This window comes from Peromyscus leucopus, chromosome 11 (genome assembly GCF_004664715.2).
Source record: "Peromyscus leucopus breed LL Stock chromosome 11, UCI_PerLeu_2.1, whole genome shotgun sequence".
Taxonomy (NCBI): Eukaryota; Metazoa; Chordata; class Mammalia; order Rodentia; family Cricetidae; genus Peromyscus; species Peromyscus leucopus.
In genome coordinates this window covers 43,567,132-43,711,310 of record NC_051072.1, presented here as the reverse complement: position 1 = coordinate 43,711,310, position 144,179 = coordinate 43,567,132, and the positions used below count along the sequence as shown (strand labels likewise).

Here is a 144,179-nt window from a genome sequence, read left to right as displayed (position 1 = left end):
CCACTTAAAAGCAATGTTTTGCCAAGGTTACAGGAGATCTCCATTCTGGAAACTTTGAGTGAGTTCACAGATCCAAAGAAAGAGTGGATGCCATGAGATTGAGTAGCACTGACCGTGGTTGTTAGCAGAGTTCAGGTATAGCAACCTGAGCCTTTCTAGTCCATGTGGTGGCTCTATTTTTCACCGTAAATGAGTAAATTGAAATTCCTGGGCTCATTTGACTCCGAGATGTTTTTAATGACTAAGATTTTGTCATTCATTTCTTTATTTAAAAAAAAAAGAAAACAAAAACAGGGCCTGGGACCTTCGAAGGCGGGAAAACTCAGCGGACTCTCTGCTACCACGCCGTCAGTGCTTCTTGGAGTTGACATGATGTAACTAAATAAGGAATTCTGCACAAACCCTTCCCCAACTTCCTCATTCCCTCTGCTCCAACTACCTCTTTTCTCTCAGCACACCCCTTCGGAGGAGCTCAAGCCTGTGTTCCAGGCAAACTGAATCAGCCAAGCTGCACATTCCCCTGCCCTTAGACTTCCGCTTAAACCGGACCCTTTGCCTGAGACACTCACCCCTGCCCCTTATCAGTCCCTGCCACCTTACCCAGTTAATTCAGTTTGCTTTGAATGTGATCTCACCCTGTTTTCCTTTCCTCTTCCAGTCGTAAATGAATCATCGCTCCCGTTCATGCTTGGTTGAAGCCACCCCTGTCTGTTCCCTCAGTCTAGAATGCTCTTCGTCTCCTTCCCACTTCCATTCATATTTTATTCTGGTTTTAACTTAGACCATTTCCTTAGGGAGGCCTTTTCTAACTCCCAGGCCTCATTCCGACTTGTGTTTTCCAACCACACTCCTGCTAATGTCAAAGCAGTCATTATAACTACTTGTTTGGAATCTGCTCTCCGGCACTCTTTGCATTCCATGGATGCGAGGAAAGGTCGTATTGACTTCTTACTATTTCACCTCCACATTGAAGCCTGGTGCACAGCAGATGCAAAAATATCTGTCTTCCAGATATTTTTTGTTGAAGGAATTCAGTTTCAATGAAACAAATGTTATTATGTTCCTACCACATGCCAAGCAGGCTTGTAGGTGCTTGGGATGTATCAGTGCACAAAGAAGATGGCATCCTGGGGCTGGTGATGTAGCTCAGTTGGAAGACTACTTCCTTAGTATGCAGGAAGACCTGGGTTCAGTCCTCAGGATCACGTAGAGTTAGGTGTGGAAGTGTACGCCATAATCTCAGTACTCAGGAGGGGAAGACAAGAGGAACGGATGGATGTTTAAGGTTGTCATCAGCTACACAGTAAATTCAAGGCCAGTTTGAGCTGCACAAGATGCTGTCTCATAACAACAACAACAAAAAAGATGGAGATCCCTGAGCCCCTTTTCATGAGGCTCGGTCAGATTCTAGCATTTCTCTCACATCCATGTAAAATCTATCAATAAACCTTGTTGGCGCTACCTCTTTGAAATGTAAAAGTTGAGCATGTCTTCCCATCTCCAGTGCTGCCACTGTGATACAAGCATGAACACATGCACGCATGCATGCAGACAATTGAAATTGGATTCCTAACAGCTCCTCCTGTATGCCTAATCCATATCTTAGAAGCAAAGAGTTCAAACATAAGTAGATGGTGTGTTGGAAGAGGAGAACACTGGGGAAATGCAAAAGGAAAGAACGTGGGAGACACACACACACAATTCACAATATTGAACGAGGTGTTTGGGATGGGTCTTATTGCAATGGTGCCATTTGAACAGAGCCGAAGGAGTCAGTCAGGTAGACACCTGGGGGAAGGGTGTTCTGAGTAGAGAAAGGTTCAGAGATGAGTGTTGCCACCGTTGGAAAGAACAATGGTGTGTCCGCTGGAAAGAGATGGTGCGTCCAGAGTTAGGCCAGAGGTGTTAGACCTATGTAAGGCGTTGGCTTTTATGATGAATTAAAAGTCTAATTCAATCTCTGGGTTCCAAAGCAACATGATGACCTGACATTTCCTTCCACAGATTTGCTCTGGCAGCTAGGTTTATACTAGAGTAGAGGCGATAGGGAAAGTCTGTGAACTGAGGGATCAGTTCAGTGGTGTGAGGATCTGATAGGACCAGGTTGCTTGGATCACAGTGGTAGCACTGGAGATGGGAAGACATGCTCAACTTTTACATTTCAGAGAGGTAGCGCCAACAAGGTTTATTGATAGATTTTACATGGATGTGAGAGAAAGTCCTGAACACAAGTTCAGAACTTTTAACCTGTAGAAGGTAGAAGGATAGAGTTCCTAAAAACTGAGAAACCACACACACACACACACACACACACACACACACACACACACAAAGCACAAAGTAGGTTTTTGGAGAAATCAGAAAGTCAGTTTTGAACTCTTTGCTTCTAAGATATGAATTAGGCATACAGGAGGAGCTGTTAGGAATCCAATTTCAATTGTGTGCATGTGTGTGTGCGTGTGGTCTGTGTCTGTGTCTCTGTGTCTGTGTATACCATGGCACACAGGTGGAGGTCAGAGGACAACTTGTAGGAGTGAGTTCTCTTTTTCCATCCTGTGAGTTCCAGGGATCTAACTCAGGATGTCAGGCAAGACAGCAAGTGCTTTTACCTCCCGAGTCTTGAAGTCAGTTTTGGAGGAGAGGCAGAAGAGCCTGTGGTCTAAGAGAAAAGGGAAGAAGCGCAGGGTCAATGAATGTGTGAAACCCCATCACCTCTGCCCGCTTCTACCTTCTGTGTTATCATTATTTCTGTACCTTTCCTGCCTCTTCTACATTAGAGATGCTTGATGACAGGAAGAGGCTATATCTTTAAAAAAAAAAAACAAAAACAAAAACAAAAACAAAAACAAAAACCTAGTTGCCATGGAACCTGGCACAGGTACATGGCAAATACTCCATCAATGTTGGTTGATTGACAGCAAACATAAAATCAAGGTGGTCTTGGGTAAAACTCTATTCTTACTTATCTTTTTGGTGTTCTCACATTTTTAAAAATAATGATCATAACACCCACCCCACTGCATGCTACCCTCTAACTGCCCCAGCTTTTCCTTTATTGCCCTTCTGATCTCACTTGCTTGGCAGTGTGCCCACATCAAGTCTATGCCTCAGGAAGATGAAAGAAGTAAGCTCTGGATAGCTAACATTATTAGAGAACTCCGTATCAGGAGCCTATCGTTGAATTGCATTCTGCTTGGGTAAAATCCACCAAAGAAAGGCATTCTAATACTTAGTAGGAAGGAAAGTAGAAACCAGGTTTTCAGGCACAGCAAAAAGAACTTGAAATAGGAAAAGTACGTTGTTTTCTCCTTTTAATCTGAATTGGAAATGCCTAACAAGAATATTAATCAACTATTTCTAATAAAGTAAGTAAACAGGCCAAGGGAAGCCCGAGCTCCGCTGAGCTGTTCTTAATTGCCTTCTCATGGCATTGGATTTTAAAGTTGTAAAATACTATTACATTTCCTCTTCAAGTGAGGCATGGATCTGTTTGATGATTTAATGTACTTCCCTTCAATTAGTTGCAATCATGTGCTGATTCGACATGGCCATGTATTCTGAGCTAATTTTGGAGTACATATATAATTTGAAATGATGCCTTTAACTCATTCATTTATTGAGAGAATCTCTACATAGGTTAGTTAGTGCTGTGGGGAGCAGAAAAGGAGAGACAGAAGAAGGAAGACTAAGAAAAGCAATAGCAACAAGCATGCATTTAAAATGAAGACCTGACAATAATACTCAAACACTCGCAACCTCTCTTGCTCTTCCTGTCGACAAGTTCAAATTCCATTTTTTGTTTCTTCTCCAACTTCTCCTTTGCAGCTAGGAAATTTAACCATGATCCTCAAATATTTATACTAATAAGTTGTCAGCAGTCTAATCCTGAAATGACCAGGAGCAGCGTGCCATTACAAATGAAATGCTGAGGCGGAAGGAAATTACTTGACAATTAATGTGCTAGAGGCTCACAGGAGAGTTACCCAGGTGTGAAGTTGGAAAGCAGTTTGATAAATACCGTCCACAGGGTGAAGGCGAGAGCTGTATCATTCAATAAAGCCAATGATTTCCACCGGGAGAAAGCACGCAGCAGGGGTGCTGGGAACATTTTGGTCCTTTGAGCACCTTAGTTTTCCAGACAATTAGCAGAAAGAGATTCACATGATTTTGCCCCTTGTTTTCCAAAGACTGCGGAGAAGCCGGAGGAGTATCTGGGATGCCTGGCAGGTCACCAGAAGGTGAGTGGAGTTAAGTGTGATCTGTAAACAATAGGCGATATCCATTAATATTTGACTCAAAGGAAGACTGTAAAAAAGGGTGAAGTGAAACATAGATACGACTTTATTCGGGAAATGAAAGGATTATCAGCTCAGCCAAGTCTCACAGTCGTGGTTCAGTTCACCTCAAAACTCTTTGTGGTCCATTCTAGGCTGCCTCAGCTGTGGCAATTCAAGGCATCTCTTGTATTCAGAGGCAATTTTGCAATAAGATATAGAGTTAAAGAATAAAGTAGCCTTTTCCATTTCCGTTTGCTTCTCTTCCCCCAACAATCAAGCTTTCAGACAAGCAGGATAAAACCCAAACAGCTTCAAGATAGGGACACTTTATGAGCTTCCTTTTTGCCATTATTCTTGTTTGGCTGAGCAATCTGTTTTTGACAACAGAGTATTTATCTTCCTTGCAATGCCCGGATTCATGGTCTTCTGTCATCCACTCTAGTAATAATTTTGTTGGATAAAAGGTATAAAGAGTCTATTTTGAAAGTCAATTTGTGATTTTTGCATTTTTAAACTTTCTCTCTCATCCGTCTAAAATCCATCTCAGATGGATTAAAAGATTGACTAACAAAATACCAAAGCCTAAACATCAGCATAAGATATAATTTAACAGCTCAAAGGCAGTGAAAAATACTTTTAAAAATAATAAGCTTAGAAACAATAGGCAAAATAATAGTGTATTGACAGATTCAGATGCACAAAAATAGTAACAAAAACTTGATTTTTTTTCTTACAGAGATTTGGAGGAAACCTCTCAAGAGGCTTCACCATATCATCTTGCATTAAAGACCCTTTACAGTATGCTTAATGAGAAATGCTCAGTGCCAATCAAAATGAACAAACTGTAAATCAAAATAAATTACACAAGACTGAATAAGTGAGGAAAAAACCCTAATCCTAAAACAGCTAATGAGCATGTGCCACAAATAGATAATTCTCCTGAGAAGGGAAGCAATTCACTCAATAAACACAAGAAAACACTTCAATCTCATTAGAGAACAAATGTATGTAAATCAACCAGTGAGATGCACTCTTTTTTTCTATTAAATTAGAAATGTGTATAATAGTTATACACCTTGTGGATAAGCACACTAAATAATGGACACAGTTTTACTTGCTGATGATTGTAGAAATCAACTACTGCTCTGTACTGACCTTGCAATCATTGCATAGATGCAGGACAGTAAGATATCTGTTGTTTGGGGTCAAGATGACAGACTAGCCTCTTAACAGACTGCTACCCCTAAATGTGAATGTGGAGCAACTGTAGGAAAAGAAGGATCCTATTAGTCATTCTGAACATCACCATAGTGAGAAACATCCCTGAGATGCCTGCATCCCGTCCTACTGCACAGAGTTCAATGGTTTAGGCTGCCACTGTGGGAATAGGAAGGGAGGCTGAGAAAGCTCCCTTGGTCCTTGCTTTGCCCCTCTTTTAGTTTGCCTTGCAACAATCATCATTTGCCTTTCATCTTTGACTTGGGACCCTAAGGACAGAATCAGGGCAACAGTGAAGTCCTGCTGGGAAAAGTTCCCCCTTGAAAAGAGTTCATTGTCAGTGTCACAAAACTACTCTTTCAAACCCTGAGAGATTGTGCTGGCTTGAATAAGAATGCCCGGCCCTGGCCCCTCAAGTTCAAATATTTGAATGCTCTGTCCCCATTTGGTAGAACTGTTTGGGAAGGGTTAGGCTGTGTAGCTTTGTTGGAGGAGGTGTGCCACTGGGGGCTAGGCTTTGTGGTTTCCAAAGCCCACCCCATTCCCAGTTAGTTTGTGGATCAAGATGTAAACTCTCAGTTACTGATCCAGCGCCATGTCTCCCTACATGCTGACATGTTCCCCGCCATGATGAGCATGGACTCTAGCCCTCTGAAACCGTATGCCAATTAAAGGCTTTCTTTTTTAAGTTGCCTTGGTCATGGTGTTTTATCACAGTAACAAAAAGATAATTAAGTCAAGGCAAAGGAAGTCTCTCTGTTGCCACACTCCTCTACCCTATGCTCAAAGGGAAACCAAGCCTGAAAGGGACCAGTGGATGTACCCAGACTCCCAGCATCCTCTCTCCAGTCTTTGAATACAGTTGGAAGGACAGATTTGGGTGTTCATGAGCGTATTATCACAGGTAATCCCAGAGCACGTGAATGCAAAGGGCAAAATAACAAACAGCTGAAAACTTCAACGGTAAAACAAAGATAACAAATGAGCTGAGGTTAGTTACCTGCTCGCAGAATGGAAACGGATTTTCAGGATGTGAGAACTTGATAGACACCGAGGAAGAATGCAGAAGAACAAGACAGTGACGTGGGAAATGAGAACTTTCCCAAAAGCTACAGAAAGTGGTAAAGGCATGAAAACAGAAAAGGAGTCACTAAGAAATATAGAGGGGCAAGACCAATATCCAGGCCCAAGAGGAGAGAAAAAAAAAAAATGAAATGGATATAAATCAAGAAAGGACCAAAGGCTTTAGATAGAAAAGGTAACCCATGTGGAGAATTCTCAAAAAGCTAAGAGCAGATCTGCCACATGGCCCAGCTGTACCACTCTTGGCAAACACCCTAAGGACTTGACATCCTAACCCACAGATACTTGCTCAGCCGTGTCCAGTGATGCTCTTGTCACAATAGTTAGGAGATGTATGCCTTTCGATTGATGACTGATACTGAAACGTTGGCACACGTATGCCGTGGAATTCCATCCATCTGTAAAGAAAAATTAATAAATTGCAGGTAAATGGGTGGAACTGGGAAATGTGTAACAATAATAAAGAGGAAGTCATGAGTTTGAGAGGAGGGACATAGGAGGAGTTGGAGGGGGAGAAAGAAGGGTAGACGTGGTGTAATCACAGTACTTGTGTATAATATTCTCAAAAAAATTTAAAAAAATTAGATTAAGAAAAAATAAATATTGAGGCCTAACTTAAACATAAGAATTGTAGCAGGAATACTGATTGGTCTTAATAATAAAAACCCAGAGTCAGATATGGGGTAAATGCTGAAAGATCAGAGAGAGAAAAGAGCAAGCCACAGCCACTACCTCTTACCTTACCAACTCCTCAGCCTGAAAGAGACTGAGTTCCTGTCTCCTTCCGCCTTATGTTCCTTTCTCCGCCCAGCCGTATCACTTCCCGTCTCCACCTCCCTAGTGCTAGGATTAAGGCATGAGATCCCAAGGCCTTGGATCAAAGGCATGAGCTACCACTGCTTGGCTCTGTTTTTCTTTTAGACTGAAACAATCTTGTGTAGGCCAGGGTGGCCTTGAACTCACAGCGGTCTGCCTCTACCTCCTAAAGGCTGGGATTAAAGGTGTGTGCCACCACTGCCTGGCCTCTACAGCTAACTAGTGGCTTAGCTCCACATTCTGATCTTCAGGCAAGCTTTATGTGTTAGATCACAAACAAAATATCACCACAAAGAATACTGAGGATGAGCTAGGGAAAAGCAGGTTATTGGTAGAACACTTGCTTACCTGGCTTCGTGAGACTCTTGTTTCGATCCCCAAAAGAACGAAGGGGAGGGGATGCAGAGGGAGGGCGAAGACAAAGCCTAAGGGCGTAGGAACAGATTAGAAAGAAATAAAAATCATAATCACACCAAATTTCTCATAAATGGCTTGATATGCAAATGTCAAGAAAGTAATTTTGTTCTAAAGAAAAAATTCAAGCGCTAGAATTTTGTATCTAGCTACATTTTAAATTAAATTTGTGAGCATAATAGAAAACATTCTGGTGTGTACACTTCTCTGAAGCTATGCCACCCAGAGACTGCTAAAGAAAATATTTCCAGGAAAACATGAAAAAAAATATCTGGCAGGAAGTGGAGTGACTGAAGACTTACCAAGTTCTGTTGTTTCTTTGAAAGCCACCATTAAAGACAATTTGAAATTTCTATTCATGATAAACAAAACGGAAGCTCTAGGTGTCCATGATAGGCAGGGGATTGGGTAGAGACATGAAAACTGAGGGATAAATTTTCTTATTGGGATTAAATTACAGATACTGATAAGTTAAAAAATCAACAAGAGCCGGGCGGTGGTGGTGCACGCCTTTAATCCCAGCACTCGGGAGGCAGAGGCAGGTGGATCTCTGTGAGTTCAAGGCCAGCCTGGTTATTAAGTTAAAGACCACCTCCCAAATAATATATATAATAATATATGTATAATAATAATTATATTATTATAATATATATATTATTTCACTATCAGAGGAAGGGAAAAATTACTCAAATATTCAAATGGAAAACAACCCCAAAACAAAAATGTAGTTAATGGTAGTATCAAAAGACAAAATTACAACTAATTTTACTTCTGAGTGTAATGGCCTGTTAGTCATGAGTGAGGCATTCTCCATTCTACAGAATGGAACAAGAGTCCCCACTGGCCTTACTGGTTTTGTGTGGCAGAAACAGGGAGACAGAACAACACAAAAATAGCCTGAATAGTTCAGAGTAGGCCACTTCAGGTTTCTTTTTCTGTAAGGTTAAAGCAGAGAGGTCTTTCTTATTACACTGACTCAGATAGACTGGGCTCTCCTGTTTTCAGGGAGAGAAAAAAACACATCTATTTTGGGATTTATCTTCTCTTTAAAGCATTGGTTTGGTTAGATGACGTCTGGTATGAGAGGCTCTATACTTAAATATCTGTTGGGGCCTGTGCAGTAGCCCAGGCCTGGATGATTACTTTCATCAATTTTAGTTAACAGAATGCACACAATAAGATGATGGACAGAAGTTCTATTGTATTAAGTTAAACACTGCAAATGGTGTCTCCATGACTGTCGGTCACTTTTTAAACTCAGTCAATGAAAAAAGCAATATCTCAAAAGTTTGCATTTCTGGTATTATTATCTCATAACATTGGGCACAGTAGCAAACCCAGCACATTCCAAACAATTGTTATATAGACTTTATCAAAACAGGAGGGTAGCTTCTTTTGCTTTTATTTATATAGTTATTATAAATACATATTAAACAGTGGGGAAGAATTTCCATATTATTTTTTAATAATATGGAAACTCTGTAGCACTTGAAACAACAGTTTGCACTAAAAAGAAAGTGAATAAAGAATATAGAACAAAGTGATATGTCAACATTTGAAGGGCACAACCAGAGGAATATTGAAGAATAAAGTTATAGCTTTCATTACCTTTATTTGAAACCAAGAAAGGTCAGAAACAAATGGGAATTCACAACCACACATGCAGTCCTACCCACCCAGCAAGCTGAAAGGAGCGGGCGTTCAAGACAAGTCTGTGAACATGTGAGACCTCATCTTAGTCATAAACAAATGCATCAAAATAGAACCTTAAAAATGGACTCAGGCTTAGCTCAGTGGTTTAGCATTGATTTGCCTGACACTCATACCATTCATGAAGCTCTTGGTTTTGAGGAGGAAATTTAAAAAAAAAGAAAAATAGATGAATGGACTTCATTAACATTATAAAAAATATTACGTATAAAAAATTGCCAAGAAGGCAGAAAGCTAATCTATGAAATGAGATAAAATATTTTCATAGCATGTATCTTATAAGAATCTACAAATTCATAGTTTAGAGTATAGCTCAGTGGCAGAGCATTGCCCAGCATGTATGAAATCATAGGTTCAATCCTCAGCATGGGAAAAAGTAAGTTGGAGTATCCAAATGTGTAAAGCGCTCTTGAGACCCAGCAACAAAGAGTCAGTCTGAGCAAGGATGGGCAAAGGACTCCATGAACACTTTTCTAAAGAAGCAAAACAAATGGCCAAAAAGCACATGAAGCACATGAGCAAAGATGCTCAACATCATTAGTTCACTAAGGATATGCAAAGCAAAGTACAGTGAGGAACCACTTCAGTGTTAGTACTAAAAGACACAATTTGCATATCAAGTATGCTCACAACAGCTCCAGGGTTTAATACCTGGGTGCAAACTGTGCAAACTGGGTGTGACTGGGTCATGAAGGCTGTGACCATTCAATGCATAAATCCATCATTAGATTTATAATTCGATGACATGATTGAGAGGCAGTTTAAACTTCTTGAGGGTAGCCTACCCGGAGCAAATAGACCATTTGGGAGTATGTTTAAAGAGTATGTCTTATTCCTGGCTCCTTCTTCTGTCTCTAGCTGCCATGAGGTATGCAGCTTCCCCACAATCACCCCTCACCTCCGCGCCCATTTACCATGATGAGTTTTGCTTTGCCACAGGCTTAAAAGCGATGGACCCAGTGGGTTAAGAACCAAATGAATTCCCCCCCCCCCAAAGCTGATTTTCTCAGTTATTTGGTCATGGGGATGTAAATGTAACTAACACAGTCTCTTTATATGTGGTAAACAAATAAACCCTCACCCCAAGGAAAATATTGTCCATTGCAGGTTGACGGCAGGTCTCTGTTCATCATATTTGCTCAGCAAAGTAAGACTCCATCAACAAACGCTTCTGTGATCATTACAGCAGCAGGGAAGAATTGGGCAAATTACATTCAAGTTTCTGCTAAGAAGCGGCAAATGTCACTTTCATTTATATTTCACTGGGCAAAGTAAATCACACGGCCATACCAATGTTTCACGCCCTTTCTCAGCAAAATTGCCCATATCCTAATCACCGGGACCCACGACTACACTGAATTACCCTGACAAGGGGATTAAAGTTGCAGATGGAAATTATGATTGTTAACCAGCTGACTGTAGAAATATCTTGAATGATTTCACTGAGCCCAGAATGATCACAGAAACCTTCCAAGTAGAGAGGGGCAAAAGAGAGTCGGACAAAGAGATGTGGTGTAGAGTAGGCGAGGGAGATGCTATGCTGCTAGCTTTGAGGCTGGAGGAAAGGAGCATGCATCGAGGAATGCAGATTCCCTTTAGATTCATAAAAAAGAAAAACCCGAAGGAAATGGGTCTTCCAGCTATGATTTGAATGAATGTGCCCCTCCACAATTTTCAGGTTGGAACTAAAATTGTAAAAGTGGAAGTGTTAAGAGCAGGGCCTTTGGACAATGATTAGGCCAGGAGAGAGCCCTGTCCTCATACATGGGATTTATACACATTTGAAAGGTGCTCCAGAGAGCCAACCAGCCTTCCATCTCCTCTGCTTTGTGAGCACACAGCTTTGTCTTCTCAGAGGACAGAGCAGCAAGGAGCCACCCTTGAGACTTACAATCAGATGTCAACTTTGCTCCTACCTTGCTTTTGGATCTCAGCCTCTCTAAAGAGGAGAACAAAATTCCTATTGTTTACAAGTTATTCACTCTGCATTATTTTATTATAACAGAGCCAAATAGTCTAAGGCTCTCCTCTAGACTCTTTGATAAGAATCCCCCTCCACACACACACACACACACACACTGATTTTATCCCAAGGATACCGGTGTCAGACTTCTGACCTATGGAGCTGAAAATTACAAATGTGAGTGGTTTGAAGTCATTAAGTTGGCAGGGATTTGTTACCGCATTGATCAGAAACTAATGTGGTAAGAACTGTCCTTCTGTATGACCAGGTGGAGGATAGTGGGAAGTTGGTGAATATCACTAATGACTATCACACAAGGGGAAAGACAGAAGCACCATCAATTCACAGATGACCTCTCCCCTCAAAATGCTGAAGAATTAATAGGAGAACCATGTGAACAATGAGGAAAGCTCAAGTTTTCTGATTTTGAAAATCATGGCTCATAAGAATTAGCTACTATTCACAACAGCGAAGAATTAATTGATAAAGCAGTGCATGCCTGTAGTGCCAGCTACTTGGGAGATGGAGGCAGGATATGAATTCAGGGCCAACTTCAGTAACACAGTGAGACCCCCCACATCTTAAAAAAAAAGAAAAAAAAAAAAAGCAACTGACCCAAGTCTATATTCTGTTGGGGGAAGGCTTGAAGTTTCCAATAAAAGTCATAGACAATGGTCTGAATAAATAAAGATATAACTTGGGATGAGAGAGAGGTAGGCAGAATAATGCCCTGGGCCACATCACCAAAGCTGTCTGTCTGCTAACCATTGCAACCTAAAATTGTATTACCTTATGTGGTAAGATGGATTTTGTAAGATCTGATTAAATTCATGTTCAGCAATCCAATTCTCAGATTATAGGAAATGCTTAGGTTTTGGGAATTTAATGCATCTTGGAGGCAGTAAGAAAGCATTCTGAAAGAGATGTAAGACCATAAGCTGATAAAACAGTATGGCTCTGGATCACCTTCCCAGCTATCCGCCTCTTCCCTGCTGTGCTGGCTATCCAGTTCTGTGAAACAAAACATCCCAATGCTTCGTGGTTAGAGCAGCAGTTCATTTTTTTTTTTTTTTTTTTTTTACAGTCCAAGTGGTCCTTCTGTTGTCCTCAGAGGTTGTTCTTGTGACTGTGTTCAGCTAGGGATGGCTAGGGATGGCTGGGCCTCTTCCTGTTGCCTCAGGACCCCTTTCTCCACATTTCCATTCATCACTTAGTTATCAGCTGTGTCACTCACGTGGTTGGTGGGATCCAAGTGTGTAAGCTGATCCTTACAGCCATGGAGGCTATAGGGGGACAGTTACCTATACTCACCTTAATGGAAGACTGGACAGTGATTTTGTTGGGGGTGTTGAATGGGGATCAATGTCTACAATTAATAAGGGCAAATGAGGGTGGGAGTTATTGCCTCCTAACCTATGAGATAACTAAGATTCCAGCAGCTTTATCTTCTAGTTCTCAGTATAGCCACACCCACTCCTACACAGTGGGAGCTGGAAGCATTCTTCTCTGAGAAAACAAACCAGCCTTAGGAAAAAGGCTAGCATTGTGAAAGGTGGGAGTGGACCAAAGAAACTTGTAGTGGACCACTGAACGTGAACACCACAAAGAGAGTCAGCCCAACTGGTAAATCTTGCCAATGAGGATGTTGTTGGTTGTTTTTGGTCCTTACTCTTTTGGGGGCCTGCCACCCTCCTCCCAAATAAATCACATACACACACAGAGGGACTTATTATTACTTATAAATGCCCGGCTAGCTCAGTCGGTAGAGCATGAGACTCTTAATCTCAGGGTTGTGGGTTCGAGCCCCATGTTGGGTGCCAATTGTTGTTGACTTTTTTTATTATTTACAGTAGCTGCCTCTTAAGCAGCTGCTGTCCTAATCACAGACTGCAACTTCGCCTTACCAGCAGTGGTTCCTGAGGGAATTCTATTCTCTCAGGCACTTGCTCTTCCAATGCTACTAAGGGATAATTTATCTAGATCTCTATCCCTCTAAAGAACTCACAATTCAAAGGTTGAGTGGAATTCTGCTGGCTCAGAGAGGCTGAATAGCAAGTAGCTAACCTTCTCCCTTTGCTGGCATCTTCCAAAAACCAGGTGTACTTCTTCTGCTCAGCCCCCACTTAAGAACTCTTGCTACACGTGGTTACTCCCTACCATTTCCTGTTTAGTTACTTGCTGACTCAGCCTCCTGCTTGAAGTTTAATTTTATTTAATCAAACAAATGTAACACATCTTTGCACTGTTAACAAAAGCAGTAGGAAAAAATGCAACACACTTCAAAAGAATATTTGATAACATGAGGAGCTGCTTCTACGCTTTTTAGCACCTCACTTTTAAATATAAAGAACCAGCTCAGGATAGCTAGGTATATTCTTCAGTGGCCACTGTAACATGAATCTTAAAGGCTTTTATTAATTAAAAACCTGGGGCCAGCTATTGGGATAAATTCTGAAAGATCAGAGAGACAGAACAAGCTACAGCCAACCTCACCTCAATAACTCCTCAGCTGATCTTGTTTCCTCAGACTGAAAGCATCTGAGTCTTCACTCAAAAGTATCTCCGCTGAACTGTTGCTAAAAAGCCTAAAAGCTTAAAAGCCTCTAGTTACTGGTCCTCATACCTTATATATCTTTCTGCTTCCTGCCATCTGTTCCTGGGATTAAATGCATGTGTCTTTCCCAAGCAAAAACATGAGATCTCAAGCCCTGGGATTAAAGGTGTGTGCCACTACTGCTTACCTCTGTTTCCAGCGTGGCCTCTGCCTCTAGAATGATAGGATTAAAGGTTTAGTGCCACCATTTTCTGGCCTTTATATCTAATCTAGTGGCTGTTCTGTTCTCTGGTCCCAGATAAGTTTTATTAGGGTGCACAATATACTGGGGGATACAGTGTATCACCACAGGCCACATGACATTTCATTGCCTAGACCTGCCATAGTTTACACCACTGATCCTGTATTGTTGGTAATTTACATTGCTTCCTTACCTCATAGTACTATGAGAACATCTTTTGTTTATATATGTTTTTGTATCCCTTTATAATATTTCCTTAGGACAAATCATTTAAAAGGATATTGTGTGTGTGTGTGTGTGTGTGTGTGTGTGTGTGTGTGTCTATTCAATGACAGACACTTTTCACAGGTTTGAGACAGACTACAAAGTGGGAGTAATACTTTAATCTGCTGTATTATTCATCTATTTTTGTGTGTGTGACAAATTATTCCAAACTATACCAGCTTAAAAACACCAATACATATTATACCAACATCTTCTATGCATCAAAACTTCATAAATAGCTCAACTTAGGGTGTGGGAGGGTTTTAGCTTAGAGTTTATTTTTAAAATGTTTTTATTTGTGAATGTGGGTGTGTCCATGAGTGTATGTACAGACACCCTATGTGTGCTTGGTGCCAGTGGAGGCCAGAAGATGTCTGATTCCCCCGAACTGGAGTTACAGGAGGCCGTAAGTGTGCATGTGGGTGCTGGGAACCTATCCCAGGTCATCTGCAAGGGCAGTAAGTGTTCTTAAGTGCTGACTTGTCATTCCAGGCTCTTAGAGTTTCTTTTGAAGGTGCTCTAAAGTGACCAACAGGATCACAGGACAGTCACTGGGCGATTGAACAGAGAGTCAGAGGAGCTTCAGAAATCACACACCATTACTTTTTTAATGTTTAAAAACAAATCACAAAACTCAAGGGAGAAAATGCCAAATATCTTATGGACATATTTTAAGACTACGGCACCCAGAAAAAAAAATAATCCTTAAGCATCTTAATACACGTACGATTATAAATCTTTTTATGGCTTACAGTTCTACATTTAAGAATGCCTTATGAAATTTTCATTCTAAGTTGTGCTTAAAATAATTCTTTCTTTATTTTACTAAATTATTTTAAGACTTAAAAGTGCAGGACAGTGGAAAGGATATGAGGATTCTGCTTGTACTGTATCTGGTTCATTAACTGTTAGCATTGTGCTGCTCTTTCTTCTCTCTCTCTCTCTCTCTCTCTCTCTCTCTCTCTCTCTCTCTCTCTCTCTCTCTGCCTTTATCCTCCTCCCTCCATTCTCCCCATATCTCACTTTATTTTCCCCTCAACTGTAGTCCAAACATATATACACACCTGAACACTCAATATAACAGATATGATAGGTATTATCTCCCATGAATAGGGTCCTCAGAAATAGACAACAGCCCCATAATTCCATCTAATCTCTACTCCATATTTAAATAGTCTCAATATTTCCTAAATATCATTTATACCTTTAAAAATCCAACACTTATCCAGGTGGTGGTGATGCATGTCCTTAGTCCTAGCATTCAGGAGGCAGAGGCAGAGGCAGAGGCAGAGGCAGAGGCAGAGGCAGAGGCAGAGGCAGAGGCAGAGGCAGAGGCAGAGGCAGAGGCAGAGGCAGAGGCAGAGGCAGAGGCAGAGGCAGAGGCAGATCTCTGAATTCAAGGCTAAGGTCTACAGATCAAGTTCCAGGACAGCCAGGGATATACAGGAAAACCTTGTCTTGGAAAAAAAACCAAAACAAAAACCAACCAAACATCCAGGACTTAGGCAAGAACCACACATTTCAGTTGTCTGTTATAGCTTTAATTTTAAACCCACAACACTCATCTTGCTTATTTCCTGTTTGTTTTTTAAACTTGTAGAATATTTTTCTTTTCATGGCACATAGAAGAATTAAAGCAAGTTGAACTGTGGGATTTTTTTTAATGGTGTAATTTAACTTGTTCCTTAATAGATGCTGTATATCAAATCTGCAGGCTTGGCCAACCTCAGGTAAATATTAAACATGACACTTCATATATCATTATGCATTACATCAATATGCACACATGTGTTCATTATTTCTATCATTGTTGTGATATCATTGCTGCCAAGAGCAGCTTCAGAAAGGAAGGGCTTATTCTGGCTCGTGATTTGTGTGTACAGTTCATCATGTGAAGCCTTGGTGGAAGGAGTGTGAGGCTCTGGTCAGCTAGCGTCCATCGTCAATAAATAGAGAGGGATGGTGCTGGTGATCAGAATACTTTTTTCAGTCTGGTCCTGAAGCCGATGGGATGGTCCTGCCTACATTCAGGGTGGGTCTTCCCTCTTCTGTTAAAATGCCCTGGTAACAGCCTCATGAATGCATTCTGAGGTGTGTTGCCATAGTGATTCTAACTCCAAGCAAGTTGACAAGATTAGCCATCACAATACAAACAAGCTTGTCTGACTATTGATAATGTTAAATTTGATCATTTAGGGTACCAAATACCAGATGTGTCTACGTTTGATTAATAAATAGCTTTAATTACTTTTCCTCTTCCTGTGATGAGATTCTCTGACAAAAGCTACTTAATAGAGAAAAGGTTTGTTTTCACTCACAGTTCCAGGATACAGGCCATCACGGCCGAGAAGTCATTGAAGAAGGAGCATGGAGCCGATGGTCCCACTGTATCTGTGGTCCAGAAGCACAGAGCATTGAATGCTCAATTTTAGTTTGCTTTCTCATTTTATACAGTCCAGTATCCCAGTCCATGAAACGGGCAGGCTTCCCTACCCCCAATGAACCTAATCAAGTTATACCACACAGGCACACTGAGAGATCAGTCCCCTGGGTGATTTTAGATGTCATTAAATTGACAATTGAGGTTAACCATCACAGTAGGTAATTTGAGATTTTTGTAATCAATCTGTTTTCACTCCATGGCTTTGGAATCCACTGAGGGTCAACTATTAACAACGATTATCTTGGGAATTGCATTGCCAAATGGTGATTTCTTTCTTTTATCATTTAATATGAATTTATTAACTGTATTCTTTAAAAACACCTTTTCTTCTCTCTGACGGACAGCTGTTGACTGTTGGATATTATAATCTTGTCATTCTTTTTAGTGTTCAACTTATTCCAAATGATGCCCAGCCTCACCTTGAACCTTCCTTACTGCTGACTGGAACAAACCATTTCCCAAGATAATGCTGTTCCTTTAAATAGGGAATACAATTTGGAGATCCCTGAGGGTGGGGGTGTATTTTTAATGATTAAATTTCAAATACTGCTATTGGCTTCTTTGCGAGGGATTTTTTGTTTTTTTGAGGAGTCAGACCCTTCTAACTGTTTCTCTAGATACAGTACATGTAACATGGACTATAACATTCCTCCTCAAAGTCATATGGTAGACTACAAGTCAGACTCCATCTTGGAGCTTCAGAAAGCTGGCTGAGACCAAGAAGAACTGAGTTATTCAGAATCCAACGTCTTAGCTTTAGCAACAGCATCCTGAAATAAAAAAAGTGACATTTGGAGAAAATTATGGACTCTTTCCTTATTTTTTTTAATGTCACCTGTATCATTGAAGAGACATAGATCAAAGCTCCTGCTTCTTTCAGCTAGTCTCATAGTGTCCTGTTCATCTAATTTATATATGGTGATCTGAGACTAGATTTTGGATGAATTAATAACAGATTCATTTGTCCAAGGACTTTTAGTCTCTCAACTCAGGATTTGGCAGAACACACTTTCCTTTGTATCCCAACAAAGCATTCTGATACTAGTAATATATCTGGTTTTTGTAAACACTCTGGGCCATAAATACCGATGTATGATGTATCCTGTCTATGCTACCCCATTTAATTTACTAATTTAAACTCAGCTTCAGTTCTGCTGAGCAGATATTAAAAAACAGTACTTTCCTCACTCTGTCCAGTATTCAGTGGCCTTGAAAGAGTCACTGTAGCTAGAGTTTTCCTGCCTGGTCCACAGTCAGGACAAATCTTTGTCACCCGCCAGTCCCACAGCCGCTCAGACCCAACCAAGTAAACACAGAGACTTATATTACTTACAAACTGTATGGCCGTGGCAGGCTTCTTGCTTACTGTTCTTATATTTTAAATTAATCCATTTCCATAAATCTATACCTTGCCACGTGGCTCGTGGCTTACTGGCATCTTCACATGCTGCTTGTCCTGGTGGTGGCTGGCAGTGACTCCTTCTTCCTTCCTGTTCTTTTATTTCTCCTCTCTGTTAGTCCTGCCTATACTTCCTGCCTAACTACGGGCCAATCAGTGTTTTATTTATTAATCAATCAGAGCAACTTGACATACAGACCATCCCACAGCACAGCCAAGTGCAGACCATCTCAGACACCTGCACTCAGGCCTGTGGTCCTAATCATCCTCTATGCGGACCTGCTAGGTAAAGTCACGAGGAACCCAAGAACGGGCTCTCACAGGACATACAGTCAGATTCTCTTTCGCAAGGATTTGAACTGAGAATCCCAATATGGCCTTTAAGGTTTCAGTAACCAAACATGGAGTTGAATGTTACAGCTATATATAGGAAGGATATAAAGATGCCTGGAGATTCAGGTAATTTGAGTAGGAGGTAGAAAGAACCCACGATGGTGGAGCCACACCATGGCTAAGAAATGGAGACTTGGCATTCTAGCTGTCTATCATTTCTAGTCCTGGGCATCTGTGGAGTTTTCATGTCCTTGAAATCACCTCGACATTTCGTGGAATTAGTTTGTTGTTTCACAACTGACAAATCTTGGCTCTAATTCTCTGTGTTACAGTCATGCACATCCTTTTTTTTTTTGTTGTTCTTTTTGTTGCTGTTATCCAAAGCTATTGTGTATTGGGATTATTTTATCTGCAATTATCAGATGAATAGGACACTGTCAAGCATTTGCTTAGAAGAAAAGCTGCTATGTAAAATATTAAATGGATGGAACATTTATTTCTTTTGGAAGAGCAATCAAATGTTTGCAAATATATGACCTTGCCTGAAGTCAGAGTTTAGATCAATCTGATTACAATCCAACCAATCGGAACCCAGCAATGCCTAGATCATATGTCAGTCTCTTGATATAAACTTACGTTATCTGCCAGAAATTGATAGCTACTGTGCCACAAAGCAGCACTCAGCATTCCCACTTGAGAATAGCAAATGTTTATAGTGAGATAAAGTTAAAATACAATATGATAAAAGTATGAAGGGCTAATCATTTTGAAGTGAATCATATAAGAGACAGACTTTGGTGGAAGACAGTCTGATGCATATTTGGTGTTTTCTGAAAGTGTCCAGCTCTAGACCTAGTCATTGGAACCCTAGGCTCACACGACTGGTGCATACCTCCTCGAGAGCCTTTGTTTGGTTGGTTGGCAACCGCTCACAGTGTACACTCTCTCAAGAACTGTACTGTGCCATCAGGAGCCGCTGGCCCACGGTGTTTCACACAAGAGCCCTGGCCTGCTGTTTCCAGTCAGATCAGCTCTGTGACATTATGCTTGCCCCAGGGTTCCCTTTTGGATCAAGAAGGAGCTAGATTTTTAATTTCCACATCCCCACCTGGCTTCCCCCTCCTCCATCTTGCTTTCCTGACTTCTCTATTGGTTTTGCCTGAGGCCATTCTGTCAGTGAACTGCTCGCACATTATTCCCACCTCAGCTCTCTTTTCAGGGGCTCTAACTTAAAGGATCTCATATTATTCTGACTAAACCAAGATGGTCTTCCCCTTGCTTCTGTCTGGAGCGGTGCTTGCTTCCCAGTGGTGGCTGATCCGTTCACATTCAATTACAGTTTTCTTCTGAGACTTTTTTTTCCTTCTCTCCATCTCATTAAAAATGTGGCCCATTTAGCACCTGGAGCTAGGATGGTTTTAGGGGAATAAAAGGTCTTTGTTCAGGAAAATGACTTCATGAGCTGAGGGAGGGCTGAACGAGCAATCTTAAGGGCAGGCAGAGCTCACACTAATGAGGAGGATGCAACACAAAGTTGACCTGCATAAGAATGAGTACTCACTTCGAGCTGAACCAGGGAGGGTACAGGGTTCAGGAAGAATAGAAAACTCTGATGTGAAGATGTGAGAAAATTACCAATGGAGGAGTTGCAAAATGACCCTAAAACCAAGAGTGCTCAAGAATCATAAATTGTGCTGTTCTGTTGTTATCCAGAGGGCTCCCATTGTGTGAATTTAATTTGCCAGCACAGATCTGTGGGGGTGACTATGGGGAAGGTAAGGCCGCGGGAACTCCAGTTTCACAATCACCATGTTGCTGACTCCACAGTATCTTTTCAAGGGGAAAAAAGGGTAAGGGGCCTGGCATCAGCTTATAGAAAGTAAATGATTTACCCTGGAGAAACTCAGAATGGTAGAGAGAAGCAGCCCTGACATGAAACGGACTCAAGGCAGGTATGCCAAAAGCCTTCTTCCCTTCTACGCGGACTAGAAAAAGATGACTGAGGAGCAAGCAGAGAAAAGCTGGTGTGTGAACAGACAGACACATAGATAGACTCGGAAACGCCACACACACACACACACACACACACACACACACACACACACACACACATTTATGACCTCACAGTCTTAGATGAAATTCCGGTAAAATGGAACATAAAGTATCTACATTTCCAACATGGTTATATAACCTTTATTTGGCTTTCTGTTTTTCTCTTTCTCTCTCTCTCTCTTTTTTGTTTCCTCCCATAATAGACAACATCAGTGCCTATTAGTGCTGGCCTTGGGAAGATTAAGTGCTTTTAGAATGTGTACCCTGGGATAAACAAAGAACAAGCATATCCTGGTAACAAATCAGTTTCCTAGGAGGACAGACATCGTTGTCTACCCAGTCCTCTAAGGTTTGCTCACTTTCTCACGCCTCATCTCCAACGCTTACCTCACAAGGACTCTGCTAGCCTCCTCCTGGTCTACATGAGCTCTTGGCTCTTTGAGTCCTCTGTAGCTTACTATTTGAGGAGTTCTTAGGATTAGGTTGTGCTTTCCTATTGTTATATACAATTAGAAACCATCTTGGGAAATGTAAATTAAGACAGAGACAGTTGTCAGAAAGAATTCCCTGGCCATATCAAAGGAAGCCAGTCCAATTCATAATGGCTTTATATGTTCTCCAAATAAAACAGCAGCATGGCTTGTATTAATACATAAGTCCTTTGCTCATGTTGACTCATCTAATATTCACTATGGCCCTACCATCTTCGTTTGTTGCTAAAACAACCAAATCACAGAGATGCTAGGGAATCTCATCTAAGGAAGTGCAGAGGCCAGATGTGAACCCCAAGCACTTACGCTAGGTTCAGAGTTCATGCTCTTGGCAGGGAAGATGACCAGTGGGAGGAGGGGGAAAAGGGATGGGAATGGGAGGTTGAATACGATCAAAATAAAATGATGTACATGCATGGAAGTGTCATGATGGAACTGTTAATTTTTTTTACTAAAAAAAATTGATGGAATATAAAACTGGAAAGTCAAGGAAAAGTACAGTTTCTTAACTGGTAAGTCATATAGCCTGGTGTGGAACTTAAAACATGGTGGTATACAAATTCCATTCTTCAGCCAGGCAGTGGTGCTGCACACCTTTAATCCCAGCACTTGGGAAGCAGAGGCAGGTGGGTCTCTGTGAGTTTGACACCAGCCTGGTCTACAAAGTGAGTTCCAGGACAGGCCCAAAGCTACACAGAGAAACCCTTCTCAAAAAACCAAAAACACAAACAAGCCAACAACCAAAAACAACAAAGCAACCACAACAGAAACAAATTCCATTCCTCTCCCAAAAGCATGCCACTAATCCCTCATTACAAATAATGATTTATTGTCTTCCCTTTTGTCCTGGATGCCTCTACTTCTATAAACTCTGCTTTTTTAAATGGGAAGTTTATGTAATCATCAATACTAACATATCCAGGCCTTTAGCACAAGTCATATCACTCTACCTCAAGCTTCAAATGCCTTAAATATATACTACATGGGTGCCAGAATGAGTCTCAGATCCAAAATATATTTAATAAGGTTATTGTTAAAACTCAGCTTCGACAAAGGGTAAAGCAACCATAAGTGCATTCAGTCAATCCTGTGAGGAGGGAATCAGTAAAAAATAGGAAAGGGGTCAACTGAACGTTGTCTGTTAACTCTCAGTTTGTCTTTTTATTTTAGTAGTTTACATATTCCAGGATGAACAAAGTTCCTCTGTACAGTGAATATGTAATTCTGTGCATTTCTTCTCATTGTCCCTCTTGGATGTCCTGGCAACTAAAGGTAAGACAATTTCCATAAGCTCATGTTTCTTTGCATGGTGCCCTGTACTGTAAAGACTTATTGAATTAGCTTGACTAAGAGCGCTAGGTAGACATTACACCTGTTACCGTGTGAGCAGGGAGTGGAAGAGGAATGAAGAAGGATCAAAGAGTAACTGGAAGCAATGTAAAGACAGAACTACTTTCCAACCTGTGGATTCAGAGAAGGTGGTAGGGCATGGGTGGATGCTGTGGGAAGATGTGTTTGCTTCCATCGGCATTCATATTGAAATCCCGACTTCAATGTCATGGTATAGGATGTCTGATGATTGGGTAGTGGGAATGGAATCTTCAAGAAAAGGATCAGTGCCCTGGCAAGAAGAGAACTTTTGGGGCTGGGCATAGTGATGCACGCCTTTAATTTTCGAGTTTGGGAGGCAGAGGCAGGAGAATCTTTGTGAGTTCGAGGCCAGCCTTGTCTACAGTGAGATGAGAGAGAGAGAGAGAGAGAGAGAGAGAGAGAGAGAGAGAGAGAGAGAGAGAGAGAGAAGGAGGAAGAGGAGGAGGAGGAGGAAGAAGAAGAAGAAGAAGAGTAGATTAGAAGATGGGAGAGAAGGGAAAGGAAGAAAAGTGAAGAGAGGAGGAGAGGAGAGGAGAGGAGAGGAGAGGGTATGATTTCTCCTCCAGTTATGTTCCTGCAACCCTGTAGTCTGCAACCCAGGAGAGGCCCTTCACCTGGACTGGACCTTACTGTACTCTGACCTTGAACTTTGAGCCTCCATAACTCTGAGGGGGGAAATGCCGTCATTTCTAAGCCTCCTCATCTTTGCTGCTCTGTTGTAGCAGCCCGAATGTGCTGAGACGGAAGTGGGCAGACTGGGAGGCTGTTAGCTCTCTTACTTCAGAAGACACAAGGAGAGGGGGCTGCTGCTTTAATCTGGCAAGAGTCACAGCCCAAGAGTGAAGAGCGACTTGGAGAGAGAAGAACTGGTAGAGCAGATGCCTTGACCCGTTCCCTTCCTAGGAGTCTGTCTCCTGGAACAGCATCCCTTTGGCTGGACCAATGTGGGATCAAATGACAGAGCCGTTCGGGTTGGAGGGAAATTCGATGGGCGTGCAGACTGTGCCGTAGGTCCATATACTGCGGTTTAATTATTCTTTGAGTGACTGCTGACAGTCTAATATGTCCAAAGCACCAGATTCTCTTATGTGGGAGAAACAGAGATGAAAACGACGCTGTTCCCGTGGGAAGTAGCTATTTATAGTTTGGAAGGGGTTCTTAATGGGTTACAGTGAAAAAAGGGTTTTACTTTTTCAAGGGTTCCTAATTGTGTGTGCACATGGTCAAAATGGGCATGCAGTGGCCAGTGACAGTTTGTTCTTCTGTGTCCTCCCACCAGTCCATTTTAGAGGCTGCCTGTTTAATTCTACTTCTAATCCTCATACCTTTGAACATATGCTTACATGTGCACATTGGTTGAACAACTGTAGACATTATTAACTTCCTTCAGATGATTTCTCTGTGGAAAATAGCCCCAGAGAAGACTTGTATTCAGCAACAGTTTCAAACCCACCTCTAACCTACTGCTGTGGGATGGTCTGTATGTCAAATTACTCTGATTGGTCAATAAATAAAACACTGATTGGCCAGTGGCTAGGCAGGAAGTATAGGCAGGCCTAACAGAGAGGAGAAAAGAAAGAACAGGAAGGCAGAAGGAGTCACTGCCAGCCGCCGCCAGGACAAGGAAGATGTAAAGTACTGGTAAGCCACGAGCCACGTGGCAAGGTATAGATTTATGGAAATGGATTAATTTAAGATATAAGAACAGTTAGCAAGAAGCCTGCCCCAGCCATACACTTTATAAGCAATATAAGTCTCTGTGTTTACTTGGTTGGGTCTGAGCGGCTGTGGGACTGGCAGGTGACAAAGATTTGTCCTGACTGTGGGCAAGGCAGGAAAACTCAAGCTATAACCTACAGTCAAGATCATCAGCCAAGAGCCTCCAGGCAGTGTCGCCTTTTCACAGTTTTGTTAAAATTTACTATTTTGCAGCAGGGGATGGAGATTTAAAAAGTCAATTGGTATTACAGTAACTCACAGTGAAAAAAAAAATAGCCTGTGCTTCCAATCCTAGTCCATCTCCTTCATCTCCAGATTCCAGTTTTCAGCCTTTTATCTCTTTCTTCTACTGTTTATATCCAGGTCTCTATGCACTGCAACATTTTGATATAACATGCATCAACACTGCTCATAATGGTCATATAGATAAGACGATGCTTGCAAAATAGTTTGTCTCTTTCTTTGACTCTATTTTTTTTTTACGGTTAAACTTAGCCTGGTTGAAGTTTCCAAAGAAAATTCTATAAATTAAAGGTTAAGTATTCTCAATAAAGTGAAAGGAGGTATCTTAATGGCCACAAGAATGTAATAGGTCTATTCTTGAGGTATACACCAGCTGTAAGTGCTGATGCCATAAGTTTCTTTAAGGAACCTTGGGTACTTACTACTTAAAGATGGTCCCCACCAGGTGTGGGCACATGCCTGCAATCACAGCATTATCGAGGCTGAGTCAGATCATAAGTTCAAGCAGCTTGGGATGTGCAGTGAGTCCTCATCTCAACAGACAGAAAAAGAATCAAAATAGACAAGTCTATACAGGGGCATTTCACAAAAATGATTTTGTTTATTTATTGTTGTATGTACTTTTTTATTTACCCAGTATCACATTGAGTTTTTCAACAAAATAAACCATGATCTAAGTCAAACTGCCCTTAGCCCACAGCCTCCCACACCACAAAGAGAGACTCTTGTTTTCTTACCTTGAATGTTGTCAAGCTTCCCCCTACAAGGATGGGTGAAAGTGTTTGTCTTTAATAGTTCATTTGGAACCCAAATATATTCCATAATGTAATACTAATTTTTACTTTTTTTTTTTATAGAAACACGTATTGCTCTGAGTCTGTGTGCTGTGTCCAACAAATTGGCAAGAATATTATGTTCCAAAGTTGTTTTTCAAAAAACCGATCCAGTTCCATTTCTGAATACCATACTTCCCCATCATTACAAAAAATCCTTTTGAAAGCATTCTTTCTGCTAAATGGTTTGGTGTGGTGTCTATTTTAAGCATATGAGCAAGCAAATTATTTCCTACATGAGAGCAAAGTGTTTAAATTACAGATGAAAATTCCATCCAGTTCCATAAACCTTTGTCAGAGTGGATGTGGGTTTACTCATCCCAGACAAGATGTTGAAATATAGAAACATCTAAGGAGGACATTTCAAGATGAGAAACTCGTGGTCTTTGGAGTGACACACATATGGAATAAGTAAGATATGAGGAGTTTGGAACTGAAAAAGGATGAATACAGGCCAACAGTGTGTGTAGTTTCCAGAATATGGAGACATCAGTGTGGGCTACTAAAGTAGTAGATACCTGGTTTCATGTGGTTGTTGAGGTCAGAGAAGCCTGGAAAACAGTCATTTGAACATAGGGTTGTGAAAGGCAGGATCCAAAAGAAAGAACTGAATGAACCAAGCAGAGACACTATGGAGTATGGCATTGGAGTGGGTTGGGATATAAGGACATTCTATGACCAGTGTTTCTGATGACACATTAGTTTGAACCTATACAAGCACTCTTAAAAAGTGTACCATGTGCCAACAACGTGTAGCCACAAGAAAGCCTTTTGTGCCATGGAAAAATACAAAGTGATTTAAAAGTAGACATGGTTATCTCCAAGTGAGCTCAAGGCAGGCAAGCTTTAAATGAGCAAGGCTTGCACTCTCCCCGAGAATTTTCTACGCACCAACTCAGGTTGCCTTGGGCTTATTTGTATTATTCCATTGCCCCTGCTCCTCCCCATAACTCTATCTCACTCATTTTCCTTCCCCTTTGCATCCTGGCCATGCCTCGAGGCGTTCTGGAAAGACTGGAGGAGCTGTATGTGGAGAGCCACTCATTTCGGACTTGTGTTTCCCCATGCGTGGCTTATTAGATTTCATGCTTTTGCCAAAATAGAAGCTGCAGGTGCTGGTCTAAAAACAGTGTAGATGCATTTTGAAGTATTCCCAACCAGTGCAAAATCTGAGCTTTGAAGACTACCTGGAGTCCAAATAAATATGGGGGGAGTAGTGAGTCTGCACTCTCTTATCGGCAGGTGGAAACAGGTCCATTCATGGAAAAACAATTTATCAAAAGACCAGTTTGCTGAAAAACCGATTTGCTGAGCACCAGCTTACCCAAAAACTGATTAATGGATGAGCAATTAGCTGATTAAGTAATTTATCAAAAGATCTATTTGCTGAATTATCAACATACCAAACATCATTTTATTAACTCCTATAGCAGAACAACAAATATATTTTTCCTATCAACAAAAGTGTAAGTGTAATGTAGCTATTTAATTTTTTAACAATTAATGTAATCTCTCCCATAGGTACATCTCTCCCACATCCAGTCGGTCTGAGTCACGTGGACCAGGGGGGAACCTCAGGCAAGGATTTCTCTCTCTGTTATGATTTTAACTTGGAAGTAGGTGCTTCGAGCTGTTTAGAGATGGTTGTGCCCCTCCCCCTCCCGCCCCAAACTGTACAATGCAAGGTTCAGCAGCTACCTCTGGGAAGGCTGTCACCATCCTTCCACCCTGTCTACTTGTCTTTCTCTCTAGTGATTTTAGTCCCAAAGGCGGTCGGTAGACACAAGTCTTGCCTTCTGGCATTTTATTTTCTCTCTTCACCATTGCCTGGAGGCTGAGATCACTACCCTCTCGCCCACTCGGCCTTGTGAGACCTTCCCTCCTCACTGGTCCTTCATCTGGAGGGGGCTTCTCACTTCCCTCCATCCTTCAGTGGGGCTGGAGTGACAGAGGAAAGGCTCCCTGCCTGCGAACTTAATTGACTGGGGAGGAGACAGACAAAGTAAACAGAGTTTCATTTGGCTTGTTTCCCTTTCTAGTCTCTTCTGTCCTCACCTCGGTTGGAACTGCAACTTCCTGGACTGTCTTGCTTCAGGGAGCAAGCAGGACTTATAGCTAGATTTTAGGAGGTTACATGGGGAGAGCCGACCTGTGAAGGGATCAGCACCAGGGGCACGACAGTCCGTCCGTCCCGCCCCCCCCCTCCCGTCAGGCTGAAGAAGAGGATCCCACGCAAATTCATTAGCCACTGACTTCGTCATCGGAGGCAGGTCGGGGGAAGGAACCTGTGGGTGAGAGGGTCACAGGTCGCTAGCACGGATCCAATCAACTCCCCACGGGGTTTGTGTGGTGACGTCATGTTGGGGAGGGGGGGGATGAGCCTGAGGAGCTCTGAGAGACCGCGTTTGAAAATGAAGAAATTAAGATACGTCCGAATGGAGATTATTAGACAAACAAACACTCCCTGGGTACACTTTACAGCCCCTGGCTCCTCATAGATGCCAACAATCACTCTAATGCGTGGGGCGTGGGTATTTTAATTTTAGATGTTGTATAGGTCACAAATATCAAGTTTTTTTTTTTTTTTTTTTTTTTTTTTTTTTGAATGGGGGAGCTGGGTTCTTTATTTCAACCATTTCCCATCTAGTCTCCTTACTTTCTTTTTTGTCCTTTTTTACCAGTAGATATCAATTATGCATAATGGGTCTCATTATGAGATTTTCACACACGTAAACAAGCATTTGAGGGTATTCATCCCCATTACTCTCTCTTGTCTTCTCCACATCCAGCCATTCTGCTGCTTCCTAATTGGTCTTCTGCTCCATGTCTTATCTCTCTTTTTCTGCTATTGTTTTCGATGACCCGGTGAGTTTTGTCAGAGTTGCCAGCACATTGAATTAGTAATTTTGTTTCTAGAGTGTGACAGAATGAGGTAGAATTACAGGGGCACACAGGCAATCGTGTCCAGAGCCGTTTCCCTACATCTGTGTCCATGCCATCTGGGCAAGCCCATTTGCAAACACAAATGGTTCTTGTCTTTACTTCAATTCCTCAGAGACCCCACTTTGCTTCTTTAAGTCCAGGGGGTATATTCCTCTTCAAACATCAGGCTCTTTCCAGGGGAAGGAGAGGAAGGGCTGACCACCATACTTCCACCAGTGATGAAGAACTGAAGTCCCTGAAATCTCAAAAGGCTTGCTTCGTTTTATTCTCTGTTAGACTCGGGAAGAAAAAGGCCCTCTTCCAAACACATTGTATTCCGGCTCCCGTGCGTTGCTACCCCTTTCAGAGAGCTGCCTCTGGAGAGAATTGTAAAACCAAAGAGTCTGAACCCAGCTGAGGCTGGGTTGGGAAATAATGTTCAAATGGACAGAGTTATAGAGCCTGGAATCAAGAGTGATTCTCATGATTAGGTCTTGTCTAGGAAACAGTGAGAGGGACTCGCCACTGTCCCTTCAACACAACACTAATAATCCGAGTCACTATTTCAGAAATACTCAATAGTGCTAAGCAGAAGGCAGCTGGTGGCGCCGCGTTCACAGACCACTGGGCGCCACTTGTGACCAATGCACACATCACTCACCCTCGTCACCACACCAGCTGCCCTGTTGTGCTCGGGACCGAGGAGCTCCCCAGGAACTAAACAAAAATTAAATTCCTCAGAAATATTCAAAATTAAGGCTTGCAAAGTTGCTAGTCAGCCAGGCTTGGCAGGTCATCACACCTTTCAGACAACTTTAGTTCCAAATTCCGTGATTTTAATCCCAAATGCCTCCTGGTTCATAATGCTCTGTGAAATACAAAACAAAACAAAAACCGGACATGTAGATCATTGCTTTCTGCTAAACAGATGTGTGTTGGGAAGAATTTTGTGTTTTGGGAAAACTGGCTCTACTTATTTGCTAGATGAGTAGTGTATCATTAAGTTTGAATTTGAATTAGTGTGTAATTAATTTATGAACTTATTGTTACACAAAGTGAAAATAACCGTCACATAGGATTGTGACAGGATTAGGTTATATGAGTTAAGATACTTTACATGCTTTAAAATATTTTGAATATGTGAGATATTTACTTACATTCTTGTAGCAATGATGGAATTTAAAAAAGGTTATATTTTTTTTATCCTATCATGGTAAAGCTTCTCCTCAATATATTCTGTAGTTTAGCAGAATTAGAAATAGTTGCAGTTGTAACAGTAACGCTCCATACAATGGAGCACAAAGCACTGTACTGCCATCTTTTGGCCAAATTGTAAACTACACTTGTGTGTAGGTAAATAGATTTTCAAGCCCCGGAATAACAGGTTATTTGTTAAATGGATGAGTAATATGACTATGGCTCCTGCTACATAGAATCTGGGGGCCTCACGATGATGACGACGAAGTTACCAGATTGCTCAAATGGAAGGAATTGAGTCTAAAGTGACAAATACTTCCCAAAGAGCCGTGCTTACGGAAGGGCTGGCTGCTGGAATGGTTTCTGTTAAAGTTGGAAGGGACACTGGAAGTTAGTCCTTGCAGATGGCTTCCTGTCTGCGTCCCCAGAGGGGAATTCAGCCTGGGGAGTTAGTAGTGGGAAGAATAGCATTTCAATTCTGGAAGCTGTGTGGAAAGGAGATAGAGTCAATCCTTGGCATAAAGGGAAGACCAGAGACATCTGGGCTGTGCAGGGATCCGTTCGTCCTTGTGTGAGTCAGCAGCCATGTGGATGGACACAGGACCCTTGTGTCCAAACCAGTGCCTTTCCAATCCTTGGGTCTGTTTCTGTACTAAGTAGAAATTAGAGGTACAATCTAGTTGCTTCCTTCGAATTCTTTTAGGAGTAGGAGTGCTTGCGGGTGTCCTTCCATCTAACAACACATCCTTCCGTCAGGCAGGGCCACTCAGAAGACTGGAATTGGAGGAAAACCTTTAAAAAAATCTTGTCTTTCTTCCCCAGGCTGTGTAAGTTGTCCCTACAGAGGAATCCGAGCAGATGTTTTGCGGATGGATTTGAGCAATATAATCAGGACTGATTTGGGAGCGAGTGTGCAGGGGAAGAGAAAGAAGAGGCTGAGAGGTGAAAGTCAACAGTTGCACTTCCTACCTCCAATTTTTGTGGTATTTCCATGACACTGAGATCCTTTGCCTCGTCAAACTTTAGTCAGGGTTCTGAACCTTCTTCCAGGTGTATCTGTACACACACACACACCCTTACAAAAATCCACTCTTCCATCACTTTTGATGGATGATCAAGCCCAACGTTCTCCTTTGATGTCTGACCACATTGGCCTGTCTCTATCGAGAATCTCAATAGGTTGGATTAAACAGACCCTTCCTCAGCCCCGATGCTGGTTGTTAGTAAGTTTCCATCTACTGACTCCCTTCTCCAGCATCTCCTTGGCTAGAGGTAACAACTTGTTCTTGTATAAGGAACTGAGACCAATCTCTTGTCCTTATGCAAAGTGCTGTTTTAGGTGCTCCTACACTTTCCTCAAGGTCCTGAATAAGGTGGACCTTATGCCATGTTTTAGCAAATATTATTGAACAATTTTTTTCTCTAGCAAACTCAGAGGATATGACTGACATTATCCCTGACTCTTCTTTTTCCCAGTTCATACACTGTCTCTCTTAATGGTCACTTCTCTTCAAGACACACAAGTGTGTGTCTCAGGACAAAGGTTCTCAGGGCCAGCCCTTTCTTGCCCTCGGACTCTGCTCTCTTAGGCCTTGGCTGAACATCAGGGGAGTCACTTCCTGCTCAGGGTTTGAATGGCGGAAGGGGTGAGTTGTCAGTAGGGTTCAAGTGTAACTCTTTGGGACCTGTTGGTTGGGGAGCTTGTTATCAAAATTAAGCTTATCTCTAAGAGTTGGCTGCGGAAGTGAATGTGTGTTCCTCTTTATTCTTGTCACTTAGACCCTAGGAAGACACTTAAATTCATCCCTTGGCCTGGCTAATGAAAAAAATGTCCCTCCCACCTGGAGAAGGCCTCTAGTAGCTTGACAGATAGCCTTAGAAAATCTGGTGCTATGGTAACAGATCCTCCTAAGGCAAACTCCATTTTATCCCAGAACAAAAGCCCTTTGGATGAAGCAGCTGCTAAGTGGGTTGTCCTGTTACTGCAGCACACAGCCCAGGAACCTTTCAGATGCTGCACTGAATTGTTGAGCTATGGCTTACCCTAGGTCTAATGTAGACAAGATGCTTCTTAAAGTCTTTAGCAACATTCTTTGTCAAACCCACAGAAATTTTCATTGTGAGCCCCCAAACAGACTTACACTTCAGTTGGGTGTGTGAGGTGGTACAATCATTGTCCTTGGGTACAGAAATGATAATATTGATTTTTAAATGATAATATTGATTTGAAAGGATAGGAGGGTAACTTTTGTGACATGGTAGGCTTATATGTTATCCAGTGTGTTCACACCTTAGTGTACACAAATGCACACAGTACCGTGCTAAGTTTTGCACATTTTCACTCTGTGTAAATTATGACTCAGCGAGGCACTCTTTTCCACCCTTCCAATTTGAATTCCATTTGGGTTTACTACCATTTCTTTTTAAAGAGTATCCCGTGGGGATTAGAGAAGCCTGAAGCATCTTAGTTGAAAGGAACAGGCAGGAGGTAGGAACTTTCCAAAGGCAGCCGCCTCCACTTTGTAACTTTCCTCAGGAGTCAAGGAGTGGCACTGTTCAAATGTCACAAAAGTACACCTCCACCTACTCCTTGTCTGTGCCTGGACAGATGTGGCAGGATCAAAACACAGCTTAGCTACATAGTGTCACATTTCATCTGTTCCCACTAGTCTCAAGAGTCCTCTACAAATCCTTGCAATTCTGTTACATTTCATGAGGAAATTTGGTTTTTGCTTCTGAAGATTATTTCATATCTCTCTCTTCTAATCCATAGCATCTTTCATTTTATTGCACTTTATTTCTTATTTCATTAAGAAAACTGGGTGAATTGCTTCATGTCACTGGTGGCTTGACCAGACTACCTGCAATGTTTACTCACATACTGGCCTTTGCTCCTCCTGTCTTGAACTGTTAGTAACTCCCAGACCTGGCTCTGTGGACAATTTAAAAAAATACTAGCCAGGCATCGTGGCTCACACTTGCAATCCCTGCCTTTGAGAGGATGAAGCAGGAGAATTGCTGTGAATATGAGCCTAGTTTAGCTACCTAGTGAGTTTCAGAGAAGCCTGAGCAATAGAATAAAAACCCCATTTAAAAAATGAGCAAAAACAGCTGGGCAACTGTGGTGCACGCCTCTAATCCCAGTACTAGGGAGGCAGAGCCAGACAGACCTCTGTGAGTTAGAGGACAGCCTGATCTACAGAGCGAGATCCAGGACAGGCACCAAACTACACAGAGAAACCCTGTTTCGAAAAACCAAACTAAATAACTAACTAAATAACTAAATAAATAAATAAATAAATGAATAAAATGTAAAGAGTCAAAACAAAACAAAATAACTTGATGACCAAGTCTCACCCTCAGTGATTCTAATTCAATGATTCTTATGTGGGGACATGTTTATTCCCAATCCTTTTCATTAGAAAATAAATCTGTATAGATTACTCTATCTACCCTCTGCCACTTCACACTGCATGCCCTGGATCAAACCAAGGCTTTCTTGTCTTGCTAGGACAGTGTCGTACCACTGCGCGCCATCCCCAACTTTGTGGGACTTCTTTGTTACTTCTTCAGTGATGTCTCCTCTCTCTTTACCAAACCAGTCTTAACAGCCCTCAAGCCTGTTCTGCTGTTTTGCCTCTACCCCCAACTCCTTCCCTTTAGCTGCTTCCCTTCCAGTAAATCTGCAAGTAATTGTCTCTATGGGCTTCTTCATCTCAGAGTCTCTCATTAACGTACATGTGCCTCTGTCGATCAGTGTTGTTGAAGTCATTGAAAAACCCAGCAAGTCTGTCACGACAGCTGACTGGTCCTGCTTTTTTGTGAGCATTTGACACATCACTCTTTGCTGACCACCTTTCCATCGGGCCAGGGCTTTCCATTCATCCTTACTAGTCCTTTTCAGTGTTCTTCATTAGCTCTACCCTTCCCCGCAAACTTTGAACCTCAGATGATCCCTCCTGTTCGCTCCCTGCCCCCAGTCTCCTCCAGCCACACTACTTGTCATGGTGAGACCACATGTGGGCGGCCCACACAGAATGTCTTGAACTCACATCTCTTTTTTTAAGTGTCACACTTGTATTTCATTGCTTTAAAAAACACATGGAGGGCATTCTTCTTTTGAAATGCCTACCACTCTTGGGAATTCTCACTTTTCCATAACAAATCTGCATTTTGTCAACTTATGACAAAATAAAGCTAACAAAACATTGATATAATCCTTATCTTACTATCTGCTTTTATAAAAATCAGACAAACAAAACATTGATATAATCCTCATCTTACTATCTGCTTTTATAAAAATCAGACAAAGGCATTAGGTACCAGAAGGATCCTAGGATGCTGATTCCAAGGATGGGACTATTCACTAGACAAACAGCACTAAGATCTCTGGTCTTGATAGTAGGTGAACACCAAATGCTGCTGTGTTGTAGCACTGAATGGCCATGATATTCCTTTCTGGTAAAATTGAAAAGGATACCAAAAAAAGAGAAAGTGCTTTGGCTTTGGCATGGGACAACTAGCAGTTAGGAGGGCTATGGAACTGCGTGGTAATTAGGGGAAATGACAGACTCAAGACAATCCATCCATCCATCCATCCATCCATCCATCCATCCAATTCATCCATCCATCCATCCATCCATCCATCCATCCATCCATCCACCCATCCATCCATCCATCCATCCAATTCATCCATCCATCCATCCACCCATCCATCCATCTACCACTGAAAGTGAAGTGTGAGAGTCAGTGGATCTCTTGGTAAGAATTTAGAAAACCTCATTTTCTGTAGCTGAAGGGCACACACGCCAGAAAGCAAGACAATATACTTCACTGTGAGAGTGACAGAGTTCAGAACAGGCTGATTTCCCAAACACAGTTGGAGCCCAAATGAAGATGGAGAGATGGAAAAGGAACTACTGGTTATTTCAGGTGAATATTTTGAGGCTCCAGATTCTCCTAAACCTGCAGACACATCCCCTCACTTTGTGGAAGATTAAGTCCACACATACCCCTTCGAAGGCAACATGCTTGTCTAATGAGACTGAGGTCATCTTACTCAAGGCATTTCTGGGCTCCCTTCTTTCTGCAGCCAGACCAATAACTGGGGCTGGACTAACAGTGAACACCTGTTATGATTTTAAATGGAAGTGCTGGGTTGTTCTCCTAAGAGATGGCTTACAGGCACCCACTAGAGACCAGAAGAGCACATCTAGGAATGCATTGAAGTGACATATATAAGGAGTGACAGATATATGGGGAAATTTGGAAACAGTGTTCTGTGTACTTTAGTTAAGGTCTTGGAGGATGGTTTCAATATGCTATTATTATAGCACTTAGAGCAGTGCTTCTCAAACTTCCAAATACTGTGATCGTTTAATCCAGTTCTCCATGCTGTGGTGACCCCCCCAACCATAAAATTATTTTGTTGCTACTTCATAACTGTAATTTTGCTACTGTTATGAGTTGTAATGTAAATACGCCATATGCAGGATATCTGATATATGACCCCCCAAAGGATTGCAACCCATAGGTTGAGAACCACTGACTTAGAAGCTTGGAAAAAGTGATGGCTGGGAAGTGCTACCTGGTATACCAGAAGTACCCTGGCAAAGCGCAAAGGAAGGGACTGAAAGGTTCAGGTAGCTGAACTTGCTGAAAAAGATTTTGCTATGACATTGGAAAGCCTCTTTTTCTTGGGAGTGCCCAGGGGACAAGCTGTGAATGATTGATTGATAAAACACTGATTAGCCAGTAGCCAGGCAGGAAGTATAGGCAGGACTAGCAGAATTGAGAATAATAGGAGAATTGAGAAAATAGGAAGGCGGGGAGGAGGAGACAGCAGCCTGCCGTCCAGGGAGCATCGTGTAAAGGCAGCAGGTAAAGCCACGGAACATGTGGTGACATATAGATTAACAGAAATGGGCTGAGTATAAGAGTAAGAGCTAGACAATGGTAGGCCTGAGCTAATGGCCGAGCAGTTTAAATAATATAAGCGTCTGTATGTTTATTTTATAAGTGGGCTATGGGACTGCCAGGGCTTGGCAGGACCCAGAGAGAAAAACTCTAGCTATAGGAACACTTTATTTTCCCAGCTGATAAAGAATGTGTGAGGGAGGGAACAGCAGCAGCAGGAAGGGACAAAGAGGTGTCTATCTCTGTAGCTCAGGGATGGTTGGGCTCCTTGGAATGGTGAAGATGGAGGCATCGCTTTGGGTTGTTAGCAAACACTGAGTGAGTACCTAACTTTCTGAAGCAAGGTGGGCATAGCTCCCATAATGGACATCAGTGCTCAAATATACCAGGAGAGACAAACCTGGAGAGTCATTTGAGGTGGCTGATGATGATCATGGCATTCACATGGGCAGTGTAAGTAGGCAGGCCAGTCTGAAGAGGTTAAAACTCAATAACGATAAATAGAAAGCTGACATCACAGTCTCTTCCCAGTTTTTACCCATGATCCTGTATCAGGCCTAGAACTCCTCCATGGAAAGAGAGGCTGCGTGGTCCCCACAAGACTCACAAAGTCCTTTCCCAAAGAATCATGTAGCCATTTATTCTGGAAACCATACAATAGGAAAAGGCAGTTTTCTGCATTTTTCAGGGCCTTTGGAGACATGATCTGAGCTGACACTTATGTCCCAACACCTGTCAGGGAAGAACAAATGGGGTTCTGATGTGGACCCGACTCACAGTGTGGCAGTTGGTTTTACAAGTCTTCTCCCTCCGGTTCTCAAACTTATTGTTGGAATGGATGTACTTAGCAGTTGGCAGCACCAGCACATTGGTCCTTAGCCTGGAGAAGAAGAGGTAATGTACTTGGGGGAAAAAAAAGACCTAGTAAGCATTCCAGAAATCTCCTGTTCTCAGCAAGAAGATCCAATCTGCTACACAAGGGAGATACAGGACTCTGGTAGATCATAGCAGAGTCAGCAAATAACACTGCTATAAGCTGATCCCAGAAGCCCCAGTGGTAAATGCTGTGCTGGTGTGATGGCTTAAAACAATCTCAGGTATGTACATAATGAAACTCTAACCCTGTTACAAACATCCTTCTTCACTGTAATGATAATGCCATTATTATAGGACAAATAGAATTTTGAAGAGGATCAGGATTCTGGAAGTCCCATGAGTCCTTAGTAAGAATTGCTGCTTTTACCTCCCCACCAAGTAAATGAGCTTTAAGGGTCCTCTGCAGAAGGGTTCCTGAAAGCAGGTGAGCCAGAAACGCGTCAACTCGCAGACGGACTTTTAATAACTGGTAAGTGTGTGTGCAAGCTCAAGCTTTGTGCCTTAGTGCTACAGGCCCTTGTCCAACAGTGAGGACAGAATGTCCCAGTCAAGCCCCATGTGTGCCTTGGCTCAGGGGACATTTTTTGGAACCAGGTTTCTTGACCTCTAGTTGACCTCATGTTGACGGCACTCTATGTCATCACTGTATAACATTTTTAAAAAACAGATTGCATACCTCAGGTGTGTTGTATAAGTCCGTGTCTTCAGAAAACCTTTTGGGACAGTCCTTGTCCCTCTCTGGGAACCTCACTATGGTTCACAAAGGCACCATCGGAGTCCGTCAATCAGAGTGACTTTCTAGGGAAGGTCACATTGGTCTATTAACTGGATGTTGTGTTAAGTGGACATGATGAGCCAGTGTGCTCTGAGTTTCTGGATGAGATGCATGAACTCCAGGGGAGGGGTAAGAGTAACCACTGTAAACATCTGCCATGTCAATCACGTCATTAGGCATCTAGCTGTTTGTGGAATGCTGGGATATTCCCTCAGAAGAAAAAGTAAGTTAGCATCCCTGGATCCTCCTGTCAGTAATGAGGAAATACGAAGCCCGATGAGCCAAGGAATGTAGGAAGCTTTTTAGGATCTATAAAGGAAATATATTTAGTTCCAGAGGCTTTGGGCCTGTGGATCCCTTGACTTAAGAACATTGAAATGGATTTGTGACCTCTAGAACAGTTAACATCATGATTTGTTTTAAGCCACTAAGTATGTGGCAATTTGTCACCAGGCTGAAGAATGTCTACGCTGTTGTCACACAGACATCAACTGCTGTGCCTTTGACACAAAGAAACAACTTGGGAATGAGGACACCCACCCTGACTGGAATTAACCTGTGTTATGAAGAGCTCTGCCTTTACTGTCTGTAGGACGTCGGCCAACTCCACTCTCTATGGACTCACAGGGTCTCATCTCCTGACATGGGATCTACACAGGACTGTGGAGACCTTCCCCTCCCTCAAGATAGGCTGTGCACCAGCGAAAAGGGCTGTAGCTCCTGTTTCCTGCCACGGGTCGCATCTGCAGAGGCTCCATCTAGTGGAGAAATTTAGATCATAAGCCCTCTGTTCACTGAACAGACACACGGACCTGGAGACAGCACCCCTGAGGGCTTTCTGTTTTTATTGTTCTCACTCCCTTCAGGAGACGGGGCATTTCCAAATAACCACCCCCAAATGGAGAAGGGCTGCATAGTGGCCAGGTCCATCATTCTTTTAGTTCTTTACAGAAATGTAAAGGGGAAAAAAAAGAGAAAGAAACAAACCCCAAACCAAACACCCTGCTCCCCCAAACATAATGTCCCTAAGTCTAATGGGAGAGGTCAGCCTTCCTCCTTCCTACTTTTTCTCAAGGGACCTTAAAAAGGAGTAACTCTGCTTTCTCTGAGTGTGTTGAAGCCTTTTTTTTTTCACTCTGTTGATCTCTAACAAGCCCTCAGTTTGAATGTCAATCTTAATCCATGAACCTTGCTCCCTTTCCCCTAACAGTAATGGCATGCTTTTTAAAGGAGACCCTTGCACCATTAGTGACCTTCGTGAGGCTTTGCATTCCTTGTGTCAAAGGCGACTCTATGGTCTGTGGCTATAATAGGGGATAGATGGACCTAAACGGCAAGGGCTGGAAGTAGAAGAGGCCTTTGACTCACTGAGGAATCCATGCTTCTTCCTACGTCTTTCAAGTTTGTTGGTCTGATGTCCCGGACCTTGGAGGGGAGAAAATGAGAATTTTAGTGTACTTAAAGCCACAGATAGTCACTTTAAATTCCTCCTGCCAATAAATTGGTAAGTGACCCCAGTCTTCATGATGGGAGTAGGGGTGCCTGCTACAGAACCATAATGAGAATGTAGAGTAGTATGTTTGCCACACCCATGGATTCCTTTGTTGGTGTGTCCAGGCATAGATTTAATGGTAAGTAGAAAAGTACAGCAAATACAGTTCAATAATGGTATGGTGATGAGGGTCCCAGAACCCAGATGTGATGGGATGAAGGGACTCTAGACTGGATGACAGAAAAGGTAGACAACAAGTATCAAGTATATAATCTTGGGACTAACTATGTGTATTGGGGCTAAGGATTGTTCTCTTTTTATATATTTCTCCAAGAACTATGACCACAGACTCTAGAAGCAGCTATACCAAGTTGGGATAAATACACCTTGAAGAGTGAGTGTATCTCATCAGTGCAAGGATGAACTGCAGAGATGCTGTGGAGCCCATCAATCTTTCCTGAGACCTTAGCATCCATCTCTCAGCTGCTGTGCATGGTGGATGCTGATAGCACTAAGCATTCCTTATCATTTAGTCTTTGTCAGACTAGCATTAAAGTGGCTAATATTATTTTTAAGATTTTAAAACATTTTATATATAGGAGTGTTTTGTTTTCATATATAAATATATGTACCATGTGTCTACAGCATCCACAGAAGCCAGAAGCAGGCATTGGAACTGCTGATACTGGAGTTTCAGACAACTATGAGCTATCATGTGGCACTGGGAATCGAACCTGGATCCTCTGAAAGAACTGTCAGTGCTTTTAACTGCAGAGCCATCTCTGGAGTCCTGGGGTTTTATGTTCTTTCATATGTTTGTATGCAACCGTAGTGAGTTCAACTTCTTTTACTGTCCTGTAACATCCAGTTGTATGAGTACATCACAGTTTACTTTATGTGGTCTGTTGGTGGGTCTTGGAATTATTTTCAGGTGTTGGCTATTAGAAATAATGGCAATATTGCATCCCTCTACCTGTTGCTGTGCTGTGGACTAATCTTTCTGTACACTGTGAACATGTGTGTTTAATAAAAAGCTGGCTGATAGCTAGGAAGGATTTCTGGGGCAGAGGGAATGCTGGGAAGAAGGGCAGGGTCTGAGGTGTCATGAGCCAGATTCAGAAGAAATGACATAGGAAGTTCATGAATAAGGTAAATGAGCCTCAGGGCAGCACATAGATTAATAGAAATGGTTTAATTTAAGTTGTAAGACTGGCTGGAGACAAGCCTAAGCTATTGATCAAGCATTTGTAATTAATAGTAAGTCTCAGTGTGGTTATTTGGGAGCAGCTGCTGTGACACAGAAAAACTTCCTCCATCTACATCTTTGCCAACACTAATAAATTTACTTTTGATGGACTTAGACACAGGCATGAAATTATTGTGTCATTTTATGCATGAATGAATGTTCTAGGACAGTAGATGCTAACAGTTTTCTAAAGTGTTTCCTATGTGCCAAAATACTCCCTTATGTTCTCATTATGGTTCAGCAGCCACCCCTACCCCTATCATGAGGTCTGGGGGTCAGTCACCCCCATAAGTAAGGAAACTCTTTTAGTTGCTTTCCATTTTATTGACATGAGGAATCTAAAGTGACCAGCTGTGGTAAAGTACACTGGTACTCTCATCCTCTCTTCTTGAAGATCTGGGATACTGGAGCTGCTGCTCTGTGAATGTGAAGATGATCTTGTGTTATCTGCTGGGAGCATCACTGATTTCTCTTTAACTTTCTGTGAGGAACTAACTTGGGGTTGATTTTCAAATATGGTAAGAGGGAGGGGTCATGTTTAGCTTCTTTCATTGGAAACTAATAGACCCATCGATTTGCTCTCTCACATTCTCTTATGTTTTTGGTTGTGAGCCTAGCCTTTAAGGGCGGAGCCATCTCTCCAGCCCATCTCTCACATTCTCACATGCCCTGCTCTCTCTTTCCTTTTAATATCAGGCTCAAGTCCAGGGCCTCATATATACTAAATATTCTTCTTGTCTTTGTGTTGATGTGATAAAACATTGACCAAAACCATGCTGGTGGTGCACAGGGGGGAGAGAGAGAGAGAGAGAGGAGAGGGAGAGGGAGAGAGAGAGAGAGAGGGAGAGGAGGGAGAGGGAGAGGGAGAGGGAGAGAGAGGGAGAGGGAGAGGGAGAGGGAGAGGAGAGGGAGAGGAGAGAGAAGAGAGAGAGAGAGAGAGAGGAGAGAGAGAAGAGAGAGAGAGAGAGAGAGAGAGAGAGAGAGAGAGAGAGAGAGAGATAGAGATATTTTAGCTTACAGGTTAGAGTCCATCTCTCGGGATGCCACCCAGGAAAGCAAGGCAGAAGCTTGATGCAGATATCAGAGAGGAATGCTATCTATTGGCTTTCTTCCTTCAGCTTTCTTAGCTACCTTTCATATACAACTCAGGTCTACCTGCCACAGCAGGATGGTCCCTCCAGCGTCAATCACCAATTAATAAATCGCCTCCCAGACATGCTCACAGGCCAATCTGGTGGAGATTGGCCTAGTTGAGGTTCTTTCTTCTCTGGTGACTCTGAGTTGCTCCAAGTTGGTAGCTGAGGCTGACTATGACAGGAAGCAAGGTTTCTACTCTCCTAAGCCTTTGTTTTAAAAACAGTAGGTAAAAGTTCCCTCCTGCTCCCTCTGGCCTCCAACAACATCATTCAAATTTTTATTTAGTTTTTTTTTTAAATAATAGAACTTTGGTCCTAAGCAGATAATTAGATTGTCATGTGGCTGAAAATCATATGATATTGGTATTATCCATTCCTTATTCTGAGGAAACCAAATGTTTAACAAACAGGTTGTTCTTTTATTTATTTATTCATTATTTATTATTTTACTTTTATTTATTTAATATTCATTTATTTATGTATTTATTTTGGTTTTTTGAGACAGGATTTCTCTGTATAACAGCTCTTGTTGTCCTGGAACTTGCTGTGTAGACCAGGCTGGCCTCAAACTCACAGAGATCTGCCCACCTCTACCTCTTGAGTGCTGGGATTAGAAGTGTGTGCCACCACTGCCCAGCTAACAGGTTCTTCTATATACAGGTTCACTTTATTAATGTCTAAAGACAGATATGGCTTGATTGATTTTCACAGGTGACAGTTTGGAGGTAAGTGGTCTAAGCCTGCGAAGAAACTTCTGAGGCTGGGCATGGCGACCCAGACTTCTATTCTTACTTACTTCTAATCTAATCTTACTTACAGGAAATCTGCCATTTCAAGGGCAGCCTGGGCAAGCCAGTGAAGACTCTTACTCACAAAGAAAACAAGTGCTGGAGATGGAGCTCATTGGTAGAGCACTCACTCACCCACCCCGGCAAAGCCTAGTACTGCAGGAAAGAAAAGAAAAGAATAGAATAGAAAGGAAAAGAAAAGAAAAGAATAAGAAAAGCAACAATAAACAAAGGAACTTCTGTGATCTGGGTGTGGTTGCATTTCTGGATCTAGGTGATTACTTAACCCCCCCACTCTTTCCAGAAGGAATGAAAGATGAGAACCATGTCAACAGTGTGAAGGGCATCCCTTCTGTGGAAGGTGACATGCTTTTGTCACATCCTACCACTTGGCGTTCAGCTTTCGGGCCATGCTCATACCCATGAACATCTGGGAACGCCTCCAGAAATGTGGAATTCTGTTACCAAGGGAGAGGGGGGATGGATGTTGGGATAGTGGCAACAGGACCGTTCTTGGTGGCAACATCCTGAGATGTAGGCACGGTTGCACAGCCCACCAGCGAGCCCAGCACTTTGCCCTTTGGAAAGCTTCTTGGGGTCCATTCCCATTGGAATTTGTAGATCTTTCTTTGGATGTGCGGACACTTGCAGGAGTATATGTGTGCGTCCAAGCGCAGACTTGTATCCTTTTATTAGAAAAGAAAACGATCGAAAGCTGTTTCCTTTGGTCTTCCTGTGGCGGTCAGATGAGCTGGGTTTAGAGACTGTTGCTAGTGAAACAGTTCCCAACGCCCTTTCATTTCTCCTCTGTTGGTTCCACGGGTTTCCTTTCCCTCCCTTGCCCCCTCCCTCTCTCCCTCTTCCCTTTCATTCCCGACCCCCTCCCCCTCTATCTTCTTATGTTGCCCGGGCACCCCGTCTCCACATCCCACTGCTCGCTTGTGCCAAGGAGTAAGTCAAACAAGGTTGGAAAGACAGGCGGGGGGGGGGGTGAGGACAAGTGACGACTCAAAGTGTCTGCTTTACATATTTTTTGAACTTTTATTATTAGTTTTTATTACACAAGTAATACATGTTCATTGTAGAAAAATTAGAAAACACAGAAAAGCAAAAAGAAAAATAATCACCCATAATCCCACTACCCATGGATAACTGCTATTAACATTGTAGTGTATGGCCTTCTAGCTTTCTTATGCATATGTATATATATACATACATAGATATATTTATATGTGATTTTCTTTTTTTTTACAAATATTGTATCATACTATACATACTGTTTTATAACATGTTTTTCATTTAATATATATTGTCAACGTCAGTGTTTATTCCCTGAAAAAATTATACAGATACTACATGCTCATTGTGAAAAAGTCAGAAATCACAGATATGCAGAAAGAAAATACAACTGCTCCTAATCTCACCTCCCAGAAAGAAATCCTGTAGGCGAACATCCTTTCAGCCTCTATAATGTAGGCATGTTTGTAAGAAGGTACTTCTCCAGAAATTCTCCTACTGCCTCCTTTTCTTCCTTTAATACCATAGACTGTACATTTCAATAAATACACACAGTGAACATTCTGAATTGGTGCACAGTATCCATTGAAATGATATACCGTATTTAACCATATAAATGTAGGAATATTTACAAAACATCCTTTCTTGTATGACTTTTAAAATAATGAATAAATGTATCTCAGCTCACTTTTTTTTTTTTTTTTGCTAAACGTTAAATAACATAATTGCATTTATTTAGTGTGTGTGCAGATTAGAGGTTAACCTGCCGGGGAGTCAGTTACCTCCTTCCACCTTGTAAGTCCAGGGGGTTGGGGTCTAGCTTGCTTGGTGACAAGAGCCTTTCCTCGTTGAGTCTTCTTGCTGGCCCATTGCTGAACATTTAAAAGGAGAATTTTCCTTATTGTGAAATTACTGAGAGTGCTTGAAAAATATATAGTACCAAAACATTTTCTGGAAAGGTTGGATCAGTTTATGCTCTTGTTGACTACAAGAGAATGTTTATGTTCTCTTACTATGTGTATAAAGGAACTTGAATGATTTATACACATGCCTTTCTGAGTTGTTCATATGTGCAGTTTTTGTCCCTAGTAAATCCAAATATGTTCAGTGTTATCAGTGGATTATTTTAGTTTATGGTATGTTACTACTCCTTGATTCCCTCTCTCGATTGGAATCTTCTGGAAAGTTTGATTCTTTCTCTGAATCACGAAATGCTTTTTATGCCATTAATTCACTATCCACTCATTCAATGACTCTGTTTTCATTATTTGGTTTGTGCACAGCACTATGTTAGGAGACCAGAGAACAATGTTAAACAAAATGTATGTGATGGTTGCCATTCATACTTTCAGTTTAGTGGGATGAACCAACAATCAAACAAGCAGTACTGGAAAAAGTGCAAGTCTTGTAGACCAGGAAGACCTCCCCAAAGTGCTGTGGTTATTCATATGGTGGAGCCCTAATCTCTTTCTTGCATGGATTGCAAATATTACTTTCTCTTAATTTGGCTTAATGTTTACTGTATAGGACTTTTACATTCTTTTAAAAAATAGTACCAGTCCAACCCATCCATCTTTTCTTTATGACTTCTTCCTTTGGTATTATGCTTAGAAAGGCTTTTATCTCCCACATTAAAATGACATCTTCACGGATATGATAAGTCTTTTTCATGTTTATTATTTATTCATACATTTTAAAATGTGAATATTTATTTCATCTAGAATTTATCTTGATTAAGTTATGGACCCAATTTTGCTCCCAGGAGAGGTTAACTAGTTATTCCAAATAACTTACTTAATTATCCAAACTTTTCTCATATTTGAAGTGTAGTGTACTCAGTTATTTTCTGTTATTTAATGTACCGTGGGTGCTGTAGTTAGTTATAGCCATTTATTGTGAGGCTGATAAAATAGCACTGTTCTTCCTCATTCTACCTATAGTTACAGCAAAGGTAAGTGTTTTCTGTCGTGATATTCTAGAACAAAAGGAAAACGCAGATATTGTTTAGGCACAGATGTGTGGGGAAGAGTCTTAGGCTGCATGACAATTCTTAATTATTTCAATCATGAGACTTTCACAGTCTGGAAGCCTTAATGGACTCATTGTTAATCTGGTCCATTCACAGGTTTTCTAAATAAATGAGATGCTTTGAGTATTTGCTTTGTGTCAGTTTGAACCTCAGCTTCCACTAGGTGGCAGTATTGCCTAAATCTGAGCATCCTAACTTTTCACTGGAGTAAGGAGGGACTCAAATGGTCGGGCGGGGCTTGAGAATTTTGCCTGGCATTAGGGCCCTGCTGCTTCTACAGCTTTCTTTGTACCGAATAGTGAATGGCACAACAGGGCAGTTTGCAGTGAGTCTGCATCTAGACGCTAAACATCGGGGGTCAGACATTAAAGTGATACTGTGGCTTTAAGGCTACTTCATGTCTTCTCCAAAGGAGTCTTTGGGCCCAACCCCAACTGATTGAGAGCCCAGGAACTTGGTTTTAAACAATACGTTTGTGGTGGAGTCCAGATGATGTTTACTTTGACACATGGTGATGTTTTTTTTTTACAGGTTCCCCCCCCCCAAAAAAAAAAAAAAAAAAAAAACCCGCATGTATTCTTTATAATTTGCAGGGAAAACTGAAAGAGGATATAAAAAGTACGGTGCTAAAATGAGTGTGTGCCACACAAAAAGAAGTGTCATCCTTTTATGTTTGATGCACGCGTGTGTGTTTGTGAGACAATAGTCAGTGTTTTCTCCTACCCCAGATCGGCTGGTTGCTTCTGGAAGTGCAAAGACAATTTCCTGCAGGGAGCGGAGGCAGCAGAACTTATTTATCTCATGGAACCACACCTGAGAAAGCCCACTGGCTGATGACAGGAGAGAGGGGCAGCTCCTACTGGATGCACGTGGCACATCTAAGGGGAGGTGGTGAATCACCGTGGCAACCGCGAACCAACATAGTTATCAGAACTTTGATTACTAAATGTTGCTTTAGGACCTGCTACTGAATGGTCGTCTGTAAATCTTGGAGTGTGTCTATGGGAACTATAAAACCGAGCAAAGGCTGGAAAACAGGCACTGAATAAAAGATAAGGTGCTTGGACTAGATTACCTTAGATACGGAAGTCTGGCTAGGTAATTAGACAATTCCCATCTCCATGGATAGCTACCATGACCTTCTCAGACATGGAGGTGAGACCTGAATTTTTTTTTTTTAACAGTCTTTAGTTGTACAAAGGACAATTGCACAGAAGGTGTTATTATCACGCGGAGACTAAGGAGAGAGCGAGCACAAATGAGCAAAGCAGGAGCGATTTAGGTCAGGCCTCAGGAAGGGTGTGCTGCACACGAGGGGATTTTATCCGTTAGTGAGTTTGCATGGATTACTAGGAATGAGGCTGAAGTGTAGGGATCGGTCCCTTCAGAGCGTTCGACAGAACAGAGACGGGAGCTGAGAACATGCCATCTAGAAATGATAGCTCATAAATGAGATAACCTCAGGGGTTGTCTCATTTGAGATGAGCTGTATTCGGGGGCGAATACTCAGCTTTATTCAAGATGGCGGGCCAGGTGAGTGGGGAAGAGTTCCTTGCTTTGTAAAGAGTCTTTAAGCAACACATTCCTTCCATTGCTTCATGAACATTTCGATTCAGAAAAACTATAGTTTTCTCACACAATTTGTCAAAAGAACTTCTTTTACTGAATCGATTCGTACCCGTAACAATGCATTAGTTACCAGCTCAGTGGAACATAGTGCGAGGTTCCAAGAATATGGTCAACAGTAACTGGTGGGATTGAAATACAGACCAATGATAGACTTTGGAGGCCTTTTCCATCCATGAATTCTTGGATAGGAGAAAATCAAGTGCTGTACGATTTCCTTTCTAGATATTAGGTTGAAATACTTGAAATTGCCATTTTTTTTTATATAGGTCAAAACAGTCAAATATCAGCCATTTCATAGAATTCAACCCAATACAAGAATTATCCATGCTTTCCATCTTCTGTAAGGTAAAAGGCTTTAAAATATTTTATTCTTAGACCAGATATTAGTGTACACATAAGTGCCTGCCTCCTCACGGTGGGATTAGAGCCATTTGAAGCTAGTTTGATCCTCTCAAGATTGGGCACTGGTACGTCCTGTCTGACATGAAGATTGTCCAGAGAATGGAAAATAAAGCAAGAAGAGTGAAGAGTCATCATCCAACTCATGGGGAATTCTGCCTGGGAAAAGGGCCAAAGGGAGGATAGAAGGAAAAACAGGATTGTACCGTATAACAGGTTCAGTGGAAGAAGCGCATAACAGAGCCGTGAGCAGAGAAACATAGCGCGTGGCTCCCTCTTTCCTAAAGTACAGTATTGCTTAATGTGTCCTGCTCTCAAGATGCTAGACGTGAAGACAAGACACAGAGTAACATTGGAAAAGCCATAGCTGCATAGTCATCTAAAATGAGACAAGCTAAGCTTAACTAAAACATTTTTTTTCATTAATAATGTAAAATATTAAAGAGTTTTATGATCTGAGCTAATTCCAGCATGCCCTAAAAGATTTAACATTATGCTGATGTGCGGACTCCATGCTTCAGATTTCAATTCAAACAAAATGTGATAATATTCAATTTTACATCTGAGGGTAATTGTATATGTTACTACACCATTTCCTAACTGGATAACTTCATTTTCCAAGAAGCTTAAAAAGACACCATTGGATTAAAAGAAAATTAGTTGCCCATATGCATTGTACGAAGATACTAGGATTCCTGTGTATTTACAAAATGTATTTTTCACATATGGTTTTGTTGCATTATAACTTAAGTTTTTTTTATGTTGACACTTAGATTCTGACAGAATGGAAGACTATATGTAAATGAGTGCAGAGAAAGCAACACATGAGGTGGTGTGTGTTTGGTTATAGTAGTATTTCTAATGATACTCAGATCACATTTTTAAACAGTTTTGCTGCTTTAAATAGATTTCTATGTTTAGAGACATCTTTCATATCTGATAAATTAACATGAAATCAGCAAGAGCTACAGATATACTATTATATGTGAAATAATTTTTCTCTGTATAATACATTTAAAAAAACCTTTAAATAATTTAAAAATCATAATTCTTGCATCTGTCATGGCATGGTTCAGAGCAGACATGCACAATGTCAACTTTTTAAAAATCCCTTTAAAAACAGGCTGCGCCTTTTTGAATCTGTTTTTTTTTTTTCCTTGATGGCAGCTGCTTTCAAGTGTAAAATCATTTAAAAGGGCAGGGAGAGGCGGATAAAAGTAATAAGGAAGCATAGAAAAGGTGGCCAAAACCATTCTCGGTGTTCCGCTGTGTGGAGGCTTCCGGCTCTGGGGTGTTTTTCAGGTGATCTTGGCTGTGAGTTTCCAGGGGGAACCACCTAGCTTGAGACAAGACAACACAACCCGAAGAACCTTCTCTTCCGTCTTCTCACCATGGGGTAGGGAGTTAGATTCAGAAGGCTGCTGTCATCTGTGATGGACAGAACGTAAATAGGAGTAAGGAACAGACAAAATAAGCTGATACTTATCAATTGGCTTTAAAAATCCATCACCCTGCCTACCACACTCCAAACCTCAGTGATATGGTGATATTTTATTTGTATTAAAATGTTATTTGTATGTTAATAAATAAATTGCCCGGGTCAGAGCTATTAGCAAGAATAAAAGCAGGCAGTGTGGTGTAAGCTGTAATCCAGCACTTGGTAGGCAGAGCTAGGTAAGTCTCTGTGTGTCAGGATACAGCCAGCATGGATACACATGCCTTAATCTCAATACCAACATAGAAGACCTGGAGTCTATACAGACAGCCGTGACGAGGCGTCATGTGTTGGGTTACAACCAATGAGAAGCAGAACAGAAATTCTATATAAAGACTTTAACACAGAAGTAGCTCTGGTTCAGAGAGGTAGGACCACCGCAGGAGGAAGGGTAAGGTTTTAGCTCTTAGCTCTGACCTCTTGGCTTTCTTCTTTACATTGGTTCTGTGTTTCTTATTTAATAAGATGGTTGGTTACATCTACACAGTGATGTTAATATTTTGGACCAGTTAGAGGCTATCTCAAGCACTGAAGACTTTATCAATGCTTTGTTGTTAGAGGCTATCCCCAGTAGTGCTGTTAGAGGCTATACCCAGAAGGACTGAAATAGTGTCCTTGGTCTTCCCTCACTTCGGATGGCTCCATCAGTTGGGGCAACCAAATACATTCCTAGATCTGGCCAACTGTCCCCTGGGACAAATATTCTAAGACTGAGAATCCCTGTTCACAGTTCAATTGAAACTGCTCAGAGACAACCTTTCAGTTGGGAGAAGTTGCACATACCTTAATAGAAGCAATCCAACATCTGAGTATGCTTGGCTGGTTTTGTAAGCTTGCCTTCTGTGACCCTCATCCATCACTCAACCTCACTAAACTTTGATGTCCAGTGTGTAAATTTGGGTTTAATAGTGAACAATACTTAAGTGAAGATTATAATGAACTAACTCAGTTAAATAGATAATTTAACTATTTTCCTTTTGCATAGGACCATTTTCTTGATTCCATTCTACTTCCTTCGTGTCTTGGGAAGAAACTTCAGCTATTTTCTGTTATGTCTTTCCACATCTATATGTGCATATGTATGGAAAGGCATATATGTATATAGATACATACATATACATAAGACATATGTATACACACATAACACACACACATATATGCATTAGGTTAGATTGATAACTATTGAATCAACACTTTTGGGGTCAAAATTTTAGCATAATAACAAGCAGAGGAAGAAGTGAACCAGAAGGCTAACTGGCTTTCCTGAGCTGGGTTCTTAAAACCTACTGCAGTCTAAAAGGAAAGGAGTTAGGGAGGTTCTGGGAGAGCAGAATTGGCAAGCAAGGGTCTCAGAAACCAGAGGACTGCAAAGTATTAGCTGGAAACCACCCTCAGGGGCAGAGCTAGCGCGTGGTCTTGATGTGACAAATGAATGGGTGACACTGATGGCCGTCAGGTGGCTTTTCAGAGTAGGGTGGAGGGGGTCCCCTTTCCCACTGCCAACCTTAAAGGAGATGGAACCTTGGCCAGGGGCACTGTCCAGTGTTAGATGGTATCATGGATACGGGGAGGGGGCACCACAGACTGACTGGTTGGGGTTGGTTTGGGGTCGAGGTTTGCTTTTCTTCATTACAGAGCCGGGATGCTTAGGAAACGGTTGAGGACAAAAATAAACCCTGGCTTCCTGATCCTCTCCTGAAACTATTTTCATCCAGGTACCTGAGTGCCCTCATCTTTCCTGAAGTCTCTTAAGTGTCAGTGTGTTATGCTTATTAGCAAATGAATACTGTTCACCCAAACTGACAGGGATCTTGGCACTGGTTCAGTTTGTGATAAATTTAGCTGTACCCTGAAATGCATGTTTAAAGCAAAGGAGAAAATGGACGTCCAGCTGGGCACAGCAAATGACTCTAACATGGTCCCCTTTTTGTCTCCAGTAATTAAAACTCCAATAAAAGTTGGATTCTTTAAATGTGGAGAAAAATGGGTTCATTTTTATCCTTTTAATTGTGACAACATAATTTGCAATAATCTGGGCATTAATATTTTGAGAGCTAAGACTACAATCTCTCTTCTATATTTAACTTGTTTCAAAAGAGTTAGGACACTGGAGAAAATGCCAGGCCCTGTGCATGAGCATGGGCATCACCATGCAGGGAGAGCTCTCAGAGGCCGATCATATTTTTAGAAAAGAAAGGAATTATACATAACTCAGTCTTTCATCATTTCTGGGACTCTTATTTTAACTACCAAATGGTCAATGAACTTAACCTAACTGGATGGGCTTTGAAGAGTAACTCAGGCTCTCTTTAGATAATGGCTACACTTCCTGAAATTCAAGTTCACTGGCAGTTCAAGGCTTTCTGAGAGCAGAGTCATCAAAACTAGGAAGATATTTATAGCTAAGAATGATCTCTCTCTCTTACTGACTTGTAAGATCTATCATCTAAATTCCTACATCTCCCTTCATTTTTCATATGTATTGTTCACATCACATAAAGAAATGTCTACTGTATATTTATAAAGGGAAGTATGCATGCATGCACTGTTGTCATAGGCTCTGTCTTGTTATTTTTTTATTTTTTTTATTTTTGGTTGGTTTTTCGAGACAGGGTTTCTCTGTGTAGCTTTGTGCCTTTCCTGGGACTCACTTGGTAGTCCAGGCTGGCCTCGAACTCACAGAGATCCACCTGCCTCTGCCTCCCGAGTGCTGGGATTAAAGGCGTGCGCCACCACCGCCTGGCTATTTTTTTAATGTTAAGAGCACAGAGGTGTCATACACAAATATGAGATTTTCACTGACTGTCTTGTTTACAGTAAATAAAATCTTCTTTCTATAGATGAACCTTTTATACTATTGAAATTCTTCCTATTCAATCTTCTCTGTAGGTGTGTGTGTGTGTGTGTGTGTGTGTGTGTTGTGCACACTCATATGTCTCAAACACACACACACACACACACACACGTATATACAGGGTATCTATGCTGCATAGATATGTGTGCACATGCATATGTTTCACTCACAAGTGGATACAGTCTTGGTTTTTTTTTTTTTTTTTTTTTTGGTTTTTCGAGACAGGGTTTCTCTTGTGTAGCTTTGCGCCTTTCCTGGAACTCACTTGGTAGCCCAGGCTGGCCTCGAACTCACAGAGATCTGCCTGCCTCTGCCTCCTGAGTACTGGGATTAAAGGCGTGCGCCACCACTGCCCGGCCTGGATACAGTCTTAAGATGGATGGGAAAATGCTGACATTATCAAAGGCCAAGTTACCTACTAAGGATGACTACTGGCTTGGGGTGTCTTTGATGTGCATTTTTTTTCACACCTTTGCCTAGCTTAGAGCTTGTCTGATCATCACCTAGGGCTGAGGAGAAACAAGAGCTTGAAAATCCTTGGCACAAATCCAGAACAGCTTTCTACAGCCTAGGAAGGCCATACGTGTAGTGAGCTCTACAATTCATCAAGCAGCAATGGTTCCCCAAACCTTTGGAGCTAACTGAACTCCAGGTAAGGATGTCTCACTACTTGGACTAATCCTGTCTCTGAGTTTTGAAGGATTGCTGAAAGAATGTGAGCAAAATGGACTATTTCCTGACTCATTGTAAAAATCTCTGGGCAAATTCAGTTGAACTTGTTAGGAAATTGTTGATTTTTACTGTAAATGTGTGTTTAGATGTGATATGTGAAGGCTCCTATTAGTTATTTTTTCCAAAAATACACAATGTCACAAAACTGTAACTAAAGACAGCTTGAAAATGAAAAGTGAGAAAGGAAATGGAGGAAAAAAGTCTAGGAGAAAGTGAATGGAACGATAGACCAGGAAATTTAATTGTCAGTAAGTCCAAGGACCCTGGAATCTCTTAAGAAACAGTGATGCTGTTTCTCCATTATTCGATTTCTTTTTGCTAATATTTGCTATGTACATGACATTTTGAGAAGAAAGGCAGACATGAAACAGAAATTTTCAAATTATAATCTGAGTTTAAAGCTGTGTTCTCAGACACAAATAAGAGAAATGATTAAACAGGAACTGTGGTTGTCATGGTCCAAATTCTTCTAGTCACACACACACACACACACACACACACACACACACACACACACACGCACACACGCACACACGCACATGCACACGCACACGCACACGCACATATATTTACATATATACAAATACGTATAGGGAACACATTTTGGAGGACTCAGCGGCCCTCAAACAACAACTGTATTAGCTTCATCTGAACCCTTTAAATGTACAGATTATTGACCTCACACCGTATGTTTGTCAAACAGTGGGTGTGGTGTGGAGCCAGAAAAGCAGATTTTTCTTACAAGTTCCTAAAGCTACTGATTGTAGTAGTACTTTCTTGTTGGGACCACCAGCCCCCAAATAATGACATGGAGATTTATTTTTGATTATGAAAGCTTGGCCTTAGCTTAGGCTTGCCACACTAGCTCTTATAACTTAAAATAACCAGTTTCTATTACTCTACATTCTGCCATGTGGCTTTCTACCTTTCTTTCATTCTGTTTGTCTGACCCCTCCATGACCCCTCACTGGCTTCTCTCACTCACCTAGATTCTTCCCAAGTTCCTCTATTTCCCTGGAAGTCCCGCCTAAACGTTTCCTGCCTACCTGTCGACCGTTCAGCCCTTTATTCAACCAATCAGAAGGTGCCCTGGCAAAGATACATCTTCACAGTGTACAAAAAGATTAGCCTACAACAACCGATGTTGCAAGTCCTAAGAGCAGACATTGAGAGCTACTAACTTAACAGAAGACCTACTAAGTGCAAGGCTCTAGGATATGCTTAATTTGATTGTCAACTTGATGCAGTGTAGAATCATCAGGAAAACAAATCTCCAGATGAGTCAGTGAGGGTTTATGTGGATGTCATTAGTTTTGGTGGGAAGATCTACCCTATAGGTGGGCATTAATTAGTCCTCCATGAGGTCCCGAACTGAATAAAAGAGAGAGATGAGCATCATACTCATTGTTCTCTTTTCTATGGAATCAATTTGACCAGCAGCTGCTGATGCTTAAAAGTTACCTAAATATGCCCACTTTCTTTAGCTTCCTGACTTTTACTTGTGCTTCTTGCCCCCTAAAGTCTTCTCTGCCCTTATGGACTGTATTCCCTGGAACTGTAAGCCAAAGTAAGTTGTTTTGTCAGGTGTTTTTTAGTACAGTGATGAGGTAAGTAACTAAAATATCCTGTGTGGAGTAGCGAAGATAATACCAGATGGGTTTGAAAAGAAACGTGGCCCCTAGCCTTAAGGAAATTTCTTGTCTCTCACTATGAGACTACATTTACAAAAGCACAAGAAAGACCCAAATACAGTGCTATTTGCAGGGGCAAAGGTGTTACTTCCGTTTAGAGAAGAGTACCATTCATGGAAGATTCATGTAGGCCATGGTGATCATTCTTGGCCACAGGAATGAGAACTTGTGTGTTTGTTCAAGGGGGTAGGTGTTCTGAATGAAGGGGATAGTATGATCACAGATACAGGGCACCAGTGGCAGCCTAGTTCAGGTTCAAATAAACAGACTAGTCAGGGTGGACTGAAAGGTTTATGAAGGAGGGGTAGTGTTGTGGGAATTCGCCGCCAATGACCTTGGAGTATCTGGCCTGATAGAAGGGCCTGAGGAGGGGGCACATGTTCACTCTCTGGGGGTGGTCAGAGACTGGAAGGTTGGTTCCATTCACCCCCAGGCAGAATGGAGGACAACAATGGCTGTTTACTTTGTTCTGTATCCGTGAGTGTATTTCTCCCCATTTTCAATCTTAATAAATCCTTGATACCCTTTAACAGACTCTGGTGGATTCGCTTAACAAAGTGGTGCCCAACGTTAAATTACCTACTGAAATTATCTACATAGGCCCACAGTCTCTTGCTTCTCTGCGTTTACTTACATATGCTTCCCTTCCCCCACATCCTTCCCTCTTTGGTTGAGTGGTAATCTCCCCTTTGAGATTAGCTTCAGCTGCTTATTTATATGCATTTTCTGACTGCTCCATGCTTCTGCTTTTCTTCCTGTTCCCATCCCTTCTATAAACAATTATCTGGGTAGATTAACTGCTTCTGATCCCATCTTTTTGCCATGCTAAAAACAACTGTTGATTAAAAATCTACATATATTTATCCTTGCTATCTCTTTATCTCCTGTTCATTGAATAACTCCCCTCAACCAGGCTTCCCTGTCCCCAACTCCAAATTGAGTGCTTTGCTGTCACCATCAGTGACTACCTTTCTGCCAAATCCTTCAGATTTGGCAGTTTTTATCCAGCTTAATCACCCTGCATAATTAGCCATTCCTTCCTTTCAATTTTTTTTGATTCATTTTGCAATGCTCTTTTGATTCTCTTCTTCAGATCCCTTTGTGAACGGCTCTTCTTTCCCTTTAAGCCTTACATTTTTGCATCACAGAGCATTCTCTTGGCAAATTTCCCGTGGACAGTTGCAGCTGTCGGTTGGGCTCCAATGACCACTGTTCTGAAGATACTCAGATCTGTTTCCGGTTTTCCTGGATCTTGTCTTCCCTCAACACTGTTAGCCATTGAACATTACCCTTACCTCCATGTCCAACACTGTGGTTATGGTCTACCTTGAGGGCTCTTGCTTCCTTCTCCCCACTTAATGACCTATGCCGTCATTCACTCTGCTATCCAAGACTGAACCCAGATTCATCATTGATTCTGCTTGCCCCCTTATACATCATATCTGACCTGCCATAGTTTCCTCCTTAGCCCCCTGACATTACATAATATCTGAAGCATGTCTCATCTGGAATACAGTGCTTGCCTCTTAACTGAATCCTATTCTAGAGCAGATTCCATTCCTATGGATTCTAATGCGTGCCACCAGCAACTGGATTCCACGCTCAAGTGAAGACACCACCACATCCCACAGACCTTGTTAAGTCAGAATTGGAGCAAAAGTGGAACTGTCTTTCAGGCTTAATCTATTTCTGCTGATTTGTTTTGTTTTATAACAGCGTGCGCGTTTAGAAGAGGCCTGCCCTTCACTCCCCAGCCTCCTTCCAGCCTTTGTCAGTCACCTTGCGGGCTCCCCACAGGTGGTTCCATTTGTAATCCATTTGACACAGCAAGCTGATCATAATTAATGAAGCTCCCTGCAGTACTGCCAATGACCCAGAATGGAGGACAGGAGAGTCACTGAAGCAGCCCAAGGAACAGCTGAGCCGGGAGACCTGGACATTGCCTGCAGCCAGCCACGGAGGTGCCACAGAACAAGGTGGGGGGCACTCTCCTCCTGGGTACCCACGTCTCCAAGCTCAGGATGGAAGGACACCGACAGAGAAGGCAATGTATACAATGAAGGTGCCTCAGGGATGGTTTGAATCCCTGTCCTTGGCCACTCCGTTTTCCTTCCCTTTGAAAACAAACTTCAAGTGAACATTTGTTGAGTAGGGAGTGGGGGAGACATAATCAAGTCTTGAAATGAACTCAAGACTTCTGAGTGGAGAACTGGAGTCTGAGCTGGCAGGGATTCACACGGCCAGCCGTCCAAGCACAGGAAGCCAGGACCATGAGTGACATCTTCTCCCCTTTTCTGTTTCTAACACACATGCAAATGGAATAAAAACAGAAAGGAAATCAGCCAGAAAAGAAACAGATGGCTTGCTATAATGGTTCTCAACCAGTTAGAACCAGCTTTTGAGAACAAGGTTCTACATGAAAGAGCTGGAATAATTTTTTTCCACACATCACTCCATTTCCTGCACACCTTCACTCAGACCTGCAGAACATAAAATTGCCGGTACGAGGAGCCTCTGTGGCTGGCCATCTCCGTTTCCACAGTCAGAGGAAAGAATCTGGATGATTTCTGAAATGAATTGAATGGCACTGCCATATGTGTCTGTCAAAAAGTGTCTCAAGAGACTGGTGATCCTTCCCTCGGGGCCTGTCTGGCCCCTTCCTCCGATTCTCACACTCCTCTGCCCACTGACAGCATGCTGGGAGTGGAGGCCGACTTGCTAAGTGAATTTCTCCACAGAATGAGATGCCTGCATTTCCAAAAGCCCTTTACCTCAGCTATTCTTTTGATTGTTAGAATACGACTGAATCACTTCCCGAATAAATCTTTGTATTTTCATTTTCCAGATGGATTCATGATTTAAGACCTGGTTTTATTTACTTGGGCGATTATTCCCTTTTATGTTTTCACTAGTAGTACCAACACTTACTGCTGTTGCTCTTTTATTTTACAAAGGCATTGAAAGGTCCAATAATTTTCCTGCTTATAGAATATAAAAAATATTTATTATTATACCTCCTAGGATTTTTGAAAATTGCCTAATGAAAATGAAATTTCTGTTTTTTTTTTTTGTTTTTTTTTTTCTGTCAACACACAGAAATTCTGAAATGGCCCTGCGGACTAGCGCTAATTGTGGAAGGAAGGCTTAAAGTAGGCTCACACAAAAATAGAGACTTCGTGGCATTCATAAAATTCAGACTGGGCACCGTGGGAAGTCGCCCTCCTGGAAAGCTGAATGTATGGTTCAGCATCAGGACAGGGCAGTCCATAGGGGGGCTTGCCAAACCTATTGATCCTAACATGTGCTCCAAATGTGATGTCCCAGAGGCCTGTGCTCTGGCCTGGAGCTGAAGATTTGACATGGACATGACCCGTGGTGGTCTTTGCAAGCCGAGTTCTACTTGCTGCTGGCCTGGAGTTCTGAGCACGTCGGAATGGACCAGCTAGTTGATGGTAAGAGCAGTTTCCACCAACACGGCAACAGCCAAGAGTCCCTTGAGCGCCTGCTGTTTGTAAGATTGATGACAGGCATATGGCGTACTGCCTCTTTAATCCTCAAGCCACCATCTGAAGCCTTCCCCCAACCAGGGACAAGAAATCTGAAATTTCTAGAAGTCCAACAGCTTGCTCTAGGTCACATGGTTGAACAATGGCAGAGCCAGAATCTGAACTCAAGTCTAACTTTAACTGAAGCCCTTCATCCTAAACCCATACTTCTCAGCAGCTTCATATGTGTGGTCAGAGAAATCCTGTTACTACATGTCTACTTTCTTCCAGGACTCTGAAGCACACTGACTGACTGGCTCTGAGGGTGCGGTGGGGGCGGTTGACCTCCTGAGTATGCTCTTGGGGCTTCTTACTTGGAATGACCTGCCTCCTCCCCTGCTCCCTGTTCCGACCCAGGCCTCCAGCACAGTACAACCTATGCTGCTTCTCAGCCTTTGTCTGGTGCTCTTGCCTGCCTCCACCTCTCCACCTTCTGCCGAGATGCTCTCTGAGCCAAGAGGCCCTTCAGCTCCGCTGCCAAGTCCTCCCTCTCCCCTCCTCTTCACTCAGCTTCCCTGGCTCCCAGGCAAACAGTGTACCGTCCTCTCTCCTGCCTAGGCTTTGTTCGCTGGAAACAGGGGGAGTTTCTTTCCTGCCTCTAAAGAGCCTTTCCCATCCTCTTGGTACCACTTTCTGAAGCTAATGTTTCGCTCATGGCTGCTCTAGCTGAGTATGCTTCATGTAAAGCACTTATTATTTACTTTTGTGCACCGCTTCAGCCCTAGAATCCTGCAAAGCTGGGTGAAGATTTAACGAAGACTTAATGTTTGTGCCAGGTGGTATTCTGTGTTCCAGATCCAGATACGGGGGATCCAAGGGTTAACAAGATCAGGACCGTCCCTCATTCTGGTGAGTATCCCTTTCCATGTCTGTGTCAGGTTGTATTCTCTCAATCAGCTCTAGAGATGGGCTTCATGAGTTCAAATCCACAGCTCAGTCATTCTACTATAATCTGTATGACATTGAAAAAACTGACTAATCTCTGTGTCTCAGTTCCCTGTAGATTAGGAAAACTATAACAGAATCTCCCTACATCATTATTATATTTAAGTAGGGGGCTGGGGATACAGCTCGTGGTAGACTACTTGCCTAACATGTAAGGACCTTGCTTTAACCCCTAATATGAGAGAGAAAAAAAAAAACCCAAAGAATTATATAAACCAACAAAGCCAACATAGCTGATACATATGAATTATTCAGGATAGTGGCACACTGTGTGTTCCTAATATATATTAACTCTTCTTATTTTTATGTAATTGAACGTGCAAATGGAGGGATAGTCCTCCACTAGTCTACAAACTTTATGCAGGCAAGAGCCATGTTCTTGGTCCTATTGTGGAGGCACATCTGGTGTGGTGTTTTCTATGGTGCATGACAGGTCTGGCAGAGATATGGGCATCCTTTTTCAGATCAGTGTATCTTTCTACCTCTATCACTGAGATGACATCTCATCACATTCTCTCTAAGGGAGAGAAATGTTCCAGGCCTTCCTCTCTCTGTGGAAAACACTTGTGTTACCTTGCTAAGAATCAGGTTCCAAGGTCAGCATGTTAAAAACATCCTCTGCCTCCAAGAGACGTCCCAGGACTCACCTTGATTTTTCAGCGGTAAAGGCATGGTTTCCCTGAGTTTGCTTAGGAGGTTTTTCATTTCTCGCATGTCTCTGTAAAATCGATAAAGAGAAAGAAAACTCAGCTGTGCATTTCCCAAATGAAGCCTCAATCGGTGTGTTCTTCTGGATGCATACAGGGTAGGTACATCGAATCATACCAGTTCTAGTTCCTATCTGACACAAATTGAAATTACTTTGCTTTTATAAGAAAGAATATCTGAGAGGGTGGGCTGCAGAAGAAATGGAGTTTCTTGCCAAATGTTTCCTCAGGGGGGATTCTGTTCCAGTCCTCAGCATCTCTGCCTTTGGTCCTACCTGGCTGAATTCAGTGGAGAGTTTTTATATTGAGGACAGTACTATGGATCCACGGGGAGAGGCCAAGGACACGTAACTGGAACAGTGGGCCCCTGGGGGGGGTCAGGCTTCAGGATGCACCATTGAGGCTTACGGCCAGATGGCTGGGCTTCTGGGCAGATTACTTGCTGTCTGCTATTTTAAGACTCCCCTTTGCCAAGAACTGAATATTAGCAGGACAATAAATTATTATTACTATCATTACTATCATTGTTGTTGTGTGGTACTAGGCATCAAACCCAGGGCCTTGTGAATCTTAGAAAGTCTCTCATCAGTGAATTACATTCACAGCCCTGTTTCTTTGAGAAAAGTTCTCAGAGGATGGCCTTGAATTTCTGGCTCTCCTTCTTGAGCCTCTGAGGGCTGGGATGGGCTTATGCCACCACGCCTGGCAAGGGATACATTCTGAGACCTCCAGAGAAGAGCTCTTCATAATAGAGATAAAGGGAGAGAAGCCATTGGGGACCATTGATGACTTGAAGTCAATTCCCAGGACCCACATGCTAGAAGAAGAAAACTGACTCTCGTAACTTGTCTTCTGGCCTGCACATGTGCAGTGTGGCGCGCGCGCACACACACACACACACACACACACACACACACACACACACATCACACACATACTTGTCTTCCTAGCTTCATGTGTACCGTGTAGCACACACATGAACACGCCTGCATACCTGAGTGTACATAAATAAATAAATAGGCAAATGCATTTCTTTAAAAACATGTTTGTGGGGGAAGAAAATTCTAAAGCTGAGCTTTATAAAGCTGGTTGAATAAGCCCATACTTACAGCTTCTCATGAGTAGAGGCAGGAGGATCAAAAGTCTGAGGCCTACCTGTGCTACAGAGTGATTCAAGTCCAGCCTGAGCGACTTAATGAGACCCTGTCTCAAAACAAAAAAAATGAAAAAGAATAAAAAAAGAGTGGGGGACTGATGATAGAATGCATGGGTAGAGCATTGACTTAGCCTGGGTGGGACTTTAAGTTTATTATCTAGTACAACGAAAGAGGAGAGAGATAGAGGAGCACCCCCAAATTAGAGACTTTATAGCTACTATTTTTCATTTTAAGTTGAGGAAAGATCCATCATGCAATTTCCAGCTTGAAATTTTCAGTCTGTCTCACAAAGCACCACTGTTCTGTTGAGTAGCGTTGGAGGACCACTGTTGGGAGAGGATACAGATCCAAGCTGATCCTCTCTCTCTCAAGGTTAAGATACAAAAGGAAGCTCCGATCATACCAAAAGGATATTAGCTCAGTTTTGTTCATAGCAGCTTTATTCGTAATAGCCAGAACCTAGAAACAACCTAGATGCCCCTCAACCGAAGAATGGATAAAGAAAACGTGATACCTTTACACAATTGGAGTATTACTCAGCTGTTAAAAACAATGACATCAGGAAATTTGCAGGCAAATGGATGGCACGAGAAAAGATCATCCTGAGTGAGTAACCCAGACCAAGAAAGAAAAAAATGCTTTGTTCTCCCTCATAAGTAGATATTAGCTGTAAAGTGATGGATCACCAGGCTACAATTCACAGACTGGGAGTGGCTGGGTAATAAGGAGGGCCCAAGGTGGGACACATTTATCTCCCTGGGAAGGGGAAATAGCTGAGATCTCTTGGGTGGACTGGGGATGGGTGGGGATGGGAACTTGAGAGATCAGATTGAGGGGTAGATGGAGGGGGAGAGTACTTAAAGAGATAACTGGAAACAGGGGGCCATTTCAGGGTCAGATGGAAACCTGATGCAAGAGAAACCCATGAATCTACAAGATGACTCCAGCTAAGATTTGTAGCAATAGTGGATACGTGGCCTGAACTGACCATCTCCTGTGATCAGATTGGTGACCACCCCAATTGTCATCAGAGAGCCTTCATCCAGTAACTGATAGAAACAGATACAGAGACTCACAGGCAAACATTAGGCTGAGCTCGAGGAGTCCTGCTCAAGAGAGGGCGGGTGGATTGTAGGAGCCAGAGGTATCAAGCACATCACAAGAAAACCCAAAGAAACAACTAACAAACCCAAAGAAACAACCTGGCTCATAGAAACTTGAAGAGTCTGAACCAACAACCAGAGAGCCTGCATGGGACCGACCAAAACCCTCTACATATATGTTACAGTTGTGTAGCTTGGTCTACTTATAGGACACCTAACAATGGGAGCAGGGCTGTCCCTAACACACTGGCTGGCTCTTGGGAATCCTCACACTGGATTCCCTAAGCACCACAAAGGGAGGTGCTTAGTCTTACCTCAATTTAATATGCCATGCTTTTTTGACACCCATGGGAGGCCTGCCCATATCTGAACAGAAACAGAGGAGGAGTGGATTGGGCGGGGGCGGTGAGGAGGGGAGGTGGAGGGAGGGAATAGAAGGAGAGGAGGGAGGGGAAACTGTGGTCGGGATGTAAAATAAATAAATAAGAAAGAAAGAATAAACACAAACTAAAGGGAGCTCAGGTCTCAGGCAGCAGTGACTGGAAAAGGAAGGGAGAGCAGCCCGATGAATGGATAGAAAGACCCCTGGAGCATTCGCAGTGGCGCCCAAGGGTGTGAGGCTGATGGAGTGTCATGGGCACAGAATGCCGAGCAGGCAACAGGAAGACCCTGGCGCCCGGAGCGGGGCCACCCTCCGTCGTGTTTCCAGGTAAGATCGCCAGCCAGGTTGAATGGGAGAGGAAGGATGAAGCAAGCACCCCCTGGGACCAAGTCCCGTTGTCACTTTGCACTGGATGATCTCTGGGCCTCCCCTGCACCCAAGAAGAGAACCTGACTGGGCTGGCTTCCAGAGGAGGCAGTTGCCAGTGACTTTTAAAGAACTCTCCTGGTGAGTTAAATGCCAGACCAGTTTGAGACCCATAGAGCGCTGGGCAGAGAGAAAAGGAACACCGAAGAAGCTCATCTCAGGCTTCCCTCTCCCTTGACCAAAATCTGGACTTCCGTTCTAGCCCATTCACTACCATGTAACATTGCTCTCTCTGTCTCTGTCTTTCTTTTCTCTTTCTCCCTCTCTCCCTCTCTCCCTCCTTCCTTTTCCTTTCTTTTCTTTATTTTTTTTTTTTTTTTTGGTTTGTTTTTTGTTTTTGTTCTTTGAGACAGAGTTTCTCTGTGTAGCCCTGGTTGTCCTGGAACTCACTCTGTAGACCAGGTTGGCCTTGAACCCACAGAAATCTACCAGCTTCTGCCTCCAGAGTGCTAGGACTAGATGTGTGTGTCACCATACCCAGCAATTGCTTAGAGCATGAGGTATGGATCTAACTGCTATCTGAGGCATATGAAAAGGAAACAAAAACGGCTTTGCAGATGGCTCTCCCCTGACCATGGCATTTTGACAGATGCACTCCTTTTCTCTGGGAACAGACCAGAGAATTTTCCATTTATTTCTATAAAATAATTTATTTGTATAAATTAAGATACATGGCTCTGTCATCATTTGTTCGTATTTCTATAAAATGGAGACAAACAAGCTTTATTGTTTGAATTATTGGATATTGAAGTGTATACAGGTGATATTAATAGCACACAATTACCACTTGCTCCAATTTCCTATAAACACAGAAATTTGGTAATTAGCATTAGAATTATATTACAACCTGGAAGTGGAACCACAATGGCTATAAATGCCATTGTGTGTTCCATTTCTAAAAATAAAAAAAAATAAAATGTTCATTATCTTGTCAGTGACTCATACACAGAGAGGAACATGGAGTAGAATCATCCCGTTCATTGAGCTGCTTTGTGCCAGCTCTAGGGACGTTCATAGCAAAGGGCATAGGCATTACTGTGAAGGCTACACAGGACCTCATCTTTTACTTCATGGAATAGTATATTCAACATGTTGATGGGATGAGTCCTTGCTCTTTTATCATTATTATTTCCTCAATGAAACAGAATCACCATAGCATTTTTCCTTCCTAGAGAAAGTCCCTCCTTAGCAGCAAGCTGTGTAGGTCAATGCATTAACTGACTCTGACTCCTAACATGCCATTCATTAGCTGTATTTCAGGAGAGGAAAAAGAGGCTGTGAAAGTCTGTGAATTGGTCAAAGTGCGAAGTAGGACATTCCAAATACCCAAAACCTAAGAATCTATTGGAAGTATCCTTGGGTAATTTAGATTCTTTTCTCTCAAACAAAAGGGTGGTTTAGGAACTGGCCATTGGGTGAACTGTGATGGAAATAGGTCTTCTCTTTTCTCTTCTAAGAAATATACTGTTTCCTTTTCTTTTGGAGACAGAGCCTCCCAAGTATTGGGATTATAGCTGTGCATCCCTCGCTTGTTTTCATATACAATGGAGATGTGATGTGTTGGGTGGAGGTAGGCAGATGTCTAGGAGCTTGAAACTGCTGTAGATCCTGCATGTCCCCCTGTAGGTTATGGACTACTTACTGCAATTTGATCATAAAATGGTCCCAAAGGTTTATATGTATTGGTCCCTAGCTAGAGGCCCTGTTAAGAGGTAGTTGGACCACGAGGACTCTGACCTAATTGGCAGGTCAGTGCATTGATGGATAAAGTATTTGACATTATTATTGAGAGGTAGGGCACATTAGGAGGTGGGGCACAGTTGGAGGAAGTAGGTCCTATATCACCACGGGTACGTCTTTGAAGGGCACATCTTGCCTCCAGCCCCTTCTTCTTTCTCTCTGCTTCCGGTTTGCCATGAGCTGAGTAGTGTCTTCTGTTCTAAGCTCTCCCGTATTGTCTCAAGCTTAAGTGCAATGGAGCCAGCTACTCCTAGACCACAGTCTCTGAAATCAAGAGTCGAGACAAGACTTTCTACCTTTGAGTTGTTTCCTCAGTGATTTTGTCATGGTTACACAAACCCAACTCCCACCTCGCCCTCTCCCCGGGTTTCCCTCTGCAGGTTAGGCAGACTCCAGGTTCCTGCCAGACGAGCTGCTCCTTCACGCGGTAGTGAGCCCTGTTTCTCCCGGACCTGGACTAGAAAACCCTTCACTCCCAGTGGCCCCTGAGAACACTGACGGCAGGAGGGGCGGCTTCTGTCCAGGGGAGTGTCCCACTTACCTTTCAGTATTCTCGATGTCTGTGGAAACCTGCCAGGACTGCTGCTGGCTCTCTAGAGGGGAAGAGGAGTCCTCCAGGGCAGGTGTTTCAGCATTCTCCTCACTTTTGTTGTCCAAACTCTTCGCTCCTCCACTAGCTTCCTTCCCTAAGGAAAAGGGATTTGATAAGGAGACGTGGGTAAGACATGAGCAGTGCAATTGCTTTACTCAGATGTCATTACAAAGCCTGGCTATGCTTTGAGTCAAGTGCTTCATTAATCCTAATGTCTCTCTGAGTTATAAAGCAAGTGTGTGTGTGTGTGTGTGTGTGTGTGTGTGTGTGTGTGTGTGTATGACGTTTGTGTGTGTCTATAGTATGCTCTTACAACATTCTGGACTGATAGCTGAGGTCAACACCACCTAAAGGTCAAAACAAAATTTAGGGCCCGACCTTTGATGAAAAGTTGCTTTGTAACCTGGCTTGAGTGACTTGGTAATCCTGCCTTGGGAGCATGGATTTAGCCTGTGAACACAAGCCGGGTTTTGGTTTTAGAGTCAAGAGTGAGCAGCAGGGTCAGGAGCAGGTGACACTCAGCAGGGAGGGTGGGAGGCTCCCCACTGTTCTCTCTGATCCCAGACCCCGGCTTTGTCAGGCTTCAGCAGAGGGCAGACTAGCCTTTCAATTGCTTGCCTCTCCAGTGTCCTTTAACACAGCAGCCTATGGGAAGCAAACCCAGCCCTATGATGCAGCCCTGTGATCTCCTTTCGACAAGGTCTTCTTGGATAGCCTTGCATGTACTGACACTATGTAGCCCAGGCTGGCCTCAAACTCATGGCAATCCTTGGACCTCAGTTTGCTGAGTGCTAAGCCTACAGGTACGAGCCACCGTTAGACAATAATATTAAAAGCTATACCAATAACGGCAAAGCTGCTGTCCAACATTAGGCTGCTTGGAGATAAGGTATCTCTAGTGTTTTATACTTTTTAACTTAATTTTACTTTTAGTACACAGATGTAATTCTAGAGAAATTGAAATTGTTGGCTATCATTGAGCATGTATGATATAGAAGCTTCACTTCTTGCCTTTTTGCTCAGTCTTACCAATCCTTTAAAACAACAACGACACCCTCAAACCTGTGAAGAGCATGGCTGCTCATGGAGAAAATCTATCTTTTCTGTAGGAACTGGTAACAACTCTGCCTGTCTTCCTCTGTCTCCTAAGTTAAAAACACAAGGAGAAAGGCGCACACCCTGAAGCGGGACCTGTGACCCCTTCCTCAAAGCACAGCAGAAACTTGGAGAACTCAGCCAGAGCATGAATACAAGTTGTCTGGTGGAAAGTGCTGGTCCTTGGCAGTGTGCTTTGTGCACATTGATCCTTGGGGATGTAAGCTTGCCTGAAGAATGGTCTTTACAGTCTTAGGGTACGCTGTTGGGTGGGAATCAGTTAAGAACATGATTTAGTAAGTCATCATTTCACAGTCAGAGGGCAATGGGCTCTAAAAACCCATTTGCATTTGTCTCCTGGTCCAAGTGTCCATTCACCACCCACCTCTGGGCAGAATTCATCTGTGGACTTGAACTTGAGCTGGGTGATTTGGGAGAGGGCCGAGGGGGACTCCCAGGAAAAGACCTCTGCTTTTTAAACTTTGAAGGCTAGGTACCAGGAAGGCATGTATGGAGTGTACTTTTGCCTGAAAATTTCAGAGGGGACCTGTGGAAAAATAGCCTTTATGCACCTCAAAATACATATTCTCCCGCCTCTTCCACTGTGCTCGCACCTACATTCTATTGGCTACGCACAGAAATTCATGCTCAAACTAAGTTTCTCCGAGATGCTGGATGGCATTGTTCTCTCATCTTCTATTTATATCCAGAGATGCTTTTGTATGTCGTCTATTTATGGATCTCTGAAAAGTTTTAGGGTATAATCTTTCAACTTTTGAATCTGAAAATGCCTTCTAAATATGTCTCTCTGTGTGAACTCCTTCATGTTAACTCTTCCTGGCACTTGATTAGGATTCACCCTTTATTTTGAAAAAATGCATATAAGTCATATAAGTTGATATCTAAAATGACATATGAATTTTTACATATATTTTTGTGATGAACCATTTAAATATGAGTTGCAGGCCTTACTTCACAGGGTCCTAAATACTTTAGTATATATTCCCTGATGAACTAGGATATTATGGATGGAAGGTGGCTCAGTGGGAAAGAGACTGTGCTGCGTAACGCAAAGACCTGAGTTCAAATCCCCAGCACCCGGGCAATTGGCAGGCATGGCTGCGAAGTTACAGTCCCGCACTGTTCTTTTGCCTGGCCTGTCTCAGCATCCAAGACCACAAGGGAGAGAAGAGAGAAATGCATGTTCATCTCAAGTCTTAAGGGTAGCCCCAAACCATGCCCCAGGGGCAGGTACTTCAAGGTCATAGGTAGGTAGGACAGTTACCTTCTACATCTCTAGGGACAGTGCTTCAAGGTCCAGGTTCAGTAAGAGAGCCTGCCTCACACTGTTCCAACTTGGTATAGATAATTACTGTTTTATGAATATGGCGGACTCATGAATATAATGATTCTTTCCTTTGCATATAATGATCACACACATTTTAAACTTTTCATCATCTTAATAGCTCTTCTTCCAATACATTTGGTGTCTTCCTTTAGCAGTGTTGATTTTTTTTTTTCTTTGAAAATCTGGTCATTCCTGGATGTCTGTTCAGATGTCTTTGAGCATCTCTGTCTATTCTTCTACCAACAGTGTCCTGGTCATTGTGAAGAAGGGGCAGGGTGTGTGGCTGGACAACATGTGTTTGAAACTCTTCTCATGGGTGCGAGACGTTCCCATCCCAAGGCCATTTGTCCTGGACTCCCTGTCAGGCTTGTTTCCTGTGACGCATTTCCTGCCACACGTTTCTAGGGTGGAATTCCTGCTGTAGCGAGAAATGCTAAGAAGTTTAACTTGGTGCTGACTATAATTCTGAATTCACTTTCTATTTTTGGTCATTGCTTGTCCTTGTGCAGGCCCAGCATTATTTTACACAGAATACTGTTTGGTCCCCAAGACCAACACTGGTAGCTTCTGCTGGGAGTCAGCGGTAGCCCAACTTTCTAAGTGCAGTTTCAAATGCTAACTCCAACAGTTTTAGACACCCTTCCAGTGGTTTGTGTTTCTTGACTGGGTTTGAAGTATTTCTGGATTTGATTTCCTTTTTTTTTTAGAATTTCTCTACCATGTGAATTTTGTTTGTTTGTTTCTTCCTGAGTTTCTTCTCTGCCCAGTTTCCTCAGTTCACTTATTCCTAAATTTCACCAAGTTCAATCCCACCCAAGTGCTTGTCTGTTTGGAGAAATTCTCTAAACTTTCTGGTTTGCTTAGGTACTCCTTGTTTGTTTTTCAGAGTTACAGATGTTCTGAGTTTTCCAGCCTCTACTTTCTTCTTTTCCTTACAGTTGGAAAGGGCCATGTGACAGAGTTAGGAACAAGGGACTCTTTCAGACCCTTTCTAAACGTCCTCCTATAGACTCTCCTACGCCTTCTGAAAGCTGGATGAATGTTCCACCCTAACTCTGACATCATTGGACTATGCCATAAATGAATACACTTACTGTTCTCATCAATTGAGATATGACATTATTTCATAAAGCAATTACTCCACCCCAACAAACTAATACAGATTTATTCTTTTCCTAATATGCTTTTCTGTTATTTTGATGAAAAAAATATTTTCTTAACTAGAGAGGGGAATATCCATAAGTTTAGGTCAACATTTCTGTTAAGTTTTCCTCTTTAGTTACATTCCCTTTCTGCTGACATAGGCTGGAGAATGCAAACAATCCAATAATCTACGTATCCAATAATCATTACTGGAATCTTTGCTCCAGGCACTGCATTAGATGATGGGGATACACTCAAGACCTTCAAAGTCTACGGAGGACAACAGACAGGAAACCATGTAACAAATGACAATCTTATGTAAGGTGTGATCATCAGCACCATGGGAATGCTTGAGAGACAGGGACCAGCTCAGACTTAGTGTTTCAGGAGCAGCTTTCTTCAGGAAATCATATCTAAATTATGACCCCCCAATAAAGTTCAGAGATGGCCCAGGGGGAAGGGACAGGTGTGGAGCTGGGTAGAATGGTCCATATTATCCCGGGCAGGAGGATACCCAGAAAAACGACAGATCTCTTGGGATTCTACAAAGTTGTTCAAGATACTTTGTGTGTGCCAGCGTTAGGTGCAGGGGCAAGTATGGGATATTGCTGGTGGTCTGTGAGACTGGAGAAGTTATCGGGGTCACTTTGTAGATGTTCTTTTGAGCTACATGGAAGACTTGGCAGAAAAGATGGTGCCCTACACACCGTATCAGTAATCAGTTTGAGGTCTTTGCTCCCAGCTTCCCTCCTCTGCCTTGTCTGTCCTTGGAATGGACTCTTGTCTAATACCAGCTTGGGCACCCTGCCTTGCTCTTGGGAAAGGGATCAGCAGGCTTCCAAATGGTGACTTTAAAGCCGTATTTTGCTTTGCCTAAGAGAGTGACTGTGCATCCAAAATCATTTCCTATTATGAAATGAAAAGTTCTGTCCCCTGAAAATCAATTTCAGGCCTCAGTGAACAAATATTTGCTTGGGGGAGGGGGATAGAGATGAGGATGAGAGCCTGCAGAGTACCTTGAAATCGTGCTAAGATCACTGTTGGCAACTAGGCCACTGAAGTTTTGGCCACGTCCCTGCGGGTTGTGCAAAGCCTTTGCTTTCGGCTCCTTGGGGATTCATATGTATTTTTAGCCTGTTTATGGATAATATAAGAGGCATGTTTGAGGGAAAGTCAAGGGAAACCAACCATGGAAAGGAAGGCTGGATATTCTCACACTCCTTATACAAGTGGTAAGTCTCTCAGGAGGAAGAAGCCACACCAGGTATGAAGCATCTCAGGAGAGCCACAGAGGCCTCCAACCTCACAAGTCCCAGGCATTGGCTAAAAGGCTGGGTGGGGATCCTTTGGTCGCACCCGCCTCTAGAGAGCTCTTCTCTTCTCTTAGCATTACAGTCCTTTGTCCCTACTTGTATTTTTCATATATTCTCCCCTTCCTTCCCCTTTGTCTTCCATTCTTGTTTTTCCCCTTTCTTCAGTCACCCAGTGACAATGGGAGATTCAGTCACTGACAGGGTCTCCTTGTAGGGCCTTAGTTGGGCCTCCATGGTCCGTCAAGTCCATGTTATCCATGTAGGTACTTCTGTGCAGGAATCAAAACAAGTCATTCTTCCCTAAGCTCATTCTGCATCACTGCCCCTGTCATTTCTTTGATGGCAGGGGGCAAGTTTCCTACGTCCTATGTGCTCCTGACACATCATCTGTTGGGACAGTCCTCATAGAAGAGACTCTCAGGTCAGCTTTTGTACTGACTGACTGAGAAGAGCAGGATGGACAAGGCGTACATCACATACACAGCTGCCTACTTAGGGCGACTCTCACACTCATGTGGCTCAGCTTTTCTGACTCTGCACTGTGCAAAAAATCAAAGAAGCGCAGGGTCTATGTTAAGTAACCTACCTGCACCCTCTCACGCTTTAGAAAGTATGTGCTTTAGATGGAAATCATTCCTACTAATTCCATAAGTTGTTTATTTATGATAAAAATAGTTTCAAGGCTTTTCTACATGATAAGAAGATATTCATTGTACCACAAAGCATGTGGTAGAGGATAATGAGTATACTATACACGGGGCTCCTCTATTGCCATAGAATGTGGAAATAATTTCCAGCCCAGAAGTGATGAGGCACTAACTCGCCCACTTCAATGTTCACTATCCTTTTCTGTCTTCCTGTAGCACTACAGGGCCAGTAGTGACCCTGGAGTCGCAGCTCTCATGCTGGGCCCCATGTAGCTGTCTGAGAAAGCAGAAGGACCAGGTTCCCTTAGAACATGGGAGGGAAAATAATTGAAGACACATGTTGTGTGAGTGAGGCTTTGCTCTACCTGGAGCATGTAACAGGGCAGAGCAGTGTGCAAGATGCATTTCCCATGAAACTAACTAAATTGCAACTCTTCCATAACGGGCGTCAGGGTCAAGCTGTACAGCATCTTATTACATAAAGTCCAGCCCTATGGTGTAGACAGACACAGAGATAGAGTTAATAGATGTTTTTAGGTCACCCTTAGGATTATAGAATCTGGCTATGTGTATGTTCTTTAGGAAGGACAAGCTTCTTGGTGGAAGGTCTTTTGTGTTTGTGGTGAAATTGTTTCTTTTCTGCTATTCAGGTCAGATTCAAGGATATGTCCGCAGAGGACTTTGATTACCCCCCTCTGAAGTAGCCATTCCATCTAAGTCTGTTGCATTGTCTATTCAATTTCAATTATCTGCTATTTGGGAGCTTTGGAAAATTTGATTGTCTATGCTTTGCCTCATTCCTCCCTTCCTTTTTTCTCCCTCCCTCCCTCCCTCCCTCCCTCCCTTACCCTCCCTCCCCCTCCCTCCCTCCCTCCCTTCCCCTTTCTTCCTCTGACCTCATCTTGTCTCCCCTTTCCTCCCTCTAGACCACATACTCCTTGAGCACAGGGCCATTGCAGTCCTGTCACTGAAGCCTTCCAGCACCCAGAGGGCTACCTCACATATGATGGATGAACAATGAGCATTTGCTTAAAGAATGAATTCATGTTTTCTCTTCGAGTTTCAATCATAGTTTCTATTTTAGGGTTTATTTTGCTTCATTTCTTCTAACTCGCTGTTCTATTTTAGTATCAATTGCTCCTTCTCACACTGGAAAATAAAGTACTTACTTGTGGCTAAATTCTATTTTTGTCTTTTTTTTCTTGTTTCTTTCATTTGTGTGGATCATTTCCTTTACATTACTCAGCATGATTCTGAATAGACGGGGCTCTCTCCTGCCTGTAACCCATTTTTGTCTTGGGTTCATCCAGTATTTCACTGCACCTGGACCATGAATTCCCATCAGTACATCTTGAGTTATCAATTCCCAGGCTCCCAATCCACTTTTGTAGGAATATTTGTCAATTTTTAACATTTCCCTCTTTTTCCTTTTGGTGATCACATCTCTACACATTTTTAAATCTGAATTTACCATGGCAGTACATTTCAGTGGAAGAATCCATCTTATCCCAGAAAGATGGGGTTGGGGTGTGTCTCTTGCCCTCAAATGACTGGGGGGGGGCACTTTTTCTGTAAGCTGTGGCTGAGAGGTAAGTAGAGCCAGGGAGGGCAACATGAGAGCAACATGAGACAAGGAAAAGGGTGGAAAAGGCAAATTCACTTAAAAAGGAGCTTTTTTTTTTTTTTTTTTTTTTAGGATGGGCAAGGTCTCGTAACTGACTGAGTGGGGAAGAGAACGTGAGAAGAAAAGAGTGGTCGAAAAAGCAGGATTTTCCAGTTCCCTTAGCAGCCCACCTCCATTTTCTGCCAGCCCAGCCGAATGAATGAAATCTGTGAGCTCACTTCATCCCATGGCAGGAAGCAGGCATTAGCGGTCAACATAATGCATGCAAGCAGTAATGGGAACAGATTTCTTACCTAACTAGGTGTGAAGAGATGAGAACAAATATTTTTCACTATAAACACAGAAATGAGATTATAGGAAGCAGTACTCCAATTTACAACTTAAAAGTGTTAGAATATCAAACTACAAAATGACTAAAATTATTCCCATCTGTCATCATCCTATAGAAACACAGCTTTTCAGAGCTACACTCTACCTGATATAACCCAATAATGTTTATTAAATGTAGGTTTTTTTTACCTCACATAGCTGTAATTTACTTTAATTTTGTTGGCTATGAAAAAGGAAAATCATTTTAGGAATATTTTTCTTCATTTCTTTGGCAAAAACATGATCTTGCAAAGCATATAACATTTCCAAATGCCTTGTGCCAATCAGACATATGAGATAGCAAAAATTTCTATACACAGAGCAAAGAATATGCAAGAAAATCATTTAAAATGCTGTTGTGACCAAGGATACAGAATTTGATTAATTGGAAGAGGACAATCTTCATTATTAAATACAAGCTCACTGTGGGAGTGCTAAAATTATTTGGGACATACTTTCCCAGAAAAAAAAAAAAAGCCGTATTCTCAATTCCTGAAGTGACCTTGTATGCCCTTTCTCTCTAAAAAGTAAATGTGTGCTCTGACTACACAATACAATAGGAAAACTAAGTGAGATGTAAAATAGCATATGAGCTTCTAGTAGAGCTGAGGAGGTGCACAGACATAAGAACAAACTACGTGTTCAGATGTCTATGAAGCAGTTCAGTTTCAGTATTTAATCCCAGCCCAACATTGACAGGGAGGCGTTGATATAAAGCTGTTTTGAAGCTCAATTACAATGCTGCTTCCTTTCCTTGGTGGAAATGAAAAGCTGAAGAGGAGAGCAGTGGTCAACCATGGGCATCTACCCAGAGGGAAAAGAGAGGTGCTCTCCTAAACATTAGTAAAACATCAGCTTTTCTTATAACATTAAAAGAAACAAATCTGGTAGAGGTTCGAAGCAGGAAGTCAGCATGAGTATTACAAACCTCGGGAGCCTCTGGGGACTACCTGACTTCTGAAAGAGATGAAGGTAGGGTGGAGAGGAGAGGCTATAAGTTAAGGTACCATATTAGTGGGGCCCGGGAATGTAAACTCAGTGGCAGAGCATTTGCATAGTATGCAAAAGCCCTGGGTTCAACACCCAGTACTGGAAAGGAGGAGGAGTTAAGTGGAGGAGGGCAATGAGGTGGGGATAAAGATGCTTATGGGGAGGTTGGAGAGATGGCTCAGCAGTTAAGAGCACTGGCTGCTCTTCCTGGAGGACCTGAGTTCAATTTCCAGCACCCACGTGGGAGCTCAGGACTGCCTGAAATTCCAATTCCAGGGTATACAGCACCTCACACAGACATGCATAGAGGCAAAACACCAAAGCACATAAAATACAAATCAGTAGATTATTTTTCAAAATATTAAAAAAAGAGATTCTTGGTGGATGTTCTCTGTCTAGATCATTCTTAGACTGAAGGTACAATAGAGGTACCACTGTTTGGATAAACAACATAATGTCTTGGAAAAGTCATCTGTCATCTGAACTCTCAGAGTTAGATGTAGAAACGGTCCCTTTCTGCTGATATGGGACACATATATTTAATTATATGTAAAATGCTACGTATATGTATCAGTCCTGGGAAAGAAGAATTGCCTCTTGATAGTTTTCCTGTGACTTCTCCCACTGCATCTGGAATTTGTAGGCATCTTTACTCCAGTCTCTACCTCATGGCCTCAGGTCTATCCTCACTTCTCCATCCACATCTCCATGAGAAGGCCTGGTAAGACAGAGTCGGCCGCAGTCTCAACTACTTCTCCGGCACCACGCCTGCCATGCCTGCGGTCATGCTCTCCACCATGATAATGGACTAGACCTCTAAAACTGTAAACAAGCTCCAGGTTAAATACTTCCTTTAAAAGAGCTGCCTTTGTCATGGTGTCTCTTCATATCAATAGGACAGAGGCTAAGACACCAACCTACCCAAATAATGCAAAGAATGCGTTGCCCTGCATGTGTGTATGTGAGGGTGTCTCCTGTTTGATTGCCATGTATCCGAACACTCACTTTTTAGATAAGGGATCAGGAATGTCATGAGGATGATCGTTCTAAACCTACTTTCTCTTATTAACCACAGCCATGAAGATGGTAATCCTTGAAGGATCAGCCTTTAGGAAGATGAAGGAAAAGAAATAATACTCATGTATTGAGAGACTATTATCCTGTCTTTGGGACAAGGTAGCAAAACTCCTGCTTTTAGCTCTGGAAGATATGTGTACGCATACACATATATGCATATGCAAAATTTGATGTTTACTGCTATATTATCACATCATTTTGTTGTCACCAAGTGACAATACTCATTTGATTTCAAGTCTTTAACTGCTTGTCGTCCAAAGCCTCTCCTCCCCCCAGCAGCTTACTGAACTTGCTTATCTTTAAATTTAAACCACAGGCCCCCATTACATTCTATGTATCTCCAGCTCCCATTTTTTTTTTCTGGCCTAAAGCACAGAAAGTTCATGCTCAGGAGGTTTCCAAGGAGTTCTTTGATGAACTAAAAAGAAACTGTAAGTCAACTACGTGGTTAATGGGATCTGAGGAGTCTTCCATCCCTACCTCTGCCGATCATGTTAGGTATAGCACTGGTTGGATGGAGCGGAGTCCACTCCTAGCTTCATGGACAGACCTTAACTGCGTAAGACAATCAGAGCCCTCCATGACTCAAGAAAGAAGTTGTTTCAGTTAGAATGAAGCCTGGATCTTTTGTTTTATAATTGGGAGAAGTTTCCCCTTCTTTATGAGTCAAATGATATATACAGCCAATGGCCAGGGCCGTGGTAGTCAGTTTCCTAATGTGGGTGAAGGGCAGTTTGAGAGGAAAGTTGACATCTCAATGACAGAGCCTCACTTAGAACGGGGATCATAATATCATCAGACCTTGCTGAAGCCACAGCTACCAGCTACTTCCGTTGCTGAAGTCACTACATTCCTTGTATACTTTAAGGCAGGGAATGAGTTTACTATTGCTTATGCCTCCATACAATTTGTTGAGTTTTCTTTTCTGTTTTTTAAGTCAGTGGGACACAATAAGCAATTTACCTCTTTGCAACATTTCATTTAGAGAAGCAAGGCTCTTGAAGAACATTTACTAACCTACTAAGACCTTTGTATGTCTTTGCAGCCTTTGCGGATTCTAATGAAAGTCACATTCACAAGCAGTGAAATAATACATTTAAGGACAGTTCCTCTGCACATGGTTTCAGTCCTGATGCATTTAGACGGCAGTGATGTGGGCTTTTTATTAATTCATGTATCCTGCAGTTTTCGAGCATTTAAATTCCTTCTGCTTGTGTGCCTGGGCCTGTGCATGGACACTAGGTGAAAGGCCCGTTTTGTTCTCTACTTCTCTGCGCTTCTGGCATCCTATTGCGTGTGTGTACCTTTCCGATGAAACTGAAGAGACCCCAGCAGACAAATGGATTTCAGCATCTCCGTTGTGTACATCTCTAGGCAACATTGCAGCTGGATGTAAAGCCGGCAGATTTCGGGATGGATCTCGCCATCTTCCGGGCTGCAGCAAGAATGAAAGAGCAAAGCTGTGGACAGTCTCAGGATTCAGTCATCAGCCATTTGTCTCAGCTCATCTGAGAGGAGGCCAGGCTCAATAAAGATTCCTCTAACCTAGAGTCTGAAATGCAGAGTTTCCTGCTTTCAAGCCGGCAACCACCCTGATGGTTCTTACATAAGTGTCCTTCTGAGTAACTGCTCTCACCCTCCTCGCCTTGGCAGCGGCTTCTGCTGGGAGCTTAGAATCATAAACGCTTGAAGTAATTGAGAATATCAGACATTTTCAATTTAGCCGTAGGAAGAAATTTCCAAAATACACTTAAAGCGTAATAATCTCCTAGCTACAAAGAGATCGAAAACCCCTGCTTCTAGACAGACTAACACGGTCCATTCAATTAACGTTTAGAAGACATCTCTAATATCAGGGCCCCAGCCTAATATGATTAGAGAGCCAGTTTTCAAATTATTTTTATACAGGTTTTTTTTTGTCTTAATCTAAGATATATTCTTTTATTGTTTGCCATGCCTAATTTATGAAAACCCAAATGTTTTTAATGATAAAATAAATATTTTATGATAAAAGAGAAAAGTAATAAAGTTATAATAGCTATGCTGGGCAATCTACTTCTGCACAAATGCTGAATTTATGTTTGAAATTATAACCTAAAGTCCTGGAGGTTTTCTTTTTAAATTAATATGTAAATATGATAGAACATGGAGTTTTGGGTTTTTGAAGGAGAGGATTCATTTGTCGATAAAATGATACTACTTCACCCACAACAAGAATTGCATATATTGAGTGATGTAAATGAAAGGGATAAGTTTACAGATTGATTTGAGGTTAAAGAAAGTCTGAAGGTGAGTTCTGTTAAATATCCTAATGAGTTCTCTTGATTTCTGTCTCCACTCATTTAAAATGGAATGAAATCTGATTAAACACTGCAGCATTTAGATTTATTTTCATTATAAAGTGGGCCAGTAGCAAATTTTGGGGGTATTTGATCAGATTTTTTTTTTAAAATGTTCACTTTGTTTTTAAGTTCTGGAATTACAGTTTAAAAAAAAAACAAACAAGCAAACAAAACCTATGTACCAAGAACTTGACAGTGAAAATTAGTTTTCATTTTCAATCCTTATTTCGTTGATGAACAAGAGTTTATCTAACCATATGGCTTATATAACTCAGAAAAATGCAAAATTCTCAGCCTCCATACCGTGACGCCTGCACAGTTATCCTGGGTCTTTCGGGGTCAAATAGAACAAAGTGTATCCCAGAACTGCTGTGCAGAATTTGGCTTTATCTGGAAGTTAAAACACTATCTTACTTCCATGTCATTTGCCTCACGTGGAGCCAGCCTTAGACTGTGTCTGGAGCAGGAGAAATGTCCCATGAAAACCTCAGGCATCTTCCACCTTCAAATTGCCAGAAGTTTCCCCCACCCCACATGACTCCATTACCTCCAAATACACACACACACACACACACACACACACACACACACACACACACACACACACACACACTTTTATATCACCCTTAGTCTTTAGAAATTTCTCTGACTGTGTCCCATTTCTTAATGGTGCTGCTAGACTCTGAAGGAATACTGCAATTAACAGTTTCTCAAATAAAAGAAAAAAAAAATCCTGTGATTCTGGTGTGTTATCTGTTAACACACTGCTTTGCAGAGAAAAATCTGAGGCAACGTCATATTCCAAACGTAACCCAGAAGGAAAACATTCAAAGGCAAAGGGATCTTTTTTGTGCTGTTTAACCGTCTCAATCACAGTTCCCTATTTTCATCTATTTATGACATCGGTCCTGGTGCCTCATAGGCAGATGAAAGGAAATGAGGAAAAGAAACAAACCTTAGAGGAAATCTGTCACATGTTCTGCACATTTTATGAGTGAGACAACTGGTTAACACAGTGTCATTCCAAGCCGTAGGGTCTTCTTATATTTAAAGGAGAAAAATATATGCCTAGGGGGCTTAGTTCCCGAAACACTACTATATTACATATCCTTTGAGCCAGCATATTTAATTATTTTGCAACTAGAAAGAAAAGCAATGCGCCGGGTAGTAGTAGTAGTGGGGGGGGGGGGGGGGGGGGGCGGCGGCAGCGGCGGCGGCGGCGGCGGCGGCGGCGGTGCCGCCCCGGAGCACTCAGGAGGCAGAGGCAGGTGGATCCTTGTGAGTTCGAGGCCAGCCTGGGCTACCAAGTGAGCTCCAGGAAAAGGCACAAAGCTACACAGAGAAACCCTGCCTCGAAAAACCAAAAAAAGAAAAAAGAAAAGCAATGCATTATGCTCTTGGGAAAGGCAGGTCAGAACAGAGACTGAGATGTTTAATTCAAATTGTTTCCAAGGGGGTCACCTGCCAGTGTCTCAAACTCATGGAGGCTTTCTAGGAACTGGCGTCTTTGTGCCCCTCACAAATATTATGGGAAGAGGCTGAGCAAGCGTGGCAGAAAAACAATATGCCTGTTAAAATTAACCGATGCTAAAGCTGCACTATGAATTTCCTGGATAAAAAGTCTACAAATTCTCACATATTATCCTTTCATAACTCACAAACTGAAGCATAGAGAAGAAGGGAGCGTCCTAAAGAGCAGAGTTTGAAAAGCTAAGGCTTCGCTTGTGTTTGTGTTTTGCACTGCCCAGAGCAGAGTGCATTAGCCTCTGCACATGAGCGATTTATTCCTTCCATTTCAGAGCCCTTAAGCGTATTGCTCCTCCTGAAAGTGCACAAAAAGTCACATTGTCCAGTTGTTAGAATGTGACTAGTGTTACAAATAGCAAATTAAATACTGCTTCAACAACTAAACAGGATCTTATGTAGCCCAGGCTTGCCTCAGACTCTCTGTAGCTAAAGCTGGTTTTGAACTCCTTACCCTTCTGCTTCTGCCTCCCTGACAGGCAAGCACCAGGACATCTCATTTCATGAGAAGCATGGAATACACTCAGGTTATTTTTCATAACAAATAGAAGTTGAATATAAATAAATAAAAATAAAAATATCCCAACAAAACAATTAAAAACTCAAAAAAACCTGTTAATATCCTTAAAAATTATTAAGGATAAATTACAAGACCTAAAGAAGCGTTGACATTAAACTAAAAACCGTGGCCTCTGCATGAGCTGGAAGCAATTTACCTTGGTGACAACTTTTCAAATCTTACTGTGCTTACTCCAAATGACTCACTTCCTATCAAAGTTTAGGTCAGGAAAGGCACCCCTTGGTGATGCTTACTTAATTCATCCAAAGGAAGTTTAGGAGTTAATGGATATATTGTGATTTTTTTTTCTTTTACTGAGTTTAAGTCAAGAACCAAACTGATGATTGTGATTAATCTGAAAGCCTGGATGCTATAAAAAAAAAAAGTCCCTAATATTTAGTTGCAACAAAATATCAAGAACTCAAATTTTGGAACTCAAGTGAAGCCCAGAACCATCTAAAATAGACACTAAATTATAAACCTGCTTTCATTTGACTCACAAGTTCACTGAAGAAGACTTGAGTGTTCCAGTCCCAGGAAGACTTGAAAGCAGACACCACTCAAGGCATCTTTTGAAAATGGAAACTCTCAACTGCTGAAGATCCTTGCCTTATAAATAAAAGTAATATGGTGAAAAATCTGCTGGGATGACTAAAATTAAAAAAAACAAAAACAAAAACAAAAAAAAAAACCACGTTCTGATAACTCCAAAGTTGGTGAGAAACAGCAAGGCAACAGAAACTCTGGTCTATTGTTGGTGGGAGTTAGAATGGCTCAAGTACTTTGGAGAAAACTCCCCCACAATTTCTTTTAAAACTAAATAAACATTTATCCTAGGACATGGCAGTTCCTAAGTATTTGCCCAAGACCGGTAAAAACATTCACAGATAGATCCATACAAAAGTACTTGTAGGATTTATTTGGAAGACCCCCAAACTGGAAATGGCCTAATTTTCTACCAACAGGAAAATGGTTAAAGAAATTAGTATATTCCTAAAAGATATCATTATACCCGACAATTAAAAATAGCTAACTCCTTGTGCTCAAAACAACATGAACATATCTTAGAAACATTATCTTCACAGAAAATCCTCGCATGGAAAAGCAAGATAAGTCTCCATTCACCTGAAGGTGTAGCAAATGAGAAAAAAAGAGATGGTGAGATATCTTAAAATGGTGGATGATGGTCTAAGAAGGGAGGGCAGTCTAGAGCAGACTGAGACTCCACACCTATAGTCTGAGTGAGATGATGGTCACATTGGACAAAACCCGCTGAATGGCCCACTTAATATTTGTGTATTTGTTGTATGCATCCTTTAATTTCACATTGAGCTGGGTAGCTCCTGAAATGTGTGTCGTCTTATTTAGGGGTAAAGTTGACTGAGAGCTGCAATTTCAGAAAAGTGGTATGAATTGTTGTCTGGGAAGAAGGATGAACGGACAGATGGGTGTGTAATAAAGCAAATGAATACAGAATAAAATGTTAATTGTGGGCTTTCGCTGGTGGCTGGGTATTTACTCTGCTGAAGATTTTCTTGCCCCCAAATAGTCACATGGTCTAAACAGAGCCAAACAAGTGGAAAGCTTCATAGTTGTTCAGGTCAAACTCAGGAGTTCCACTGGGCATTGGAAGAGGACACATCTTGGCAAGGAATTTATCTGCTTTTTTTTGCCAAAGTTACCAGACATTGGTGGTCTCTGCAATTGCTAATAACTTTTGAGAAACAAGCAAAAGGTTTGTTGTTTGGGCGGTGTATGTAATGTCATGATTTGCACGTGGGACTGAAGGCACAAAGACAAACACAAGAGAGAGAGTTTGGAGTCAGAAGGTGTAGATCGGCACATACCTTTGCCATGTAGAATTGTGATCTGAGGAAAATCACTCTAATTTCTTTGAGACTGACACCTCCACTGTGAACTAGAGGAACAAGGATAGGAAGCAATTCAAGGTCACTGCAAGGATCCAATGAGACTATGCGTGGGAAAAGAAGTAAAGAATGTGAAGTGCAGTCAGAAGTTGGCTGCCGTCCATCTAACATCAAGGTTATGTTTACTTAACCGTATTCCTTAGTCTGTTACATAATCGTCTTTATTTACATGCAGTTCCCATAATGGGCTGTGGTATAATAAATGTGCCATTAGACTGAGGCGAGAAGACGACCCAGTGACAACTCCTCAGTGTGTCACAGATTTTAGTGAGGACAAATAAGTAGACACTTGAGGAATCACCTGGCATAACTGGAAAGCAGAACCTCCACCATAGCAGATATATGCCAGTCTGTCTTTTTGGAATTCATTCTGGTTTGGGTTATTAAGGTAAATAGCAGGGAAAGTCTCAGGAAATTGAGTGGGATGAGAGAAGGGGACAAGATTCCTTGTTTTATTTTCTGAATAGTGGGGAGAAGGAATTAATGACTTAAGTAAGGAGAATGCTTTTCTTGATATCTCTCCACATATCCCTGGTGGTTCCTCACAGATGGATTTCTCTTCATGGATATACCTTATTTTTATACCAACTCAAACCCTAGTCTTCACATAGCTTAGTGAAGGTGGTTTCCCAAGATGGTCCCCTAAGTCTAAATCATAAAGATCTGGTCAGTCAAATTATAAGAGCTAACAGATATGTATGATCCAGTAATTATTTTAGGTTTCAAATTCTTGAAGGTAATTATAGAGTCTATCCATGTTCACAAACACAGAATAGATGCCAGACACCAACTATCCAGCGAGTGACATTTTATACACAATGGAGGCCTCCATAAAACAGAGAAATCCATTGACGCAGGAGACCAGAAACAAGAAACATTTCCAGTGTCAGATCATCTCTCTCCCTTTTGTTCACAAGCCTCCTCCTGAGAATTCTTACGAACTTGTATGTGTGGCGGAAACCTGTATTTTCCTCATAGAGTCTTTGCAAGTTTGGTGCTCCCAGGAGCCTTTGGAAGAGCAATTGCGATATTTCCTCTCCTTCACAGCATTTTATTACATGGGGACATATGGCTGGCTCGGCGACTTCCTCCACAGTGAACAGAACCTGGATCAAACTCTACCCTGAGGCAGTGCAAGTCAGTCAGAAGTGAGACTTGACTTTTAAAGGCAAAAGAGACTTCAGTGTGCAGTAGAGCTGCTGTCTTTTGGAAGCAACTTTGGATTCCTTTATGGAAAACGCTGAGGTTCAGAGGGGCGGCACCCTGTGCAACCTCAGCCCAGACTCCATCTTCCCGTTGCTTTTTGCTCCCCTTTCACCAGAATCTTGACCATTTCTTCATGGTGCTTTGGAGAGCTCACAAGTAAATAATGAGTAGCATTACCATGTGCTTTTTCATTTAAAAATAAAAACTATATTTAAAACAAGTAGCCATCACTTTCCTGACATTACAATATTTATGTTGAAATAAAATATTACTAAATAAAATATTACTATTGAATTGTACCTGATCTTTAACTCACCTTAAATGCTACTATCATGGTAAGAATGGGAGAACTGGGAATATGCGGTGACTCTGTAGAGAATGGTCCTCAACCTTCCTAACGCTGTGACCCTTTAATACAGTTCTTCATGCTGTGGTGACCCCCAACCATAAAATGATTTTCGTTGCTACTTGCTAACTGTCATTTTGCTACTGTTATAAATCTTGATGTAAATATGTGACCCCTCTGTGGGTTGCAACCCACAGGTTGAGAATCAGTGCTGTAGTTATCTGCCAAGCCTTGTGGGGATTTCTCAAGGTCTGAGAGGTTGGAGGAGTTCATAGGCTGCACATCCTAGCTTCTGATTCTTGTTACAGGAGCATCTCTTCTGAAGTTCATGCTCAGAGTCTAGGACACTCTGATGTTCACAAGATAGCATTCTTCAGTGCTGGGAATAAAATGTGTTTCTTACTCAGTGTGGGCCTATTTTCCTACCGTACACCCTTTTTGGCTTGAGAGTTTCTTGGCCTCTCCATTTTCCCTCTGAATTTCTTAGCATTTTTCCCTTTACGGTCTCTGGCTAGGAATTATATGGAGTCCAAAAAATAGGTCTGTAGATCCTGATCTTACTTGGTCTTAGGATTCTTATAGCTATCAGAGGCCTGTGGCTAAGGGAATCTGACTTTGTGTTCTTCAGACTCTGCTGGGATAAATACACACCAAAGATTACATGATGAGAACATAGCCCTTTCTCACTGAATACAGCCAGAATTGATTTATTTTTAAACATATACACATACCTATTATATATAAAGATATGTGTATAAGTGTGTGTACATAATATTCATACTAGCTATAAGATATATAATTATATAACTCCATAAATATATGCACACATATATGTATAGATAGGCATGTATGTGTATATATTTTAATTTACATATACATATTTGCATAGATGCACATATTTTATATTTAAATATGATTTCTTACAGTTAGGGTAGTTTTATTTTTAAAGATATAAACTTTTGCATGTATATGTTGTTTGAAGAGATACATATTTAAATTAAAGAAGTATTATATATTTCAACATTATAATACACAAAATATTTTTAGATCTGAAATCAAGTTCTTCCAACTCTGAGGCTCACTGTTCCCTCCTGATTTCAATAATCTTCAAGCTGATACCAGCAATCTTTTTTTTTTTTTTTTTTGGTTTTTCGAGACAGGGTTTCTCTGTGTAGCTTTGCGCCTTTCTTGGATCTCACTCTGTAGCCCAGGCTGGCCTCGAACTCACAGAGATCCGCCTGGCTCTGCCTCCCGAGTGCTGGGATTAAAGGCGTGCGCCACCACCGCCCGGCGATACCGGCAATCTTTAAAGGTTGGTCATCATTCTATGCTTCTATTTCCCTGAAAAAATTCCCACTCATTAAATGGCATTATATCCAAAGTCTGGGCAAGTCTTTGCATCATGAAGTTAATTCCTACCTTAATCTGTCAGACTTTTCAGGCTCAGTCTATTAAACTGTTGAGGCTTATCTAAACAGTATGTAGGCCTCTATTCTTAGATACTCCATTTCAGCTTGCCGACACTTAGTCAAGCTATGGAGTTCATCAATATTGTCCAAAACAATGAACAGTTTTCATATCATATGAACTTGGATAACTGGGCTGCCCAATCTTGACTAGAATGTTAATGCTAAAGAGAGCTTTGGATAGAAGAAAATAAGTTATTTATTTGTTTATTTTCTCATTCAACTGTAACAGTGCAAAACAGTGATCAACACTTTCATAATTAATTGTGACCTATAAGTTGTACAGTCATGGAAGAGCTAATAATCAAATCTGTTTCGGTTGTCCATTCTCATGGCCTTGTTACATGTGAGAGATTTCACCTAGAAATCTCTTCTAAAAGTGGGAAGAGCAGTAAGAGTCCCAAATACATATCACATAAGGATTGAAATACCGTTTTCTAGACTCAATAAAGGACTGAAAAGTTCATCTGAAAGGGCTTAGGATGAGGGCAGAAAAGAGGAATCTGCTTTTCACAGTTAATGATAGCAGCAGATACTGTGGCTTCTCCCCTGTCCCAGAGCTCTCGTTTTTAATTTCTATGAAGAACGAAGAGGAGGATCAGTGGTTTTGTTTTTTTTTGCATTTTTCCTTTTCCAGCTTCAGATTTTATCTAGCACTACAAAGTCTGTATTACACTCAGTAAGATTTTGGGGTGATGAGTCAGGGAGATGGCTCAGTGGGTTAGGGTGCTAGCTGCCAAATCTGATAACCTGCATTACAGCCTAGGGCCCCACATGGTAGAGGGAGACAAGAAGCCCCACAAGTTGTCCTCTGACCTCTGCACACACTCCCCTCACCCACTATCACACATGTACATGATACATAAATGCAATAAAGTATTGGTGGCATTACTGTGTCTTTGTTTTGTTGTGCAATTAAAACTAACATAGTTTGCATAACTGTCAAAAGATGACATTTGATGCCAATATGGAAATGTGCATTTCTGGGTAGATGTGAGGGCTATTTTGTATAACAATGTAAGTTCCTTATGCAAAAACAAGAGGCTTCTGTCTGTATACATGGGAACTATATTCCACTACGAGCTTCTTCACTGGATTAGACAGGTCAGGAAACTTACCTCACGAGTCTATAATCCAGAGCTTTCACTGGATTGTTTTCTACACCACAGATCTCAAAGAAACATTTCTCAATCAACATACAAAGGTAGTAGTAGCCCAGTGCAGTTGGAGTCACATGTTGGGCTCATGGTGTTGGTGATACCATCACCAACTCAATTTCGTCATTACAGATAGGTTGACTATTGTGTGTCCTTCTTCATTTTCTTAAAATAAAAACTATTGGAATTTGTATGCGCTCAGTGGTAAAGGGCTGTGTAGTGTTCACAAGGCTCTGGGTTAGATCCGTTGTGCCATATACACACAGCACATATCATTTCACAAGAGTACGATGAAGACGAAAAGATGACTTCTGCCAGTTCCAGAGCTTTTTGAGCTTTGGTTTCCCTGACCTATTACAATGGGACAACCTTGTCTACTTGGTAGGGTGGCAAATGGAATTATGCTTGGAAGGCTCAGCACACAATCAACATCCACGAGTAAAAATTCCAAGGATGAGTGGATCGAAGTGCTTGTCCAAAATTCTTCTAAGGATTTCATGCAGAGCCTGTGTTCTCTGAGCTCCGGAATGTTCCAAGCTGCCTAGAAACTTGCTTTGCTTGTCTGACTCTGCTCAACCTCCTGTTTCTGAACCCACATTAAATACTAGACTGGTGTAGACAATCATTAGGTAGAACTTCATCTCTTTCAGGGCCAACAAGGTAAGGTGGCAGCAGAGAGCTGCAGCTACCATGAGCTCCAAGATCCGGAGGGTGGAGAAGAAATACCTCACCGTGTGCTATGTTGCTAAGGCAGCCTGTTCAGATGAGGCGTGCCAGAACATTTGTTCTTCACGACTTTTTCAATTAATGATAGGTTTATTAAGACGCATCCCCATGGCAAGTTGAAGGCCATCTGTGAGAAACACGCTTTCAGAAGAGCTCAATAAGTAGTTACGGTGGAGTCAAATTTCCTAGACAAAACTACATTCCTTGATATGAAACAAAATCGGAGATCTAGCAATAGTAATTATTTAAGGATGTATAAAAATTTTAAAACAATCTGTGCTTTCCTAATAAATTATGAATCATGCTGGAGCAATTATTTAAAACCTTCAAAGGCTTCTTGAGCTAAATCGTGAATCTGATCATGAAATAAGCCGTATCATGAGGAATTACAAAGTCAAACCTACCGAAAAAGTGTTTATCACTTAATGAAGAAGTTCATACTTTAAAGAAAACGATCTTTGAAGCTCAATGCCCATCTTCAGCAGCTCTGTAAACAGAGCTAAGGAGATATATCCATGATGGTTACCCAACTGACTGCCCCTTTGGGTATACTGAGGAGGAACGTGGCAAGTGCAGAATGGCGTGTGGACTGTACTCAGAGTGCTGTGGGGTCAGGGACTGCATGATAGCATGAAGTTATGACTCAGCCTCTCCCTTTAAAATAACCTCTTCAACTTCAGCTATTTTAATTCTCTACTTCAAAGTTGAAAGAGGAGGGAATGAACTCCCTTGACTAGTGTTACACCGAGACACCAGTGTGGGTGTTCTGATGCCCTTTGGGTGAGGTACAGTGTAGACTTCTCTTGGAGGTCGAGACAGAGCTCAAACACACAGTCAAGCAAGAAGCAAGCAGTTATGCTTGGACCACGTACACAAGCTTGAGGCCCGGCATCAGAGTAAACATCCCCATGGCAGACACCAAAGAAGCATTTCGCTCTTGTCGTCACGATTCCAAAAATTCCATTTAGTTTCACAGTAAACACATTTGGGAGACGGAATGTATTGGCTTGCTAACTGTCCAGGGAGAAGGCCCCTGGGAAGAGGCAAGGGAGAAGACCGGAGCAGGTCAGGGTTAATCAGCAAGTCTGCATGTGCAATGGGGAGTGGGCAGCATTCATGCAAGACAGTGGACTCAAAAAAAGCCAAGGAACGGCAGCAGCAAAAAAAGCCAAATTCCAAACTTGAAAATTGTACATCCCAAACGGAAACTCTTCTGAAAGGGAACAGCAGTCTTAGGACATCTGTATCCTTAAAGTTACAAAACCACTGTTGGAAATGACACTGGTCCATGAACTTGAGTCCATGGGGTCCGTGTCATGTCCTCAAAGAGATCTCAAGGGGTAACTGGTAAAAGAAAATAATAGTAACCTGAGTGCAGGGGGCTGGGGTTCTGGTCCACTGCAGTCAATCATGGCTCCTTTGGGGGCAGGTAACAAAAGAAATCCTAATATCCAACCTCTACACGAAGCCCAAGTGGCTTGGAGTACTTAAAAAACCACAGTCATACCTATTTTATAACATTATTGAAAAGACTCACATGAAATACTGCATGGGACTTACAGGATCATAGCAAATCCAAATGAACAAGGGGAAAATTCCCAGCAGGCAATTCTGCCCATTAGCCTAGCCACCCTTACACTTGTGTTACAGGCTTCCTCTTACTTAATCACGGATGCAAAATACATTTGGTGGGTTTCTTCTACTCAAAAAAGAGTAAGTTTGGAAAAAAAATGAAACAAAAAGGCATTCATGATGTTTTCTGAACTTCTCTTAAGAGTTCATGAAAATTACCATTACCCCAAGGTCTTTTTATTTGATGATGGGGTGTTATAGAATCTCCTCTAAGGCAAACTGATTTCTTTTGAGCACTTATAGAAAGCTTGAAGTTCTTTCTTCCTTCCTTGATGTGGTATCATTTTACTGTCAGCAAATTTTCAACTAAATAGCTCCATCATGGAGTTTGACATATAATTTTCCTTTCTTTCCTGATGATAAAGACTAATGCGCCATTAGGCACCTCTGCCAATGGGTAGCTCAAGAACAGAAATAGCTCTTCACACAGACAGACATAAGGGCATGAAGAGGGAGCTAATAGCAAATGTTGAGGCCAGTCTCTCCAGTGGGGAGCATTGCTTTTGATTTTCAAAACTGTGTATATTATGCAAGCTTATGAGGAAAACAAAACAAAAATCAAAAAAGTTGGTGGGTTTCCATGATGAGGGACTTGGGATGGGACCCTTTTGGGGAATCTCTTCAGCATTAGCAAAACATAGTGTGATATTTGTTGGGAATCTACTACAGTCCAGACATTGTCCTGAGCTTTGGCTCCCATAGTGAGTCAACAAAGTGGTAGCTATCCTCCGTGTACAGTGAAGTCCAGGAGAGGACAGGGGACTTGGTGAGGGTCACGTCAGAAGTAAATGCAGAGAAACGATTGAAGCCTATGTGTGTGCTTTTAGCTCCTCCACGGTATCACTAGGACAGGTGCACAGGAAGGCCCCGTCCTTACATGCTTGTTTCAAGTCTTGAGTTATCAACAACATGCCTCAGGCAAAATGTTGGATTAGGAAGAAAATAAGGATTTCTGCCTACTTTTTTTCTTCCTAGATCCCCAAACAGTCATGCTCAAAAGTCAGCTTTAGTCTTACTTTTCCATTTAGAATAAGTGTGAACTACCATTTTCTGTCCACTTATGTCTGGCATAAGAGGCCCACCAGGCTAATGCAAGCTGGTGTATACTGGGGGACTTGGATGAAGCTACCAAAAAGAACAAGGGCTCCACCCTGCAGAGATCTCCCCGTCTAAGATGAGCCATAAGAAAGAGAAAAGGATATGGTGAGGCTTGGGAGAGAAGGCGCCTTTCTACTGTCTGAGTCGTTTTTCTGCACACTAGAACATAAATGCAGTGAGAGAGAAAAGAAAGATGGTGTTACTGCAGTTCAAATGCCACTCTTAATCTTTTTTCCTCAAGGACTGGATGCAGTGTAGTGCCCCTTTCTTACCATTTTGTTAGGAATGTGGGAATTCTCTCCGTAAGAAGAGAAAGGTGTACTGAAAGTGATTTGTAAAGCATTGTAGAAGCAACAAGTGAAATAGATATATTAATGCAAACATAGACAATGTTGGTGGCTAATGGTCCAGCTGGATTTGTAGAGTAAGAGTTTTAAAATTTAGAAAAACAGTACCCTACCTTTGTATTCCCCATGGTCCTACCAATAAAATATAAACAGGCACTTCTGACATACCACATTGATTTGTTAACTATGATATATTTTAAACACACCAAATAGAAGTTTAGAAATGAATATGAAGTATGAAGTTACAATGTCTTCTGCCAGTTCATCTTGCCTATGCCCTTCAATGTCCAGAGGCTTTGGCTGGAGCTTACCAAACTTTAGTATGCATCAAATCATCAGGAGGGCGTATCAAACCCACAGAGTGCTGGACCCTCTTCCTGGGTTTCTGTAATGGGTTTGGGATGGATACTGTTCATTTAATCTCTGTTTCAGGAGATTTTTTCTCACTGCTGCTCTGCTGTGCCAATAAAGTGTAACCTTGAATCAAAGGACAGAGTCAGCACTATGCTGACTGGAATTAGCCATAGAGATGTTGGAGGACTAGGGAAGTCGGATAGAGAGGGGCAGGAAAAGAGAAAGAAGGGCTTGGGGAGATTTTGTGGCTTTGGATCTGAGTAGGGTCAGCTGGTTGTTTCTCTGCTATTCCTTTTTATCTCAATTTCGACTCCCAAGTTTTTATTGATGCTAGAACAATTAAGGAAAATGTTATAAATCTCTATTAAATTTCCAGTTTATGCCAGGTGGTGGTGGTGCATGCCTTTAATCCCAGCACTTGGGAGGCAGAGCTAGACAGATCTCTGTAAGTTTGAGGTCAGCCTGGTCTACAGAGCGAGATCCAGGACAGGCACCAAAACTACATGGAGAACACCTCAAGCACATCGGAGAAACCCTAATACTCAAAACAAACACAAAAACAAAAAAACAACAAAAAAAACCCCAAACAAACAAACAAACAAAAAAAAATAAAAAAAAAAAAAAAAAAAAAAAAAAATTAAAAAAAAAAAAAAAAAAACAGAAAAAAATCCAGCTTATTTAGAGAAGCTTTGGGTTAATGTATTATAGACATACCCTTGGTGGACACGTTAAACTAAAACGCTAGTTTTTAGGACTAAAATTTGATGTTACAAATGAGAATTTTAGGGTGTATGTATGTGTGCATGCAAACACACACATTTTTCATGCAGATGTACAGGCATGTATGTGTTTATGTGAAAGCTAGAATTCAATATTGGATATCTTTAGCATCCTACACCAATGGTTCTCAACCTGCAGGTCGAGACCCCTTTGAGTCACCTAAGACCATTGAAAGCACATGTATTTACATTACAATTCATAACAGTAGCACAACTGTAGTTGTGAAGTAGCAATGAAAATAATTTTAGGAACTGTACTAAAGGAACATGAGGAACTGTATTATAGGGTCACAGCATTAGGAAGGTTGAGAACCACTGTTCTACACCTTGTATTTTTTCTGAGACAGGATCTTTCACTGAACCTGGAGCCCAATGACTCTGCTAAGCTAGAGTCATTGGTCAGGGGGCTCCAGGAATCCACCTATCTCTATCTCCTCAATTCTGGAGTTACAGACTTGCACCCTTGAGCCTCTTTGTGTGTGTGTGTGTGTGTGTGTGTGTGTGTGTGTGTGTGTGTGTGTGTGTGCTGGAGATCCAGACTCAGGTCCTCAGGTTTGCATGGCTTACATTTTACTACTTACGAGTCATCTCCCTAGCCCTCAATCTCTCTCTCTCTCTCTCTCTCTCTCTTCTCTCTCTCTCTCTCTCTCTCTCTCTCAATTATTTGTGTGAAATAGGCGGTTTAATTTTTCTGGTAGGGCATTAGTATGGGATTAATGTTCTTAGTGACTTAATTTATATAGATTAGAACTCAAAGGTGTCAGGTGACGATGCCTGAAATACGAGCCTTGCTTCCAGTGCGTCTCTGCCCATCCACTTCTCTAAATGGGCATCGTTCCAGTTGGGGCTGGGGGACTTGCATCATTTTCAATTGCTGAATTATTTCTTTTTTTTTGGGGGGGGGGGTGTTTCTGAGACAGGGTTTCTCTGTGTAGCTTTGCGCCTTTCCTGGGACTCACTTGGTAGTCCAGGCTGGCCTCGAACTCACAGAGATCTGCCTGGCTCTGCCTCCCGAGTGCTGGGATTAAAGGCATGCGTCACCACCGCCCGGCTGAATTATTTCTTTTTAAAATCCTACCTATAGGCTTGATTTGTATAAATAACAAACGAAGGCAGGTGTATCCCAATGAGACAACACAGCAGTCAAACTCTAGCGTGAGGCTCAGGGCTTCACAGAGTTATTTGGGTGGTGTTTGTTTTGCTGTTTTCACCTCTTCCATGGAAACTCGTCCCTCTCTCCCTCCTAGTTTTCTCTCATTATCTTCTTTTTCCTCCTGCTGCCTCTCCATTGTGTTCTGTTCTTTTATTTCCTACCCATCGCCATCAGGATGTCAGTCTAGAATACAATAGATCAGTGTAGTTATTTATGCTTAAAAGGGTGTTCCTGAGGATCAGAAGACACCCAGCACCCAAGGGGAAGAGGCAGCCATGTTGCCATGCAGCCGCCCAGTTGGTGTTTAAAGCCCTTGACCTCACAGACTCAAGGCATAGCACGCAATCCCCATGCTTGCTCCACTCAGGAGAGCATTCTGAGAATGCGCAAGAGCATTCCCAGGGAACACAGGGAGAGAAAAATGCTCTCAGATGCCATTCGAGACACGCATTACACAAATCTTAGAAACAGATCCAAATCCACACCTCAGCTCAAACTTGAGCAGATGGAAGGACCATGGGAGGCCCCAGGACCACAGAGATATGACATCCCACATGACAAGCACTCCTGAGAAGCCAAGCATTTCTTGGCAGGTTATTGTACAGGGCCCCCTGGAGACGGGAGACTCAGGTTGCAAATCTTATTTGGTTAGCACTCCAGCTTTTACTGGGCAAACTTTTATCCGAATTTTTTTTTAAAAAAAAAGTCTTGTTTTAAAACTTCTGCTTTCATTTCTTATCCTTGAACACATGTCAAAATTATCTTAATATGAACTGACATCATGTCAATTAAAGAAAATGTGACAAAAACCCACTTGGCAAATGAGTAGAGGTACCGTAAAGAGCCTGGATTGTGAGATGACTGGAAAGTGTCAGCATCCTTGGCAAGGGCAAGAACCACAAACACAGAGCAACCTGCTCAAAACAAATCGTTTGCAGAGGTGCTCAGTTGGAAGCAACTGGGAAAGGCAGAGGGCACACAAAGGCCCATTCTGGCTTGTGCTATGAAAATCTCAGAGCTGCACATAGCCAGTGTGTCCACAGCTGATGAAGATGCTAAGGATTTCCGGCCTCAACATCAGCTAGGTCCTGCAATCTCCTTGAAAAGGTGTAAAGATAGCTGCTGTCTGTTTTGTTCAAGGTAAAACTCCTGTCTGCATTTTCTGTAGCTGCTGCTAAGAACACTTGTATCAGGGTTGAGAAACATCATTCAGCACAGAGTAGCAGGGGATTTGGATAAGAGGACCCACAGCAGTGAAAGAGACAATGGGAAGAAGACTTGCCAACAATATGCAGAACGGGGACCAGATCTGCATGAGGGAGCTTAACTACATTTTACCAGTGGAGGTTCAAATGTGCTGGCTGCTGGCACTACAGTGAAGCATCTTGCAAAAGTTTGCTGTCCATTCTTTTCCAAGATTTTAGACTTTCTATTTAATTTTTAAATTACATAAGTTTTATTGTGTTTGAGCGTGTGCATGTGTGTGTGTGTGTGTGTGTGTGTGTGTGTGTGTGTGTGTGTGTGTGTGTAGTGTGCCTGTGCACACGCACATATCATGACACCTATAGGGAAGTGTAAGGACATATTTGGAGAGTCAGTTTTCTCCTTCTACTATGTGGGTCTCGGGTCATCAGGCTTAGTGACAAGTGCCTTTACCTGGTAATCAATCACATCAGCCCAGATTTCTATTTAATTTCAATACTACAATTTCTGGCTAAAAACAAAACAAAGCAAAACACTAGTACAGTTCTACTTTTAAAGATTGTCATTCTTTTCTGGGTCGGTTACTTAATCCAGGCACCAGAGTGGACTTCAACTTCATTTTCCAAACACAAGTAAGCAATGTTCACAAATTCCTTTCTTCCTGTTACGAGTTACAAAACATGGACTCTTCTGTAATTCAAACACGCAGTCTAATTAAACATACAAATCTTGAAGTGTTTTTTTTTCCCCCTCATTACTCTCTCTTGCTTTTCATATACAGAGACATACAGAGGTTTTTTCTCTAAGGTCAAGTACACAGTGTTCTACCAAAAGGGAATAACGTCAAATAAAAATAATAGCAGGGATAAAGAAAAATAAGCACTCAGTCTACATGGAGCCAAGGGAAAGGCAGAGAAAACAAAGAGTAGGAAGTTGTAGGACAATTTCCCAATGCTCAAGTATAATTGTATTTGTTTTGACCTTTGAAGATGAGAAAATGGTATTATAGCAACATTAAAATCATTTTTAAAAGAAAAATAAGTTGATTCAAATCCCATGGCTTAACTATCAATAACATCTCAGAATTTAAGCATATGGATATTTTCTTTCACTTAATTAATGTCATTGTAGGGCAATTTTTTTTTTTTAAACGGAGGGGTAGAAATTGTTTTTGTCTTATTTCTCAGTGCATCACAATCATTTTCCATTTGAAATTATTTCAACATGGCAATGTAGAAAAAAAAAGATATAAACAAGAAAGCCGCAGGATAAGAGTTGTGAAATACTAACACATTATACACATTAAACATTCTCAACTTCTAGTTGTCAGGAAAATGCAAATTGAATTAAGTGAGATATGGCCTTTCATTCCCACTGGATTGGAAGAAGATGTAGCAGTGAATCTGAAGAGAAAATGAAGCAGTGTGTGACCAATGGGAATTTAAATCAGCACAGTGACTGGAGGCCATTTTGAAATCTCAGTTAGAATGAGACTTGTGTATATTCAGCCCACTTCAATTTTCCTCCTCTGTCTATCCACAGAGCAGCACCATTTAGCACGATTTCCACCACGAGTGAAGTTATTCTTTTGTGCCCAGCAGGTTGGTAGGTACTATGATTCTTTTGAACACTTAAAATGGCTAGTATGAGATGGCAACCCAGTTTTATAACAGAATATGTAAATTCAAACTTCCTTGCCTTTAGCAGTACCTGTGTGCAAACACATGTAAACTCCCAGTTCTCCTGGACTATGTGCATCTGTCTTGTGTTTCCCTCTTCATATTTCTGCTCTTATTTCAAACCTTCTGTCTTACAGTTTTCCGTTTCAAGGTTAAAAAGCAGCTTAAGTTAAGATCAGTATGTTGAACAACATAAACACTAAATCACCAATGAAGCGAAACAAAATGTAAATACTGGGCTGCCTAGGGAAAATACAGCCAGCTTAGTTCACAAAGAACACTCAGGTGAGAGTCGCTGCAAGGTTTATTGAGCATTTACTGGGTACCAGGTATCTGCTAAACAGATCATTGTCATCTGGCTACTGTTTTGTCACGGAAAAACTTGCTTTTGGCTTGATGGCAATTGCTTCTTGGGCAAGGTCCTTTCTAGCTTCAGTTGTCTTTGGGGTTCTGTGGTATCCAGTCCCTAATTTTAGTTTCGGCAACCATGTTAGGAGTATGTTGGGCCATCTCATATTAGTCTCAATATCTTCTTACCCTGTCACTTATATTTTCTATACATTTATCTTTGCTATAATTCTGAGCATTTCTCTAGAGCTGTCTTCCAGTTTGCTCTATTTAGCTGTGTATAATTCACCAGTGAGACTTTAATTTTAATGATCACATTTTTTTTCCACTTCTGAAACTTATTTGAGTCTTCTTCCAAGTATGTTGTGTATTTTCACATGCCCCATTTTGTCTCATTTTTCAACCCATCTCCTGTGTCTTTAATAATTTAAGACATGTTTCCTTTAGGTTATTACCAAGCAGTGGTATCAACAAAATCTCTGAGAAGGCTGAATCCTCCCGCTTATTCTGTGTGTTTTCTCTTGCCTTTGCTAGACTTTCCCCCTGTGTGTTCCAAGATTCTGTCATATTGTCGTCTTACACTCGGCAGGACTTTATTTGCAGATTCCTGAGGTGTGCTGCTTTGGGACTACAGTGAGTGTAATTATGTTACCTCCCTTCCTTGCATCTGTCTGTCTACCTGTCTGCCTTTTATTTGAGTGCGGATCTTACTACACAGCCCAGGAAGGCCTTGAACTTGTAATCCTCCCACCCATGCCTCCGACTGGGTGGATTACAAGTGTATGCCACTGTATCTGGTTTAGTCAGAGTTTCTGAGGAGGCTGAATCAGACACACATTATAGTTATGGCTTTATTTTCTCTCCCCTGGGCTTTCTCTTCACTAAGCATGTAGGACTTTAAAGGTCCTGGTTCGAGTCAGAATCTTTTAAAAATAATTTTTTAAAATTATAATAGAATTATATCATTTTTCCCAGTTTCAACTACACAGCCCTAATTGATGAGCTAGCACTCTCCTTCAAGGAAGTTATATTAACATTTAATCACCCTTCTTCCCCTCCCTGACCCTCTTTCCTACTTTCTCTTCCCCCTTCTCTCAGAAAGAGAACCACTGTGTGGCCTAGGCAGCCTTTGAACTCACAACCCTCCTGCCTCCACTTCCACAGAGCTGAGGTCACAAGTGTGTGCCTCCATACTTGAGTCTCTTTTAAATTAGAATTTGAGGATCACCCTTATACTTTTCTAGAAACCATGTGCTTTATATGATTCATGTTTTTAGAATATTTTAATTTCCTGAAAAGAAGACTAATAATCTTAGATCTTATTATGTAGACAGTGTTGAAATTTTAAAGACGATGAGTCTGAGATTGTGATAAATCTCAGCAGTCACAGAACGCTATTAAGGCCATGATTACAAGAACATTGACCTTGGGCCCAGGCTCTTTCTATTTTATGACTCAGTGGATACAAGCATGCTAACAGAAGAATAGTGGGTACCATTTAAAAAAATAAATAAAGGAAGGAAGGGAAAAATGAAACCCTGTATAAATAATTAATACTTATTCATATGAAAGGTTAGCCATAAAACTGCAAAGGCAGATTAAAGCCAAGAACACTGGAGTTTCTTCATCATGGCTGACGTGTATATATGCCGCAGGTTGCAAGTATGAGTCCAACATCACTTCTTCCACAGAAGTCATCATAAAAAGATGGAAAAAGATGAATCCTGACCTTTTACAAATCTTGTACAGATGAGACTATTGGGGAAGAATATTCTACTTTTTTTGTCTGAACTTCTACAACTGCATTCTGCTACTTCAAACAGGACCCAAGCCCTCAAGTCGACAAAATGTCCAATAGATGCCACAGAAAGAAAATAAGCAATGTCGAGCAGTGCAGAAAATAATAATCTAAATTTTGTCCAGGTATTAGGAGCTGATGTCATAGACATCATATTCCAAATTCTGCTCTACCAGGGTGAAGCATGCGTATCATGTGTAGATGCAACTGTAAATAAAGACGTGTTAAGTATATATAACCTAAACCTCTGATCCTGTAAATGCAAAGAAAAATTATATTTTATTGAGAAATTAGTCCAGAGATTAAAAAAAAAAGAGAATGGAATAAGATAATTAGCCACTTAAAAGACAATATCAGAAGTAGCTAATATTATCTAAAACTAGTTAAAAGTTAGAAAGCTAGTATCATTGACTTTGAAAGAAATAGTAATTGTAGAAGCAAAAGGAGCAAACATTTCTTAAAAAATAATAAAAAAGGAATTTTTCTCATATCCACCTTAAAATATTATTTTGGAAAAATATTATTAAAGACATGAGCTTTTCTAGGTTGTTTGTAGTAGGATACATAATCAACATTGGTGATCCTCAGAAGTCATACTTCACTAGGTGGTGAAGGGAATTTGCTTTAGATTACATAAGACATAAGCAGATGCTTTAACTTTTTCAAATGATCTGATAAAGTCACAAACCCACAATGAATCTTAATGCTAATCAAGCTTATAAGACATGAAACATGAAGTCAATAAACTATCTTGGTTGATTTTGGTTTCAAAACACTGGTTAAGATAGACAAGTCTTGCTCTGTAGTCTTGGGTGGTCTAGAACTCATTCTGTATGCCAGGCTGGACTCGAACTTGCTGCAGTCATCCCATCTTTGTTTCCTAAATGCTGAGATTATAGATATTCACTACTTTGCCTGACCAACAAACACTCATTCAAGAGAAACTGTATATAAACCAGATGATGTCTAATTGGAACAACTGAAAAATTGTCTTAAAATTTAATAATCAACAAATTTTAGATCGACTGTCAATAATACGTGAACTAATTTACAATGGACTAAACTTTAACATATGCTATATGCTATATATATATATATATATATATATATAAAATTATGCAACTGAGTATATATGTGTTAACATAGGATAAAAACACAGTACTTAAAGATACAAAAAACACAGTACTTATGAAATTTAGAAAAAGGAATAGTATTTTACTGGCCCAAAGGATTAGAAGCTGCATGGAAAAATCCCTCCAGTCTCATTACTCAAATGCTGCTCTGAAATATTTTTTCTGAATATTTAATGTCTAAAAGTAAATTGAAGCATGGTCTTTGCGCCTGATGTGGGTTGAATCTTATAGAAATCCTTAGGGCAGAACACTTCTATAAGGAATAAATACATTCATTTTAAGATTTTGTTGGCAGAAAGGGGTAATATTTTTCACAATCAGCTTTTTAATTGAATTTGTCTTTTGACTATTTCACACATGTACTGAGTGCATTCTGATTTTGTCACCTTCCACCCTCTCCAGTCTCCTCCCCACCTCCTACCTGACAAGTCTCTTTCCTGAGCCATACTTTTTTTTCTTTTTAACTCACTGAGTTTTACCGGGGGTGTCTGTATGACTCTGGGTTTGGAATTGTTCAGTGGTACCTGGTGGGCTCATGAGTAGTGGGTACACAACTGAAGATGACCTGCCTCTTCACCCGAGTCCATCACAAGTCAGATCAAAAGGCAGCTGTGGAGCCGTGGGAGCCAGATCCATGGACTGACTGTCCGCATGCGCACTACAGACACCGTAGCTTTTATGGGATCGTGACTGCATTGGTGTGGCCTTGTCTAGAAGACAGCTTCTCACAGCCTTTCTCCCTCTCTTCTGGCACTTGTATTCATTCCATCCCCTAGAAGGGGGTGCATTATGAACAAGGATGACAAGCAGAAGGCTACTTTCAGAGACTCAGTCTTAGTGCCTGGGGTTTCAATGAATTTTGTCAGTTAGTTCAGTCAGCATTTAATTTGGGAAATCAATGCTACCGTTTTATTTAGATTTCAAAGCTTTAGAAAACACTTTTTATAACACAGGCCACTTTGTTATTCATGTATTCGAAAGGCATTTGTTTTACTGAGTGAAGAACATCCTGTGCTATGGACGGAACCTTGTATCACCCCTCCATCATTCATATTTTGAAGCTGAAACCCCCAATTAAAACCTCCATGTTACAACAGGGGATGGAGTCTTAGGTCTGATGGGATTAGCAACCCTTGAAGGTAAGACAGCAGAATTTTGAATATGGTAAGAAGCTGTTTGCCTTCACTAGGAAGGGAGCCCTCCCAGCAGTTCATTGGGTATCACTTGGACTTCCAGGTTTCATGGTAGTGAGAAAACAAATTTAGGTTGTGTTGTTTACACACCCATACTGTGATGCTTTGTTATGGCAGCCAAAGAAGACAGAGACATCCTAAAAAAAAGGGAAGGGCATGTTCTAAAAAATTGTCAGTGTCATGGTGGTAAATACAATCTGCACAAACATTAGGGTTTAATGGAAGCTAAGGAGAATATGCTGAGTAAATGCAGCACCTGCCCTAGAGCAGAGCCTCTAAGGGTCAGAGTGGCAGGGATGCTGTAAAGAACAGAGTCAGGCAGCTGGTAGAAAGGGAAGATGGACAGTAGATTGCATGATTATAGTGTCAAAGTATATTTATGAAGCTGGTATAACTGCAAAGTGTAAGTTAAGGGAAAGCTCTTATTTTTGCAAATATATACTAAAGTTTTTAGACTGAAGGCCTGTGATGTATACAAATTGTCTCCAGTGGTTCAGAAAATTATCACAGACATACTAATAGCCACATAAGTAAATAGGGTGAGATGTGTACAGTAGGTATCCATTAACCTTTGTATTACATTTCTGCAATACACTTGTTAAGTCTAAAATTATTTCTAAAGAAAAAAAAAGTAATTATTTTGTTTGAAAATTACTTAATAAAAAAAGAAACCCAATGCTTAGCTGGACTCAGGCCAATGCCATAAAGTAGGGCAGTCACACTGATTTCACTAGTCAGTCCCTGAGAAAAAGAAAGCAGTCCCACCTGACCTTGTTAGCATGGTGTACTTCACACATAACTGCTTTGAGAAAGCTCCTGAGGGTCTGTGGGGAAAGTCAGTCCCATCTCCCTGCAGCCTTCTCTAACTGACAGACAGGAAGGGACTGGATCATCCCCCAGACCATCCCTGTTTTATCAGAGAAGACAATGACCAGCCATCTCAGACACCTGAGAACTTACCTCACATTTCTAGATACAGATTTAAATCAGACAGAACTTTAGCAGGAACAATCTGCTAAAATCAAGTCGGTTCTAAATACTTTTTTTTTCCTGTCACAAAAGGAAGTGGGAAACAGCAGCAAGAGCAACAAAAAAAACACCCAATTTTTTTTTTCAAAGTCAATCAAGGCCACCTAACCCATCACTGTTTAGTACTGTTTTCCTCAATAAGAAACTACGGTATACGTGTTGGAAAATACCCGTAGCCTGAGGAAGAAGAAAGACAAAGCTATGATTCTACAAAGTAAAAATTTCCTCTTATTCCATTTTTAAATGTTTTCCCAAGTGAATATATGACTTACAGAAGTGATAATCCTAGAATAAATGACATCGTATTGTAAATAGTGTTAGTAAGCAGCCCTTAGACAGTTGTATCACGAATACATTTTATGTTACTAGACTGCCAGTATTCCATTTTGAAGAAAACTCATCCATGAATTGTTTCAGCCATATGATTACTTCCTTAGGACGAATATTACAATCAGATTTTTAAAATCAAAGGTAGAAATATTGTTAAGGTTTGCTTAATAAACATCAAGTTTAGCTTATTCTCTACCAAGCATTTCTGAGAAGACTTGAATTTGCACACCACTTTATTCTTTGGAAATCTAAATTGTGTTGCATTGGTTACCAGTGAATAGAGAAGTCTCTGTAAATCTTCTGTCATTTTACATTTAATGAATTTGAGATTTTGTGTCTTTAATTAATTAATTAATTAATTAATTTTGGTTTTTCGAGACAGGGTTTCTCTGTGTAGCTTTGTGCCTTTCCTAGAACTCACTCTGTAGCCCAGGCTGGCCGCGAAGTCACAAAGATCTGCCTGCCTCTGCCTCCCGAGTGCTGGGATTAAAGGCGTGTGCCACCACCGCCCCACAGTGTGTCTTTTTTAAAATTTTACTCTTGTGGTATTTTTTAAAGTAGTCTGTAAAAGTTTTAAGGTAATTTATTAACTTGTTTTGAAGTGCTTGATATTTTTTCTCAACGTTTATCTTTAAATTGCTAAAGAGTTATAGGAATCAATTGATATTGCAATGAATTGTGTAATATATACAAAAATATTCCATCATCTGATACATGATTTAAGTTTACTAGTCACTACTAAATGTCTTCAAAAATACAAAAATAAAGCAAAACAAAACCAACCAAACAACCAAACAGGAATTAGTTAAGGATCACATGCTTTGTTTCTTCTGACTGCTTTGAATCTAGAACAACCCTTGCCTTTTTCTACTATGCTGTGGACATTTTAAAAGAGAACAGATGAGTTGCTCAAAAAAGTACTTCAATTTCTGAACTTAGATTTCTGTGTGGTATGATCAGAAACCTTAAATTACTTGGGCAACCATGCCAAGCATTTTCTTTATGACCACTGGTTCCAGCATCATTCTGAGAAATCCCTTTCATGTACAATCATAGAGATGTATAACTGTTATTTTTAGTGCATTTTTAAAGGAATTACACGTAAATTTTATAACAGATTATTTTGGTGAAGTGAATGAACAGATTCTTAAGTATCTGAAGTGACCGCTTAGGAGTAAATGATAAGGAAATAGTATTGACAAGAAACTTTGTGTGGGATGTTAACACGAATAATATTGACTGCAACTATAAACAACATATTTATTTTCTTTGTCAGGCTTCAGATATTGTACCAAATGAACACTGCATCAAAGACGGGAAAGACCATGGGTGAAATATAAAATGATCACCTCCAATTTTATGTTAACATCTTATTCTATTTTATTATTTTCCCCCAAAGAACCTCTAACATTTTTCAAAATGGTAGAGACTGTAACACAGAGGGACAGTTTTAAATGCCGCTGTTAAAATAAAAGCGAGGAGGGGAAACTGAGTCGTTATCTCTAAGCTCGCTGCTTGTATCAAATGTGAGTTGGAGCAGTTAGTTGTATCAGGCAAGGGTTTCCAACACCACAGAAACCAATTTGCCTCTTGGTTATTGCATATATAAGTAGATAGGTTATACTGTAGGGAGGGCAGTATTCCCTACACATTCATAATCAGGAGCGCAGCTCTTCTTGACAGGACTTCCCTGATCATCATGTTTCAATTCAGCTAACTGCAAAGGAGAATTTAATTACTTCTTTCACGTAAGACTGAATTTGTTTATGCATTTTTAAAGGCAGATTTGGTTTACCAAAGGACAGTAGCCATTGATGGGAAGTGCTTAAGGTAGGAAGCTTTGAAATGCTTATAAGTAACGACTGAGAAGCTGTGGTTTATAATTTCAATCATCCTGACTTTCAGATGTCTACTCACCAGAAAGCCACAATTTTAAAGTGGTAACATGAAGCTTTTGTGAGAAGACGTTGCATAAGCTGATTTGGGAGTGCAATTAATGTGACTCCTCCTTTTAAAATCAGCTGAACTTACTCAAGAAAAGGTCCCTAACCAATGACTCAGTGTTTAGTTCTTAGATACTTACCCAGGGCCTCTGAGGAACTGTGCCCACCAAAAGACAGATACAAGAACGGTGCTAGCAGCCTCATTCAAAATAGTTCCAGATCAGAAACAACTTTAGTGTCATCCAATAGGAAAATGGATCGGTTGTATAGTCACACAATGAAATAGTATACAGTAATAAAGAAAGAGCTATTTGCAACACATGAATTAGTCTCACATATATCCTGAATGATTTCATTTGTATAGAGCTTACAATCTGGCAAGCTAATCTTCAGTAAGGGGGACCAGAGTTATTTATCTCTAGGGATTAAGGTTCACTCAGAAAAGGCATGAGCAAACCTGTGAATGCCATACAACAGGAAAATGGATGGTGATTGTACAGATGCATATACATGTAAGAATTAAGTGACTGCACACTTAAATTAGTGTACAAACTTACTTTACTGTGTGCATATTCTATTTTATAAGAGAAAAAAAATCTGCTACTGATGGTTTTAGCTTAATGAAAGTTGGAATACATACATTTGAGCTTCTCTGTATTAACATAAAACCATTAGCCCTTAGCTACTTCACAGTATCTGCCTCTGTCCTTAGCCCTTGGTGGCTTCATTGTATCTCTCCGTCTTTACCCCTGAGAGGCTTCATTGCATCTCTCTGTCCCCCCCCCCCCCGCGCCCCAGCCCTTAGCGGCTTCATGGTATCTTTCCATCTTTCCTCTACAAAGTTCTTTTGATGGCTGTGATCACTCTCTAACCTTGTCTTACTTCAAGCATCGTTCTTAGTCGTTCCCTGAAACAAGCTGTTCCAAGATCCCTAATATCGTTGCTATTAAATTTAATGAACAACTTTCGGTGTATTTTTTATGACCTGTCTGGAGCATTTCATACTTTGGACCTCTTCTTCCTCCTTGAAAATCTTCCCCTTTCTTGTTTCCCTGATGCTGCTTTTCTTGTTTTCCCCCCTGCCTCTCAGGGGATTGCCTTGTAGCCTTCTTCGCAGCTTCCTTTATCTCTTGGTCCACCTCTGGACTCTGCTCTAGCCCTTGCCATGTCACATTCACACTTAGCTCACCCATACCATCCACTCCCTATACTTCCATTAGTTCTTGAAAGGCTTGTTTTCAGCCTTTGGTTGAAGCCCAGATCTATTTATCCCACAACCCATTAAACATCCCTGCTTTAATTTCTCACACACACCCAAACTCTGCCTTACTGTCCCGGCCCATATCGTCTCCTCATGCATATTCTACCTTCATGGATGCCATCACCATTTACCCAGAGGACCAAACCCCAAACTGACGAGTTTCCCTTAGTTTATTCACCCACATCTTTCCTGTGATATACTGTCCCTGATTCTGCCTGCAGAGTTACACTCGGTCTTCTCTACTTTTTTCTGTTCTCACTACACTATGGAGTTCAGGTTAACGTCACCGCCCACCTAGCTTTTCTCACTTCCCACTCATTCCCACAGTATAGCCAGAGAAAATCTATTTTCATTAAATGATTTTTTTTTGCAAATTTGATTGTATTTTTTTGTATGAATGTTTCTTATACAAAGAGAATGGAGAATCCTTTGTTTAAATTTCTAAAGTGTATTTCTCATTCTTTTTTTTTTTTCCTTTTGGTTTCTTTTGTTGAGACAGGGTTTCTTGCGTCACCCTGGCTGTCTTGGAACTCACTCTCTAGACCAGGCTGGCCTCGAACTCAGAGATCCTCCTGTTTCTGTCTCCTGAGTGCTGGGAATAAAGGTGTGCACCATCACTGCCTGGCATATTTTTCATTCTTAAGTGTACTTTATTTTTAATTTTTCATTAGCATAAAAAGAACTAGTAATCATTGTCATTATGTTAAACAAAAACTGTCTTGTTGTTTCTCTTCTTCCCTTAAATCTACTTTCTGCATATGCTCTCCTGCATATGGTATATGTACTTTAAGCATTTGCATTTAAATATGAAATATCAATACTGTTTCACTTACAAAATACAGAAATGCCTCCTGTTATGGTTTAGTAGACTGTGAATACATTAGCAAGGAGACTTCACATGGAAGATCTGGGATGGTGCAAATGAGTTCTCTTTTACATTAACTGTTGATCGAGTTGTGTGGGAGCAAAGGAGATGATGTATGTAGAAGAAACAAGTATCATTAAACAAGTGTTTAACAATTCTTTATATATAATTTTCTTTTTTTAGGTGCTGGGCATTGAACCCAAGGCACCATGCATGTGAAGCAAATACTGCCACTTAACTGTGTCCCCCAAACATTTATTTGTTTATCCACTATTTTTATGAAAATGTAGTGTCAAAAACAGTGATAAATATTAGATGCAGAACTCACTGAGTTTATGATGCTGAGAGAGGCAATTATGTATTAACAGTTAAATAATATGTATTAACAATTCATTATTAACAGACACAGAACAAAATCATGGATATCTCCATTTGTTGGTGGGACAAGTCATGTCCACATGGGAAGGAAAGAGTTAACTGAAACACCAGGCGTCTTCCCTGTGGCTGGAGATGATTGACCTCAACAGGCTCCTTGTAAACATGCTAATAGTATTTACTAGTGGAAAGATACCAGAGTCCCCATCTAAAATGATGGGTTTTGGCAGGACTGATGTGTTCTGTCTAGACTGTGTATTGTAAATAAACCTGCAGTGTATGGATTTATGAGACATGGCTGGCTGGAGGTTGGGAGGTACTCATGTAAGCATTTTCTGTCTAACTAGAAAAAGGATAATGGGAATCTCAAAACTAAAGTGGATTTTTTTTTAAAGAACACTATGTTCACACGAACTGTTCAGAACTCAGCTGTTAACTCTGAAACTCAAACAACATCCTAATTTAAAAGAAAAGGTCAGATTTGACTGATAGAGTCTGGCTCCTCCTCTGAGGGCTACTTCATCTGTATTAGATGCTCATTGGCAAAGTCTAACATGATGACACTCAGGAGTCTACTTTGAGCTTTCAACGCTTCAATCAACACAGCTAAATGTACACAAGAAATAAGAAGCTGATAAATAAGACTCGATCACACCACGAGAGAATATTTTTAAGGCAGTGTTGTAAATCTTAGTTAATATTTTGAAATAAATGGATTACTACCTAACATTATATAATAAAACAAAAATAAATAAAAAGGGAAAATCATTTAAAAATTAGATAAGAAAATGGCTGATGCCATTTCTGACTTTTAGTAAGAAAAAAAGCAAACAAAAATAATGAAATAAATATAAAATAAAGTCAATCAAACATCAGAAGAACAATTGAAAAAGAACAGACAGACAGCAGGTGGGAACTATTTAGGACACATTTGAGGGAGCTGTGTGTAGTAACATACCAACATAAAATTCAGTCCATTTTCCTGGCTGGTTGTTCGACCGGCTGTGCAGAAGTTTTATAATTGTATGTTTTCCTGTTTATCCATCTTGGAGGCTATTTTCTGTGCTTTGGGTATTCTGTTCAGAGAGTTGTTGCGTACGCCTATATTTTGAAGTGTTCTCTGACAGCACTTCAGTTTCTCGGGGTTTAATTTAATGTCTTTGGTCAGTTTTGAATTGACTTTTATGAAGAGGAAGATAATCTCATTCTTCTACATGTTAGTCTCCAGCTTTTCAGGATCCATTTGTCAAGCATTCCTCCCCCGCCTTCCCGCTTCCCCCTTGTGTATGCTTTTGATACCTTTACCAGATATTAAAGGACCATGGTCTATTTCTGGGTCCTTTTTTATTTTCCACTGGTCTAAGTGTCTGGTTTTGTGCTTTGGTTCCTTGGCCTATATGCCTTTGTAAGTATAATTTGAAGTTAGGAAGTCTGATAGCATTGTCAGCCTTCCGTTTGTTTCAGATGGCTTTGATTATCTGTGGTATTTTGTGTTTGCATATGAATTGCAGGATTGTTTTTCTTTTTCCCACTTCAATGAAAAATGCCACTAGAATATTGATGGACAGGGATTACATTAATCTGTAGATCATTTTCAGCAATATAGCTATTTCATAATAGCATTCTGCCAATGCAGAGACATAGAAATCCTTTCTATTGTTTTGTATCTTTTTTCTATTTCATTTGCCTTACTCTTTTTAAAAACAGTTTTTCATTTTATCTTTATTTTGTATGTATGCATGTTTTGCCCACTGACATGCCTGTATGACAGGGATGCGGTGCCCTTGGAGACAAGAAGAGGGCTTTCATCCCTAGGTCTGGAGCTGAAATTGGTTGTGAGCTACCATGTGTGTTGTGGGCATCAAATTCAGGTCCCCTGAAAGAGCAGCTTCTGTTCTTAACCACTGAGCCATCTCTCTAGCCCACAATTCCTTTTTTTGGTACCGTAAATTGATCTTTGTAAAGGTCTTGGACATTATTATTATTAATTTGTAGGCACACTTTCTAAGCTATTGAGAATGAGATATTTTCCTAATTTCTTTCTCAGAAAGTTAGTTGTCGATATGAAAAGGTACTGATTTTTTGCAAATTTTTTGTATCTTGCAAGTATATTGAAATGTGGCCTCAGATTCACATGGAGGCACCAGTCTCTGCCTTTCAAGTACTGGGATTAAAGGCATGGGCTGCCACACCCAGCCCTCCATATAGTGTTTAAAGTATTGTTTGCAGGTAGGGAGAATTCACCTTTTCCTGCCTATGTCTTTTCCTTCCTTCCTTCCTTCCTTCCTTCCTTCCTTCCTTCCTTTCCTTTTTTCTTTTTTTGTAGTCTTTTCTTGTCTAGTTTTTCTATGCTATTCAGGCTGCAGGGCAGACACTGTTCACAGGGAGGGTCATGCAATTCAGTAATGTGGGAGTGTTGATCCGATTCATTTCTGACTTGGGTTGGCACACTTCTCCTTAGACAATCCTGAACAGGGCTCAAGCTAGCCTCTCGACTCATCACTTAGAGTAGATGGGACAATAACTGTGAAGTAATATGTTCTAGGAAATGATAAAAATTATAAAAGAAAATACAAAATACAAATCTTTACAGGTTTGAGTTAGACATAGAGATCTTAAGGTACCAAAAGTATGATTCATAATAGACAAAGATCGACAAACTGGTATTCATTGAACTTAAAAAACTGATCTGTAGAAAGTACTATTAAGAAAATTAAACTATGAACCTTGAATAGAGAAAAATATTTATATATTATATTTCTGACAAGGACTCATAGTAAGAATGCATAAAAAACTCTCTTATGCCAGGAATTGTGACAAATGCCTTTAATCTCAGTACTTGGTAGGTAGAAGCAGGTGGATCTCTGAGTTCCAGGCCAGCTTGGTTTATGTAGTGAGTTCTAGGACAGTTAGGGCTATGTAGAAAGACTATGAATATCCTTCTAAACTGTCAGAAATATATAAAAATGAATTTTACTATAAGTTAAAGTTTAAAGAATTAAAATTATAGAGAGAGATTAAAAGATAAAAGTCTGGGAAATGATTGTTGCATTTGAGGAAGTTAAGCTTTATAGAAATGTTCAATTTTTGTGATATGTTAATTAAAGTTGCCCTTATTGTTTTAGGCTAATTAGATAAAAATTAGATACTTACTGCATTCACCAACTTTTTTTTTGTTGTTTTTAGAGACAGAGTTTCTCTGTGTAGCTTTGGAGTCTTTCCTGGAACTCACTCTGTAGCCCAGGCTGGCCTCAAACTCACAGAGATCTGTCTGCCTCTGCCTCCCGAGTGCTGGGATTAAAGACGTGTGCCACCACCGCCCGGCTTGCATTCACCAACTTTTAAAACCCCATAAATCCAGTAGGGAGCCTTATATTTAATTGTTTGAGACACTAGTTATCTCCAAGACTATGATTCCTCTCCTCTTTTTTTTTTTTTTTTTCTGAACACCCCTCCAACCCTTCCAGTGTTTCTCTGTGACTGGGTGTGGTGGCATTATCATCGAGAACAATTATCACAGAGTTCTTCATGTACCAGGTTTTGGATAGACTAGTAGAAGACTTAGATGCCAGCTTAATAGAATAGGCACAAATATTGTTCATATGTCAGGCTCCTTTATGGCTCTTCAATGAAAATCAAGAGTCTAACATCAACACCACATTTCTGTGATAGGCTTTCCACTGTGATCTACAGCAAGCCGATCAGCTAGACAGCTTTCTGAAACTTTGTCTCAGTCTAGGGATAGAACTTGGAAGAGCTCATCATGTTCCCAGGCCATATATCTTGAGTAGTAATAGTTTTACTTAAGATTCTGCAAAGAGGTAAAGCTTGAAGAGTCCAAAAATGACCATCCCTAGCAGGAACGATGGAAGTCTTCTTATCTTTTGTCATTGAGACTGGTAACTGGATGCTTAATAAGGCAGCAGTAACTATATTCTGAGTGGGTAGATAAATGCACAATTATGTCTTATGGTAACAGCCTGAGGTCTTTCCTGAGTGTAGATCCATCTATTGGAGTTCTGCATCTGGCACTCAGAACACATCAGCTCCAATTTCCACTTTCAGTTTCTCTAAGTACAGCAAACGCTGAAAGACATTGTGATGCACACAAAGTGTAGCATCCCTCTTGACTTTTATGTTGATTTTTATAGCTTTTTAAAATTCTATTATCCACACCTTGTCTAGAAGTAGCTTGCTAACCTGGTCATGATTCAACAGGCTTCACAGAGTGAATGGAGTGTCATTTAATCCCATGACTAAGAGGGATGCAGGTTTTGAAGGAATACCTAGAAGATTTGTCACTGACTGGCAGTGCATGTATGCTTAGAGATGTTTTTGGGAAGTGAAGGGTATGATATGCACATAAAGCTGGATCGTGAGAACACATGAATAAGGACAATATTTCCATCCTACAACAAAATAACAGCTACTGCTAATGATGAGGCACAGTTGGGTTTGTATTGTGAGTGCCAATGGCAATAAAGCCAGAAGGAACATAATTACACTGGATAGCATGATTTCTTTTTCTCCATGTTCCTCCCATCTAGGATATTTGGTACCTGCTGGATTTCCCACACAATCCCTCACAGAGTTTCCTATGTCCCCCTATTTCCTTACTATGGCCACCTCTTCCCTCTTCTTGCTTTCAACTGGGGTTTACCCACAGATCCCAGAACTATCCTCCTTTTCCCATGGCCATAGGATTTTGCCTTCAAACTCAGCTCTGCCTCAAAATGATGAGACATTCTTTGGCTCCTCCTTCCCAAAGAGACTTCAAGACTCCAGTTCTGAAAGTCCTGCCATGCAGAACAAGTTTGACTTGGAGGCTTTAAATGTTCCTTCACTGCAAAACAGACTTAACTAGCTACTTTCGCAGTAATTTATTTCAATTACTTCTGTATCCCAAAGGGATAACTCTTTCTAAGATTTGTGTTATCCATTTGTATTCCCCAAACTCTCTTCCAAAAGAGGAGATTTGTCTTTTAAAACTCACATTTTTAAAAACTTGAAAACTTTTCTTCTAACACCATCTGGCCAAACATGCCTCTGCCCCCTTGAAGCTGTCATCTCAAAGGCACTGATAGGAACATTTACTATCCATGAAGGAGGAACATTACTATCCATGTGTCTTCCTGTATGTGCTAGAGGAGAGGATTGTTCTCACTCAGCTAAGAGACAGATGAATTTACCCAGGCTGTAAGAGCACATGACTAGCATTTGAGAAGGCTGGACTTGAAATTACTATTGTAGTGCTCTGTGTGGGGAAGCCTTTCTTGACAGTTAGTTATTGCTCTTTTGAAGTGGCCGTGTATTTTTTTTTCTTTGACTCTTATGGCTAGCTAAAAAAAGACGGAGCTTCTAAGACGCATCCTTTCAGTGGTTATGCATACATAGGGTGAGCACAGAGCCAATCCTATCTCAGGTATGCATTCAAGTTCCTGGTGGTGGATAAAGCAAAAGATGAACTGAGTGGCCAGGTATATGATATTTAAGTTGAGAGTAGACATCTAAGGATTCCACCTGAGCTTTAACAAGAAAAATGTGCACACTGGAGCAGATCTGTTGGTTCAGAGCTTAAAATCAGGGCAAGGAATAAGCCCAGGCTTCCAGGAATAGCACATCTATGCAGGCAAATCAATAGCCTGTGTCTCTCCTTGACCACTTGCCATAATCTCAAATCTGGATTTATCCCATTGACAGCTCATGTCATGCTTACCAAGAAAGCCTTTCACAAAATCCACTGTCTCCTAGGTCCTCGTCTTGTTGGACATTTCAATTCCATTCGGCATAATTTTTATACTCTCCATTTTCTTTTTTGAGACAAGGTCTCTTGTTTTCCAGGCTAGTCTTGAACTTGCTATGTAGTCAGGGATGAACTTGAGCTTCTGATGTTCAATGCCTATCATCGTGCTCTGTTTTGTTGTAGTCCTGAGGACCAAAACCAGGGCTCTGTGAATCCTAGGCAAATACTGTATTAACTGAACACATTCCTGGCCACAGCCTCCATTATCATCCAACTTAGAATACCAGACTCCTAGAGTCTTGCAACCCCAGATCCCTGGCTCCTCCCTAGTCTCCTTTACAAGATTGTTTTCTCCTTAAACTTTGGGAGTGCCTCCATGCTCAGTCCTCAGTGTTCTTTCATTTCCTGTCTCTGTTATCTTCTTGGATAAAGTCATTTGGCCTGAAAGTTTTAAATACCACCTTCTTGCCAACATTTTTCAAATTTGAATCTCTAGTCCCAACCTTTCCTCTGAGCTTCAGAGTTGTCCTAATAGGCATTAACGTCTACTAGATATTAATGTATGGCTAAAGGGATATTTAAGTTATTGCAGTCAAGCAGAGCTTTTGAGTTTCGCTTTCTCATCTTTCAAAGTGTGTTTCACTTAGCTCATTCAGCTTGATGACAGGACATCTCCACAGAGTCAGTTGGCCAGACAAATCAAAGGACTCATGTTTCTTTCTTTCTTTCTTTCTTTCTTTCTTTCTTTCTTTCTTTCTTTCTTTCTTTCTTTCTTTCTTTCTTTCTTTCTTTCTTTCTTTCTTTCTTTCTCTCATGACCACCTCCATCTCTCCTCTAACTTTCAGCCCATCTGAAAGTCCTGCTGGCCTTACCTCTGAAACAATACTTTTAAAATAAGCTACTACCACGCAAGCAATTAATTCCTCTTCTGACCTATATAGTCTCTCTACGCACTTCAGAAACACAAATCTCATCCTCTCATAGCTTTTCTTTGAATTTCCAGTCAGATTCATTCTTCTCTGTGTTTTAACACGGATGTGCTGGGTTGGCATCTATCCCCCTCTGACCGACCTTGTCTTGTCTTGGTCTCTCACTGCTCACCACAGTCCCGTCTGTCAGGCTCCAGAAGCCACCAAGTCTGCTCCTGCCTCAGGGCCTTTGCACTTGCTCCTCCTGCTGGCATGCTCTGCCCAAGATCATCACATGCCTAGCTTCCTTTCTCATTGAGCTCACACAACAATGTTAACTTCTGTGAGAGGACTTTCCTGCTTTCCTAAACCAGCTGCTCTTTCTTGTCTCCAGATTCTATCCTTTTTATAATGACTGTCTTCCTACACATCATGTTTCTATACTGCCTTATTTGTTTGTTTTCTCATCATGTCTCTGGGGGAGATCTGAATTACGTCATAGCAAATCACACCAGCTTTATATATTTACTGAAGCACCTCTCCAGAGACTGGCACATAGCAAATGTTCAATAAATCTTTGTTTAATGGACAATTACGATTCACAAATAGACACAGGGTACAAGAGGAGATTAGAGTAACCCTCAAACTTGTAAGTACAAAACAACATAAAATTTTGAATGCATATGAAATGGTTTTAAAATTCAAGTCTCAGCCTATGAAATGGTTCTTAAAATTCAGGCCTCAGCCAGGTGGTGGTGGTGCACACCTTTAATCCCAGCGCTCTGGAGGCAGAGGTAGACGGATCTCTGTGAGTTCGAGGCCAGCCTGAACTACAGGGTGAGTTCCAGGAAAGGCTCCAAAGCTATGCAGAGAAACCCTGTCTCAAAAAAATAAATAAATAAAATAAAATTCAGGCCTCTTATAGTATGGCAGGTCATCTGTGGAATAAAAAGTATCAACTGGTGGTCTTTTTGTTTAATTCTGGTTCTGCCACTGTCTCAGGCAGTCGCTCCTACAGTTGGTCTTACATTAGAACCCCAAAAGTGTTTGACCCCACTCTAGAGATGCTGATGTCGTTGATGCTGGGTGTGCCCTGAGTGTCAAGGGTTTTAATAGCTTTCCAGGTACTCTAATATGCATCCACTGCTCTTGTTCATTTCCTATTTCCTCTCTTCTGGCAGATATAAATTACATGATAGAAAACAACTTTTGCTTTATTTCCTAGGGTGTCCCTAGTGTCTTTTGTAGGGGATATTTTTGGACCTCAGGAAGTACACTTTCCAAATCCCCTGGAATCTGGAATATATAGCCACTGTGAACTATGTATCATAGGTTTCCTTATTCAGTACAGCAGACAGGGTAAAAAAAAAGGCCTAACATCATGGCTGGATTTCAGCATCATCTTCACCAACTGCATTGATCTCCTTAGAATGCTCTGTGGAGTTAGCAAAGAAAGGAGACTGGTGATGTTTCTGAAGCAACGAGATGCTGAGTACAAACTTGTGACAGAAAGACATGGAGGGATCATCTATAAAGTTCAGTCAAGGATCAGGACATAGCCCAGCACTTCGCTGGCTTTTTGGGAACCTTGGTCCTGCCTCAACTTGATGTGCCATGCTTTGTTCAAACCCATAGCAGGTCTGCTCCTTTCTGAATGAAGATGCAGGAAGGGTGGATGGGGATGGGGTAGAGAGGAAGGGGGAGCAGGAAGAGAGGAGGGAGGGGAAACTGTGGTCCTTATGTAAAATAAATGGAAAAAATTTTATTTAAATAAAATTTTAAAAGAATGAAAGAAAGAAAACCAATTGAGCAAGAATGGAAAGAAAGCCATAAGCAGCATTCATCTGTGGTATCAACTTGAGTTTCTGCTTCCAAATTCCTGCCTTGAGCTCATGCTTTGTTTTTCTCAGTGATGCACCATAAGCTGTAAATTGAAATAAACCCTTTTCTCCACACAAAAACGTTCAGTCAAGGAATGGATATAGTTATTCCATAGACCATACCAGTAGATGGAACAGTTCTCAGGGATATCACTTAGACCAGTGGTTCTCAACCTCCCTAATGCTGTGACCCCCAACCATACAATTATTTTCATTACTCCTTCACAACTGTAATTTCACTACTGTTATGAATCATAATGTAAATATTGTTGGGGGTGAAGGTTTGTCTAAAGTGTAGTGATCTACAGGTGGAGAACCACTGACCTAGAGGCTGCTGGGTAGAAGGGAGGATGAACAGGTTGTGGTAGCTTCTTGTGATCAGTGCCTTGGCAAATAGAGGCAAAATATTAGAATCCATACTTCCATCAGGGGATGAAGCTGAGAGCAGAGAGGACCAGAGACAGGGAGAAGAACCACAGTGGAGGGGGCAGGGATCAATATATCAATGATCCAGGTTGAAGTGTTAGCAGACTCAAGAGCGCACCTGAAGCCAGTCACCTGATAGCCAAGTATACTTCCTGAGAATGCCAGACAAAAGGATATGTGGACTCCCTGAAAAAGGAGGGGCATTGGCTCATGCTATTTTTCTTGAGTAGCTCCAGGGGGTGAACGTGCAATAGGCTCTGAGTCTAATCACCCTTTCCCCAAATAAGAGTAGTTCAGTTCCACTGGATACACCTTCAAGACAACCCCTCTGCACCTAAGGCTCAAGGAACATTTTGGGAAAGAGAGAGGAAAGACCTTAAGAGACGGAGAACCAGAATACCTGCTGAAAGAGTGTGTCCTTTAGATATGACAGGGAAGCTCCCTCCATGAACTCTCAACACTACGGTTTCCTAAACAGGACCTAAAACACTGATGATACCAGCTGAAATGTCAACATGGATGGGGAAAGCTCAGGAGACCCCCCATTCCTAGATGAAGAGCCGTAGGCAATTAATTAATGCTCAGAGAGGGAGATGCCGTCTGGAGATGAGCCCTGAATTCGTTATCCAGTATCAAATGGTCAGTCCTAAAAACATATACACACATGCAACACTAAATTGACTCATCCAGTGTGTGTGGTGTGTATGGTGTGTGTCGTGTGTGCATGTGCATGCCTGTGTGACTAGTAATTAAAGAAAAAGAGGCCATGAATTTCAGAGGGGACAGGGTGGAGGGTGGGACAGGTGGGCTAGAGGAAGGGGACAAAATGTTCTAAACACAGCACACACATAAAAAGTAAATAATAATAATAATAATAATAATAATAATGATAATAATAATATAGGCTCCACTGGGGTGGAGTGGCTCACACCAATAATTTCAGCACCTGGGAGGCTGAGGCAAGAGGACTGATGCGAGTTCAAGGCCAGCCTGGGCTACAGAATGAGACCTTTTCTCAAAGAAAGAAGAGACTAGCTCCCAGTAACTGAAGAGTTTCACGAAACTGTCCATTATTTCCAGGGGTGTTTGAGCAGCCTGTGTCTGTCCTTTCTCTGTGGAGGAGGAGCCTAGATCCATGTTTTGCTTGCTTTTCAATGGAAACGGCCTTCAAAATACCTAAAAAAAAGCAAACAATGACACTCCTACAGTCAACTCCCAGAAACAAAAAGTTATTATTTTGACACTTGAGAAGGTATGTACACAATTTCTTCCCAGAACAAATGCTTCTATGAAGTGAATTCTGACTCTCCAGTGCCTGGCAATTAAGGCTCATTGTTCCAGGAGCCGGTTCTGTTTGGGTTTATGAAAACAGACACTAAGTTGATACAACCCAGGCACTGCCCTGGCTCCAGGGGAAAGGGATATTGCAACAATTTGTGCCTGTGCTAGCACTGTTTAGGAAAAGATTTAAAGCAGGGTGGCATCAAGCCATTGTTCAGCTCTTCCCGTCTACAGCTCCGGCTTGGTTTTTATTACCTAAATTAGCCCAGCGTTGAGCGTAACTCTGTCCTTGCTGAGCTTCTTCTTACTTTTTTTGAAAGGCAGTCAGCATGCAAGAAAGGTTGATGAAACAGAATCTCTCTTAAGACCTAAGTTTTTTTGCCTGGCGGTGGTGGCGCATGCCTTTAAATCCCAGCACTCGGGAGGCAGAGGCAGGAGGATCTCTGTGAGTTCAAGGCCGGTGTGGTCTATAAAGCCAGTTCCAGGAAAGGTGCAAAGCTACACAGAGAAACCCTGTCTTGAAAAACAAAACAAAACAAAACAACAACAACAACAACAACAAAAGACCTAAGTCTTTCTTTGAAGATGGCATTCACTATGTAGTAATTTTTTTTAGCCATTTACTTGGTGTATATATATACAGCGGAGAGAGAAGGGGCAATGGTGACAGAGCGATGGCTTGCTTTCCACATCAATGACATATTTGAACGCTGTCTACACACACTAGTGTCTCTGGCATTCCAACAAAGGGGTTTCTAAATTACCTAAATTCTCCACGTGCTTTGAAACCTTGATTATAATTCTTGCAAAGCAACATACACGCTTTCAAACATATGTGGATGAGCCTACCACCTGCATACAGGTTGAAGATTTTTTTTTATTTGGAGGGGTTCTGGATCTGCACACGGTTGTCTTTATAGTCCAAGAAACAGGTGCTGGAAACCTCCTGGCTAACACAGAGAAAAGTGTAACGTAACGGATGAGGCTAAACAAAGAATGACTGAATAAATGAATAAGAATGTCTTTCCAGACTCTGGTTGGGAGCAGCCATGACTCTATTGTGCGGGGTGATGTATGTGATGGAGCTGGATAAGAAAACTAATGATGAAAGGACCCCACTGGCTTCCTCATGTAGGACGTGACACATGAAGTCTCCAGGGGTAGAATTTTGTGTTCTGCTCAAAATGCACATTGACTGATGTCTCTAATGATTTAGTTATTAGCCACTGATATTTTTAATTAAAAAAAAAACAAATGAAGTGTTCTTTCCATAATAGCTTGTAAATTTTGTTGGACTCATTTCTGATAAGATTTTTTTTTTTGGCACGACAGAAAGACAGAAGAGTGTAGATCTTAAACCGATGTTGTTTCTTAAGAGATGTTCTGTTGACTTTCCAACATTCAACATTCTGAATCCTCTTCTCACTGCTAGTGGCCTCGAGAGTCCATGATGTCACTATAGAAGTTGGGTGGAATCCGTACCCTCTTTTTCCTCTCATTTCTCCCTCTTCTTTTCCTACTCCCAGAAGGTAGGACGCTTCACTCGACCAACTGGTTATTCTCACTGAGCTTCGTTTGAAGATGAGATGAGTGGCCCCAAAGGAAGGGAGGTTTAAGACTCATTTGGGGCAGCTGTGCTCACCAGTCCAGTCACCCTGGGTGGAGCAATACCCCGTCATTTCTCTTCTGCTGTGTCGCCTGCGCAGTTCCGGGGCTCACGACTGTCTTCCAAGGCATTTTCCCTCTTTCCACGTAATCCCATGATCCTCCTGCTACCTTCCAATGAGTTCTCCTCTTTGCTTAAGAAAATACAGTCAGCTACTCTTGGTGGGATTAAGACTCTGACACATCTCCTCATTTATTGCACAATAAGCAGAATTAAGCCTGTGCCTGGCACTTGTATCTAAAATTAAAAGAAAATAAAAGAAAATCTGCTTGTGGCCTAATAAATTAGAAGCACATCCAGACACTATTTCTATTCTTCTAGCGGTGGCATAATTGAGAGTCTGGTGGCCTTTGAATCAGAGGGATGTGTGTTCAAGCACTGACCCTACCATTTATAGACTATGTGACCTTGGGCAAGACATTTCATCTCCATCGGCTTCCCTTCTTCACTTATAGACAGGAATAAAAACATCACGCAGATAGGTCCCAAGGACAATGTAAGATATTTTTATCATGAAAGAATTTTTTAGGCATTGAAGCTCCATTTTCATCATTTCAGGCCAGCGAGACCTCTTCTATATCATCTCTCTTCGTACATCAGACACATCCATTATACATTCTTGTTTCTCCTTTCAGATAGAACCTGGGAGGTAAAATGCCTTTGGCTTCAAACTAGCTTTAAAGGGACATTAGAACATCGCTTTCACTGTAAGCAACAGAGCTGCAACTATGTTGGAGGCAGATGACTTCCCCATTTCTCAGTCCAAAAGCTAAATTTGTATTTGACCCGATTTACTTTACTCTCCTACTGGGAAACATGTACATCCAGGCAAAGGGAGCTGCATTCAGAAACCCTTCTTCTGGGCTTAGGCATGTAGTTCTGTGCTAGAGCACTGGGTTTGATCCCCAGCATCAAACGAAACAATGACAAAAAGAAATCCCAGCTCATTTGCTTGGTGATCCTTCCAGGTTGCCCTCCAAACATGCTGGCTCCTAGCTAAAAATTTTTGTGATGATCTTGGTCTGGTGATGTCATGTAGCATAAAATTAAAGCCTCGCTTGTGGAGCGTTTTAAGTGGACCTTTAGTGGTTTGAGGCTGGCATTGTTAAAGGGAGGTTGTGAAAACCGAGGCAGAGATGCAGAGGGCAGAAAGTGGTATGATGCAGCCAAAGCAAGGCTCACAGTCATTGTTTTGGATGATGTAATGTGTTTCCTGGAGGTTGAGGTGATTTTTTTTTTCCTATGGAGAGTAGGGGGACAGAGGGAGAAAGTAAAGGGGTGCAGTCAGGCTGCTTTCTACTGCTCTTCTCTGGGAACTTCTTGAGGAAAGAGGGAGAGAGCCCTCCTTGGTGGCGATACTTGTTCAAACGGATCCTCTGCCCCTGCCCCTTATGCTCAAACTTGTCCACATACCAGAACCACCTGGGGGAATATTTAAGAGATTCTGGAGTCCAGGCTATGTCCCAGATGAAGCGAATCAGCCTCTGAAGTTGGAATTCAGTCACTAACAAAGTGAGTCTGGTCTAATGCACATCACCACTTTCAGAACTACTGGTCTATGCTCACTCTCATAATCCACTTATTGTAGTAAAGTCCATGGACCAGAATCATCAGTAGCTTAGTTTCTGTTGCCTGGTGTCTTCACTGAGTCCTGGCACTCTTGAACCTTGAGCCCAACAGTAAAGTCAAAAGCAAGATAGAGTCATTATCATATGTGTATCTATTGTGTTGTTGTGAAAACATTTCTAGGGGCCTAATAACTTTAAAAGATAAAAACCTTTTCTTTTTTCTATGTGTATATGAGTATTGTGTAGTATATGCAGTGTGTGTGTGTGTGTGTGTGTGTGATCATGCCTGGATTTTCTGAGGGTTTCAAGGATTGAACTCAGGTTCCCATGCTTGCATGGCAAGGACATTACTAACAGTCGTCCCCCTAGCCTTGCCCAATCACTTCAATCACTTTTTATGACAGAGAAACACTCGCCTTTAACCTGAAGTCATTTTCTAGTGTTGCAGCCTTTGTTGGTAGTTCATCATTTCTCTAAGGCATTCTTTCTAAAATGAAATATTCTATTCTTGGTGCCAGACCTCAAAGGAATATAGTATTTTCTTAAAACACTTAAGGCATTCTTTTTTTTTTTTTAAACTTCAAAGTACTGAAATGGCAAAAAGTTAGATTCTTCTAATTAAAACATAAATTTCCCAAACTATCTTCTATCATTTGTGTATACATCTCTTCTTCTGGCTTACAATGAAAATGTTCTCAATGTCCCATGTGTTTTAGCCACAGAACACTGAGATAATAATAGTAGGTAGCACCTACTGAGCACATGTTATATGCTTGAGGTCTTGCTTAGTACTATAACTGCATCATGCCACTCAATTCTCATGGCAACGGATGCTGTTGCTGTCCTATTTATTCAGAAGAAACTGAGGCTTGCAGAAGATAATTTTCTGAGGTCATATATTTGTTCAATGTTATATACTTCCTGGAGGTAAGCAAGAACGAACAGAAATTTATCAAGCAATTGTGTGCCAAATGCATCCTAATCCTTTTCCCTGATGCTTCCCAGTTTATCTCCATATCCATGAATACACAAGGCAGTAAGCATGACAAGATGCACTAGGGGAGGAAAGTAGATCAAGAGCCTTTTCTCCTAGCTGTCTTGCCTTGTGACTTTCTCACCCTTGCTTCCTCTGGCATTATTCTCTCCAATAAAATGAGGGCAGCTCTGCCCAGGACCTGGAATGCATACTGCTGGAGACAGGCCTTCATCCTCCCTCCCACTACCCCCTTGATTTTCAGTCTCCAGAAAGAGAAACACGTCTAAGGCTAGTGCATCTCTGTAAGGATGCAGAGGACAAGGAAAGCAGCAGGGTTTTTTTTGTAGCTAGCGTACCACAGATGGAGGAGCTAAAGTTCAGGGCCTGGGGATGTAGCTAAGTGATGGAGTGTTTGCTGAGTGCAAGCAAGGCTGGGTTTGATCCCCTGAAGTGTAAAGAACACAACACAAGTACACACAGATGAAGCTCTGCATGTACAAACCCAATCAGTTTTGAAAATTTCTGCAATTTGAGTCAACACTGATTGATGCTCAGGCCTTGACATCTGTGAGTAGTTTTCCTCCTTAGTATTTAATACAGAATTAGAAATACAGACACTCAAAAAGAAGAAAATAAAGTCAGTTTCCAGAAAGGGAGACCTATAAAGATTTTTGTGTATATCCTTGCAAACACACACACACACACACACACACACACACACACACACACACACCTATTTATCATCTGTCTGTCTATCATCATCATCTACATATACTCATATCTTGTTTCAAAACTCAAATCAGAGAGCAAAGCTGTTTTATAAGCTGTTTTGTTTAATGTCATTTGTTTGTCTATGCAGTGTTGGAGCCTGGAATTAAATCCCTGTTACATATTTAGACCATTTGCCAATTTCATTCTATAAGCAATACTCTAATGCATATACAAAATTTTACAGCCCGTGGCAAACTTAGAAATGATATGAAATCTGCTGCTCAGAGTGACTGGAGTTTATTTGGTTAAAAATTTTCACAGAGACGATAAATTCAATCTTCGCTCTCCACCAGAGATTCTCAATTCCCACACCTCACCTGCAAAGACTTTTTTACCCTCCATGCCTGTCCTCACCTCACCCCAAGTCATTCTGCCTTCATCTGGGTAGCGCTCAGGAGCTCAGTTATTGTCAAAAACTCCCCTGGGGGCCACAATGTGCAGCAGGGTTAAGAGCTACGGCTCTGTACCAAACCGCTGTTGGATTCAAGATCTCTCCCGCAGGTGTACTGGGAACCTCTCGACATTAGCTTTTGCACACAAAGGAGGGAACCAGATTGCAGAGCCTCTCCGAACGCCCTGCAATTGCTCTGCCTTAAGCTAACAGCACCCAAGTATATCACTCTGGTGACTTATTAGTCAATTTCTGTGGTGTATTTGGTCTTGAAAGCTGGGTATGAAGTGTGTATTTTTTTTGTAACTGCTCAGATTTTAGAGAGCTCTGAATGCTTGCTTTAGAGCTGGTACAGAGGAAAGATGAGGGCAAATAAGGAGCTGCAATTTACGGGAAGCTGGAAGAGTCTCAGCCTTTCCACTTATACCCAAAGCTACAAAACCCTCAGCCTTAGACCGCAGATCTCACCAATTCTGGCCCCTCCTTCATGCCTGGCTTCTAGTGGTCCCTCTAGACATTTCCAGAAACACAACTTTTGTATCTATTTTCCATACTGCTATGAGTATAATTGACCCCATTAGCTGCTCACTAAACTGGCTGGAACATCTATATGTTAAGATTCTAATTATCCACAGAAATGTCAATTAATGTAGAACTTGCCCATTGTGACCATTACCCCTTCCCTGGTTGCAGGGGGATGGGAAGTGCATTGTGTACCGAGGTTGGGGAAAGTGAAGCTGATCCATCGTTTTTTTTTCCAAGCTAGAGCTTGCAAGCTGGAAAAGGACAACTTGACGTTCACTTATGGGTAGAAGTGTCTGGAGGCAGGGTACCCTGGAGTATACAGTCCTGGGTTTACTGATTCGGTGTTCAATTCACACTGATGCATTCTCTTCCAAGACTCCAGGTGGGAGAAATCCAGGTATACACAGAATCTCCTCTCTAGACATCTCAGTGAAGGCTGGATTCTCCCCCCCACCCTACCCCTCATCCCTCATGGATTTGCTTTCAGGGTCCTCTTGATGTCCCTTCTGTTATCAAGGTTGTTCAGATCTACATTATCTATCAGAACAATGAAGGGAAAGAAAAAGGAAAAAATGAAAATAGGCAACCATTCCAAATGACAAAAAATCTGCTTGGTCTTACCGCAGAAATTCCTTGGAGACAATGTCATAAAAGGGTCCTTGTGGACTAGTGGGCAAGGATATAAGCTGAACTTAAGGATCCATCTTCTCCATTCTAAACACCCAGGCGGTGTAGCTGAAGATAAGTGTCCTTGTTCACCTCTCTGAGATTCAGTTTCCTCATAAATTAAATGAAGATAATTTCTAGCTCATAGAGAGGACAAGGGCCATATTTTATGGAAGCACTTTGCTCCAGGAAAGCAGTAGGATATCTACCATTATTGTGGGGTCTATTTACTCAATAAAGGATAAGTGACCTTTTAGGTCCTCCACTGGGTCACCAAGAAACCAAGAATATCACCAAGTATCCACTTTATCTCTGTAGTTGTAGGTTTGAACACCCCAGGCAATGGTAGGGTATGAGAAAGGAATCTGTGAGATGCCTAGGAAGAGACAGGAGGTCAGTAGCTGTTTATCATTCACTTGACTCAGCTGGCTGTAATGAGGTGGCGATGGTCCCAGGCAAGGACATACTTCTTTATCTGTGGCTCTTTGGCTCTCCCAGGCTCTACCTCTGTCAACACTGTTTGCATCTATGGGATGAGCTTGATCACATGCCATTGGTCTCAGGAGAAGGAGGAAGTATTGTTCAGGAAATAGACTATGGAAGCTGAGCCAAGGGGCTTTGTGGGCAGTTAACACGGATAAACCAAGCTGAAGTAGGACAGCGGAAATACGGCTCAAAGATGCTGCCTGGTGCCCGTGGCTGCAGAGCGGTAAGTGGGCTCATGTGCGCCGTGGCTTTGGTGACTAAAATGATAGCAAACATTGAGAAGAACAGTTGCAGAACCCTCAGATCTTAGAAGAAGGGGACCTTTCTGACATTAAAATGCCCGGTAGTATAATTGTATTAGCAATAGAATATTGATACTTGAAATGCAGATGCTAATGACAGATACGAACACTGAATTCCCCTATCTAGAAGGAGCTACCAAGGCAAAGTAAAATTTTATAAATAATTCAATTCATATTAGTTTCATGAACTTACAGGTCGCTCCTCTCACCCAGATTCCCTCTAAATGTACAAACTTCTCTAATCGTTTTCCTCTTTTGCAGGTCACACATGCCTCTGTAACCCTAGTTCCTTTCTCTACGGCAGTGATTCTCAACCTATGGGTAGAGACCCCCTTGGGGAGTGTCCAGTGACTCCTTTACAGGGTTCATTCACTCTTGACCATTGTAAAACATAGATATTTATATTATGATTTATAGCAGTAGAAAAATTACAGTTATGAAGTAGCAATAAAATAATTGTATGGTTGGGGGTCACTACAATATGAGGAACTGTATTAAAGGATCACAGCATTAGGAAGATTGAGAACTACTTCTCTACAATCTTATCACACTTGAAAACTTTTTTACTGGTAGACAAAATTCTAAACAGTCTTATTAAATAAGAAACACAGAGCCAAATACGGAGTTAAAAGCCCAGAGATCCGAGCACTAGTGAAGAGCCAAGTCTTTCCACTCGCTGCTGTCCTTCCCCTGAGAGAGAGAGAGACTTTCTTTCTGTGTGTCTTGTGTTTTATTGCCTGTTCTGCCTTCTCATTGGCTCTTAGCCCAGCCACATGACTTCCTCCTCACTGCCTGTCTATACTGACCTCCTGGTCTCTATGGTTGGTACTAAGATTAAAGACTCAAGGGTCACCGTGCTTGGCTGTGTCCTTGACCACACAGAGACTCTGCCTGCCACGTGATCAGCTTAAGGGTGTGGGCTACCACCACCTGACTTCTATTTCTGGTTCACTAATGACCTCTGATCTCCAGGCGAACTTTATTTATTAGCACACAAATAAAATCACATTTCAGCACAAATAAAATATCACCACAGGGGAAGCTGAGGGAAGGGCTAGAGAAGAAAGGATGAGCCCCTAAACTACATTCAGTCTTGAGTTACAGAATTCAGGGAAAACTGAGCGCTGGAATGGAAACATATTCCACAGGTCTCACATTTATTAGCAGAAGAAACTGTTCGTAGAGTGAAGACGCTCCTGAAAATGCAGAAATACCTATGCAGAAATAGCCAGGACTCTTTTGCATAGATTGACATGTGTCACTATTTCATATATAGTATTCTCTTTCCATTAAATCCTACTAGCTATTAAGTCATATAAATATAAAAAAATCAGATTGAGAAAAATTTCTCTTAGGGCCTCATTGAGATGAGGTGAAATACACATGTCCGGGATTGGGCGTGTGTACAGACCCCAGACTCTGACATTGGACAGGCCGTTTGTCTTGATCTTGATCACAATAAGATTTTTGTCCCCTGTTTAAGGCAAGAGACTGTCCAAGCTCTAGGATAACTAAGTAGTTTTCCTCTTTCTTTCTTTCTTTTTTGACTTTAGGAAAAATATATAAATACCTGTTATTTATTCTTTTAGGGTCAACTCCGGGAGTGCTTAACAAGTTTCTAAGACTAATTACATAGGTTGCCTTTTATTAGCTAATTAATACTCAAACCCAAAAAATATCCTCCCCCCACCTCCTTTTAAATGAATTTGACAGGAAATTTGATAAAATGACAGATATTGACAAGCTTTATCTCCCCTTCTCCCAATCATGTGCCATTGTGAAAGCAATAGGGTGTAATAAAAGTCAGTGACAAATGAACATATAAAACAGGCTTTTCTGAGTTGTTCACACTCAACAACCTGCACATATTCCGAGAAAATAACAAGGTGATAGCTAACAGGTGTCTGAGGACGCCTCCTCTCGGGACATTTCTTTTTAGCACACACAAAAAAATCATGATATCTCACACAGAGATCTGAAGTTTGGAGTCTCTTTTTAAAATATTTCTTTTATTCTTATTTATGCATATATGTGTTTGTCTGTGTATGTTAGTGTGTGTATAGGTATCCACAAAGGCTAGAGGAAGGTACTAGATCCCTTGGACTAGAGTTACAGGTACATGCCAACAACCCAACCTGGGTGCTGGAAACTGAACTCACAAGTACTCTTAACTACTGAGTTATCCCTCTAGCCCTAGGACTCTCTTAGAAAAAAAAAAAAAAAAACTAACTAGCCAGGCTTGGCAATACAATCTTGTTAATCCCAGCTATGTGGGAAACTGAGGCACAAAGATAAAAAATTCAAGGCCTTCCTGAGCCACTAGGTTAGTTCAGGAAAACACAGGCTCAGAGATAGATCCTGTCTTACACTAAAATGTGAGCGCTGAAGATGTAGATCAGCAAGCAGTAGATCCTTTGCTTAGAGTATGAGAGGCCCCAGGGTCAATACACCTGATACGAAAAGAAAGATGAGGGAAAAAGGGGGAGAGAGAGAGAGAGAGAGAGAGAGAGAGAGAGAGAGAGAGAGAGAGAAACAAGCCACCCAAACGCCACACTTTTTTCTTGTTTCATGTGGAAATTAGCAGTCAGTCAGGTCTGCCATCCACTTTAGGTACACTGTCACGTGATCTCACCTCACCCCTGCCCTCATCTCCACCAATTCATATCAGACCTGAGTTGGGAGACCCTGTGTGCCCCAAGTCTTTCTCCTGAGCCCAGCTATTCAGGCCTCTTTGTTTTCCTTCTGCTCCACCCTCCCGTTCCTGGCGAGCCAACCCTTTTAGTCAGCACAATTCCCAGAGAGCAAATCCGGCCCTCCTTCCCATTTTCCTTCTTCTTTCCATCTGAATCATTCTCCTTCTTTGCCTTGTTCCCCCTCACATCCCACAGAGGTTCCTCCTCAGAAGCGGGAGAACAACGCCTTTATAAAGCTGAAGCGATGAGCCAGAGTCTCCTGGAATGAACCTAGATAGGATGGCTTCTACAAGACACTAAACAGATACTTGAACTCGACTCACACTCTCAGACGTGAGCTGCAGCGGTACCTGAACAATAACTACCAGGAAAACTTAGGGAATAATAATTTAAAGCCACTCTCAGTCTGAACAGATTTGGTAGCTTAAAACATACTTCAGCCTCGGAAAACAAAAGATTGAATCTATGAATATAAAAAGAGTTGATATCGCTTGTTTTATGGAAGGAACATTTGTACAGCCGTTCTGCACGGTGGTGGATGCTGTGGCCTATAATAATCTGAGCAATTTCCTCACGATTCAGCGATGGTACGAGACTTCACCAGATGCTGCCACTGGAATGCAAGCCTCAGACAGTGAGAAAAAGTAACTGGGGGAAGAGGAGGAATTACAGGACTCACCGGGTTTACAAGACCCCTGTCTGTCAAATCCCGTCTTCCCTATGCATTTGCTTAGGGGAGGGATGAACCGTGTCCTACACAGTGCCGACTTTGAGCAGGGACTACCTCAATCCTCCCCCAGCTAGAGCTGCACACAGTGGGGGCTTTTCAAACATTCCAGGTGCGCTTCCCAAAACTGGGGTTTGGGTCGTTTGTGGAGATAAGAACCCACACATTTGGAGCAGTGTGTTCTACTCATCTTCCATGAGCAAGCACGTGTCCCTTCTGCGGAGGCAACAGCTGTCCTCACACAAGCATTCATCCCCAAATTACAGTTCCAGAAAGATTCTGGCCATTTGTTTCCTCATCTAGTTTATTTAGGGAGGGAGAACTTGGAGTCCATCCTCGTAGGGACGCCAGTCTACACTATCTGTAGTTGATGAGCGAGATGAGGGTCATAACAGCCTGAGAAGTGGAGTGCTGTAAAAGCTAATAAAGTGTCAGGAAGACAAGAGCTTGAGATTAAGATGGTGGGTATATCTGCCTCACTGTTCCCTTATTGACCCCTTAGTCTGTGCATGCCCCAAGTGCTTCTTGTTACAGACAGATAGGATGGACAAGAATTGAAGATATTTTATTAAATAGAAATAACAACACAACTCCATGAATAGCTGAGACGTGCAACTCAAGAAGTTATGAGAGACAATAAGTTATTGTACATTAGGGACAATTTTAGGATTGAAACTCCTTTTCTCCCTTGAATTACTACTACGTAAAGAATATTTTCGTAAGAATAAGGGGAATAATTTGCTCTTTGTAAGACCATGGGAATGTTTGTGGTAGTGAAAAGTTAGGAACTGATATCCAAGGTGCCAATGGGAAATGGTTTATTAATGAAGACTGCATGAATGGAAACATAAAGAGTTCATATACTTCTCCAGGGAGTGGGTGGCAGGAATGGAAAAGTCTGTCCTGTGAGGATTCCTGTCACCGGCAGGAAGCTGTCTTGTTGGAGCCCCTCTCACACTTGGCGCCATTTCCTTTTTATTCCTGGGGCCACTGGTGTCCTAGAAGGGAGCGGGGTGGACAATGTTGCTGCAATGATGGAACGTCCAGCTTCAGCTAAAATGCCTTGCACTGGAAGAAGCGGGCTTCTTCCTCAAATGACCTAGAATTCCAAGTTGGATCAAAGTCTCATCCTACAGGGTCATTTTTAGGACTTGCATAGTTGATCAGCCAAGAAAGAAGATGCCAGATGGAACAATTTGAATAAACATGATTATGAGGGGGGAAAATTCTGGAAAATTTGGGGTCCAGAGAAAAGTGCTGAGGCTTCAGGAATGCAGAGCCAAGATCCATTTTCATGTCCCTGACAGCTTCAATCAGGCCATCGTTTTGTTAGTTTACTTTCCTCTTGTTTTTCTCTTCTGGGAAACTTTAAAAACCTCACATCAGCAATGTGCCTGGTGAGGAAGATCCTTAGTTGGAAGTGTGTCCAGGGCAGGGGAGAGATTCTGAAATAATAGTGTGCGGCAGAAGAAGGGAAGAACTGATGATAGCCTGGGATCAAGAAAGAAAAGTTTTGTGGGGACAAAAATAGAGAAACCAGCACCAAAGAGACCAGTATTCAAATACCAACAGGCCACACACCTCAACATTTCAGACTGCCAATTTATTACAAAATGAAGATTTAAAGGCCTCTAACATTTCGGGTGCTTGGGAAAGCTTGTCCATGTGCCTCACCTAGAATTCAGAGATAGTTATGAATCTTGCTTACACTGCATAGCGTTGCCATCTTGGAACAATTGGGCAAGTTCTACCTTAAACCGGAAGGAACTCAGCCCTGGAATTCTCCCACTGGTGAAATAACCCCAAGGTCCACGCACTACAGAACTTGGTTCTGTGAGTAGGTCACTGTGAATAGGTTGGTTGGTCTGTCATATACAGGTAAAAGCACTTCCCACTCAGCATGAATGCTTGAAAAATATTAATTTCTTTATATCGTAAGTGTCTTAGTAAAGGTATTCTATTGCTGTGGAGACATACCATGGCAACTCTCGTTAGGACAATATTTAATTGCGGGGTGGGGGGGCTCTCTTACAGTTTCAGAGGTTAGTCTGTTACGATCTTGATGGGGAGTCTGGTGGGCATGAAGGCAGAGGTGGTGCTGGAGCTGAGAGTGCTACATCTTGCAGGCAACAGGAAGCTGACTGACTGTCACACTCAAGGAAGCTTGAGTAAAAAAGAGACCTCGAAGCCCGCCCTCACAGTGACACACTTCCTCCAACAAGGTCACAACTCCTAATAGTGCCACTCCCTTTGGGGGCCATTTTCTTTCAAACCACCATAGAGAGCGAATTTTCTTTCACTTGAACTCATTAAATCAGAAAACAGTATGCGCAAAGGGTGTAGGACAAGTAGTAAACTACCTGAGAGAGAAACCACAGCTTTACATCTCTTAACATATTCAGATTCCTATTCCTGACCAGGTGTGATGGTGTAGGCATGTGGCCTCTGCTACTTGGTAGCTAGACTGAGGAAACATTTAAGCCCAGGACCTCCAGGCCAGCCCAAGCAAGATACTGAGGTTCCCATCTCAAAAAATGAAGTAAATAAAAATAGTCTTTTGAGTCCAAGACAGAATAGTGTCTTCCAAGGTTTCCCATGGTAGAATGCCCAAGACCACACAAAGAAAGAGAAAGGGCATTTCTATTTACCTCTCTGAGCATCATATCCTCCCCTTAGCCAGTCCCCACTGATCCAAGCTGACTGCTGCTTCCCTTAGGATTCAACTTTGACCTCTGGACATTCCTACTGAAGCACTGTTCCCACCATTTTCTAATGATTTGTTTATAAGTCAGTTTCGATACAAATGCTAGGCATCCATCCTCAAAGACGGAACTATTTTCATTCATCTTTATACTTCTGGAGCCTAGTACACCATCTGGCCCCTCATGGAGGAAATGTGAAGGGAGGGGAAAGAATACCGAGGACTTTTTCCCCCCATTTCGCTTACAAGCTCCTTTCCACCAGTTTTGCTAAATGTCTTCCCTTGGGGCTGGGGAGATGGCTACAGTGCTTCTCACACAAGTGTGAAGACCTGAATTAGGGTTCCAGAACCCATGTAAAGTCAAACGCGGTAGTTCACGGCTGTAATCCGATGTTCTTATGGAAAGATGGGAGACAGAGACAAGAGGATGCCCAGAAGCTCATGGGCCAGCCAGCCTGGCATGTGTAACTCTTGTCGCAAACAAGATGGAAGGTGATGGCCCATGACTGAGGTTAGTCTCTGAGCTTCATATACGAACCCACATGTGTACACATCTGCACACACATACACACACACACACACACACACACACACACATCACATCACATCACATCACAGACATGCACACACACAGAGTGAGAGATTCTGCCCTTGACTTCAGGGGAGAATCCCTTTGGCTGATAAACCAGGAATGTTTATTCTTCCTGGACCATGGGCACAAAGAGAGATGTATGCATGAAACTTGGAGTCATGGAAGGCCCATGTTATGTTCCTGGCCAATGAGGGTATTCATGTAAATTGCTGTATGAGTCTTCCGTGAGAGTCTTTTACACGGGACACATGTAATGGACTAATATCTTCATTTGCTGCCTAACCTTCCCAGGACACAGATGCAATTTCTGGAGCTACATCAACAAAGGGAGGGAATGGCCTGCAGCACGAAGTCACTGTCTGATCATGTGACTTAACAGCCGAAGATAATTCTGAATTGGCAATACAGTCTTCTCTCTCTCTCTCTCTCTCTCTCTCTCTCTCTCTCTCTCTCTTTTTCTTTCAACATGCTAAGGCTAATTCATTCTTAAGACAATTATGCTTGCTTTCCCCTCAGCCTTGAAATGCTTTTTGCTCAGATTATCACAAGATTGGTTCCTTTTGAAAGTTAGATATCAAGGCAGAACATCACATCGGAAGGGCCTCTTTGACCATACTGTCCGAAAGTTGCTGAGTGCCTTTCATTGGTAATTCTTTAATGTTAAGATCTTGTTTTGATTTTGCTGCTGCTACATTTACCACTATCCGAAATGCTCTTTCTGATTTGCATTTCTTGGTCTCCCTGGTCACACAGTGTGACTGCTAGGACCTTAGCTGTTTCATAGTGGCTCCTGGGGTTGCTGACTTCTGGATTGGACAGGAATGAGAGAGGGAGAAAGGGTTGTAAGAGCAAGGGGGATCAGAATCATGATGGGAAAACAAATCACAAAAATAGCTGACCCAAGCTAATGGGAGCTCATGAACTCTGGACTGGCAGCTGGGGAGCCTACATGGGACCAAACTAGGCCCTTTGAATGTGGATGAAAGTTGTGTGGCTTGATATGTTTGTGGGTCCCCTGGTAATGGGACCAGGACTTATCCCAGATACACAAACTGGCTTTTTAGACTGCATTCCCTATGGTGAGATGCCTTACTCAGCCTTGATGCAGAAAGGAGGGGCTAGGTTCATCCCCAACATGATATGACAGCCTGTGTTGACTACCCAAGGGAGGTCTTACCCTCTATGAGGAGGGGATGGGGGTAGGTGAGATGGAAGTGGGAGAAGAGGAGGAGGGGGAACAGGGGTTGGTATGTAAAAGGAAAGAAAAATTTTTTAATAAAAAATTTTATACACACACACACACACACACACACACACACATATATATATATATATATTATATATATATATATAGTGTATAGAGGCTAAGAAGATAGCTCAGGAGTAGAGTATTTGTCTGGTGGATGCAAAACTTTGGATTCCACCCGTAGCACCAAATAAATAAATGAATACAAATTTTAAAACAAAAACAAAAAGATATTACCATACACATCGGATTACAATTTAGGGAATTACTGGGTAAACGCAGTTATGACTTAACTCTACAATGCTGTTTACGTAAGCTATTGCACTCTAAGTTCAATGTCCTTTGACGAACTCATTACAATCTTGACCTCAGCTTATCTGGTTGTTGTATCATGTGGCTCCTGCACCTTCATTGTAACAGTTCACCATAAATTAGCTGTTCAGTAAATCTCTGTTTACTAAAGATTTAAGTTGTTTCTATTTGTTGATTTTTGTTTCTGAGGCCCACTCAGTGTCAGGCAAAGTTTTAAGAACTAATTTCTCAAGTACCACTCTTGATACTTCCACTTGGCCTTATCTGATTCCACATTCCGTCTTGAGAAAATTATCCTCAGATCATTTCAAAGGCACTTGGCCTAACTCCCTACCCTCCAAAGTGGTTTCTGAACTTCACGTATTTTATGTTGCTAAAAGGCAGAAAAAGATTCTTATTTTTTTTTGGGGGGGGAGCAATGAGGGGAGAGCTCATCCTTCTCTTCTGGTTTTCAATGTAAGTAGTCTGGCAGGCCAAAGTGAGACTAGAATTACAGTCTTGATATTCAGAAAAGTGACTACTTTCTCTTTTGGCTAAACATGCCTCTTCATACAGAGAGCATGTGTGAGGAGTGATGGGATCCGGTTCTCCTGCTGTCTGGACTTAAAGAATAAAACGTGTTTAGAAGCAGTAGAAGACAAGGCTAAGGAATGAGTTATGTATGTTCCAGACATTGTCAGTTTTTTTCAAAGCTCCAACTGTCCTTTTTTTTCCTTAGTAATAATATCTTTATTTTTATAAGAAAGAATACTAAGAAAAGAATACATTGTCCATCCAGAGAATGTACAGGGCTATTGTGACCATTAGATGAAGTTCCAGATCAAGCTCTGGTTGGAACTCTTTAATGGCCCTGACTCTCTTCTTTTTTTCCTGGGGTCTAGGGCTGGCACTCCTATCAGTCTTGAGTCACAAAATGAGGTTGAAGATGAACCCCAAGAACTAGGAATAAGGGTAGAGTCATGGGTTCCTGAGCCTCCATACCTAATTCTGAATTGAATTGTCCATTTTAAGGCTTTTCTGTGAGAGGATAAACCTCTGGTGTCTTTGAAGTTTTTTTTTTTTTTTTCTTAATGTAGGCAAACAAAATCCTTTCTGATGCTCTTGTAGGAAGATTAAAAAAAAAAAAAAATCCAATGCCTAGGCTGCATCCCAGGCCTACTAAATCAGAAATTCTAGGCATGAAAGTCAGGAGCTATGAATGTTTAAAGCTGCATCTGTGGTTCCCCTGGGTAGCTCAGGCTGAGAATCACTGTGTTAGGCCAGCAGGTCTCTATGTAGTATGTTCCAGAGTCTCTAGGGGGAATACAATGATGCTTGTTAACAGTCTGGACTTCCGGGCCTCATGCCCAGAATGTTTAGATTTTTTTCAGACCTGAAGGCAGGTGATTTCCATATGGATGGTCCAGGGATCACATTAGAAAAACACTGCTTTAGGCAAAGTGGAATCTTTGGAAGTCTTCAAAGCACAGAGGTAAGATCAGAAGGACATTTAGGGAGGATTAGTTTGGAGCCAGTAACTAAACTGAAGACAAGAGGTGAGGGAATGAAGGCAGGCAGATCAGTTGGGAGGCAGAGAGCAGGAGATGTCCTGGGTAGATACACCTCTGAACTCAGGATGGTTACAGATATATTGAAAAAAAGGAGGCTCAACACACACCAAGAACAATAAAACACGATAGGAGGCTATTGGTGAGGGGAACTTCAAGGTAGCCATAATGACTGAAGAACCAACCAGGTTGTGGCTCCTTCTAATCCGTGACGTTAATGCTCATTCTTAGCTTAATATGTGTCTGTAGCTGAGAATGTGGGCTTTTTGTTGATCTGATTGCATCCGTGGTCTTCCACCGGTCAGAAACATTTGTTTGTAAAACACTTCAATTTAAAGGTGTGGATACTTTCTCCAACAAGATCTGATCTCATCAGTAAGTTTACTCTGTGTGTGTTTAAATCTGTATGTAATTGTATATAAACAACTGAATTTTCCATAAAGTTTCATATATATTGCGGAGGCTGAGGAGATGGGTAAGTCAGTAAAAATGAGGACCCCAGTTCAAACCCCAGAACTCATAATAAAGAGCTGGGCACGGTGGTACAATGGTGTCATCACTATGCTGGGGAAGTGGAGGCTAGAGTGGGGATTCTGGGACTTGCCGGCCAAGTTCAGTGAGAAACTCTGTCTTTCTAAAAGTAAATTTGGGCAGCAGTTGAGGTAAACATCCGATGTCAACCTCTCATCTTGACATATGTACATACACACAATCTTATTTTCCAAAGTAGAGAAATAATAATAACCAGACAATTGAGTTACCACTATGGCCATGCCATGTCCTGGCATCTCCCTAGCAAGCAGCACAGCCACGCTCTCAAGGACTAAAGGTTTAAAGAACAATTCTAAAAGGCCATCTCAGTGACTAGTGATTATTTACTATCCAAAATGAGGTCACAAGCCAAGTTTTGTGTAATGACCTAAATTAAATATTACCTTCCACTATTTGCTGTAATAATGAAGGAGTAAGCCCCAGGAATGCTTCCTTGTTGTGTTCCTCAAATTAGTATATTAGTTTTAAAATTATAACACAGAAAAAAAAAGTCAACTCTGGTAAAAGCGGCACACAATAACTAATCTCTCCATACTTACTAAAGTCAAGATAAGAACTCAAGAGTGGATTTTAAAATACCTGTTAAACTTAATAAAAATAAAAGACACAGCACTGTGGAACTTGCTACTCAGGATGCAGACATGAAGAAACATGACCTTGTTCTTCAGCACTTTATTATTTAAATAATGAAGCCACGGTAGATCTTCTAAAGTTCATTTTAGATTCAATTTTCTCTCTAATGGGAACATTAATTAAGAAAACCCTAACAAGGTAAAAGCCGTTAGATCTGTTTGACAGGTTAAAAAAAAGGGGGGGGGGGACTTCACAGGCAATAGGAGATCACTTTCCGTGAGTCCATACCACACTGAGTTTAGTTACTAATACCGGTCTCTTACAAGCAGGACATGGTGGTACAGGACTGTAATCTCAGAAGTTGGGAGGTTGAGGCAAGAAGACAGAAAGTTTGAGGGTGGGCCTGAGATGCAAAGAAACGACCAGATTAACAAACCAACCAACTAAGCGAGCACTCTTTTCAACCTGGTGTGTGTCAATGCCTTGTCACTTGCTGGGGGTGTTGCTTACAGCTCTTAGGTAGCAATGTTAGCACCAAGAAGGGACCACTGCTTGCTCATCTTCCTACGCAAACTGAGGAGGGAAAGTGAGTGATGCTTCACGTAAGGGACCGTTGGGTGGTCTCTTTCCTACTCTCTTGTGGTTGTGTTTTTGGTTTACCTTCAAATACCAACAGTTAAATCAGACCAAACAAGGTGCTAGCCATATTGGAGACTTTGAACATATATCCATTTCTTTCTATTGTCACAAATTTCACCCCTACAAGAAACTACAGTTGTGCAAATATAGAACATTTCATCTTGGGTTGTCATTTTGTGAAAGTGGAGGGGATGTAGAAAGTTCTGAACAAAACTCTACCTTCACTATTCTCTTCCCCTTTAGAAAAGCAGGATCAAGAATGTTGGTAGTGTGTTGAATTATGTCCTCCCCAAATTTACACATTGAAGTCCTACTCCTGAGTACTTCAGAATGTGACCTGTTTTTGGAAATAGTGTCCTGCAGGTATGAGAAGTTAAACTAGAGTAAGATCACACTGGACTTCTAACTAGGGTGGACTCCTAATCCATATGTTGGATGTCCTTGCACAATGGGGAACTTTAGATACAGACATACTCACAGGGAAATGCCAAGTGAAGAGGAAGGTAGAGATGCCTCAACAAGCCAAAGAATGTCTGAGACTGCTAGCAAACCACCCGAAGCTAAGGGAGAATGTTGCTTATGCCATCTTTGTCAACAGTTGGGCCTGGCCTTCTCACTTCCACAGCTCCGAGTCCACGTGTTTCTGCTGTGTGAGCCACCTAGTCTATGGCATTTTTTACATCACAGCTCTTGCCGCTGGATTCAGAGTTGTGATTCTGTCATCACTGAACAGCATATCCCTAACTTGTCTCTCGCTACCGGGCCAGAGAGATGCTCTCTCTTTTAAGGAAAACGCCTGTGCTCCCTCAATCTTCCACCCCACGTAACTGCTACTGTCTCAGCCAGAGTGTCAGAAGGGACACTGTGAATAAATGCTGTTCTCACCCCTCTCTCTCACACACATCTACTTCTGAACACATAGGGCAAAGGAATAGACAGAATCAGCTGGACGTGGGGCTAGAAAATATGGAATTTAAAAAAAAAGCCAGAATAGAAAAATGAGTAAAATGGAAACACACTGAAGGGGGCGGGGGAACACCAGACCTGGCAAGGAAAACATTGTGGTTGATAGTGTCAGCACAAGGAAAACATGGCTGGGGGCAGAGGGACTCACAGACCCTGTATTTAAGCCCTCCATGATATTCAGAACATTGCAGCAGATGGCCATCAGGGAATTAGGATGCTTTATTGTGAATGGAGTATGTGTTCAGATCCCCCAACTTTTTTTTTTTTTGTTTGTTTCTGTCACTGAACTCTCTGTGTGGTGCTTATGACTTTCTCAGCTCAGTTCCATAAACGTATGCCCTTGTGGTTCTACATCAACTAGTGTAGAATACTAGAATAATGAAGTCAGGAGGCTGAGAGGTCATTCAGTTCAACTCTGTCATTTAGGTGTACAGTGAATTTAGCAGACATGTCCAATGTCATATAGCCCACAAAGAACCAAGATAAAGATTTGGTAAGTATTCTGTGACTTATGAATGCTCTAGGTTGACTTACATAAAGAAAATAATTATAAACTGACTTTCAAGTCTTCACATCATTTGTAAAGTATGTGAGAATAGGACATTAGACGGCTCTCCAGGGGCATTTTCAATATAGAAAATACCTCAGAAGATAATGTAAGAAAGAAAGGCAAACAAAATTTATTCCAGCTAAAGCATTTATTTGAAAAGTATTTGATGAGTTAATATAAAAATTTCAGTAAGTGTTTCTTGACAATCTGAATTTTCAATGTTTAAGTAGTTATAAAACACTGACCTGAATGTAATAGCACTCACAATATGATAGCCAGTTTCTTCCCAACGCCATGAGATTTGGTCCTGTTACTCATTGACCTTATTTGACTTAAGAACCTGAGGAGAGGGTGACAATCCTTCTTCCAAGGTCATATCATTTGTAAATAGCAGCACTGACAGTCTGGCCCCCAAGTCTGTGTTCTTAGGCCCTGAACCAGATGGCCACTGGCCACACTGTGAAGCAATCTGCTTATTGACTTACATGTGTTCCTTAGTAAGCAGTGAAGTGGAGACAGGGCTTTATCCAGATCTAATCTACTTTAGAGTGAATGCTCTTCCTAATCTTGCCTCTCACATTATCCCATTTACACCTCTTTATAAGATCCTGCCTGCTCCCCTCTTCACTTTGACTCTGCAAGTGTCATTAAGAAAAGGTATAGGTGTGAGGAGGTCTCAGTCCAACACAGACACCATACAAGCTGTGCTAGGGACTCGATCCTCACCACAAGCCCCTAGTCACTGAACGGCTCTGGAGCTTTCTGGAGGATGTTGGCTCCTTGGGTGTCCCCCTTTTGTCCTTCCAAGAAAGGACTGTGGTTGATATAGTCAGCACTAAACAGGAGAGACTGAGCTTTAGTCTCAGAGCAGCCTCCGACGGGGACAGGCCACCATACAGGCTGGACCCATGATGCTTACTCTGTCTACTGAGCTCACACAGTCCTCTCCACGGCCTGGGATCAAGCATGACAACAAATTGATAAAGAACTGAGTGAGATTCAGAGCATTAATTCCACAAAAGTCTTAAAAGATAGTAAACAACAACAACAACAACAAAAATAGTAAACATCCCAAAAGTGTTTCACTCCCTAATCTCCATATGCACTGTACTAAGTTGCATCCAATGTCCCTTTTATCTTCCTAACCTCAGAATCCTAAATATAAAGTTCCAAACAGCCCCAAGAATTCTTTGAAGGTATCTCATTTTGGAAAGGAATTCCAATGGGACGGGTTTAGAGTGTTGCCTTCCTCTGATATGTGTATGTGTACACACATGCACACACCACACACACAAACCACATATTCACACCACACACACACACCACACACACATATCACACACACAAACACACACACACACACACACACACACACACACACACACACACACCACATACCCCCAAACAGTGCATAGTAGTGCTATTTTGACCTGCCTGTTAAATCAGTTTTCCATATTTTGTGCTTAAAGAAGTTTGTGGACCATTTTCAGTATTAATCTTTAACCATTCCACACCACCACCACCCCAGGTGTACTATCTAGAAAAGGATTTGGGTGGTAAAAGACATAATAGCTTGGCACTCCTGTCCGAGGAGACTTTGCAGTCACCTATCAGGGTCAATTCTGACGAACCTTATACTTTGAAAGTAAAGGACATGCTGGATCAGCCCCTGACCCAAACATAGTATGAGATAATGTGTAATCATATTGGTGAAGATGACTTTCCTACCCAGAGCTAGTCTGCGAGAACACTATCATCCCCAGAAGCCTCAGTTAGTCGGAGGTGAGAGTCATAATGTATTTGTGGCATCATTCTAAATTACTTTTCTCTTTTTCCTTTCAATCTTGCTTCATTTTCTTTTTCCTGTCTGCTTTCAATTGTACCTCCTTTCTCCCTCCTTCCAAATTCAGCTCCTGGACTAGGAGGAGGTGGTCTCTGCTGTAAGAAATAAGTTCAGTTACTCTCTGAAGTCCTGCTTTAACACTCTCTGTATTCCTGCAAATAGCGGAACATTAGTGTTGTGATGCAGTTAGTGCACAGGCATTTTGACAAATGCAAAGGCAAGTTTTGTGTTTCTCTGTTTCCTACAGTATCTACTGCTTTATCTCAAGCTATATGAGTAGGAAAGAACGGCGCCAACAAATAATCGAGTGTTAATCATACTGATGTGACAGCATCTTTAAAGAAAACGTATTGAGGTATCCTTTATGTATTGCAAATTAACTTATTTTTTGTGGGAAGTTCAATGAGCTTTAGTAAATGTGCAAAGTTCTAGAAGTACCACCATCGTCCAATTCTATAACATTTCTATTATATTGAAAAGAGAGGTACTCTCTACTCCCATCAGTCTCGGGTAATCACTAATTTACTTTCTGTCTCTATAGACTTGCTTTTTTTGAGGGAAAGACATTCAATATAAATAAAATCATATATGTGTGACATTTTATGACTTCTTTTCGTTAGCTTATTCTTTTTAAAAGTCACCCATATTTTAGCAATAATTAAAAAAAAACTTTCATATAACACCCTTTGTATGGCAGCATTAGGTAGAGAAGAGAGTAGGATTTCAGAGGAAAGGAAACGTGGGATTCAATCCAGTCTGTGGCACTTTTGTGTTGAGTCTTTGCAGAGCTCTCTAGTATCTCTGAGACAGAGTTTCAGACCAGGAACGGCAATCCTTCTCTCAGACGATGGATAATAGACACTCAATAAACTCAAGTCTCTCCTTTGTCCAGCAATCTGTGTACTTCTCACCCCCTGCCTCAAACTGTACAGTGAATCTGACAGTCTCCCTACAGCTTTCATGTCAAGTTTGGAATGAGAAGCACATAATAAAGCAATATCAGAAACAGGATTCCACCAAAGGGAATCATGTCCTTCATTAGTGGAGCCCAGATGGTAAGGAACTAAGGGGATTTCCTTCAATTATATACTGTCACTTCTTATAAAGAATGTTAAATTGTATTGAATTATTTTTTAAAGGGGGACTGTGTCCAATTCTATGCTAGACTATTGTGCAATTTATGTTTATAGAGATCTACGAATACCCTTGTTCCCCACCAATTCTTATAAAACTGCCTCCATTAGCATTAACCCCAGATTAACAGATAAGCAAGCAGAAAAGGGTTGCCAGGTTCAGGGTAAATCCAACCCACTTCGCATCCTCAACTCTCAACATTTATCCAGTATGGTCAGATCTTCCCTAAGTGATTCGGAGAGCTCAGTTCACAGGGACAGCAAAATCAACTTACTTGAACCCCTGCTCATTTCTCCAGCCCCCCTCTCTGATTGGAATATGTTCTCATTTTGAGTGTCCACTAAAAGGGGCTCTGGATATGACCCCATCTTGAATTTATGGAGATGTACACATGTGGCTATGAGCATCAAGTTCCTGTCCAAACCTACTCTCCTCCCCAGCCAATGTTTCTCCACTTTTCAGTTCATCGTTACCCCATGTCACTCTGCATGTTGTTTTTTCTTGATGTTTGTTATTGCTATATTCTGACACACATACTTCCCCACTACTTCCCAGGTTCACTTTCTGTTAAGCACAGTGCAGTAGAAAAGGCTACAGCTTCTCCATAGCACTCCTAAATAAAACAGGTTTGCATGGTATTTTGTGTATCCCTCCCTTCAAGTAAATGAAACTTAACTTTTTCATGAAATAAATTCCTATTGTCAGACATAGATGAGTTATTTTAAAAAAAATTAACATGATTTTCTCAACTTTGTGTGCCAGTAATGTTATAGTATATCATTGAAGATGGGAAAGAAGGATATTAATTCTGTTTCCTAAGTGATTGGTCCGCAGCATCATCAGGTAAATAGATGCAGCTACTCTTGTCTTATGATAAAGCCACACTCACAAAGAAAAACCGGACCAAGGCTAGATCAGGACTCATCAAGCACTTACAGTGTCTCTGAAAGGAGTCTCATTACGCCTCTGGGTGTACCTACTTTGATCACGGCAACTGTTGTCAAATTGCTGCTTCTTTTCCCGATCCTGAGGTCCAGATGGAGAAGATGGGATCCCAGAAAAGGGCTTTTCATTTACTCCATGAGCATCTCCCGTGGATTTGAGAATCCACAAATGTGATAGAAATAAATAAAAATGAGGCGTGGGGGATACATCTAGCTGATGTTAACTCAAATTTGTCAGTATCCCCGATGTGCAAAAACAAAACAAAACAACAGCATTGACAAAACACCTCTACTTGGGTCAAAAACCTCCCTTTCACGTCTAGTAAAAGAATATACTTTTTGCCTAAGATTTTATTTTACTCACTTTAAGCAGCACCATAGGAATGTATCATGTGGCATAAATAGTTTACTAAATCTGAGATTTAGCAGAGATTTTCTCTCTCCAGCATCTGCCTTTTGTCCAGCAGATTACAAAATCATCTTCAAACAGGATAATGTAACTTTAATGGACACGTATCCCCCTCCCCAAAATTGTAAGCTCCCAATTCCAATTAATTAACTGAAAGTTAACTTTTTAAAACTCAGTTAATGACCAAAATCACACGTGTGCATATATTTGTGTTTGTCTATCTGTCTGTTTTCTTCCTATCTATCATCCCAATCACATAGCTTTCAGATTAAGGGCTCTCTCATCTCGGGATGATTGGTTAAAATCAGATTTGCTTTGTAGCGATCATTCTGAGGCTCCAGTCATCACAGAATTCTGCCAGCACATCCATGCATCATGTACACGAATTACCAGATAAGTCAAGCGTCTCCTACCCTGAGATGGCAGCCAGCTTCTGGTGTGCCTGACGGGCCATTTCACAGCCTTTGGTTCTTGTCTTGTGCATTTCCGCCCGGAGCGAGGGGCAACTGACCGAGACGTCTCCAATAGAAATGACCAACTCTCGGTACAGGGCCACTTGTGTGTTGAACTCTTGGACAAGCTGGAAAACAAGCCAGTTTCTTTCACTAAACATTACTTATCATCAGACACTTCACTATTTTCGTGTTCATAAACAGATTTCACTGACCTCTGTCTGGGTTGGCACCCCAAACCTCCAGCTAACGAACCTGTTTCAAAGCTCAAGACACAAAGTGGCGAGTCTCTTTATCCAGCGCCAATGTTTATTTTTCCTCAGCAAGCTAGCCATGGAAGCTCCAATTGCGGTCCCAATTGCCCCCCACTTTCAGACTCGGTTTCTGAAGAGCAAGAACATCTTTGAGAAGCTATCAAGCCACTCCCAGGCCACTGGAGAATGATGTCGAGGGCTCTGAAATAGATGCTCTCTCTGCTCCTGCTAGGACACTGATTTGAAGTGACACACACACACACACACACACACACACACACACACACACACGCACGCACAAAGTAGGACACAACAGGCAAACCTTTCCCTTCCTGCCGGGCCGCTGAACGCTTCTGGTTTGGACCCTGACAGAAAGACTGGCCACCTCCTGTCCTCTGCGCTGGGACCCTTCATCGCCTCTGCAGCGCTCCTGGGCTCTGTTTGGGTTTGTTTGTGACTGTGTCACCACCAAGCCGCACCCCCACCCTCTTTCCCTGGCGAGCCAGCCGGTTCACCCTCCTTCGCATCTACCATTCTTCCCGGGGTTAAGGCATCACCTTTAGCCTCTGACTCCCAGGATCCAGACCCATGACTCTTGTCTTGGCAGGGCCATTTCGACCTGGGTGTCACCCCGCATCTGGGGGAGTGCAGATTTAAAAATAGTACATCATGCACGTGATCGGCATGGCGAGGCAGGGTGGGGAGTGGTTGGCACTCAAGCAAACGATTAAGATACAAGACTCCCACAACCCCCCCCCCCAAGGGAGAAAAGAAAAAAAAAAAAAGGGAAAAAGGCACAGCTTTCACCCACCATCTTGCAGTCGTCCAGGGCTCGTTGGGTTTTGTGGGCGCTTTCGGAGCCGCTGCCCCTGCGCTCCCAATCCCCGCTCTGCAGCGGAGGCTTGCTGATCTGGAAGATCGAGGAGCGGGTGGACCGGCTGGGGCGCTTTTTGCGCCCATTCGGTGCAGAACTCATGCATACACATCCACCAAGCCGAAGCCGCTGGTGCAGTGCGCCCCGGCGCGGGCGGCCCGGTGGTTGCCCCTGCACGCCGCCGCGGAGCAGCCGGAGCCCCGACCCCGAGGCGCGCGCGGCTCACAAGGTTGCGGCTGGCTGCGCGGGTGGGTAACCTTCAGCTTGAAGGAGAGCCGGGGAAGCGCTGCCTGTGCGGTGCAGCATCGCTTCCACTAGCAGCGACGAAGAGGCGCGATCAAGTTCTGCTCAGCAGCATTGCCGACCCTGTCCCGGGAGCTGGACGCTGCTGGCGCGGGCTTGCACCGCCTTCCTCTCGGCATGGATTGACAGGCTGAGCGAGGAGGAACGCGCCGCCGGGCGGTTCCGAGTTTCCATTCAGATGGGGGAAGCAGCGTTCAAAAGCCTGCGCTGCAAGGTGGGGGGCGGGAGGGGGTGTCTCTCTTGCTTCGGTGTCTTCCCGCAGCGGTGCGCGGTTCGCTTTTCCCCTCCCTCCACGGTCGCCAGGCCTGGAAGGGGCGAGCTGTTCCGCAGAAGGCAACTGGCGCTAATCTGCGCCTTGATCCCTGGTCTCTGCTGGCTGCTCTGTGTGAGGATCCCAGATGAATCCGTGGCGGGACTGGCAGACGCACGGAGTCGGTCCGGCTGACGTTGGTCGTGGCCCGGCACATTGATAGGACAGGAATACTAATGTGATCCGTCCATACAATCTCCTTCCCTTCCACAGTTTATGCACTTATCCAATCAAATTCCCGGGAACATCAATTGCAATATTACTTCATCTGCTCTATTATTAGAAGCGAAAAAGTGTCATCAGAGTGGAGAACATTGCCACATGCTGGGACCTAAACATGGATTTCAAACAAACCGATTGGGGCTTAGGGCCGCTGTCATCTGAGAGGAGACTTTTCAGGGGCCATAGGAGGCAGCGAGGTATTTTGTTTCGAATAAAGTCTCTTGATAAAGTCCAAGGATAGCCTTGTTTCCCTGAGTTGCTTTTGTTTGGTCTGTATTCCTGGGAGGGGCAGTGAGGTGAAGGCACAGCCTCGTTCACTCAAGTTGGAACTCATCCTCACCCCCACTTCAAGCATCACAAACACAAATCTCCAAGAGTTTGCCAGCAGAGATTTGAAGAAGTAAGGAAAAAAAAAAAAAAAAAAAAAAAAATTCTCCCCAACTCACAAAATGACCCTTTCTCTTTATGCCTTATGTGAGGTCAGAGTCAGAAACAATGTCAAGAAAAGATTATCTCCAGAAAGACGTGGGGTTAGGTCCTCAGCCAATCTGTTTTCCCCTGACCACTGACTTTGAAACAGTCCTCTTGGAAGGAAGAGGGAGTGGCAAGGTCCTTCAATTCTGATGCCCTGAACACTTGCTCCCAGGAGAGAGGGCTAAGTGAACTTGTTATCCAGGGGAAGTAGTTATGTACTGAATAAACCTTGAAGAATGAATCAGAGGTTCCTGGTGACTATCTTAGGTGAATGTGGACAGTACACAAAGAGAGAAACTGGAAATGGCCAGGGAGGTGATATCGTAAATGGATCTTTGAAATACCTCCAAACTTTTTTCTTTATTTTTTTGAAATTAAAATATAATAACATCACTTTCATCCTTCCCTTTATTCCTTCCACCTCTTCCGATGCACACACCCCTCACCCTTAAATTCATGGCCTCTCTCTATTTTTCTTTAATGGTCAGATTAACACATTGAGCTGGTGTGGGATAATATAAAGAAGCATGTTTGGCTGTTGTCGCTGGTCCTGACACAGTGCTCCTAAAACCATTGTACTGTCTGAGTGAAAGGGGTAGCAGGAATGTCTTGTTGCAAGGAAGACCAATCCTTAAGTAGCTCAGGACTTTCAACCCTATTCCCAGCTTCCAGAGAAGGAAGAGTGGTAAAGAGAGTTCACCATCAATGACCACTTCTTTATGTAGTCTTATAAAGAAACCTGTGAGAAACCCTTCACCCAGATGGCACTGGGAACTGCCATGTTGGGAACAACATCTAGGTGCTAGAAGGATGGCATGCCCAGTACAGATGTAAAAACAGCACCCTCTACCTTGTCCTTCTAAAAATTGTGTGTGTGTGTGTGTGTGTGTGTGTGTGTGTATTTCAGAATTTCATATGTGCACAAAATGTTCCTCTATTACCTCATCTCTAGTTCCTCCCCATCCCCCCACTACTATTCCCTCTCACAAGTTCATGTGTTCTCTTTTTCTTTTTAAACCCAGAGTCCACTTGCTACTATCAGTATGTGTATGGGTATTAGAGCCATCTTCTGGATCATGGGTAGCCTCCTGGGGGCTACATCTTTAAAGAAACTTACCCTCCCTTTTCCAGAAGCCATCGAGTGTCAATAGCTCTTGAACTAGGGGTAGGGCTTCAGGACCCCCTTTCTTGTCCACAAAGAGGTTTTTTTTTGCTGTTGTTGTTTTTGTTGTTGTTTTATCTAGGCTGATCTTGCTTGGGTCTTGGTCATGCCACTGCAATTGCTGTGAGTTTATATGTAGAATTGTCCTGTTGTTTCTGGAAGACACTGCTTCTCTGAAGTCATCTACTGTCTCTGGCTCTTATAATGTTTTCATTCCCTTCTTCCATGATGATCCCTTAGCCTTGGAGAGGAGAGTATGTGATATAGATGTCCCATTTAGAATTAAACACTCTGTGGTCTCTTATTCTTTGCCCATTGGCCAATGGTAGGTCTCTGTGTTAATTGAAGAAGGGATGAACCAACCTGCCTCCATCTTAGATTTGAAAGCCATGTTGTAGTAAAGACAAACTAGGTTCATTCCTGTTTATGATTAAATCTGTTTCTCAGGGATCGGGCTGTGCCCACCTGTAACCTTCTCTACAAATGGTTCTGTACCACCTATTCCAGGAAATGGCAGCCATAACTGTGTCTCAAAAGGTGATTATGGCCACCTGCTGTTATGACCACCTTGTTATGACTACCTTGATAGCACTACTCTGTTTTAACCACCTTGCAACCAAGTCTTTCAACCTTTCAGGAGGAGGATGTTATGACCAACTTGTTATGATTTACTTCTGTAACCCCACCTATTTGCCTGCCAAATTTCACATTGGAAAACCCCTACTCCCGTTCTATAAAAGCCCTTATCTTAACCTATGTCCAGTTCTGATCTCTTGAGCCCCATTTTTAAGGAGAGACAGCCCATGTACATGAATAAAAAAAAAAAAACATGCTTTAACTAATTGGTTGCTTTAACTAATCTGGCTATGATGTGAGACAGTGGCCTTTGTCCTCAAATCTGTGGAGTTAACAGAAGTGTCTCTAATGAGCCTGAAAAATGCACTTATTTATGACTATAATGATAAGTCGTAAGCAGTTGGTTTAACACAATGTCCATTTGGCAAAATAATTGTAGTAGGTCCTTCCCTAGGGCCTATGACCTACTTAGCCATGGAATCTTGGCCTTTTAAATATCAGACATGAGTTCCATCTTGTGAAATTGTTGTAAAGTCCAATCAGAAAATGGCTGATTATTCCTATTACATTTACCCACTGTTACATATCTTACCAGGCTATTCTTTATTATAGCTCATAGGGTTCAGAAATGGTTAAGAATAATGATTATGTATCTTCTTTGGTACTTTGGATAGCGTCTTCCAGTACTATGAAGCTAGTTAGTAGGAATGAAGCTTCCAAGAAGGACACTAGTTTGATTTCACCATGTCTTATGACTCAAGAAGAGGTGTCATCTGCAATAGGCCCTTATGATCAAGTTCTGGAGGATAACCAAAAATCAATGACAATAGCCTGCAGTGTTTGTGGGTCTAGGGGATCCCATTGACTAACAACTCTAAATGAAATAAGCCATTCCTAACACTGGGCATTTTATTTGATAGTCTATGCTATTTAGGAGAGG

At 41.7% G+C, this 144,179-nt stretch overlaps 1 protein-coding gene and 1 non-coding gene across 6 annotated transcripts; one reads left to right on the top strand and one right to left on the bottom strand.

Annotated features, from left to right (window-relative positions):
• Positions 1 to 13,225: 13,225 nt before the first annotated feature.
• On the top strand, positions 13,226 to 13,298 carry Trnak-cuu. Its single transcript has one exon. It is a non-coding gene; the product is annotated as a tRNA-Lys (tRNA).
• A 32,541-nt stretch (positions 13,299 to 45,839) lies between these two features.
• LOC114703259 (regulator of G protein signaling 7 binding protein) lies at positions 45,840 to 140,975 on the bottom strand. 5 transcript variants are annotated; one of them, XM_028884059.2, is made up of 6 exons: positions 140,130 to 140,962; positions 139,026 to 139,192; positions 75,126 to 75,256; positions 64,165 to 64,309; positions 58,756 to 58,826; positions 45,840 to 48,274 (listed from the first exon to the last, which is right to left on the bottom strand). In XM_028884059.2, the coding sequence occupies exons 1-6, from the start codon at positions 140,292 to 140,294 to the stop codon at positions 48,183 to 48,185; spliced, it is 771 nt and encodes a 256-aa protein (XP_028739892.1). In that variant the 5' UTR covers positions 140,295 to 140,962; the 3' UTR covers positions 45,840 to 48,182. The 5 variants fall into 5 exon arrangements, with proteins under 5 accessions (XP_028739892.1, XP_028739898.1, XP_028739904.1 ...); XM_028884065.2 differs by lacking the exon at positions 140,130 to 140,962 and adding an exon at positions 139,876 to 139,976; XM_028884071.2 differs by lacking the exon at positions 140,130 to 140,962 and adding an exon at positions 139,641 to 139,754.
• Between the last annotated feature and the right edge of the window lie 3,204 nt (positions 140,976 to 144,179).

Coding starts and splice junctions, on each gene's coding strand:
- LOC114703259 (XM_028884059.2), bottom strand. CDS start 140,294: ATGAGTTCTGCACCGAATGGGCGCAAAAAGCGCCCCAGCCGGTCCACC. Junction 64,310..75,125: donor TCTTCAGTTTCATCGGAAAG/GTACACACACGC, acceptor CCTTTTCCTTAG/GGAAGGAAGCTAGTGGAGGA. Junction 48,275..58,755: donor TTTACCGCTGAAAAATCAAG/GTGAGTCCTGGG, acceptor TGTCCATCACAG/ATGACAGCAGCCTTCTGAAT.